Source organism: Sarcophilus harrisii, chromosome 1 (assembly GCF_902635505.1).
Source record: "Sarcophilus harrisii chromosome 1, mSarHar1.11, whole genome shotgun sequence".
NCBI classification, from domain to species: domain Eukaryota; kingdom Metazoa; phylum Chordata; class Mammalia; order Dasyuromorphia; family Dasyuridae; genus Sarcophilus; species Sarcophilus harrisii.
In genome coordinates this window covers 715,072,339-715,209,557 of record NC_045426.1, presented here as the reverse complement: position 1 = coordinate 715,209,557, position 137,219 = coordinate 715,072,339, and the positions used below count along the sequence as shown (strand labels likewise).

The 137,219-nt window shown below is 58.5% G+C and overlaps 5 protein-coding genes across 5 annotated transcripts; 3 read left to right on the top strand and 2 right to left on the bottom strand.

The window, feature by feature from the left end:
- Positions 1-12,030: 12,030 nt before the first annotated feature.
- CABIN1 (calcineurin binding protein 1) lies at positions 12,031-67,614 on the bottom strand. The gene is made up of 31 exons (XM_031949180.1): positions 67,301-67,614; positions 64,560-64,621; positions 63,962-64,054; positions 63,457-63,873; positions 51,591-51,858; positions 50,536-50,754; positions 50,362-50,412; positions 47,761-47,924; positions 47,252-47,446; positions 46,605-46,841; positions 41,609-41,771; positions 41,050-41,165; positions 40,747-40,908; positions 40,453-40,659; positions 40,219-40,364; positions 39,837-40,098; positions 33,853-34,113; positions 32,705-32,858; positions 27,025-27,230; positions 26,710-26,875; positions 25,835-26,382; positions 25,381-25,557; positions 22,943-23,226; positions 21,398-21,610; positions 20,175-20,290; positions 18,450-19,093; positions 16,716-16,804; positions 15,592-15,848; positions 13,687-13,851; positions 12,705-12,907; positions 12,031-12,425 (listed from the first exon to the last, which is right to left on the bottom strand). The coding sequence occupies exons 2-31, from the start codon at positions 64,560-64,562 to the stop codon at positions 12,282-12,284; spliced, it is 6,330 nt and encodes a 2,109-aa protein (XP_031805040.1). The 5' UTR covers positions 64,563-64,621; positions 67,301-67,614; the 3' UTR covers positions 12,031-12,281.
- Positions 67,615-77,140: 9,526 nt separating this feature from the next.
- MIF (macrophage migration inhibitory factor) lies at positions 77,141-78,144 on the bottom strand. Its single transcript, XM_031949113.1, has 3 exons — positions 77,912-78,144; positions 77,429-77,601; positions 77,141-77,300 (listed from the first exon to the last, which is right to left on the bottom strand). The coding sequence occupies exons 1-3, from the start codon at positions 78,017-78,019 to the stop codon at positions 77,234-77,236; spliced, it is 348 nt and encodes a 115-aa protein (XP_031804973.1). The 5' UTR covers positions 78,020-78,144; the 3' UTR covers positions 77,141-77,233.
- Positions 78,145-79,472: 1,328 nt separating this feature from the next.
- On the top strand, positions 79,473-81,466 carry LOC116420903 (pre-B lymphocyte protein 3-like). Its single transcript, XM_031949112.1, has 2 exons — positions 79,473-79,872; positions 80,610-81,466. The coding sequence occupies exons 1-2, from the start codon at positions 79,815-79,817 to the stop codon at positions 80,915-80,917; spliced, it is 366 nt and encodes a 121-aa protein (XP_031804972.1). The 5' UTR covers positions 79,473-79,814; the 3' UTR covers positions 80,918-81,466.
- A 3,419-nt stretch (positions 81,467-84,885) lies between these two features.
- Positions 84,886-93,077, top strand: LOC116420936 (ras-related protein Rab-34-like). Its single transcript, XM_031949175.1, has 8 exons — positions 84,886-84,896; positions 85,118-85,343; positions 85,849-85,940; positions 87,215-87,280; positions 87,440-87,562; positions 88,813-89,051; positions 89,529-89,654; positions 91,279-93,077. The coding sequence occupies exons 1-8, from the start codon at positions 84,886-84,888 to the stop codon at positions 91,341-91,343; spliced, it is 948 nt and encodes a 315-aa protein (XP_031805035.1). The 3' UTR covers positions 91,344-93,077.
- A 17,588-nt stretch (positions 93,078-110,665) lies between these two features.
- On the top strand, positions 110,666-136,257 carry BCR (BCR activator of RhoGEF and GTPase). Its single transcript, XM_031949174.1, has 10 exons — positions 110,666-111,386; positions 111,433-111,946; positions 112,130-112,369; positions 132,527-132,690; positions 133,456-133,560; positions 133,721-133,906; positions 134,290-134,397; positions 134,519-134,579; positions 134,897-134,949; positions 135,270-136,257. The coding sequence occupies exons 1-10, from the start codon at positions 111,273-111,275 to the stop codon at positions 135,462-135,464; spliced, it is 1,740 nt and encodes a 579-aa protein (XP_031805034.1). The 5' UTR covers positions 110,666-111,272; the 3' UTR covers positions 135,465-136,257.
- The last annotated feature ends 962 nt before the right edge of the window (positions 136,258-137,219 follow it).

The window sequence follows — 137,219 nt, the reverse complement described above, 5'->3', positions numbered from 1 at the left end:
AGCACGGCCGGCCCGGCCACCGGCCCGAGAGGAGGAGGGTTTGGAGTTAGTTAGTTAAGTCAAGTAAGCTAAGTTCAAAACAGCACAGTACGTTATTGTTAAGCCCAAACGTTTTGTTGTTGTGGTGGATGTTTGGGGGGGAGAGGGCCCTGATCCAGGCCTTGCGTTGCTGACCGGTTTTTTCCCTTTTGCAAAGGTTGGTTTGCCCCAGCCCCGCCCCAGCCCGTTTGGGGTGGGCGAGGGCCCGAGTGGGTCCGTTTTTCTTTGGCGCCACCCAGTTCGCGGGCGGGGCCCCGGGCGAAAGGATGAAGGTTGGGTTTGGGGCCAGGGAGTTGGGGGCGGGGGCCCTCAGTGGGGCCGATGGTCCCTTCGGTCCTGCCCAGAATTTTTTGCTTCTCCCCACTCAAACCCTCCACTCACACACACACACACAACCCCTCACACTTCACACAAGTGGCAGGCACCCCAAGCCCGGAGCCACCCACAATGGGCACGGTTTCAGAACGACCCCAGGGCGGGCCCCTCCTCTAAGTCCCTCCCTTCCCTCGGCAGGGAGCCAGGGAGCCACGATCCGCCTTTACAAGCCTTGGCTGCTTCTCGGTCTGTCCTTCCTGGTCTCCTTTTCCTGATTTCAGGGTGGGCTCGCCTTTGGGGGGCGGTGCTCAGAGAGCATTCACTGCTGGATGTTGGGGATGGGCAGAAGAATCGGGAGGGGAGCTCGGCTTCTGAGCGGAGGCTGGGGGTGGGTGTCTGGCCCTCTCCTCAGGCCGCAGGGCCCCGCACCGGCTGGCCCCGTCCCGGCACTCACACCTCGGGAGTCCCCTCGGCCCCCGCTGTCCTTCTAAATCATCTCGGGCCGGGAAATTGTTTCACTCGTCCTTTCGTGGCTTCCGCCATTCCAGAATTGGTTTCGATTTTTTGGTTGTGATTTGCGTTGAGATGTTAAAGCTGTTTGAAGGAAGTTTTAGGAGAGCTCGGCCAAGTTCCTGTCTTTTTTTCCCCATCTCGATCCCGCCAACGCAAATTTTGTCGTTCTCTAGTTCTTCTTTGGCCATAAATCATCCCCTTCTCCCCAGATCTGACCCCCCGATCTGCTTATGTATCATCCGTTACGTCTAAATCGTGAATCCCTTTCGATCTTATCTTGGCATGGGGTGTGAGATGTTGGTCAATGCTTAGTTTCTGCCATAGAAAGTACTAGTCACACTAAGACTCCATTTATTGCTGTGCTTTCAAGTCTTTAATAGGAACGGGTATTGAAGTTTGTCAAAGGTTCTTTATTAAAATAATCATTTTTTTATCTTTACGACATCGTTGTAATCCTTTGCTAATATTTTGTTTAAAATTGGCATCGATGTTCATTAGGCAAATCGACCCAGCTTCTTTTCTCTCTTTAGGTATCAAAACCATATTTGTCAGTGGCTAAAGTACTGGCCCTGGAGGCAGGAGGACCCGAGTTCAAAACTGGCCTCAGACACTTAATACTTAACTAGTTGTGTGGCCCTGGCAGGTAACAACCTCAATTGTGTCTCAAAAACAAACAACAAAACCATATTTATGTCACAGGCGGAATTTGGTAGGATTCCTTTCCCTATAGAATTGGAATAGAATGTTTACTAGAATTTCCTTCTACATCCAGCTGGAACCGGTGACTTTTTTTTTTCTTAGGGACCTCGTTTATAATTTGTTCAATTTTTTCCAAGCTAGAGCTAAGTCTCCCTCCCCACCCCCTTTTCTTATTTATTAATCTGAGTAATTGATGTTTTGGTAAATATTCATCCATTTCACTTAGTATTTTATTGACTTTATTTTATTGGTTACTTTTTGACCCAACAATACCATTACTTAGGTCTGTATCCCAAAGGCAGGAAAAAACCCATTGGTACAAAAGTATTTACAGCAGCTCTTTTTGCAGTGGCAAAGAACCGGAAATTGAGGGGACGTTCATCAACTGGGGAATGGATGAACAAGTTGTATTTACAATAATGTGATTGTGATGGAATATTATTGTGCTGTAAGAAATTAAAAGCAGAAGCTTTCAGAAAGCCCTGGAAAGATTTATATGGACTGATGCCGAGTGAAGTCAGCAGAACCAGGAGACCCCAGAGTAACAACAATATTGTACTTTGAGCGACTTTTAATGACTTGGCTGTTCTCGGCGATACAATGATCCAGGACAATTCCAAAAGACTCATGATGAAAAAAATGCTGTCTGCCTAGAGAGGAAGAGTTGGAGTCTAAACGCAGGTTGAAATATACTTTAAGAACGACCAGCAGGATGCTTTCAGAGAGACCTGGGGAGACTTACATGAACTGAAGCAAAGTGAAGGGAGCAGAACCAGGAGATCATCGTACACAGCAATAAAAATCATAGGATGATCAATTCTGGCGGACATGGTTCCTTTCAACAATGAAGTGATTCAGGCCAGTTACAATGGTCTTGTGATGAAGAGAGAGCTCTCTGCACCCAGAGAGAGGACTGTGGGGACTAAGCGGGGAATCACTCTTTTTGTTTGCATTTTGTTTTCTTATTTTTCCTTTTTGATCTTTCTTGCACAGCACGCTGATCGTGAAAATATGTATAGAAGAACCGCATATGTTTAACATGTGTTGGATTACTTGCTGTCTACTGGGGGGAAGAAATTTGGAAAACAAGGTTTTGCAAGGATGAGTGTTGAAAATTATATATGCATATGTTTTGAATATAAAAAAGCTTGAATAAAAATATAAAGTTTTTTTGTTTTCTTGTATTTTGGGGGGTCTGTTTTCTTTTACATGACTAATGTGAAATGCATTTTGCATGACTGCACATGTATAATTTGTATCAAATTGATCGTGATTTCAATGAGGAAGGAGGAAGGGTGATAGAGAATTTGGAACTGAAGTTGTTGAAAATGAGCATTTAAAATGTTTCTACATGTCATTGGGAAAAATGAAATTAAAAAACTTGCAAGCTGTCATTTTGTTTTATATATTTTGCGTTGCTACTATTTTTTATGAATTCCATTTTTACTTTTGCTTGTCTGACACCATCCTTGCTAGCCCTGCCTTTTTTACTTCAGCTTCAGTATTAGATTGTGATCGCAGCCCCTTATATTAACTCTGCCTCTGTGAGTCTTTGTTTCATGTGTGTCCTTTATAAACATAGTATTGTTTGAGCCCGGTTTCTAATCAACTTTCCTATCCCCTTCCATCTCCTGGCTGAGTGCATCTCATTCACATTCACATTCTGTTTTTCCTTCCATCCTTTTTTCTTCTGTTTGTCCTTTTCACCCTTTTCCCTGTCCCTCCTTCAACATGCCCTGTTATAACCATACAACTGGCTTTCTCATATCTCTTTCCCCTTTTATTTTCCTGTTGGGTAAGAGATATTTCTATACCCAGTTAATGTTTATTCCCTCTTTGAAGCAGGTCAGATGAGAGTGAGATTCAGGGAGGTGTCAGCCCCCTCTTTTTTTTTTTTTTCTGACAAAATCTTTTCCTTGGGTGCCTCTTTTAAGGTGAGATAATTCTCCCATTTAGAAGGGCTGGTTATTTTGACAGAGAGAGACTAGATGCAGGGCTCCTCAAACTTTTTAAATGGGGGGCCAGTTCCCTGTCCCTCAGACTGTTGGAGGCCCGATTAGAGTAAAAACAAAAACTTTGCTTTGTGGGCCTTTAAATAAAGACACTTCCTAGCCCTGGGGGAGGGGGAGAATCGTCCTTAGCTGCCGCACCTGGCCCGCGGGCCGGAGTTTGAGGACCCCTGAGAGACATCGTTGTATACACAAATCTCATTATCAAACCCGTGAGCAGGGAGATGGCCGACCTAGGAACCCACTCGTCCTGGCTGTCCTGATCAGGAGGTTGAGACAAGTGAGGGCCATACATTCAAAAGATGTATTCAAAACTATAGGAACGCCATCGAGCAGAGTCTTGTCTGCCCCCTACAGGAGGCTCAGCCATGACACACGGCTGGAACAATATGATCCGTTATAAAAAACAAGCTCTTTGCCATCCACCTGCCATGGCTAGAGAAGTTCCTTATACGAGGGGGGAGAAGGGACGTAGCTGTACAATATCCAGACCGTTCCCTACGGCCAGACTGACCCGTCACAGGCACCAGAGGATGAAGATCCCCTCGCTCGCTTTGCTTTTGTGGAGCAGCCAGTCATGCAACAGAGCTCCACGTTTTTTCTTTTTTTTTTTTTTTTTAAATTAATTTATTTATTTTCATTTATTTATTTATTTTTATTTAATAGCCTTTTATTTACAAGATATATGCATGGGTAACTTTACAGCATTAACAATTGCCAAACCTCTTGTTCCAATTTTTCACCTCTTACCCCCCCACCCCCTCCCCTAGATGGCGGGATGACCAGTAGATGTTAAATACATTAAAATATAAATTAGACACACAATAAGTATACATGACGTTATTTTGCTGTACAGAAAGAATCAGACTCTGAATTATTGTACAATTAGCTTGTGAAGGAAATCAAAAATGCAGGTGGGCATAAATATAGGGATTGGGAATTCAATGTAATGGTTTTTAGTCATCTCCCAGAGTTCTTTCTCTGGGCGTAGCTGGTTCAGTTCATTACTGCTCCATTGGAAATGATTTGGTTGGTCTCGTTGCGGAGGATGGCCTGGTCCACCAGAACTGGTCATCATATAGTATTGTTGTTGAAGTATCTAATGATCTCCTGGTCCTAGAGCTCCACGTTTTTCCTTTTTTTTAAAATTAATTTATTTATTTTCATTTATTTATTTATTTTTATTTAATAGCCTTTTATTTACAGGTTATATGTATGGGTAACTTTACAGCATTAACAATTGCCAAACCTCTTGTTCCAATTTTTCACCTCTTACCCCCCCACCCCCTCCCCTAGATGGCAGGATGACCAGTAGATGTTAAATACATTAAAATATAAATTAGATACACAATAAGTATACATGACGTTATTTTGCTGTACAAAAAGAATCAGACTCTGGAATATTGTACAATTAGCTTGTGAAGGAAATCAAAAATGCAGGTGGGCATAAATAGAGGGATTGGGAATTCAATGTAATGGTTTTTAGTCATCTCCCAGAGTTCTTTCTCTGGGCATAGCTAGTTCAGTTCATTACTGCTCCACTGGAAATGATTTGGTTGATCTCGTTTGCTGAGGATGGCCTGGTCCACCAGAACTGGTCATCATATAGTATTGTTGTTGAAGTATCTAATGATCTCCTGGTCCTAGAGCTCCACGTTTTCAAAGGGTCTCGGGATCTAACGGTAAGAACCCAGACTGCCAAGTGGTGCAAGTAGATAGAATGCCAGGACTGGAGTCAGGAAGACCTGAATTCAAATCCCGCCTAAGCCACTTACTATCTTTGCCACAGTGGGCAAGTCACTTCACCGTGCTTGCCTCAGTTTCCCCATCTGTAAAACGAGCTGGAAAAGAAAATCTTTTCCAAGAGAATGAAGTATGAAGAGGCAAACATGCCTGAAAAACTGAACACTTCGGTTCAAAAACGAAATTGAGCAATTCCCAACAGTTCCAAAAGAAAGAACTGTGGATTCCGACTGCATATTAAAGCAGACGACTTTCACTTTTTCTTTCTCATGGGTTTTCCGGTTTGTTCTCATTCTTTCATAGAACAACTAATGTGGAAATATGTTTAACGGGATTGATGTCTTGGGGAGGGGAGGGGAGGGAGACGGGAAGGAAGGGAGAAAAACCTGGAACTCAAGATCTTACAAAAATGTATTTTGAAAACTATATCTACAATGTAATTGGAAAAATAAAAGACTATAAAATGGGAGGGGACAACGCAAAATAGGAAACTAAAAACACATAAATGTAGCAATTAGCGTTTTTTCTAAATTGAGAGGACTGGGCTGAAAGAAAAATATTGAATCTAAGCCATATTCCCTGTAGTTTTATGTGGCCTTCTCTCCACCTTCCCCCTCCTCTCGATCCACATGCAGCATTTGTAAACAGTGCTCCCGTGAGCATCTATTCTTAGAGTTTGAAACTTGGAGCAAATCAAGTCACTATAGCTTGGGTCTGATGCTACGATTTCTCAGGTTAACGGCCATATCAGCAAGTTTCCAACAAAACAAAACTTCATCCTTCATTTATCTTAGGAATATGCAAGATCTTTCCAATAAAAATTTCCAATTTCTCTCTCGTTTTACACAGATGCAAAAACCAATCCGTAGATATAAGCAAACTCTGGGTCTTGGGGTTAAAACCACAAGCTCCTATTTATAGGGCATTTTTTTCCTCAGAGATCTGTAATGTGCTTATGGTCTTCCCAAGTTAAACTCGACAGCGTTGACCATCCCCTTGGGCTCATAGCTACAGGTGCGGGCCGGGCAGCCACCCCTCAGAGCAGAGTGCCCATATTTGAATAATTTCCCCAATTCACTTAAGCCCAAATCTAAATCTAAATCTTTATTTTTGATCGTGCCTCCCGAGCCAGCTACTACTTTTCCACAGCCACAAGAACATCAAAATCTGTGAGAGAGAACTTGGAAATCCCAAGGAAATCTCGGAACCCACTTCTCGAGGAAGTGGCCAGCATTTCTCCCAGGGGAGCTCCCAGCTTTTGGGCCTGGCCATCCTGTTCTCTTCTCTCCGGGAGCTCTAAGTCCTCCTTGAGCTTTGGCCAAGGCTTCCCCGAGTCTTGGATCGCTGGCAAGGAAGGGGGCCTCCTACATACCACCTGCTGTCGGGGAATCAGAAGCGGGCTGCCTCTTCCTAAGGGCATACATATTTCTATCCTGCCCATGCCCCACGGGCCTGTGGCATCTGGGCAGAGCCTCCACTTTCCTTCCCCGGCCACATGAAAGCCGCAGTCTGCCAGCTTTCTCCTCCTCCTTCCCGGACCGACGGCCCGCCTCCCTTCCCTTCATGCTCATCTCTCTATCCTCCCCATCTCCTCTCCCACCCATTTTGTGTTTGACCCCCCAGGAGCAAAGAACACCTGGTGTCTTATATGGAAACCCCACACGTCCTGGGGCAGGTGTCCTGGCCCAGGCCTTCCTCGGCACCTCAACAAGGAGCCCTGCACTCTTGGGGATCTCCTGGGAAAGCCCTCAGCCGTCTGCTCCAGAACACCAATGCAAAGGTCCCGGGAAGCGAGCGAGTGGGAGTTTGGGAACAGTGGCCTGGGCCAGACCCTTTGCCGCAGAATTCCCCAAGGGAAACGCTTCCCAGAAGCAGATGACATCACGCAGCAGTCAGCCAACCCGAGATGACCACAAAGTGCCTACTGCCCGAGTGCGCGCTCTCTGTCCTTTTTGGGGACCTCCCTAGAGTTCCACGGCCACCGATCGTGGCTTAAGAGCGTCGTCGTCCTTCCAGAGGTTAGGGTTCTAGTCGGTGGATTCGAGACAAGAACTGCAAGTTTGCAGCCAGTCCTCAATGTTCCCATTCCTTGTAAAATCACTGGTAATAACATCTTGTCTGTGGCTGGGAGCGTCTCAGGTCCCACAAAAACTCTACTCTTGAGGTCCACGGTCCACTTCTAGGTATAGTTTTGCTAAATGACGACAGGTTCAGAACCCAGGACTCGACTGGGAGTTTTGGCAGTTCTGCCGCTCCGCTCTTGCCAAGAGGTTTTGTTGAATCTGCCTTTTAAAACCCCCATCCTTAGTGCCGGGTGACTGACCGACTTTTGCGGCACAGGAGATGGGGGCACCCCGACGTGTCCCTTAGATTCTGAGGGAGATTTTGAGGGTTCAACAAAAAGCCCCGAGGGATCTCATGGAAGAAAACGCTTTAGGAAAAGTCACCCCTGTAGGAACGGGAGGGGGCCCAACGCTGAACTTAGGGACACCAAGGCTAACAGTTCCGACGAGAGGAAAAATGGGGTTTGCCCGAAGACAGACGTGGATGCACAGGGACCTCTTGGGCCTAACTTTTGGCCAGGCCAGATGAGCGAAGAGCTGGCCCAGGCCGGCATGGAGTATCTGGCCAAACTAAGGCTGAGCCCAACAGCCGAGCAGCTGAGGGGTTTTAGGAACAGAAAAGCTGGTTTTAGCCAAAAAGGGAGCAAAGGGAAGCTCAAAGGAGGGAGAGTCATCACTGGGAAAGAGGACAAATGGTCCCAAAGGAAGTGAGCTGCTCGAGACTTGCTGGGTTTCTATTTTCTCTGCCAGAAATTTTAAAAGGGTGACCAGTCATTTTATTAACAGTGCTAGCACTTTATTTTTTCTTTTTTGTGTTTTTTTTTTTTCTTTTAAAACTTAGTGGACCAAAATGCCCTTCACAAGGTATTTTCGAACTAACTTACCTCCGATGCACACGCTAGAGTCACACGAAATTCTCTTCAATGCGGCTTCAGAGATCGTTAGCATTTTAATAAAAGATCGCGGGCGCTCTCTAACGCCAAAGGCCAGCGCGGGGGGGTGGGGGGGTGGTGGTGAGGGGGTTCAAGACTTAAGTCACTCTGGGAAAAAAGGGTGCGCCTGAGGGCGGCGACCAACTCCGAGTGGCTAACGATGAGAATGAACGCCGCAATGAGGGGATGGACCTATCCCAAAGAACTCTGATCATGTCCTGCACTTCTAAGTCACCCCCAGCTTGGGCGACCCAAACAAAGAACCTGTACCCCAACAAAGCAGGAGACCAGGAGTTTCGCCTTAGGCTAGAAGTCTGATCTAGTCGGGTGCGGGAGCAATCTCCAGGATGAGGAAGGAGAATGTTGATCCTATCTGCCATCAGCCCCATCCTTTAGAAAATGGACAAGGACAAAAATTTGGGGTCTCCTCAGTTTTAATAATTGGCCATTGACATGAGAGAGAAATAATCATTTCTCTCAAGTAAAAAGGAGAGAACAAAAGGTCACCGGCAGCGAGTTGATCCCCAAAGAAGAGAGTAAGAGAGCACTTGGTGATCAAATCAAATGCTCCAGCCCAGATGATCTACACACACCCTTGGGTCCTGAAGGAGCTGGCAGCAGATGGGATTGTTTAGCCACACTTGAAAGAGTTTGGGAAATGGGGAAAGGCTGGAGGAGGACGATGCTGCCCTGATTCTCAAGGAAAACAAGCCTGCAAATGCCGGGCCCGGGAACTTGACTTTCACTCCTGGGAAAAATCTAAAGCTGAACAGAAAGATGGTGGAGGAGCCGCCAAGATGCTGGAGAAGCAGGAAACAGTGGAGTGATATCTGGACCTTCTCCCCACTCCCAATCTTCCAGAAAACTCTGAATCCTGAAGGAAAATTCCAAGAGAAACTCCCTGTAGCCAGCTCAATATGGGGAGACAGAAAGGTGCTTAGGGACGTTGGGGAGGGAGCCCCCTGGGGCAGGAGGTGTCCTCACGTCTGGCAGAGCTGCGGTATCAACCAGGAGCCCGGTCCTTCCTCCTTGGGCCACGGACCAGGGCCGGCTGCCACAGGACCTCGGGGCTGGTAGCCTAGGCCAGCAAAGAGCAAGCAGCAGAGAACCCAAGTGGGGGCTCCTGCCCTGCAGGCCCCAGAAGTAACCGTTTTCCAGGCGGCTGGTGACTCTCCCAGCAGGGCCCACAGGGCTCCTGCTCAGTCTGGAGCCAGGCCGGGCACTTCTGCTCTGCTCCCGGTGGCCGGGATGCTCAAGACTCAAACCCAGAAGAGAGGGGCCGCCGAGCTGCAAGCAAAGACGCAGAGCAGAGCCCGGCGTGGCTCGAGCCCAGCCAGAACGCTTGCCTAGAGGAGGCGAAGCTAGAATTTTGCACACGGTTTCAGGGCAGCGAGGAGGGGCAGCAGATGGAGCCCTGAATGTGGAGTCAGGAGGACCTCAGCTCAAATGCCCAAAAAAATGGTTAAATAAGGTGTTAGCAGGGAAAAAAATAGAAAATAAACAAGAGGTCTGGGAGAATTCATTGAAAAAGGAATTAACAGCTGAGGCTGTCAGCCTGAGTCAGCACAAAACTTTCCTAAACAATGAGCTCCCAGAAAATCAAAATGGATGAAACAGAAGCCAATGAACCCATTAGAGAATGTTAAAATAATTTTAAAACCTGGGGGAAAAAATGAAAAAATGTAAGGCAAGTGTCTTGGAAGAGAGATTAAGGAAAGAAAATTAAAGACTTCTTGGACTCTCTGAATGCCAGGACCTAGAAAAAGAGCCGGACATTCTGAATCGAGGGGCAAAGCAGGAATGGAAAGAAGTATCAGCCCCACCTGAAACCCCCAAACGCAGACTCCCAGAACACCATAACCTCAAGCCAGAGCTCCCAGGTCCGAGAAGAAACACTGCCCGCGCACAGAAGAAGAGAAAGGAATTCTCGTCCGGAGGAATGAGTCGGGATCACACAGGCCCTGGCGACCACAACGAGAAAGGAGCAGAGAGCTTGGAGCAGGAACGAGGCAGAGGGCTCAGGGGCAAGAACAGCTTCCTCAGCAAAACCGAGTCCGAGGCTACAGGGGGAAGGGGGGACTTCCCAGAATTCCTGATGAAAAGAGCAGAGCTGCCTCTGAAAGTTCAACAGAGGACTCGAAAGAAACCCCAAAAGACAAAGGCCAGGATGGGAGGGGCTAGAGGAGGCCAAGGACAGCCCGCGGACTTCCCAAGCACCTCCGACCCTTAGCAAGGGCAGGGAGCACACGAGGGGCCCCTTAGGGAGAGCCCGGCTCTGGCTTGCTGACTAAAGGAAGAGGGCAGGTGGGGAACCCGCTGTGGGGCAGGGGAGGTGGGGGCCAGGGAAAGTTCCCAGGGCTGGGGTGCAGGGGACGTCTATGCGCACAAGGGGCGGAGGGAACAGAGCCGCGGACCCGCTACCTGCCCTCGCACATGCCGGGCACAGGAACACACTGGATTCAACAGAGCAGTAGGAGAGAAGGGGGAAGGAGGAATCGCTGGAGAGAAGACGGAGAGACAGGTCCAGAGAAAACTGCAGACTCCTAGTGCTTCCCCCAGTGCCATCGAGTCGGGGGCATTAAGGAAGGAGAAAGGGGGCGACTCCATCTGAGCCGGATGAGAACCGGACGAAGCGGGAGGTCTCCCCAGTGACCGCAGGAGGAAGGCAGGGTGCAGAGGGTCCTGCTCTGGGCAGGAGGGGTTTATGGCCGACGCAGGAACGTCTGGGTCGTCCCAGCCGGGGAGGACGGTTTCTGTCCCCATGGGAGGAAGCGAGCTACAGGTGTGAACTCCTCCAGAGCCCAGCGGCCCCACAGAGAGGGCGGACGCTCCTGCCTCCGCCTTTCTTGTCGGCGTTTCTACCTGAGCTTCCTCCAAGCTGAGCTTCCCCCGAGGGTGTCCCCACCTGCCGGGCTCCCTGCAGACCTGGCCCAGCCCCCAACTTCTCCAGCGCGTCTCCAGCTGTTGTCCAGATCCATGTTCTGGTGTTTCTTCTGACTGAGCTGACGAGAGGCCGGACTTCCTCTTTCCTTGCATTTGTGCACACAGAAGGCACATAATAAATGCTCTATCGACCTATCTAGTTGGGGCAGCACGCCGGGCCCCGAGTCAGGAAGGGCTCATTCCTTGGGGGGTCACGAGGGGGAGGCACAGGACGCAGAGCACTGAGCGCAGAGTCCCGAAGAGCCGAGTTCAAATCCCTGTGACCGTGACTTTCCTCATCTGTAAAATGGGGATCACAGCACCTGCCTCTCAGGCTGTAGGGAAGGTGCACTGAGATTCCACGGGACACAGCAGGCATCTAATCCACGCTTAGAGAAGGGAACACTGTGCATCAATCACAGGCCCAAGTGTGGACGGCCACATCACGGGGCTCTCGTTGTTGGGTTTGCTCCTCTGCCTGGGGGCTCAGCGGACCCCGAGAAGCTGGAGGGGACCACGGCCCAAGCGCCCAGAGGAGCGAGGATGCCCGGACGGGTCTGGGGGACAAGGGCGGTGGCAGGAGTCCCAGAGGCAGATATTGGCTCCCCCTCGGGAACACTCACCTCCGGGACGTCTAAAGAGGGCGGGAGCTCCCCGGTGGCGGAGGCGCGGTCCCTTCCCACTCTCCTTCTGGGAGAGGCTAACGCGAGTCCCGGGGAGGGGGAGGGGCAGCCAGGGAGCTCCGGGGGCCGGCCCGTGTCCACGGCCCACCCAGCCGCAAGCAGCCACACGCGGTCGCATGTTCCCACTTTATTAGAAAAGCAAACCCGCCCAGCTCTGGGCCGGCGCTGCCAGGATGCCACCCGGGCCCCCGCGGTCCCCAGGCCCGGGTTGGTCCCGGCGCTTCCACCCCGGCCACCTTACAAAACTAACGCTTGGTACAAAAAGATGCCCCGGGGAATCGGCCCTTCCCCCGGGAACGGCCCACCGACCCCTCGGCCCGGGCGCTATGGAAACCGCCCCCCCGGGTGCAGCACCCGCCCCCCTCAGATGTCCATGTAGTCGTCCTCCTCGTCGCTCTCGCTCTCCAGGGACGACTCCTGGCTGGACATCTCCAGGATCTCCAGGGCGGGCTGGCAGAGGCTCTCCTTCTTCACGGTGGCCGCGGACTGGGCGCTCAGGATCGCCGACTGGCAGAGGGGAGACAACAGTGAGGCCGGCACGGCGGGAGCCTGGCGCCCTCCTGCAGGGCCGGCAGCTGATGGGGCCGGCAGCCCCCATGCCCACCCTTGGGGAAGCTGCCTCCACGTCGTGCCTCAGGTCAGTAGCCCCAGTGCCCCCTCAGGCAGATGACCCCCATGCCCACCCTCATGCCAGCAGCCCTGGTGTCCCCTCGGGCAGATGACCCCCATGCCCTCCCTTGTGCCAGCAGCCCCGGTGCCCTGCCCTTGGCCCTCCCCCGCATTTACCTTTAGCTTCTGCTTGGTCTCCTCAGAGATGCTGCCCTTGGGGGAGAGGAGGGTGGGGGTCGGGGGAGTGACGGTGATCTCGGGGGGGAACTTGGAGATGGAGGTGGGGATGACGAGCTTGGGCATGGTGGGCAGGAGGCGGGCTTTAACCCGGGGGGGCTCTGGCCGGGGGGCCAGGCTTCCCGAAGGCTTTGAGCCGGAGGCTGAGGAAAAAGCAGAGCCTGAAGGTGAAGGGGCAGCCCTGCCTGGAGGGCAAAGGAGCCCCCTTCTGCAACCCAAGTGCCTTTAGGCCCCCGAGACCCCCCCCAGCTCCACAGCCCAGGGGAAAGGCTGTAGCCCTGAAGGAAAGCAGGCTGGGCCCAGCAGGGGGTCCGAGGGCTGCCCAGGCAAAGGTGCAGAGAGAGGAGACGCAAGGAGCCGGGCCGGGCCGGGCAGAAGGCTGTGTGAGCGCCCAGGTGGCGCGCCCGTGCCCGGCTCAGCGTTTGAGAGCGTGCACACGTGCAGGACGTGGCCCCGGCCGCCCCGGGGTCGCTCGTGGAACCCTCTGCCCCCTCCCGGCCCCCTCTCTGCACCCTGGAAGCTGCAGTCCTCCCTGCCCCCCTTTTCCCTCTGCCGCCTCTCCCTCGGAGGTCACTAGGCCCACCCAGGACTCCCCCCCCCCCGCCCTCCATCCCCCAGGCCACCCTGCTCCCCCTGAGCCCTCAGGGTTGTCTCCCAGCCCTCTCTCCTGCCCCAGCCTCTCCCACCTCCTCCGGGAGGCCTTCCCTCTGCCCAGCCCTGTTTGCCCCATGTGTGGCCACTTGGCACGCAGCTCTCGGCGCAGTCTGGGCCCCAGACGGTGAACTCGAGGGCAGACGCCTCATATCCTCCTCCCCGTGCCCGCACCTGGCACACAGCAGGCACGATGACCGGGAGCTGGGAGGTACCCAAGATGGGGCCTCGGGCCTCCCGCCCCCAATGCCAGCGGAGAGGGATCCCTTACCCTGAGCACAGGCGCGTCCCGCCATGGCGCCGCTCACGGACTCGACGTGCCCAAGCTCGGGGTCCGGCATGGGAGCCACGGCCGGGTCCACTTGCGGCCCGAGGTGGGCGTCCTGCTGAGGAGGTCCCGAGGCGCCTTTCCGACCGCCGGCCACCGGCTCCTCCCCTACCACCAGACAAGAGTCCAAGACGTCACGGCTCCCTTCCCGTGGGCAAAGAGCACAGCGCGTATTTTCTGAGGGGGCCGGCCCCCCGAGGACCCTCCCCCGGGGGAGCGAGGGAAAGGGCCGCCAGGGAGCCTGTCAGCCCCACCGGGGCCAAAGGAGCGGGCGGCGTCGGGAAGCTCGGCGGCCTCGGGCGGACCGACGGGGCTGGAGGAGAGCCCAGGCGGGGGACCCTGCCCCCTGCCACTGAGTGCCCACGAGTGTCCACGGGGGCGCCCCCAGCGAGGAGACCCCCGGCCCGGCACCTGCAGCCAGGCCCGGCCCCCGCGGAGGGTCGTTCATCCAAGGAAGGGGCTCCCTGAGGAGAGCGAGTCAGCCCGCACCCCGGGGGTGAGGCCCTGGAGCCCAGGGGATGGGGCGGTTCAGGGGGGCAAGGCCCGGCCAAGAGCCCTCGTATCTCCGGCCCCGTGGCTGAACCGCTTCGCGTCTTGCTTAGACAGAGGCGCCGGGGCTGAACGGGACGGCCCAACTCCCCCCCCTCCCCTCCGGGCCTGGCAACTGAGCCCCCAAGTGCAACTGAAGGGATAGAGGCAAACCCAGGGAGAAGCAGAGGCCGGGCCAGCCCCGGGCACACGGCTGGAGCTCGGGACCCCTCAGCCAGCTCCCCCACGGCAGGATGGGCACTTATGGAGAGAGAGGGCTCAGTTGGACCACAAGCACCACGGATCTGGGAGGGGACTCTCTGCTCAGCCTTGGGGGAGGGGCAGGAAGAGCCTGGGACCGGTGGAAGACTTGGGGTAAGCCGCCGGGCTTGGAGAGCTGTCCCAGCGTGGAAGCGGCGACCTCAAAAGCTTTTTCCTCCTGGCCTGGGGCATCCAAACAGAGCTTGGAGCTCGCCGGGAGCCCCGAGTCTGAGGCTTCTGAACCAATCAGAGGCCGTTTTCTCTGGTGTCCTTCCTGCATTTGCCACTGAGGTTTACGGACGGCCCCCCTGCCCCCCGGCCTGTGCTACTGGTTCTCAGTCATCTCAGTTGGACTGGGGGTGTCCCCCGTTCTCCCAGAACTTCCTCCCGGGCCCTCTGCTCTCAGCAGCTCCCACGGGGGTCTCGCCGGCCCCCTCCTGAGCACCTCACACTCGGCACAGTCTTCACAGGGGCTGCTGTTGCCGGGCTCCCGGTTCTGTAACCTCGGCTGCACCCTGGATAACCCAAAGCTGCCTCCCGGGCATCCCCCCTACTCCACCCATTCCCCCCACCAGGAGCTCTGCTTGCCTCGGTCTCTCCCCGCTCCATTCAGCGTCACCCCCTCCTCAACGGCCTCCCTGGAGAACCTCTGTCTTTGCCCTGGCTGGCCCCGTCCGGACGCACGGACCCTTTCCTGGTCCTGCGTGAGCCACGGGCAGGGTTACCTGGCGCGCGCCTGCATCTATTCTGCCCGTGCTGCCCAGATTTTCTGTGCTCCCGGGCCCCATGGGAAGCTCCTTGCCTCATTCTCTGTCCCTGCGTCCCCAGGCCCGGGGTCCAGCCCGTGAATCTCTGAGCATTCTGGGAATGTCGGCATGGCCCGGGGGCTCCCTCGAGAGGTTGGCCAGGCAGGGCCCAGCAGCAGGGGGCGTCCTACTCTGCCAGGGCCTAGGGCAGGCTACCTGGCAAGCAGTGGGTCACTTTTTTCTCTGGCTGGGAATCAGCTGCCAAAATGCAGCCGCTGGGAGGCGGGCGGGCGGGCCCACAGGGCTGCCTTACCTGGAGCCGGACAAGCCATGCTCGGAAGGGCCTCGGGATCCCTGGAGGCAGAAGCCGGCTTGGTTCTGGGCGAGGCGTCAGCGAGCGCCGGGTCAGGGTTTGAGGGTGCGGGCTGGAGGGCCGGGGAGGCCGTTGCGTTGGCCCAGAAGAAGCTCTCTCTGCTGTCCTTAGGGGGCTTAGGTGTGGTGGGGGTGTCCCCTGTGGCCTGTGGGGGCACAGAAAGAGGGTGAAGAGAGAGAGAAAATAGAGAGCAAGTACTTTACAAACGTTACCTCATTAGTTGAACTTGGGATATGGGCGCTCCTGTTGCTCCTACTTTATTGCTGAGAAAACTGAGGCAGATGGTGGGGAAGTAACCAGCACCTGGTGTCTTCCTGCCTCCAGTCCCTGGGCTCTCTCCCCTGCACCCCCAAGCTGCCTCTGGCTCCCCCCTCTTCCTCCTAGATGGGGCTCCAGGTCTGGCTCCCCAACTCATAAAGGGAAGCCCATCCACCTTAGAGAGGGCGAAGTCATTTTCCCGCTTGTGTGCCTCAGAAGGGTCCATATCACTTTGGGTATTCGAGACCCTTCATAGACTTATCCAGTCCATTCCTCCACCCTCCAGGTGAGTTGTCCTCCGCCAGCCCGGAGGAGGATCAAGGTCCTGAGCAGACAGCGCCTGCCTGCCAGCCAGAGAGCATCCTGGGAGCTGGCTTTAGGAAAGCAGACGTCCCCATGGCTGCAGGCCGTTCCTGGCTCGGCTCCTGACTGGAGGCAGGAGGATTCAGCAACAAGAGTATCCTCAGGACCCGAGTCCTGGTCTGAGTGACTGCCACTATGCCAGGTAATCCTGGTCAGGCCCTCTATGGGAGTGTGTCAAATCTGTCTCACCCCCTAGAAGCCAATGAGGGGCCGGGTCCTGGGGCAGAGGAAAAGACAAAGAAACCGGACCCTCCAAGAACTGTCCTCTAGGAAAACAACATTTCAATCTAGAGACAAATAGGAAACCCATAGGGCGGACATCAAAATCGGGTTGGAGGAAGAAACCAGGGGGCCCAGAGAGGCTCTAAAAGAAGAATCTGAACCGAGTCTCAAGACAATTCAGGGATTCCAAGAAACAAAGATGGTGCAGAGGGGAAACGGGCCAGAGATGGTGCAGAGGGGAGATGGGCAGGTGTTGGCCACAGATTGGATGAGGGACAGCGAGGATCCAGATGACTCCTAGGTTGAGAGCCTGAGGGATGGGAGGAGGGTGTCAGGGAAGTTTGGAAGAAGGGGCAGTTTTGGGGACAAGTTCACGAGTCCCATTTTAGACGTGATGAACTTCGAGATGTCTCTGGGACATCCTGGTCGAAACATTCAGTAGAAGCTGGAGAGGAGACTGGAGCTTGAGAAACCAGCATGTAGAGGTCTGGGCAGAGGTGATCATTTAAAGCGAGGGAATTCATGAGATTACTATGAGAAAGGGGAGGCCCAGGACAGAACCTTTGGGGATGCCCAAGGTTAAGAGACACGACTTGGGAGAAAACCCAGCAGAGAAGGCAGAAATCGGAGAAGAACCAGGAGAGGCCCTTGGAGGAGAGGGACCCACAGTGGCAAAGGCCACAAAGAATTCAATGAGGATGGACAGAAGCCCATGGGATTTGGCTACTCGGGGATCCCTGGTGACTTTTGGAGGGGGCAGTTCTGAAGAAACACTGAAACCCCCAAACCACATTCACGCCTAGCCATGGCATCAGCCTCCACGCAGGACTCCCCCCCCCTTTGTGCCTGGAACTCCCGAAGCGAGGAGTGACTACCTCAGTGTCTTTCTTCACCCCATCTGGAGTACAGCCAGCTTAAGCCCCCAGTCCCAGCTCTGGAACCACAATTTAATCAACTCTTCACTGCCAGGAAAAGGTGTGTCAGCCGGGCCCCCAAGCCAAGACTCGCTGTCCTGGTGACTCTCTCACCCTGACGTGGCTCCGTGCACCCCGCAGGAAGGTCTTTGCTTCTGTAACCCCCGGGGGTCAGGTCATGGCACACACTAAGTAGCGAATGCCCGCTCATTGCTTTCGATTGTGAGACGGGGGACTTCATGTCAGAAGCTTTTTTTGGAAAGTCAGAGAAGAGGCCGGGAGGACAGTCACTCTAGCTCGAGGGTGTGGTTTTCCCATTCGACAGATATGGAGACCGAGGCCAGTGAGAGTAAGGAAAGCTGCCCGGATCACACAGCGGGAAGATCTGGAGCCAGGTTAGGACTCGGGGCCTCCTGACACGATGGTGGAAGGCGCTTCTCTGCCAGCAAGCGTGGACTCCACGCTTCCCCTGTACTCTGCTCTGGCAGAACCACATGCCCGGCACAGGCCGAATCGGAGCAGACGGGAACTGCACAGGCCACGGGGCGGGGAGAGCTCCCTGCTGCCTCTTTCCCTGCTCCCTCCCTTTCACAAAGGGAGGAATCGTCCTCCTCCTTCACTCTTTTGTTAAGGACTGGAGAGCCAGAGGAGCAAAGTGCTGAGAAGTTGGTGCAAAGTAAGAACATCCAGGCACCGAGGGAGGGCTTCTCATACAAGCACAGCCCGTGGACCTGGAGCCCCTGCCCCGGCTTCTGGCCTGAGAGGGGGGTGGGCGGGTGACGCCGGTCTCCTTCAGATCCCCATCCCTCGGCCCGACCTCCCCCTCACATCCAGGCGGCTCCTTGCTGCCTTGGATCCTGGCAGGGTCCCCAAAGCTCCCAGGTTTCCCTGGAAGCTCGGCCCCCAGGACCTCCTACCGGTGTCCCCCAAGTGTCTTCCTGCACCCGCCCTATCTTGGGAGCTGGGACCCCTTCCCATCTGCCTGGGGAGCTTGAGGCCAGCGCCTATCCCCCGCCGTCTCCCCTTGCTCCATGGCCACACCTTCCAGCCTCGGACAGCGGATCTCTGCCTGAGCTTTCTCCCCAATTCCCCAGAGTCGGGGGCTGAGGGCCGGGAGGCCCGGCGGCCACCGAGGACGGGATGAGGGTTCGCATCTATTCGGCCCCAAGGACCCTCCCCCCAAGGGCTAGGCGAGGACAAAGTCAGAGCCGGCCTGGCCACCGGCAGGCAAGAGGGGCCGGGGCCGCAGGAGGTCCGGGAGGAGGGATGAGCCCCCAGGGCCGGGCCCCTTAACGCGCTCGCTCTCCCGCTGCCCACAGCAGACTCGCGGGGCCGCCGCTCCCGGCTCTTCCCAAAGCTTCCCACCAAAAGAGCGGGGCCGACGGCAGGGAGGCGATCTCGTGAGGGGAAGCCTCTGCACACGGGGAGGGCGGGAAGGAAGCAGCCCCTCTGCCGCCCGCCCCCAGAACGGGAATGCGGAAAGCGAGATCGTGGGCCGAGGGCCCGGGAGTCCGGGCGCAGTCCCCGACTCCCGCCGAGCCCGCGGGCGGGGACAGGCGCCCCTACAACGGCTCTGAGGTAAGCGGCGAACGTGAGCGCCGGGACGGCAGAGGAGGAGACTCCAGCGGGCGATTCCCCCCGTGAAACGTTCCGGAGCAGCCGAGCCCGGAGCGGGAGGGGACGGGCTGGGGAGGGGCAGCGAGAAGCGAGAAAACGCCGAGAAGCCCAGGAAGACTAGTGTGAACCGATGAGGTGGGGAGCCAAGGAAACCAGGAGCCGCCCGCCGAGCGCAGCGCCCAGGGCCGGGGGGAGGGGCACTGCAGAGGCCCCGGCTTCACGCTTTGTTACAAGAGATGGCGGCGGCGGCGGCGGCGGCTTCCCGGCTCCCTCCTCCCCCCACGGCACAGCTGCCGGAGATGTGGGGGCGGGAGGTAGGGGAAGGGGGCGCGCAGCCTGGCCTGGGGTTGGACTACGAGTTCCTGACTTGTGGGGCGAAGCGGGGGCGCCAAAATCCACACTAGAGTAGGTTTATTTCCTTACTTTCTCCTGCTTTCCTGTTCATATCTGCTCTCAGCTGTTTCTGCTTCCTTCCCAGGCACTGCCTCCTGCAGCCTTTTTCTACCTTTGAATACTGCTAGGTAAGCAAATTCCTCTAGAGTTGCTACCTATTCACCTACAGATTTGTCTTCCTGACACGCACGGTGCGGACGGGACTCCACCTGGGGTCGGACACAGGGATGCCAGAGGCAAAAAGGAGGGGAAAAGAAAGAGGGAAGGAGGAGAGAAGGGGAAGGGGAAGGAAGGGACAGAGGGAAGAAGAGAGGAAGAGAAAGAGGGAGAGAGGAAGGGAGGGAGGGAGGAGGGAAAGAAGAAAGGGAAGGAGGGGAGGGAGGGAGGGAGGAAAGAAGGAAGAAAGGAAGGAGGGAAGGAAGGGAGAGAGGGAGGAGGGAGGGAGGAAGGAAAGGAAGGAGGGAAGGGAGGAAGGAAAGGAGGGGAAAAGGGAGGGAGGAAGGAAAATAGGAAGGAAGGAGGGAGGAAAGAAGGAAGAAAGGAAGGAAGGAAAGGAGGAAGAAAGGAAGGAAGGAAAGAGAGAAGGGAAGGAGATAAGGAGGTCTGAGGGAAGGAGAGCAGGAAGGAAGGAAGGAAAAGAGGGGAGGGAGGGAGGGAGGGAGGAAGGGCTGGAAAGAAAAGGGATTCAAGGAAAGGATGAGAAAGACAAGAAAAGGGACGGCTGACAGGCAGGCAGGAAGGAAGGAAGGCTAAAACCCGTCTTTTCCTTCTGTACGAGTCCCGACTGCTCCCAGCAGCGGGCAGAGGGAGCAAACTGCGGCTTTAATGAGGCCCACAAGTCCACCTCCAGGAGAGAGGGGGTGTCATGGCAACTGGGAAGAGCAACAGCAAACAAAATGGCTGGTCTTTGAGAGGAGGGAGAGCAGCACCAGGCCTTGCTGTCCCCCATTCCTGCCTTCATGGAAACCCCAGCAGAGCCACAGCTCCCAGGGGACACCGAGGAGGGGATGGGCAGGATACAGCTGGAGGAGTGAGGAGCCTCCCAATGAGAGGGGAGCCTAGGGCTCTTTCTCTCATGACTTTCCTGCCCCCAGCCATGGAAAGGACTGTCATGAGAGCCACAATATGCTTTTTGAGCCAGCTTTTTTCTTCCCAACCATACTTTTTAAAGGTAACCTGGAGTCTAAGCCATATTGATACTAGACATCAGGGGAAGTATTTTTCCCTCAGGACAAGCAACTGCTGCAAAGGGCAACACTTTCCCCCGGCCCATAAACTGCCCCCTCCTATCACCCTATCACTGGTGAGGGGCAACCCTTTCCTTTTAGTCCCTCAGACTCCCAACTTGGGAGTCATTCTGGGGTCCTCTCTTCTCATGCCTATACTCAATATGGTATGAAGTCCATTTCACTTCTGCACCATCTCTGGCCCGTTTCCCCTCTATGCACTTCTCTTGATCATGGGTTCCCTTTCTCCTCCAACCCTGCCCCCATCCCTGTTGCAAGCCCTCACCTCACACCTAAACTACCGTGGTAACTGCTGGGGTGAGGAGGGGATGAGGGATCTTCCTGCCTCAGTAATTTCCCCTCCAAACTATCCTCCATTCAGCTACCAAAGAGATTTCCTAAAAAAGGACTGACCACATCACCCTCAACTCCTAGTCCTCTCTAGGACCTCCAGGATCAAACCTGGCATTTTTAGTCCACTGTAGCCTGGCTACAAACCACCTTCTAGGCATTCAGTGCTTCTGGCAGCCGGGACAATCCACCAGACTCTTCCCCAGGACGTGCTTGCAGACAGGTTGTCTCCCGTTCTCGGGATGATCCGTCTCCTCATTCGCCCCTTTCTGACCTGACTAGGTTAGACCGGATGGTGCCGAGCTCCTGCCCCTCGAACAGAAACCTTGGGATTCTATGATTTGTGACGCTGACTGGCTCCTCCCCCACCCCACAAACACTCGCCACTGCAGTCTGACATACCCTGCAGCTTGGGGTACTTGGGGTACACGCTGCCTCATTTGGCCCTTGGCCCACCAGACCTGAAGTCTCAATTCCATCCCCTGCACTTGCTTGCTAGGGGCACAACCATGGACGAGCCATTTCATCTCTATGAGCCTCAGTTCCTCTACTGAAAAATGGGCACAGATGCCACCACAGCCACCCCGAGAGCTTGGGCGGATCAAGTTCTGGGCTCTGGAGGACAAAGGCCCAACGCACGCACACCCCGCTGTCTGGCTGGCCCAGGCCTCCCACCCCCCTTGGACAGATCACTCTGTCTACAGACACAAGACTCCCACGGGATGGAGACCCAGAGAGGCCAAAGACAGTCGAACCCAAATGAACACAAAGCAGCTCAACACAAGGTGAGCGAGAGCGTCATGTAGGAGGCAGAGGGGAAGGGGGAGGGCCCTTCAGCCCACGCAGAGGCAGTGCAAGTCACGCGCAGGCAGAGGCGGAGATGAGACAGGGAGGGGATCGTGACGGCAAAAGCGCCGGGGAAAATCACCGAGTTAGGGGGACTGGAGGGGGAGACCATGAGAAAGCAGCTGCAGGTTGAGTCCAATCCTCTCCTTTTACAGATGAGGAAACTGAGGCCCAGGGCCGAGGCTGACCTTGAACCTCATGCTCTAGACACTGGACGGATACACAAAGCGTCGATGGAGCTGCAAAAGTAAGTGGGCACAGGCTACAAGGCCCGTCTCTGCCGACTGGGGGTGCCCCGTAGGGCACACATGCCAAGGAGCTCGACAGCAGAGCCGTCCCAGCCAAGGAGAGCGGGGAGACCCCAGCCGGGGGGGTGGAGAAGAGCAGCCTCCGGTGCCCTGGGGTCCCATCGCTACCCAGGCAGGTATCCAGACCGACAGTCCTTAGTCTGGCCCAGGGAGGCTCTCTGGGAGGCCGGCCCCTTTGAGGCCCACGGCCTCAGAACAGCCTCCACGTCTGGCAAAATCCCAGGGCCCCCAGCCCCAGGACCCAACGCTTGGGAGCAAGGAGGCCCCGCCTTCGGCGGCCCTTGAAGGCAGGAAGCCAGGGCTTTCCCGGCCGGGCCCGAGTGAAGGGCCCGAGCAAACCCCTGCCTTGAGCCCTTTCTTTCGTGGCTGCCCACCGCGCCTTGCCTCAGTCTCCCACGAACACGGGCCCAAAAGGGGCCCCTCCAGAGCTTGCGAAGAAAAGCCCACAAAAGCTCCAGCCCCCACCAAAAGCCCCGAGGAGAGGAGCTCTCCCTGGGGCCACGGCCCAGCTCGCCGCCCGCTGGGGCCGCCCCGCCTTTTACCTGCGCGGGCTCCCCCAGGGCACTGGAAGAATTACTGCCGTTCCCAGGGCGCCCTCTCCCCTCAGAAGGGAAGGATTGTGAGGCCGGCCTCCGGGACCCCTCGGCCTCTGCCCTCCTCCCCCGCCCGGAATAAGGCGGGTGGAGACCCCAGGCCCCCCAACCCACTCCAGCCGGGCTTTTAAAGGGGCTGGCCAGTACACGAGCCCCCGGCCTTCCTTGGGCCCCAGTTCCAAAGGCAGTCCCCCCCCTACCTGCGAAGCTGTGGCTCAGACAATCTCTCTCCTCCCCGGTCAGGCAACCCGGCCCCAGACTCGGGAAGGCCAGGAGGAGGCCTTCCACTCGGGCCCAGCCCCTTCTTCCGCCTTCTGCCGCCTCCCCCCCAGGGGCCCTTGGGGCCGGGTGGCGGGGGCTTCGGGAGGTCCGCCCCTCCCAGGGACAGCTCCGCCGGCCCCCCGGGTCCTTCCCCCGGGCCCCTGTGGGCCTGGGCACCCAAACCTTTCTCTCCAGGTCCAGGGCCGGGACCCTCCAGGGCCCCCTTCAAGCGCCAGGGCCCCCCAGCCCACCCAAATTGGGGCCCCTTCCCCCCCGGAAACCGCTTGGGAAGGACCCGTTCCCCTGGCGCCCGGGAACCTTTTCATCCGGGCCTTTAGCCCTACCCAAACATCCCCACCTTGGGGGGCAGGGTAGCCACCCCTGGGCTTGGCAAACCACCCCAATCCCAACCAATTTGGGGCCAAACCAAAATTCTTTAAAACAAATGCAAAACTTGGGGAAAAAAACCTTAAACAATCACTCCCCACTCATCTCTATCCCCCCTGGGACCTCCAGGCCGGGACACGGGCGCCCCCCCTCACCCTCCCCACTCCCATGTCTCCTCCACACCTTCAGGTAGCGGCCCCTTTCCCCCCTGGCGGTCCCTTCCCTACTTCCTCATGGTAAACTGACCGCCTTGGGGGCTTTCCAGCCCCCACGGGGGAGGCGCCCCACCACACTCCACACCGGGACCCTCCCCTCCCTCTCTCCCTTCCCTCCCACCCGGGCTTACATAGAACAAGGATGCAGGGCCACCCGGTTTGGGCACAGCGCCCACCCTCATCCTCCCCGCCCCCTGCCCCGACTCCCCTCCCCATGGCCTCCCAGCCCCCCAAACCCGCTCCTCCTGGGAGCCCGGGGCCCCAGATGGCCCCAAAGGCAGAAAAGGCAAACCCCCACCCCGAATGGGGGACCCCCTTTACTTCCCTGGTCCCCCACATCGAGGAAACCCACAAGGTCCCATAGTCCTTCACCCCCCCCACAGGCATGGAGCTTCTAAGGGCGTTCGGGCCCATCTCCCCACCGGGATCCCAATTCCCCGCGGAAACCCCTAAAAGGGGCGGGGGCACAACCTCCCAAACTTCCCGGCCCAGGTGGGTGGGCACAGATCCCCCCATACAGAAACAAAACCCCCTTTCTTTCTCTCTCCCAATCATACCCAGGCACTCTAGCCCCGGGAAGCCCCAGACTCTTGCCCAATTTCCAGGGTTCCCAAATAAACAAAGTTCCTTCCCCCTATCGGGGCCCCTTCCAAACTTTCCCCCACTGGGAACCCGAAATCCATTCCACCCATTACAACTGAAATAATCCCTTCCCCCATCTTCCCGCTCAAAGTTCCAAGTGGGAACCCGTCAACCAAAACAAAATGCCCAAAGGGCAAATGCAATGTTAGAAGGGGCGAAAACCCATTCCCCCGACAGGGACAAGGCCATTTGGTAACGGGGGGAAAAAGTGACCTCTGCACCTTCTAAGTTTCCTCCTCCTGGATGGCGGGCAGGCGGTCTCCTGGGAGGTCCAAAACCAAAAGAGTGTTCGGATCAAACAGGGCCCTGAAAAACCGGAAATAAAGACCCAAAACCTCCCAAAAACCCCGGAGGAGAAGAAGGCGGGAAAAAGGGGGAAGGGATCAGGGGGGAAAGGGGAACCGCCCCCGGGTACCCCAGGACGGAAACAGGTAGGAGGAAAACAAATCTGTCGACAATGGACCAGGGGAAAACGGGAAACCGGGATGAAACCTACCCCCCTCCCTGGGGCCCTCTGGGGAACCTCCGGTCATGCAAAAGCCCCCCCCCCAAACCCACATCCTTCCCCCCTACAGGGACCCCCTTCCCCCCCTCCCCACCTCTCGGCCCCCCCCCTGGGACCGTTCTGGGTGACCCCAGGCCTCCCATCATCACCTTTCAATTTGAGACTTCCCCCTCCTGGGCCGGGGCCGGCCGTCCCCAACACCAGGGCCGTGGGGACGGGGAGCGAGGGCCCTGCCAGCGGGCCTTACCCCCTTCTTCTCCCGAGGGCGCCCCGGTCCCGAGGGGATCCGCCAGCCTCCCATCAGCCCCTTGACGGCCCCAGATCCCCCGTCACCCAAACCCCAAACCCAGGGACCTCCCCTGGGCCTCGCTTTTCCCAGTCCTTGAAGGCCCCCTCCCTCATCCCGCTATCCCCCTCAGCCCCATGACAGGCGCCTCTGTCTCCCTCCAAGACTCGGGGGAGCAGCACCTTTTGCCGCAGCCCCCATTTGCCGGGGCTCCCCCCAGATCCCCAAGCACTCCGGCATATTCTTAGATGGGGGCACTTGTGTCTGGATCCAGTCTGCTCATGGGCCAGCTCCGTGACCTCTGACCCATCACCCGCAGGCTCCCTCAGGACCCTCCCCCACCAAAGATCTGGGCTGGGGGGGCTGATGGAACAAGACTCGAAGGTCCAGAACAAGCGGCAGAGCGAGCTGTGTGGCGGCCGCCCCGGGTTTGGGGGTCTCCCGGCCCTCTCCCACCCCAGAAGGCCCCTTTCCTCCTTGGGCCCCAGCATTGAGGCTGTTCCTCTTCAAGTCCTCTGGCTGGGGGGAATCAGGGAGGGCTTCTTGGAGGCGGTGCCTTCCTGCAGAAAGCAGTGGGGGGACCTCGCTCTTCTGACCTCTGACCTCAAGGGCTGGGGGGAAGGGAAAGGGAGGCCAGACCCCAATTGGTCTGGGGCACATTTTGGGGGTTCCCATGTGGCAAGGGAGGTTTGAAAGGGGCCCTGCCCCTGAGGGCCCGGGCTAAGGGGGGGGGACTCACGGGGGTTGGGAGGCCCGGCCCCCCCCTCAGCCGGCCTGGTTCCTCCCCAGTTCTCACCCGGAGCTCAGATGCAGGGCCCCGCCCCCACCCAGCGCAGCTGCCAATCAGCCACGTGCCCCCGCCCCCCACCCCTCCTGGTTCCTCCCTGGACAGCACAGGGGTGCCCGAGTAGTCCAGAAACCTGACAAGTCGCAGGTGGGAAGCTGGGGAATTGCCTTGGGCGAAGGCCCCACCCCACCTCAGGGCACGGGAAGGGGCCTTGGGATTGGGGCCCGGACGCCCGGCTCCGTCCTGCACCTCCTCCTGGCCCCGGCCCCTCTGGTGGACAAGCCCTCCCGCCCAGAAGCAGGGGTGGGGGCTTGCCGGGCGCTCCCCGGAAGGGAGGGGAGGGGAGCCTGTGGGCAGAGCCCCCTGCTCTGTGCCAGGCGCCACGGCCCCGGCCCGAGGAGCCCCCGACTCTCCAGAGGGAAGGCGGGCACAGACCCCGGCCACAGACACCCCTCCAGCGGAAGACCCAGCTTGGCTGCTTGGGCCCAGAGCTCCCCCTTCTGTCTGCCCTGAGCAGCACCGGAATTCAGCCAAGTATTGGCCTGTGAAGAAGGGGCCTGCGGGCGGTCCCAAGGGCCCCCCGGTCCCCCCTGAGCAGCCCCCCCAGCAGCTCCCCCCAAACAGCACCCAGTCCCCAGGGTCCGGCCAGGAAGGGGCCTGGGGCCCAGAGTTGGGGCCGGGGGCGGACGGCCAGTGCTCGACCTAAACCCGCCCGGTGGGGCTCCCCTCCCCCCCGAGCTTCCTCTCCCCCCTCCGGCTCCGCCCAAGATCCCCGGCCAGCCCCTCGCCACCCCGAACCCCGGGCCCTGGGCCAGGGAGCGGCAGCCCTAGGGAGAGCGGAGGCCCTTCTGGGGGGCGGCCCCAACACCACAGGAAGAACTCACCATCCCAGGAGGCGGCCTTCTCCCAGGGCCCGGCCCCAGAGGAGAAGGGGGGGGCCCTCCAGGGCCGGCCCGGGGGCTCACCCTCCTCCCCACCCTGGCCAGGCCCGCACCCTGAGTCTGGAGCCTGAGCCACCAGCGAGCCCGGCTTCCCCTTTTTGGCTTCGGCCTTTTCTTTGGCCCCCCAAAGGGGCAGGGCCAACAGGAAGGGGAGCCGGGCACCCGCCCATGGGCCGCCCCACCAGCCAGCGGGGAGCCGGGAGGAAGGGAGGGGGGGAGGCGACCCAGCAGGGAGGGGGGGGGCCCCGGCCAACCCACCGGATCCCCCGTCTCTTTCTGCCCTCTCTCCCCCCGGAACCCAGGCACATCTGAGAACTCCGGTTTCCTGTCGGCACCGCTCAGCTTGGGGGCCCCTCCCAGGAGCGGGGGGGCCTCCTTCAGTCCCCAATCTCCCCCGCCCCAGGCCACCCGCCACGGCGGGGATCCATCAAAGGGAAGTTTTGGGGCACTGCTGAGACCCAGGCCTACAGAACGGGGCCAGGAAGCCGACGGGGAAGCACGGCCTCGGTGGCCAGGACGGCCATGGGTCTGGCAGCTGGTGCCCCGGCAGTGCCCGCGCCCTCCCTCCCTCCCTCCCTGGCAGCCTAGTTACTGCCCGGCATGCTGAGGCCGTCACTGGTGAGCCCGGGCCCAGGCCCCCTCCTCCAGGCAGCTCAGGGTCTCACAGTGCCGGGCGTGGGGGCCGTCCCGGGGAGAGTTCAGGGGTGGCCCCCCAGCAGTGCCCAAGGAAGGTTACCCAGGGCATGCCGGGCCGCCCCAGGATGATGGAGGCCAGCCGAGGCCCAAGGGCCCACCCCCCCACCCCAGCCCTTTCTTCCCGGCCTCTGCATTTAAGCCCTTCCTTGCCCTTTGCCCCACCCCATAGTCAGGATTTGGGGTGCCCCTTTGATGGGGAGAGGTGGGCAGGGGAGCTGACATCCAGATCTCACTTTGGGGGCTTTCTGGGGGGGTCTCCACTCTACTTGGGCTCCGTCTGCAGCACCCCCCCCCCAGCCTCCCAAATCCCATGTTGCAGGGACAGGGTAGCTGGGTCTCCAGCGGGACCGACCTGAGGGGGAGGGCCGCTTGTGTGGGGGAACCCGATCCCCAGCTGTCAGACTACCAGAAGGCCCGAGGAATTGTGGGCCCAGGGCAGGGGTTTAGGACCCCTCCGGGGGCCCCGCAGGGGCGCTTTGGGCCTGTTTTGCCCCCTCAGCTTCCCCAGCTGAGAACAGTACCAATCCCCCAGGGTGGGGAGGAGGGTGGAGGATCCGGGCCCACCTGCCGGGCAAACAGATTGGGCGAATGGGGCTTCACGGGGCCCTTTGCCCCCGAGGCCCAGAGGGGCCGCGTCCCATGGAGAGGGGGCGGCCGGGGGGGAGTCCCATCCTGGGGCCTCCTAGCAGAAGCTGGCCCCCCCCCTGGGGGGCGGGGGTCCTGGCAGAGGGCCCGACCCTGAGGCCCTAGGCGGCGACCTTCAAAATCACAAAGAAAATGACCCGCCTGGCTTGGGCTTCTTTAAAAACCCTGGAGGCAGCAAAGAAACAAGGCTTTGGAGGAAAGGAGGCCACAAACGGAACCACCTTGGAGCAGGGGCGGGGGGGTACCACCACAGAACCGAACAAAACAGGGCCGGGCCTGCACGGAGACCTTGGGAAAACCTCGGGGAGACAGAGCCGGCCTTCCCCGGCGGGGTCACAATGAACCCCTTTTCAGTCCCCCACCGGACACTTCCTAGTCAGCCAAAATTTTTTCTAAAGCAAAAGATGCCAAATCCCAAGAAAATCGTTCCTTAAGAAAAAGGAAGGAAGAGGCAGGCTCCCGGCCCTTAGTAGGAAGGGCCGCTTTTGAGCCCAGGCCAAAGGGCAGAAACGAGGGACAAACCGGGCAGGAGGAAGGAGAGAAACGACCGACCTCGGAGGCCTCACTAGTCCAGAAACCCGAGAACGTGCTCGGGCTGACCGGGACGCTGGGGGCCGGCGCAAAGGGGCTTCCGACCGCTCTCCCACCCAAAACCGCGCGACCAGAACGTCTGAACGACCCCCACACCAACAGAAAGTGCCCCGGCACCTTCTGTTGCTCTGATCCCATTTTACAGAGGAAAACGGGCGCTCAGGCGGTTCCGGGGGCGCCCCTTTCCCCCAAGGACCTGGCCCTCCTCAGGCGGCCCCCTGGTGCCCTCACAAGGACCTGTGCCCCTCTCCCCGTGGCGCCCCATGGCCTCCACGAGGGGGAACGGCCCCCTCTGCCAAGGAAGTGCCTTTCTGGGGGGGAGGGGGTGGGGTTCAGTGGTTGGTACCTGGGAGGGGTTCCGCCCCCTCCCTGGGGTGGGGGTTGCTTTCCCATTTGCTTTAAAGGCCAAACCCCGCTTGTTGAGGAAGGCCGAGGAGGTTGGGGGAAGGGTGGTGCCCTCTCAGTTCAGTTGGGATACCCCTCCCCAGGGTCATCCTCCTGCCCCCTGCTTGCTTGTTAGCTGTTTAGGGAACCCCGGGGAGGTTTAAGAACCCCAGAGGGGACTCCTGAAGGGGGGGACCTTGGGGAGGGTGCCCGATCCCTCGCGGACCAGCAAGGCAGTCGGATGTGATTGTCCCAGCTGGGGACCTTCCTCTCCCATTTTGGAGGTCAGCAAACTGAGGCCCAGGTGGAAGCCCTGCAGCCTTGCCCATCCGCCGGGAGGACGGTTCCCAGGGGAAAAAAGTAGGGCAGGAGTTTCCCAAGGGCAGCGAGACCGCTTTTCACTCCCCCCTCCCCCAGGGTTTATCAAGCCTCTCCCATCAAAGGTTCCAATTGAAAAACGTTTTGTTCCTTCCTTTAGAAGAGACCCTTTGCGGGTGGGCAGGGATTTGTGAACGCCCCAGCCCCTGGGTTTGTGGGGAGGAACCCGGGGGTAGTAGGCAATGGCCCTAGACCCCCTGCCCCTTGGGGCAAAGGAGGAGAGAGGGGCCTTTTCAATCCAATTTTAGAAAAAAGGCCCACAAAGGGGGATTTGGGGATGGGGATGGAAAAATTTTCCAATATTTTGGGCCCGTATTTTATCCTTTTTTGGGTTGCCTTTGAAATGCCTCAAGGTCCCAACCCGCCCGGCCTGGGGGCCCAGGGGGGTGGGGAGGAGGTCTGGAGCCCCAGAGGGGGTTTTTGCCCCTGGAGAGGGGGAGGGCCAGGCCCCCCGGCCGTGGGGTACTGCGAATGGGTCCCCTTTGGGGGGGGCCCCAGGATCCATCGGCCCAGGTGCCCCCAAAAATTTTGGTTAAAATAAATTCTGAAGACAAGGTGATTGGGTCCCGGGAGAAGGAGAGGGGGCCCGAGAGCCGGGGAATTGGGGGCAGGGTTTTTTCCTTTTTGCCTTTTGCTGCTTTCTTTTTTCTTTTTTTTTTGATTTTTGTGAGAAATAAATGTAAATGGGATGGAGGAATGCTCCCGTGGAACCCTTCTGGATAGGTGGTTGAGGGAGGGAGGGGGCCCGGGGGGTTGGGATATTTTAGGTGGTGTGGAAAATTGTATTTTTTTTATATTAAAGATTTTATTTAAAAGATATGAGGGGATTTTCAACATGGTCTCCCAACCTCCCCACCCTTAGTGGAAGTATCAATATATTTCAATGTGTTAAATCAACACGGGGAAATTTTTTCCACAAATAACTCACAAAAAAAAAGAAAATAAAAGGAAAAAAGGAGAAAAAAAAGAAAAAAAAGTGGAAATGTTGTTGGGTGTAGGGTTCTTGGGGTGGAGGCTTTCCTGAAAAGTGGGTGGGTGGGTTTGTGGGAGGGGTTGCAGAAATACTTATTTTTTGTTAAGTATAATGATTCCCTGGTCCTCTTTTTCAGATTTGTTAATTTCTCGGTTTTGAAATTCCTGCTGGTCTTTTTCCAGGGAAAATTTAAATTATATAAAATTTAAAATTTAATGATGGGGATACTAGCAATTTTGGCCATAAAAAGGGCATAAGACATTTGGGACATCCTTTTTCTTTTATCTCCTTGGGGTATAAGGGAGTAAATGAAAAAGGGCAACTTATGGGTTTTTGGGAGGTTTAGATGTTTCCAGAAGGATCGGCCCAATCCCACCAAAACCCACCAAAAAATTTGAAAATAAAAGTTTAATTAAAAAAAAGGGGGCCCCCCCCTCCCAATTACTCCCAGGACAAAAACAAAAGATTACTTTTTTTGGAAAAAACATTGGGTATTTCCTTAACCAATTAAAACTTGGGGAATTTTAAATGAATCCCTCCCCAAACCCGCCATTAAAAAAAACCCCCTCCCGCCCCAAAATCCCCCGGGAAAACTATTGGTAAAAAAAAAAAAATCCCGGGGAAAAATTTAAAAAATGGGACCCAAAAAGGGGTAGAAAAAAAATCCTCAAATGGAATAAAAAAGGACCCTCCCTCTAATGAAAAAACATTCAATCTTGTTGTTGGGGGAAAAGGGTCCCTTTCAGGTAAAAAGGCAATGGAGGGGACAAAATTGGAATATTCCCTCCCCCCTTTTTATCCCCCCCCAGGGTACTTTGGGGTTTTTGCAGAAAGCACTAAATTTATTTCCCTAAAGGGGAAACCCACATCTGGTAAAATTTGGGTTTGGGTTTTTATTTGGGCTCCTTTTCCCCCCTTTCCCAAAATTTTTTGGGGAACGGGGGCCCCCCCCCCCCTTTATTTCCAAATCCCTTTTAAAAAAAACTTTTTTAAAACCCCCCCACCCCACCCTTTATTGTGGGGAAGGAGGGGAAGGAGGAGGGGGAGGGAAAAATTTAAAGACCCTTTCCAAAATGTCCCCCGTCCCCTGGTCCCCTTTATAAAAAGATTAAAGGGGGGGGGAGGGGGGTTTATTTAAGGGGGGTTTTAAATTTTAAAATGTACCCTTTTGGGAAAGGGAATTCCCTAAGCAGGTTCAAAAGGGTGGGGAACCCCCCAAAAGGCCCACAACCCCTTTTCTCAGGGCCCCCTGGGCCCAGGACCCCCTTTCCACAGTTTTTGGGATTGGGCAAACCCCTTTAAAATGGAACACACTCCCTCTCCTTCTGACAAAAACCCCACTATTTCCCCCCAACCAAACCCCCCCAACCCTTCCTTTCCCAAATCCCCATCCCCCCCAACAAAGGAAAACGGTACCCCTAACATTGGAAACTGGGGAGGCGGAAGCAGGAACTTAAGGGGGGCCCCCCCCGAAAGCCCAACCATCGCATTCTGGCCCGCCTTATTAATGGGCCCGGGGAAAAATGTACTTAAAAACCGACCCGGGGCCCACATACCCCCATTCCCTTAACACACCCCCTAGGCGGGAATCCGAACCCCAGACCCCCACCCCCACCCTACCCCCAAAACCCCTAAACCAGCCCGGGACCAAACCAACACACCCCAAACCCATCCGAGGAACCCCTGGGAATACTCTGGGGAATTACCCAAGTGACCCCCATCATCTCCATCTCTCCCCTCCCCCACCTCCTGAGTTGGGGCCCTCTGCTCCTCTTGCTCGGTTCTCCCCCCGTCCAGGCCCCCCCCATTGGTGCCCCCATAGGGGCCCCGGCTCCCCCCCAGCCTCCCCCTGGGCCCGGGGGCCCCAAGTCTCCCCGTTTCTGGCCGGCGGGACTTTGCCCGAGTGCTGGCTGACCCCCAGCCCAGAGGCTCATGCCATCATGCCCGGATGAAGAGACGCCCCAGCAAGATCATGATGGGGCCTCCCGCCAGGCCCTCCTCGATCCCTCCTCCTCACGGGGCGGCACCGCGCCGGGCCCTCGCACTCCTGCTTGCTGACTGGCCGATGGCGATGGCCCTGGGTGGCAGTCCAGGCCACACGGGGAGGGCAGGCAAGCCGGAGCCGGGGCCTCCCGGGGCCCAACCGCCCTCCCTAGAAGCCCCAGCTCCTCTGTGAGCCTTTCTCTGGGGCCGGTGCAGGATGAGGGGGTGCAAGGCCCCCGGTCTTGGGGACACTGAGGACCCCGTGCCCGCCTGGGGGACTCGCTACTCACTTCTCGGACACTTTGGGGGTGTTCTTCTCCTCGCCCCTGGCAAAGGGCCCGTCGGCGGCCTCTTTCATGAAGGCGACCAGGCTCTCGGCGTCGACGCCGGCGTTGGGTTTGCCCACGAGCTTCAAGATGGAAGCGTGCAGGCGAAAGTAGACCTGGAGGGACCGAGGGCAGGCTGTCGGGCCCCGGGCTCTCCGCAGGGCCCCTTCTCGCGCCGAGGCTCCCGGTGACCGACACCCGGGAGCTGCCGCGGACACGGCCCCGAGAGCCGGCCAGGAGAGGCCTCGCGGGACCCAGGTCCTTGCCCGGCTTTTCTCTCCCTCCCAAACCACTGTGGGGACAGAAGGGACCGAGCACGGAGCGGGCCCCTGCCGTGTGCCAGACCCCGCGACGACGCCCGTGACCAGCACGACTGCCTCAGACCTCGGGAGCGGGTGGGGCCACGGCCCCTGGGAGAGCCGGCCCCCGGGAGGGCACGTGGGCCGGGAGGGCGACGGAGAAATCCCGGACAGAGTTCTGTATTGTCTGAGTGTGTCTGTGCTAGTGTGACCATGGGTACCTGGTGCGAGTGGGAGGAAGCATGAGTGTGTGCACACAATGGCTGTATGTGGTGTTGTGGGGGAGCGGTGTGGGCCCGGGCAAGCGGAGTGTGGGACAGTGCACTGTGTCCCACCCCGGGCAAGGGAGGGCCTGCCCCCATGGGCACACATGATAAGGTGGGTGAGGAGCCGGCCCCCTCCACAGGCACAATGATTGGGTGAATGTGGGGCGGCCCCTCCAGGCCATGTGTATAAGTGTGAGGGGGTGAGCGGCCAGCCCTCCGCGGCACACATGGGGGGGAGGTGCCATGCCATGCCCCTCCGCGGGCACACATGTATAAGTGTGGGGATGGCCCTGCCCCTCCGCGGCACACATGTAAAGTGTAGGCGCCTGCCCCTCCCGGGCCGCAAAAGTGTGAGTGTGAGTGAGCCGTGCCATGCCCCTCCGCGGGCACACATGTATAAGTGTGAGTGTGAGTGAGCCGTGCCATGCCCCTCCGCGGGCACACATGTATAAGTGTGAGTGTGAGTGAGCCGTGCCATGCCCCTCCGCGGGCACACATGTATAAGTGTGAGTGTGCCATGCCCCTCCGCGGGCGCCCCGCCTCACCTCCAGCGCCTCCATGGCCAGCTCCGGGGGGTTGTGGTAGTGGATCTTCTTGGGGTAGCGCGCGGCCTCCTCGTGCAGGTAGTGGGCGGCCCGCTGGTAGTGCTGGAGGTAGACGGCCGGCGGCTGCTTCTGCTTCTCGGCCACCTTGCCCAGCATGTAGTGCAGGAGCCACTCCTCCTCGTCCCCGTCGCCCTCGCAGCGCGCGGCCGACGTGAAGCACAGCTTGGCCGTCTCCAGCATGCTGTCTCGGCGTTCCTCCATCTAGGATGGGGAGGGGGGAGGTGAGCCGCTGGTATTCCCCCCACGGCCTGGCACCCCCCCACTTGCCCACCCCTGAGCCACAGGAAGCCCCCAAGGGGTCCCTCTTAATCAAGCTTCATTTATCAGCAGAAGCCCCTGCCTGCCAGACCCCCCCATCCTGCTCCCAGCAACAGCTGCCCCCCTTGAATTTATCTCTGAACATAAAGGGGGATCAAGGGAAAGAGGGCCCTTCTTTTGGGATAACAAGTCGAGGGGAGGACTCCAGAGGGCAACCAGGTGAAGCGGGGAAAATAAAAGCTAATTCTTTTACGACCTGGTCTCTTTTCAATGTAGAAAACTAATAAAAACTCGAAAAATAAAGGCCTAAAGAACTTCAGAAAACAAGTTTGGGGAGAGATCCCCAAAGGAAGGGAAGAAGGGGTTCCAATCACCCTTTTCGCACTCAAAAACAAGGGCCCAAAAAACTAATTTCTTATTTAAAAAAGCAGAAACAAATTTCCTTTTTAAACAAATAAAAGAAACTTTTTGGGAAACCTTTAAAAAAAAAAAAATGAGTGGATAAGAAATGGTTTAATTAAAAAAAAATGTATTTGAAGAAAAGAGGCTTAATCCTAAAGCGGTAGAATTAAAGAACAAATCAAAGGGATAAAAAACCCAGCTAAAATACGACGAAATGACAAAATTCTGGGATTAGAAAGGGTGGGGGAGTTTAGCCAGACACTTTCACCAAAGGTGCTGGAAATTGGAAAGCACCTTTTAAATAAGGGGTCTGATTTCCCGCGCCATACACCAAAACCGCCGAAACAATGTACTTTAAAATTTTAAAAAAAACAAAAGTCTTTTCCTGGGGAGAAACTCCAAAAAAAAACACAAAAGTCAATTTTACCAATAGAATATAATTTTCAAAGAAAATGAATTAAAAATTAGAAAAAAAGGGTGGGGGCTACCAGATTTTTTAAAGCCCACAAAGACATGAAAAAAGAAAACAAAAAATTTAACCAGCCAAAGCTATGAGCTTAGGAAAAAAAAGAAAGTTGGGAGAAAAAAACCCGATTGGAAAGGGCCGTTCCAGGGAGGGCACCCAGGGGCAGCAGAAAGGAGATATACTCAGCAATTTTTTGGGGGGGTCAGGATCCTTTCTGAGCAGGCGAGGCCCCCGTGCACTGCCCAATGTAAGACCCAATCCAGGGAAAGAAAATAGATTATTTTGGGGAAACAAGGGGCCCTGTATTCCATTGGAGAAGGAACATGACAAGGAGGAGAGAAACCCTTAAGCACTAAAACCCCAAAAAACCAACTTGAAAAATTTCCACAGGAGAAAACGAATTTTCCTAAATTTAAGTCAAAACAGGCTGAAAATCCCAAAAAATAGTTAATGGGGAGAAAGGCAAGCCAAAATCAGGACAAACCAAGTGAAAAATCTATAAGCAAAGCCCTCAAAAACCTGTGGGGAATTGGGACACAAGCCCCAAAAAGACTTCCCAGGGAAGTAAAAAACAGGAGAAAAGAAAAAAGGGAAAGAAATAAGAGAAAACAAGAAAAAAAGAAAAAGCAACAGTTGGAAAGGGAAAAAAATAATGAGGTAGCTATGACAGTTAATAGGAGAATAACTCCAAAGTTTCATGTTTCTTTGTACAGGTAGGATCCGTAGTAGATACCGCAGCCTACATGTAGAAACAGGCATATGAAAAAGATTGCAAAAACACTAAAGAAAATGAACTTAAAAACTAGAATTGACCAAATAGTAAAAGAGGCACAAAAATCTCCAGAAGGAAAGAAAATAATAAAAAGAATTGACTAAATGAAAACAAAGAGATACAAAAATTCACTGAAGAAAATAATTCCTTAAACATTAGAATGGGAGGGGAGAGTTCTGGGGGTAGAACTAAGATGGCAGAGAGAAGCCAGGAAGCTTCCTTTAGGTCTGCCAGTTCCCTTGAAAACCATATAAAACCAAGCCTCTGAATAGAATTTGGAACGACAGGGCCCAAGAAAAGACAGAATGACACAATTTTCCAGCTCAAGACAGGCTGGAAGAACTTCCACAAAGATCAGTCTCACTGGGGTGAAAGGGGCAGGGAGCCCAGCTCAGACAGTGTCCGAGGACACCAGTGGGAAACTCTTAATCACAGCACATCAGCCACTCTGACACTGGACCGGGCTTGGTGAAACAGGAGCAGGGCAGACCAGTGGGGCAGCCCCTAGTGCCAGGGCAGAAGGCAAACAACAGGGGGGCCTAGGTCACCCACCCCGTGCTGTGAGCATGACACCCAACACAGGGGCACCTGGGCTCAAAGCTGAGGCTCAGAGCAGCACGAGAAGCTTGGGATGGAACCCCTGTGCCCCAGGGGCAGAGCTCAAGCTCAGAAGCCACAAAATGGAAAAAAGAAAGAAAAAGAACAAACAGAAAAGAGCCTTGAGCACAATGACAGGAAAAAACAAAGAGCCAATTCAGATGAGCACAAAAGGCCCCCAGGGGAAATCTCAAAGGGTCCCTAGCCCCAAGAGCCTTCTTGGAAGAGCTTATAAAGGACTTTAAAAGACAAATGAGAGAGGCAGAAGAAAAACTGGGAAAAGAAACGAGAGGCTTGGGAGAGGGTCGGCAGCTTGGAGAAGGAAATCACTCCTCCACAGCATTGTGGGTCAGGCGGAGCAAGCCCAGCGGGCAGAGAGTAGCCAGGGCGCCCCCGATCCCAGCCCAACTTCCCTCAGACTCAACGCTGGATCAGCCTTGGGACGGACTTTGGAGTGACAGAACCCACAAATGTTTTCTAGCCTAGGATATCTTGAAGGCCTTCGAAAAAGGTCAGTCTCAATTGGACAGGAGGGGTCGCGGCCCAGCATAGGCCTAGGGAGGGCCTGAGCAGGGAATCTAGCAGAAGGCCCTTAGCCAAAGCATAGCAGCACTGGCTGCTCTGGTCCTGGTTCAGAAAGCCAGTAGATAAGCAGCCAGCTGGGAGACCCCCAAGGCAAATTGTGAGCCCCCCAAACCGGACAGAACGGACTGACCTGGGCCCACCCAGTGCAGTGAGAAAGCACTGGCCCCAGGGCAGTCGGTGAGAGGCCCCCTGTCCCTCTGCAAAGACAGCTTGGGACAATCTCCCCTGTGCACTGGGAGCAGACCCCAACTTATAAAAATGAGTAAAAAATGAGCAAAAAGCGCTCTGGCCATAAAGAACTGGTATAGTGACGGAGAAGAGCAGAACACAGACCCGGAGGAGGACAGCAATGGCAAGATGCCTATGGGAGAAGCCTCCAAGGGGGTTGTGAACTGCTCTGAAGCCAAAAAGGCTCAAAAGAGAGATGGAAGAGAAATGGGGGAGAGAACAGAGAGCTTTACAGGGGGATTATAAACAACTTCTTAAAAAGTAAATTTGGTGAAGTGGAAAAAAGAAAACAGCTTTAAAATAGAACCATCTGGAACTGGCTAAGAAACAGAGGGATGGATCCATGGAATACGTAAGAAATAAATGACACAATGATCAAGGACTAAAGTAATCTAGTGTGTGATAAACCCAAAGACTCCAGCTTCTGCTCTCAAAACTCACAATCTGACAAAAACTGCTGGGAAAATTGGAAAATACGTCAAAAAATCAGCATACACCTGCATCTTCTATCCCATATCAAAATAAGGTCGCAACTGGTACATAATTTAGATGTAAAGAGTGATAATATAAGCAAATTAAGAGAACAAGGGACAATTCACCTTTCAGACCTTTAGAGAAGGGAAGACTTTATGTCAAAGAGGAACTAGAAAAGATCATGAAATCCAAGATGGCTGTTTTTGATTATACTAAATTAAAAAGGGTTTGCACAAACAAAACCGATGCAACCAAGATTAGAAAGGAAAATGAAAGCTGGGAAACCATTTTTACAGCCAGTGTTTCTGAGAAAGGCTTGATTTCTAAAATACAGAGAGAAGTGAATCAAATTTAAAAGAATACAAGCCATTCTCTAATTGATAAATGGTCAAAAGACAGAACAGGCAATTTTCAGTTGATGGAATTAAAGCCACCTACAATCCTATTGAGAAAATTTTCTAAATCAGTATTGATTGGAGAAATGCAAATGAAGACAACTCTGAGCTACCATTTCACAGCTCTCAGGCTAAGATGACAGGAAAACATAAGGACGAATGTCAAAAGGGATGTGGGAGAGCTGAGACACTGATACATTGGTGGTGGAACAGTGAATGGATCCAACCATTCTGGAGAGCAATTTGGAACTATACCCAAAGGACTATCAAACTGTGCATACTCTCATACGCCAATGAGATCATAAGAGGGAAAAGGTCCCCCATGTGCAAAATTGTTTTTGAAAAAAATCCCCCAATCACACTTTGAAAGAGATCAGAAAATGAGAATTACAAGGAATATGTGAACCCCAGGAGCCCCCAGGGCAAGGAGAAAATACGTGGAGTCAAAAAGAAAGCATTCCACTAGCATGCAGCCACACAATCACCCAAGCTCTAGCTGCCCCAGTGGTAAAGATGTGGAGAGCTTGGAACCAAAAGGCAAAAGATCTGGATCAGGTGGCACAGTGCATAGAGCACTAGACCTAGAGTTGGGAGAACCCAAGTTAAAATCCAACCTCAGGCACTTACAAGATGCATGAGCCTGTGCAAGTCATGTAACATGTGCTTTCCTACTAGAGAAGGAAATGGTGAACTACTCCAGTATCTTTGCCAAGAAAAACCCAGATGAGATCACAAAGAATCAAACATGACTGAAATAAATGAACTACAACAGAAAGTCTACTCAGCATCTGCGAAACGATCAGCAGAATTGACTGGACCAATAACAGAAACAACAAAAATCATTTTTTTAATCTATCTCAATAGGTACAGAAAAAGCTTTGACAAAATATAATGGAAATCATAAGGAAATTTCCTTCAAATGGTAACAGTTTCTGTCTAAAATCATCAGCAAGCTTTACAGCAAATGGGGATAAATATGCACTTATGGTTTTAGACAGAAACCAGTTACATCACCTAGGCGTGACCAACATGAAGAAAGAGTAGAAATGGGAACAAAATAAAGACATAAAGAATGATACCCCAAGCAGCAGTTTTCCTGTCAGATCTATGAATGAGAGTTGATGACCAAACAAGAGCCAGAGAACACATCAGACCTCAAATGGATAATCTTAAAAAAAGAGCTTGCACAAACAAAAACAATGCAGCCAAAACTAGAAGGAAAGTAGAAGACTGGGAAAACGTTCTACAAGCAAGTCTCTAAAAAAGGTTTCTTTTCTCAAAAACATATTCGAGAACTTAGCAAGATACGAGTCGTCTCCTGCATGAAAAATGGTAAAAGCCCACAAACAGCACTTTTCAGACAAAGTGATCAAAACTTCCACAGTCATGTGAACAGAATGCACTTCAGAACCACCCTGAGGGCCCCTCACACCCACTAGGTTGGTGATCTGGCCAAAGAGGAACATGATAAAGGTCTGGGTGAGAGGACACTGACGCTCGTGGGGGAGCAGGGAGCCGATCCTACCTTTCTGAAAAGCAGGCTGAAACTGCCCCAGGAGCTCCTTCTGAGCCAGAAATGCCACCAGGGCACAACTTGCGAGCCTGAGGACAAGCCTGGGGAACGCGTCTGGGGGGCTGAGCCTCTGTAGTGACTGCGATTTCTGCCTCTCACCCCGCCCCCAGCCCCGGGGCAGACCTCCGGGCCCCAGGAGCGCCGGGCACAGACCTCCAGAGAAGGGGCTCCCACCTGCTGGACCACCTCGGCGGGCAGCTCGGCCCTCCACTGTTTGAGTTGCCGCGAGGCAAACGAATGCAGCGCGTAGGACATGGTGCCGTACTCGATCCACAGCGACAGGTTGGAGGAGTCGATCTCCAGCGCCCGCCGGAAGCAGTTGAGCACCGGGGCCGAGTGGCGCCAGATGGGGCCGTCGCTCTTGAGCTCGTTGGAGTTCAGCTTGTCCTGGATGCGGCTGGCCCTGGCCAGCGCCATGCCGGCCCACGAGTCAAACCTGCGCGAGCGCGGACACGTGCATGGGGCCCGCCTGCTGGGCTGGCGCCGCCCGGGCCCCCCCCCCGGGGCTCTGACCGGAGGGCAGCCCCGAGACCCCCGCGCCGGGGTGGGCACCGACCTGGTGGGGCAGATGCAGATGTCGTGCATGTAGAACTTGATGGCCTTGGACTGCTCTTTGTTCTTGAAGTGGTAGTCGGCCAGGAGGTAGTAGAGCTCGTTCACCGCGGGAGGAGAGCGGTCTGCGCCCTCCGGGAGCGAAGGCACCTGCGGGGAGCCGTGAGCGCTGAGCCCTCCCCACGGGAGGCGGCCCCGCCGCCCCCGCCCCTGCCGCCCGGCAGCCCCTCCCCCCCACCTTGCTCAGGGTGCCCTCGATGTAACCCGAGACGTCGTCCAGGCTGAGCGCGGGCTTCTCGGTCCGCGGGACGATGGTGGCCACCTTCTTCAGGAGGTTGGCCAGGTCGGCCGACACCGTGCTGGTCTTGTAGCTGTCGAACTCGGGGAGGGTCTTGGGCTTGAAGTAGTCGAACATGAAGAGGGCGTCCTCCCACACAAGCTCCACCTGGGGAGGGGGCAGAGGGGTGAGCATGGGGCGGGGCCGGTGGGCAGCGGGAGGGGCGGGGCCTGGGAGATCAGGGGCGGGGCGGACCTGCTGCACCGAGTGCTCCTCCAGGTAGCGCGCCTTGCTCTTCTTGCTGGGGAAGCTGTACAGGCAGTAGAAGCACTGCTCCAGGGCCGTCTCCAGCTCCTCCTTGTACGGGTGCGTGTCCTCCGAGGCCGAGGCCGCCAGCTCCTTCTGCAAGACTCGCACCTGGGACGGACGGACGCCGCGTCACCGGGAGGCTGGCCGGAGCCGCCCCGCCCCCCCCCACCCCGGATGCGCGTGCAGGGCACAGCCGTGCACGCTCGGAAACACGCGCACGCTCACGCGCTCACTCGCACCCCCACTCACGTAGAAGCGCAGCAGGGCCCCGTTGGAGTTGCAGCACCACGACCTCCTCCCCAGGTACTCGTGGGCCGTGTTGAGCAGCATGAGCGAGGACGGGAGCAGCGGGGTGTCGGGTCTCCCTGCCAGGAGGAGAGGAGCCGGCTGGGGTGGTGAGGGGGGCGCCCCCTGGCCCCCCGAAAAAAAGCAAGCCGAAGAAAAGGCCCCAGAGGCCCCCCACAACCCGCCCGTCCTGGAGCGGCAGTCAATGGGCAGACGGGAGGGTCAGACGCGCCCTGACTGAGGGGCCCCTCCCAGGCAGGTTTTGGGGATGGGGGAGACTCAGTCTGGAAGTGCTCATGGGAAGCTCCTCTCTGGGCAGCAGCCCCGGCTGATGGGGCTGGCTGGCGAGGCCCAGCAGGTGGCGCTGCTCCCGGACTGAGAGAGGCGGCCGCCCTGCCGCGATACCGCCCTGACGGGCTACAAGTGCCCGGTGCCTCAGGGCCGGACGTGAAGGCCCCGGGGCCCAGGGAGGACAGGGCTTGAACTGGGGCCGGGAGGACGAGGATGAGAACCCAGCCCTCACCTTGACTGTCGTCCGGGCTCTGCAGCTGCTGCTGCTGCTGGCAGCGGGTCCGGAAGCCCTCCTCCTCGTGCTGGATGACGCGGTGCAGGATGACCCAGGGCAGCACCGAGGCCACGTACGGCTCCTTGGCCTCCTCCTGGACAGACATGCTGCAGTCTATGACCTGCCGAGACAAGCCCGGGCCGTGAGGGTGGGGGAAGAGGAGGCTGGCACCTCTCTGAGATGGGCCGCTGCTTCCCTCCTGGCTCCCACCAAGAGCAGCCCGGGGCACCTTCTCCCAGGTCTGGCCCGCTGCTCTCTCCATGTATACATCTGCCCATTTACCCAGGCGTGTCAAAGGCTCCCTTGGCTGTCTTCCCTCTATATCACACGTCATTCCAAAATGCTTCTATCATTTCACAGTGTACCTTTCTTATTACCACAGCTCCACCAACAATGTATCAGTGTGCCTGTCTTACCACAGCTCCAACAATGTATCAGTGTGCCTGTCTTACCACAAGCCTCTAAAGTGGGCCATTGCCCAGTTTTGTCATTGCTGCCATTGTGTAGCGGATCCTTGGGGATGATTTTAATTTGTATCTCTTATTAGTGCTTTGGAGCATTTTTCCACTGGCTGAAAACCCTGTAGTTCTCTGAGAAAAGTTTGTTCCTTGTCTGACCATTTATCCATCAAGGGATGGCTGCTAGTCATCTGCAATACAGAGTAAGTTTATCCACTCATTTATGCATCTTGAATGTTAAATATCAAGGAAATTGGATGCAAACATTCCACCCAACCACTTGTCTTCTTTCCCAGATGCATTAATATTGTCTGGGCACAAGTCTTTTGGTATCAAGTAATCCAAGTTTTTTATTTTATTCTGTTGCTGCCACCATCTCTTCCACAACTGGGAAAGGTCCGAGATGCATCTCCCTGAATCATTTTGTAATGTGATTTTATAGATATGAAGCTCATGGGAGATTCAAGGCAATTCCAATAAACTTGGTTTGGAAAGTGCTCTCCACATCCAGAGGGAGAACGATGGAGGCTGTGTAGTCAGGAGCAAATGTATTTTCACCTTTGTTTTTTCCTTTCTTGCGTTTTTTTTCCCCTTTTGAGCTGATGTTTCTTGCACAACATGAAGAATATGGAAATGTTTAGAACTGAGCATGTATAGAAGAACTGCACATGTTTGACCCACACTGAAACAAGGTTTTGTGTTGAAGACTATCTTTGCATGTTTGAAAAAATAAAACATTATTAAAATAATAAAAATATATGAAGCTCACTATGGAATATTATTGTTCTATAAGAAACGACCAACAGGATGATTTCAGAGAGGCCTGGAGAGACTTACACAAACTGATGCTAAGTGGAATGAGCAGAACCAAGAGATCATTATGCATGGCAACAAGACTATATGATGATTAATTCCGATGGATGTGACTCTCTTCAACAATGAGATGATTCAAACCAGGTCCAATGGTTTCGTGATGAAGAGAACCATCTACACCCAGAGAGAGGACTGTGGGAACTGATTGTGGACCACAACATAGCAGTCTTACTCTTTTTGTTGTTTGCTTGCATTTCATTTTGCTTCTTTTTTTTTATTGGTTTGATTTGATTTTTCTTGTGCAGCATAATTGTATAAATATGCATACTGGATTTAACATATTTCTACCATGTTTAACGTTTATTAGATGACTTGCCATCTAGGGTGAGAGAAGGGAATGAAAAACTGGAACACAAGGTATTGCTGGATTATCTATGCATATGTTTTGAAAAATAAAAAATTTTAATGAAGCTCATGCAAGATCTAAGTCTCACTTCTGTTTTCCAGTTTTCCCAACAGTTTATAATAAGAAATTTTCCTGAGTGATTTATGAGTTCTACTTTACCAAAAACTGGGCCATTCGGTCTCTATTATTCTTGAATCTCCCTTATCTAGCCCACACCACTGATCTTCCTATTTTCCTTAACCAACATCAAATGGGTTTGATAATTGCTGCTTTATAACAGTCTGAGTCTGGAAATGCTGTTTCCCGTTTCATCACTTCTTTTGATATTCTAGGTCTCTCTTGTTTTAATTCAAATGAATATTGCTCTGCAAAGCATTCCTGTGGTAATTTGACTAGTATAACATAAAGAATATAAATTCTTTGGGGCAGCTAAGTGGCTCAGTGGATAGAGCACCAGCCCTGAAGTCAGGAGGATCCGCATTCAAATCTGGTCTCAAGACCCTTAACACTACTTAGTTGTGTGACCTTGGGAAAGTCACTTAACCCCAACTGCCTCATCAAAATAAATAAATTCTTAAGAGGTGATTATTCTTAGCCTATCCATGTACAATGACTATCTCTCTAACTATTTAGAGTGTTCTTTATTTCTGTAAGGAACACTTTGCAACTGAATCTATACAAGTCTTTTGTGTGCTTTGGGAGGCTGATCCGGATATTTTATGCATTTGGCAGCTTTCTGGAATTCTATAATAGCTTCTCGTGTTTTATCGTCATTATATAAAAATGTTGTGGATTTTTGAACATTTATTTTATAGCCTGTAATTCTGCTGAAGCTGTTGTCTCAACTGGTATCCCTGCTGATTCCACGGGGTTTTCTAGGTAAATATCACATCAGCAGCAGTTTTATATATCCAATTTACTTTTTATGACTTTATTTCCCCTTCTTGTGCTTTGCTATTGCTAGAACTTCCAGAGCTATATCAAATTATAGTGCGGAACTTGGGAATGTTTGCTCCACTCCCATGTTTATTGGCAAAGGTTTTCGTGTGTTCTCATTGTGTATCATATTTGCTTTTTATGAGATCCTAAAGATATCCCGTATACCTATACCTTGGTAAGGTTTTTAGCATAAAAGAGCATCATCCTTTGTCAAAAGCTTTTTCTGAACTTATTGAGATATTGTGTAACTTTGCATTTATTGGCTTTATATGTTGACCATTTTCCCAATGATGAGCCATCCTTGCACCCCTGGTATAAATTTCACATGATCATAATGGACGATTACTTGACTAAATCACTATGGCCTGCTTGAAAGGACTTGGCTTTTTTTGATGTTCATTAATGATATCAGTCTATTGTTTTCTTTCCATGTTTTAAATATTAGGACTTTATTTGTCTCATAAAAGGTAGGACGCTCTCTCGGTTTTTAAGAATAATTTGTGAAACATGGCCTGCTTGAAAGGACTTGGCTTAAAATTTTTTTGATGTTCACTAATGATATCAGTCTATTGTTTTCTTTCCATGTTTTAAATATTAGGACTTTATTTGTCTCATAAAAGGTAGGACGCGCTCTCGGTTTTTAAGAATAATTTGTGAACATGGCCTGCTTGAAAGGACTTGGCTTAAAATTTTTTTGATGTTCATTAATGATATCAGTCTATTGTTTTCTTTCCATGTTTTATCTTTCCATGATTTAAATATTAGGACTTTATTTGTCTCATAAAAGGTAGGACGCTCTCTTGGTTTTTAAGAATAACTTGTGAAACATGGTCACTAATTGCTCTCTAAAAGTTACGAACATTTCTCCTGTAAACGCATCAGATCCAGGCATTTGTTTCCCCCCTTCTCCTTGGTGAGCTCCTTTACACATCAGTCTATTTCCTTTTCCAAAGTCAGGTTAAGGCCTTGAGCTAAGCTTCTAGAGTTTAAGGAGTTCCTATTTTTTATTTCTGTTTCTTCAGTATCCCCAATTTTATTAGCATGTAACTATGCCAAAAATGTCCTGATTTTTCTTTTTGTTTCTTCTAAAATGGCTTTGATTCCGACTTGATTTCCTGCTCTTCTTTGTAACTAAAGATTTCTCCATGGGATTGGTCTTTTCAAAGACCTCGTTTTTACTTTCCCTCTCATTTTGATGGGAGTTGATTGATTTCCGAACTAATTTTTAAGATCTCTTTTCCACTGATTTTAGGTCCCCTTCAGTTCCTTGGTCATTTCCTTTTCCATTTGATTTGGGGATTGAGAGGTCGATATTTCGGAGAAAATATCTGGTGCGCCATCTTGCAGGTCAGGAGACTCGACAACCTAAGTAACTAAGATCCTCTATATCATTTTCTAGGATTCCTTCTATTGAAGGTCTGCAGGTGAGGACCAAGTCCAAGACTTTAAGACTTTACATTTATCTCCATGACATTTCATCTTTCGGTCCCAAGTTGAATGTCCCCATATTGAGAGGCTGTCACTGGCAAATGTGATGAATAGCCTTTAGGTCCAAAAATCTGAGCTTGTTGTGAGTTCAAATCCAGCCTTAGGCCATTCCAAGCAGCACACAAATCAGTCAACTTCTGACTGCCTCAGTTTCCCCATCTGTAAAATGGAGATCATACTTGCCCCTGCTTTTCAGCACTGTGAAGAAGATGCAATAGAATGATGGATACAAAACTCTCTGCCAACTCAGCGCACTCTCAAGATTCTGGGTTTGTCACATCCAAGAAGCCCCCAGCACGTGCACCGAGCTTCTGGCCTGGGCAAGCAGACCTCCGAGTCGGCACAGAAGGGAAACGAGGGAATGTTTGCTGGGAGGAGGGCGACAGAGCGAGAGCCCAGGTCGGGTTGGGAGGGGACTTTCCAGGCCCAACCCAGGTTTCTTTTCATGGGATTCCCTTTGGCAGCTGAGAGGTCAGCAGTCAGGAAGGAAGGCTAAGGAGAAGGTAGCCCCTATCATTCTGGATGTGAGAGGCTAGGGGGGCAAACAAGGAGGCTGGGAGCCAGGGGAGCCACTAAGGGGCAGTCAGGCAGATGCCCTGGAGATTCACCTGAAGCCTGTTGCATGCCAGATGTTCACTGCCTGTCCAGCTGGAGACGTCTGCAGACCGGAGTCACCAGCCCAGAGGAGGCTGATGAGATCCCAAGTCAGGTTGGACAGAGGCATGAGGGCAGAGGGTCCAGGACAGATCCCTGAGGGCCCCGGGGTTACCAGGTTGGGTCTAGAGGAGGGTGCATGTGTCTCACACATGACTGAAAGCCCTGGCCCTGATCCCAGGGCAGAAAGACCTACCTGAATGAGGTTGTTGGTGAGCCGGATAAGGCTGGGAGTGCGCAGGGTCTCGTCTAGGATGCTGCTGTCCGCAGAGAGGGCCTGCTCAATGCCCAGGAGCAACTGAGTGACCGTGGCCACCCACTCCTCCTTGGCCGAGGCATCTGTCAGGTTGACCATCTGCTGGATGGCCTCGTGCAGGGCGACTTCAGAGCACTCAAAGCAGCGTGGGTAGTCCTTGAGTTTGAGCAGGGCGTCCTGGAGAAGAAGCAGGGGCCATGTCGGCCATGGAGAAGCCCACGGCTGGGGCCCCTCCAGAAGACCGGGGGGGCAGAGATGGGATCTAACGGCTGACTTGGCGCTCCCCATGTGGATAAACAAGGGGCACGAAGGGTAAGGGGCTGGGCAAGGTCAGAGGGCCAGGGGGTGAGGGGAACAGATAGCAGAGGCCAAAGGGGATAAGTCCCACCCCCTCCACGGGGGGCCCCTCCCAACCCACTGGCCAGCCTGTCCTGTCCGGAAACTCTTGGGGGGAAATGGCCTTGTCTTCTGTCTGAGTGGGGGTCCTGGGCTCTGAGCTGGCATACATGCGCACACACTCACTCACACACACACTCACAGGCTCGCAGGGGCTCCAACACAAAGGCCTACATGGCTGCGGGGCTCACCTGCAGCAGGAGTAGCTGGGCTGGGCGCTCCGGAATGGAGGTGACAAACTCCAGGTGCTTGGAGCGGTCGTAGCCACTGAGGCACAGGGTGGGCCGCAGCAGGTGGGCCACGGCCTGGTAGTCCCCGGCCTCGTAGAGCCGCTGCAGCTCCTCCAAGGACTGGCAGCGCTCCAGGGACTTTAAGTTCTTATCGATCTGAAAGGTCACGGCCAAGGGCGGGGTGGGAGGTCAGAGCCCACCCAGAGTGCCCAGCCCGCAGTCCCATGGGATGCCCACCCACAGCCCCTCAGGGTACCCAGCCAGCTGAACCTTGGGGTGCCATGTCATTAAGCATGGGCTAAGCCTACTAAGAAGGAAGGGTCATGTGAAAGCCCGAGTGGCCAAAGCGTGGCGAGGTTTTCCAGAACTGGGAAAAGCTCCCAGGCCCTGGAGCAGTCTACGGGGTCGGGGGAGTGGGGGGCCAGGGCAGAGTGCTGAGATGGGGAAGGGGGATGGACTGGCCCACCCACCTCCTCCAGGGAGACCACGGAGTCCAGGTGGAGGTTGGGCAGGCGGATGAGGGGGCTCCGGGCCTCGGGATGCCCGCCGGCTGCAGCCGCGCTCTGAAGCAGCTCCGTGCACATGTCGTAGTTCTCCAGCGCCTGGTCCATGTCTCCCTGATGAGGAGTACGTTAGCCCCGTCCCCAGCCAGCACTGCCCTTCCCACTCCCCACCCCTCCAGCGATGGCTGGAGGCAGGGCCCGGGTGCCCCGGTTACCCCCTCCTCTATGCCCCCCAGATCCCAGATGACACCAAGGCTTCTCCTCCGCAGCTCCCCTCAGACCTTGCCCCAATCTAGACCCCCATCTCCTCACCCTGTGCTGGACTTCTGCCTGCCTCGGTCCCCCTCCCTGCGGTCTGTCCTCCACTTGGGAGCCAAAGGGATGACCCCAAAACAGCCCTGACTGGGCCATCCCTCAGCCTGTGACCCCCAAAACAAAGCCCTTCCTATCTCCCCTCCCTCTACCCCTTCTGGGAGGTCTCTGGACCACTCCCTCCCAAGTTTCCCCTACTGGCTCCCAGCCACAGCCCCCCACACTCGTCCCACAGGAAGTTGCCCTGCCAGGGACTCCTGGTATCTACCACAGAGCCTGGCACACAGTAGGCATCTAATCAATGCTGCATGCTCCTACTACTCCCTATGAAAACTCTCGCCTTCTCCCATCATGCTTCTTTTTCTGTCTGAGCATCTTCAAAAAATTTCACAAACCCCAAGGGAAGGGGGAAAAAAAAACAAAAAAAAAAAAAACAAAAAAAAAAATAAAAAAAAGGGGGACAAAAAACCGGGCCCAAAAAACAAAACGGGAAAACCCTGGTCCCCCCACCCCGGCCCCCCAACCCAAATCCGGCCAACCACCTTCCCACCAACCCAAAGCTAAACACGGGGTCCCCCAACAACCCCAGGGCCATCCAACCAAACCAGAGGGACGATTCCCCTGTCCCCCCCGAACCCCGTCCCGGGGGGCCCTGGGGTCCCCGAAAAATCGTAATGGGAACCTGGAACCCCGGGGTTTCCCAGGGGTCAACCGGGGAAAACCAAACCCTGGACAAAGGGGTCCCCAGGGAATGGAGGGGGAAACCCCAGGGGGAACCCGAACCCCCCCCCCTTTCCAACCCTGGGACCCCCATCCCCCGTCCCTTCCCTTGGTGGGGGGCTGAAACACCCCATTAAAGGGGAAAACACGCCCAACCCCTTTTCAAAAAACAGGGTCCAAAGGGGCCCATGGGTGGGGACCGCTGGGGGGGGGGATCAAGGGGGTCCCCCCCACCCAGTCCCATGGGCCGATGGGGACCCAAAACTGGGGCCCCAACCCCCCCCGTCCCCCCACCCCAGAACCCTCCCCGGGGGCCCCCAACCCCAACCGTCCCCCGGAGGGGCCCGGGGGGTCCCCAAACCCCTGGGGGGTCCCTTTACGGGGGTTTCCCTGGGAAAGGGGTTTTCCCAAACCTGGGGGCCAAACCCCAGGAAACCAACCCAACCCCTTTTGGGAAAAAGGGGCGGGGCCCACCAACCCCAAACCCTTCAAGACAAAGGAAACGGGTTTGGGCCCTGGGGCCGGGGAAAGGGGCAAAACCCCAAACCAACCGGGTCCTCCAAAACCCCCCCAAACCACAACCCCCTCATGGGCCCCCTTGGGAACCTGGTACAAGCCGCCAGACCCCTGGTAGGGGCAGGGGGGGAAGGGGGGCCCCCCCCCTGGGCCCCTGGCAAAACCCTGGGCCGCCCCCCAGGCGGACCCAATCCCGGGCCAGCGCCCCGGGGATTCAAAACGAAGCCTGGGGCCCAAAATGGGGCTCCCCAAAGTCCGATGGGCCCCAACCCAACCCCACCCAGGCCCTGGGAACCCCCCCCACACGACGGGGAAGGACCCCCCTCATCCAGGGGCTGGGGGGCACCCACCCGCCGCCCCTTCCAGCGCCACCCTTCCAGCTGGAGCCCTCACCACCCTCACATGTCCTCCAGGGGTTCCCGCCCCAGGGGCCCCACAAAGGGGGGGGAATGGGAGGGAGGGAGGGGGGAGGGGGAAGGAGCTGGCGGATTGGAGGACCTAAGGCAGGCAAAGGCCGTGGGGACCACCCGGGACAAAGAAGGACCCGGGACGAGGAGCGGCCCCAAAGGGGGGGGCCACAACGGGCGGGCCACGAGCCGGGGCGGCTCCCCTGGGGGGAGGGGGGGACCGAGAGGCCCAAAGGGGGGTGCATGGGCCCCTGGGGACGGCACTGAAAGGCCCTGGGCCAGGGGGGTCAAGAATGGGGGGGGGGGGACAGACGGACAGGGGAGAAACTGAGGGAAGAGGAGACAGAGCAGGGTAGGTAGGGAGCAGGGCAGCAAGTCCCTGAGGGAAAGTGTGACAGGCAGAGGCAGGGTCCCGTACAGGGAGGGGTCCGGGGCCACAGGGGGGTCGGGGCCCACAGGGGGGGTCGGGGGGGAGGTGCTGGGGGCCCACCTTGGTTGCCGGGCTGATGGGACAGCGGGTTCCGGCACCGGCTAGCGCCAAGTTGGGCCGACCTGGCCCAGGCCCGGGGCCACTCCCCGGGAAACGGCCACCCTTGGTACCCCCATCATCAGCCCCAAGGCCCCGGCATGTTGTCCAGGAGGAACCTGTGCACGTCCTGCTGCTCTGCAGAGGGAGCCGGGCCCGTCAGTCTCCCCTGGGCCCCCAGGAGGGAAGGACCTCCGGGGCGGGAGAAGGGCCCCAGACGGGGAGAACGCACAGGGCCTGGAGGCAAAGGGCAGCTCCTACCGGATTCCACAAAGGTGGTGGAGTCGAAGGAGAGCCGGGGGGCACCGGCGCTGGGGAAGCTCTCAGGCTTGACCTCCGACTGGACCTCATAGCCGCCGAAGGGGTCGTCCTCCTCCTCGGGGTCCAGCTTGCGGAGCCTGCACAAAGAGTCAAAGCCAGTCATCGGGAGGGGCCCCCCAAGCTCTCTGGACGTGGGGAGTGGGGGATGCCCTGAACATCAAAGGGGGAGCTAAAAGCTTCCAGGGGCTTCCTCTTCTTGGGGGCACGGGCTCGGGCCAGCCCTGTTCCACAATGGGGCCAGCCTGGACGGGGGAGACCCAGGACGGTGGCACCCGTGAGGAAAGCTCTTGGGGCTCCCCGTTCCCCTGGGCCATCCCTCCTTGGGTGCCCGGGGCCGCGCCTCATCCCAGAGCAAAGTCCCCAGAGACCCCGGTTGGGTCCCTGTGCACCCCAAAAGGGCCTATCTCAGGGGCCCCTTTCTCTTTTCCCCGTTTGGGGGCACTGGGGGGAGCTTGCTGGCAGCGGGAAAGGGGTGGGGGGGGGGTCTTCCCAGGGCCCCGGTTCCCCGCTGCAGAAATTCCCCAGGATTTCTGGGCCGGGGCCGGGCCGAACCCGGGCGGTTCCCCCAGGTCCCGGGGCTCCGGGGCTGGGACAGTGGGCGGAGGTTCGGCCCTCCAAGGCCTGGGGCCACCCCCGGGCCCCTGCCCACCGCTCCCTTTCCCCCCGGGCCCCCCCTCCCCCTGCCCAGGAAGCCCCCTCCCCCCCCCCCGCCCATCGGACACCCCTCCCTCTCTGTTCCCGGGAGGCCCAGGGGTCAGGGGACCGGGCCCCTGGGGGAGGAGCCCCCCCCTCCCGGGATCCTAGTGGCCGCCAGGGCGGAGGTGCCCTGGGACCCGCAGAGGGGCCAGGCTGGGCTTCCCCCCCAGGGTCCCAGTCCTTCCTCTTCGGCCGAAGCCCCACCCGGCCCCGGCGCCCCCTTCGCCCTCCCAGCAGGGCCACGCCCGGGGCCCCCCGGGCCCTCCCTCCCGCCCCCCCCAGCCGACCCCCCGGCCAACCAAAGGGCCCCCCCGCCGGGGCAGGGCAGGCGTGGGCGGGGCCACCCTCCTGGGCGGCGGAACGGAAAAGCAGCTCTTGGAAGTCGACCTTCTCCTCCTTCTTACATTGGTTTACGCCCGGCCCTTGGCGTCCCGCTCTCCTCCGCCACGCCGCTTGCTCGCCCTTCTTGGACTTGTCCCCGGGCGCCCCTGCGGGCCCGGTACCCAGAGTCCCCATTCTGGGAGGCCGTGGGGGTGGGGCGAGAGACACTGAGACGCGGCTGGCCCCCTGGGGGCCCCGGGCCAGTGCAGAGCCGTGAGCCCATCAGGGCTGACGGGCCGTCACCCCTCGCCCTCCGCCTCCCTCTGCCATAGAAGCCGGTGACTACTCCCCTACCCCCTCCCACCCCCCACCCTCCTCACCCCCCACCCCTCCCACCTCGTGTCCCAGGGGCCGCCACGAGGCCCCCCCCCCGTCCCCCCGCCCTCCCCCTCACCCAGGGGGCGCACCCATGCCGGTTGGGGGAGAAAGGGCGGGACCACAGAAGGGGGGGCCCGCCCACGGGGGAGGGGGGGGCTCTTGATAGGGGGCCCGGGCGGGCCGGGAACGGGGGCCCGGCCCCAGCTCATCCCCCCAAACTCTTCCAGGACTAAGTGGAGGTCCAGCAGGCCCGGCCTTCCACCGGGAACCCGGCCCCATCCCCCGGGGTCTCCCCCACCCCGAAAGGCCACCCCTACCAACCCACCCAGGGGCCTTGGGGACCCCCCGGACCCCCGCCAACCCAGACGCCCCCTCCCCGGGCCCGGCCGCCCCGGGAAATGGGGCACCCCGCCCCCCCCTTTTCGCGGACCCCCTCCCCATCACCCTCCACCCGAACCTACGTGAGAAGGGGATGGGCCTCGTGCCCGGCCCGCCTCCTTCCGCCCGGGCCCCTCCCCGCGGCGCCCGCCCCCCTCCGGATGGCAGGGGGCCCCCTCCGGGGAGGGCGTCCGGGGGCCCGGGGGGGAAGGCCGGCCCCAACGGGGCCCGGGCCCGGCCCCAGGGGCCCCACGGGGGGGGCCCAACCGGGGGGCCACCAGGGAGGAAGAGGCTGTCAAATCCCCCAAGGGGCCCAAAGGCACAAACCCCGACCCGCGGGGGGGGCCCCGGGGGGAGGAGGGAGGGGAGGACGGGGAGGAGGACCCCAGAGGGGGTGGGGCTGGGGGGGGACTGGGACATCGGGCACCAGTGGGGGCGGGAGGAAGGCGCCCCAGGCCCTGAGGGTCTCGGGGAGGCGGGGCCTTGGCAGGAAGGGGGGGGGGGGGCGGAGGGGCCCTAACAGGGCGGAGGTTTGGGAACACGGGGTCCTTTGAGGGAAAACCCTGGAAGACTCCCTTCGCCCGCCCCGCGGGCGCGCCCCCCCAGGCCTTGAATGGTGGCCAGCGGGCGGACGGGGGGGTGAGGGGTGGCCCGCCCTCCCCCCCCCCCCAGCCCAGCCCCTCCCCACCCCACAAGGGGCAAAGGCAGTGAACCCGGGACCAAAACAGCGGAGGTGGGGCCGGGCCCCTGCCCCTCCTCCTCCCCCTGCCCCCCCCAGGCGCCCCCTGGGAGTTTCCCAGGTGGCCGGGACCCGTGTGAGGGCCAAGCAGGGGCCTGGGGGGGGGCAGCGCGCCCCCCTGGCGGGCCGGCCCGGGGGCCCCAACCCAGCCCGCGCCCCGGGCTTGCCCGGGTTCCCGTCCCTTGGCCAGAAGGGGGACACCCGGGAACCCCGGGGGCCAGGTGGGGGTGGGGAGAGGGGAGGACCCGCCCCCCTCCCCGCCATCCCCATGCACCCCCAGCTTCCCCGAGGGGAAGCCCAGAAATGGGCACGGGAGCCAGGGGAGGGGCCGGGCCCGGGACCCCGCCTCCCGGGCCCGGGGGTCGGGGCCCCGTGACCGTGAGGCGGCTGCAGGGAGGCCCCCCCAGCCTTCAACACCGGGGGAAGGGGGGCAAAGCAGAGGCAGGAGAAGGGAAGGGGGAGGAAGGGGCCCCGTGGGGCCGGGGGTAAGGGAAAAGGGAGAAAGGGGGGCCAGGCCCAAATTTGGGGGGGAAACCCCGAAAAGGGGGCCCAGGTCAAAAGGGGTTTTAGTCCCGGTGGGGGGCCAACTAAGGGGGTCAAGGCCCGGGGGCCGGCCCCCCGGTTTCCCGGGAGCTTGGTGGAAAGTCCCCCCGTCCAGGGAGGGGCACATGAGGCCTGTGGGCGGGGGGCTGGGCCCCGAGGGTCCTTCCACCCCCCGGGGCCCCCCCCCCCAAAATGGGCCTCTTGGGGTTCCCCACCCCCAGGGGGGCGGGGCAAGCGGGAGGAGAATAAAGAAACCCCGGGGACCAGGGGGAAGGCAGGGGGCGGGGGCAGCCCCAGGCGAGGGCCCGGGTCCCCAGGGCTCCAAAGGCCCCTCCGGGGCCCGCGGGGAGGAGCCGTTCTTGTAGGGGATCTTCAATGGGCCGGGGGGGCTTAAGCCCTCCCCTTCCCACAGAACCGCCGGGGGGAAAAGACCTCAGGTTTTGGGAAGGAGAAGGGTCCCCCACCCCAGCTGGGAGCCCTGGGGAAAGGGCGGCCCGGGGTCGGCCGGCCCCGGCCGGGTCCCGTCCCCCCTCCCCCCCCCCCACTTCTTTGTCCCTCCCCCCCAAAAGGAACCGATGAGAAGCCCCGAGGGAGAAAAGGGAAATTCCTTAAATTCAAGCAAAGAACAAAACCAAATGAGGAAATAAGAAACGCGCTCCAGAAATCTGGGGCCGAAAGTCCTCAGGGCCTGGACCCGTTTTGGGGGCTCCCGGAAGAAACCCCCCGGAAGGGGAGGAAAGGAGGAAGGGGGGGGGGGAGGGGAGGCCATTTCCAGTAAACCGGGCAGCAAGGTGGAACTCGCCCGGGGCCCACCAGGGGCCGCTTCCAGGCGGAGAGACCACGGAGAGCCCCAACCCCCAGCGGCTGCGGGACCCGCCCGCGGGGCCGGGGGAGGGAAAAATCTGGAAAAGGGTCTGTGCCAAAGGCGGAGCCAGGGTAATCCCCACCCAATGGGAGGGAGGGCCGGAGACCAACCCCGACGAAATCCTGGGAAAACAACATCTGGGAAAAAGGAAAAGGCCAGAGGGAAGGGGACATTGGAAAAGTTTCGGAAAGAAATCAAAGGTCCAATAGGGAAACCCAAAGGGGAACCCAACCGCGATCCGGGTCCCAGAAGCCCGACAGAAGGGATTGGTTTTTTTGACCCAAGGGAAAAGGGGGGGGGGGGGGAACCAGGAAAATCTCTAGTAAAACAGCAGGCACATTAACTCCCCAAGGGCCAAAATCTCTCTTTCAAAGGTAAAAAAAGGGACACTGTAAAGGGCCTCTTCCCCTATGGCAAGAAACTAGAAACTGAGGACGCCCATCAGCGGGGGAACGGCTGAATGAGTGATGGGACGGGAATGCTATGGAATATTATTGTTCTGTAAGAAACGATCAGGAGGCTGCTGGCTGGCAGGTCACCAGCCCTTAAGTCGGGAGGACCTGAGTTCAAATCTGGCCTCAGACACTTAACACTTCCTGGCTGTGTGACCCTGGGAAAGTCACTTAATGGAAGGAGAAATAAACGTTTGCATTTTTACCAGCTGGCTGCGATTTTGGAGTAATTATTTATTTCAACTGAGACTAAGACTGGGCTTAGTTCTTCTTGCGGGACTTAGGAGACAGAGACTCTGGAAGAAAGCCTACAAGAAGAACTAAGAACCAAGCTTCAAAATGAGCTCCCGATATATGTGATCTCCCAAAGGTTAACTCCAACTTCTGGAGGGAAAGGGATTCTGGGTTATCTCCCAGAGTGCTCTCTGGACCTAAGGGAAGTGTGAATTCGGGGTTTCTTTCTAAACCCTGACTCTCCCAAATGTGTGAATTCCATGGAGTACTTAGATACTTATGAGCTCTCTAAAAGTATGAACACAAGCATTGTTCTATCAGTTCCACTTAGTACTTTTCTTCAAGTTCTGGCCCAAAATAACTCTTTCTAAAGAAGATTAAATCAACTCCAATGGCTTAACACTTTGTAAAGATTCCAACATCTTAACCCCAATCACCTCAGCAAAAACAAACAAACAAACAAAAAGAAATGACCAGCAGGATGATTTCAGAAAGGCCTGGAGAGACTTAAATGAACTGATGCTGAGGGAAGTGAGTAGAACTAGGAGATCGCTGTACCTGGAAACAAGAAGACTATACAATGATCTACTGGGATGAACTTGGCTCTTTTCAACAATGAGGTGCTTCAAGGCAATTCCAATAGACTTGCAGTGGAGAAAGCCATCTACATCCAGGGAGAGAACTATGAAGACCGAATGTGGGCCAAAGCTTCGTATTTTCACCTTTTTTTTGTTGTTTGTTTGCTTGGGGTTTTTTTTTCTCATGCTTTTTTTTTTTCCCTTTTGATCTGCTTTTTTTTTTTTTTTTTTTGCTCAGCATGAGGCAAATGTGAAAATATCTTTAGAAGAACTGGATAAGTTTAACCTAACTCGGATTGCCTGCTGTCTTAGGGAGAGGGGAAGGAGGAGGAGAGAGAGAAAATTTGGAACACAAGGTTTTATGAAGATTGAAAATTATCTTTGCATTTATTTGGAAAAATAAAGTACCATTAAAAAAAAAGAGAGAGATACACATGCAAGGAAGAATTTGTACAGTGGAGGCAAAAATAGGGAGGGAGGACTAGCTCACTCTTGCGCATAACTCTCGTCTAAAATGGTAAAAGGAAAGAATATATAATCACCCACAATTGGGTACAGAACTGCATCTAGGGGACCACAACATTCCTCATCCAGAATTAGACAGATCCAACCACAAAATACATAAGAAAAAAGTCAAGAAGTTGAACAGAATTTCAGAAGTTAGATGATAAAACTGCAGAACATTTAATATACACAGGAAGACATACACATACTTCTTAGCTATGTATGACACTGTCACAAAAACTGATGATGTGTGAGAGCATCAAAAACTCAAAAGCAAATACAAAAAAGCAGAAATGTTAAATATGCCCTTTTCAGACAAAACTGTAATAAAACTGACATTCTAATAAAGAGCCTTTGAAGTATACCTCAAAAAATAATTGGAAACTAGATAATCCAACCCTAAAGAATGACTAAATCCAAGAAGAAATCGTAGCAACAAGGAATAATTTAATTCAAGATAATGACATCGATGAGACAACACACCAAAATTTATGAGGAGCACCAAAACAGTACTTGGGGTAAATACATATCTTTAAATACTTATATCAGTAAAAGAGGGAAAGTAGATCAACAAATTGGACGTGTGACTAATAAGGACTAGAAAACCAACAAATTTTAAATGTTCAGTTAAACATTAAAATAAAAATCCTAAAATTTAAAGAAGAGAGTAATAAAATTCAAAGTCAAAAAGTCAGTGAACTAATTAATAAATCTTGGAGTTTGTTTTATGAAAAAAGCAGCAAAAGATAAACCACTGGCTAATCTGACTTTTATAAAGTAAAAAAGAAATCAAATTACCACTATCAAAAAATAAAAAGAATGAAAATACCATCAATGATGATGAATTAAAGCCAACACTAGAGCTATTTTGCCCAATTATATGCCAGTAAAATTGATAATCCAAATGAAAAGGACGAATATTTTTTAAAATATAAATTATTAATAAAATATAAATTAATTAATCCAAATTAACTGATTAACTCAGGAAATGAACAAATCCTCAAAGAATTCCCTAAGAAAAAATGCCCAAAAATCAGACAAGAGTCACAAGAAAATTCTACCAAACACTTAAAGAATAATTCATTCCAACACTATATAAATTATTTGAAAAAAACAGGTGAAAGAGTCCTGCCACATTCCATCTATGACACAAATATGGTTTCAATACATAAACCAAAAAGAGCAAAAACATAAAGGAAAACTGTAGAGCAATTTCCTTAATGAATATCGACATAAAAGTTTCAAATAAAATAGTCACAAAGAGCCTGTGTTAATATACCACGAGAATCATATAATCAAATTCCAGATGAAATTTATTCCAATGATGCAGAGAAGGTTCAAAATGAGAAAAAGATCAACCCGACAGACTAAGCCAATAACAGGGACAACAAAAATTGTATGACTAAATCAACAGAGGCAGAAAAACTTCCGACAAAATATAATATCTATTCCTATTAAAAACACTAGAACACAGAGGAATCAACAAAGCTTTATTTAAACTGATAAGAAATATCTATCTAAAACCATCAGCAAACATCTGCAATGGCAATAAACTAAAAGACTTCCCAGTAAAATCATGAGTGAAACAAAGATGTGCTTTATCAACATTATTATTGAATATTGTATTTGAAGTGCCTACATCATCAATAAGACAAGAAAAGGACATTGAGGAAATTTAAAAATAGGCAATGAGGAAATAAAGTTAATCCCTTTTCGGACAATATGCAGATACAAAATAAACTCATATTTCATATGTTATCAAGAAAGTTCAGCAGGGAGTGATAGAGAAATTCCTTAAAAATAACTGCCGACAATATAAAATACTTGGGAGTCTAGCTGCCAAAAACAAATTAAGGAACTACAGGAACAAAATAATAAACCATTCTTCACGCAAATAAAAATAGATCTAAACAGGAGAAATATAAATTGTTCATGGGTGGTCTGAGCCAATGCAATAAAAAAAAATTACTATCCTACCTACATTAATTTACTGACTCAGTGCCAAATCAATTAAAGTACCAAAGAATTACAAAGCTAGGAAAAATAACTGAATAAGTTATGGTATGTAAAAGTAATGGAATATTATTGTTCTATAAAAAATGATGAGCAGGATGATTTTTAAAAGGCCTGGAAATATTTACATGAACTGATGCTGAGTGAAACAAGCAGATACAAGGGAAAACATTGTACACAGCAACAGCAAGACTGGATCAACAACGATAGACTTGGTTCTTCTCAGCGGTTCAGTGATCCAAGGCAATCCCAACAAACTTTGGATGGGAAGCGCCATCCTCACACAGAAAGAGATGGAGATTAAATCAACACATGCTCTGTCTCGCTTAGGTCAAAGATCAGCCCAGCACAGATGGTGTCCGAGCAAGCCAGAGAGAAAGTCTTAAAACCAGCACGGATCAGCATCCAAGGCCCCTCAGTCCTGGTTTCACAGATCAGCAGTGGAGGCTCCAGGACCAAGGCTGAAGGCAAACTGCCAGCCCTGGAACCAAGCAATAAAAGGCAGCGAGCAAGTCGCCAAGCCCTCAAAGGCAGTGACTAGGCCCTCAGTCCTTAGCACAAGAAGCTTGGGACTCCAGAAGCTTGGCTTTAAAAGCCACAAAACAGATAAGTAAGAAATAAAATGAGCAAGATACAAAAAAAAAAAACCTTAACCACAGAAAGCAACAATTGTGACAGAAGATCAAAACACCAACTCAGATGAGGACAAAATGCCTACACACAAAACTTCAAAGGGGATATGTGCTGGTCTAAGATCAAAAGGCTTCTTGGAAGAGCTCAAAAAGAACTTTCAAAATCAAGTAAGAGAGGTAGAAGAAAAATTGGGAAAAGAAATGACAGATATGCAAGAGAATCAACAGCTTGGAAAAAAAGAAAAGAACAGAAATTGAATGAGGAAAACAATTCCTAAGAAAACCCAATTTGGTCAAATGAAAAAAATTCCTTAAAAAGTAAAATGAACCAAATGGAAAAGGAGGTAAAAAAACTAACTGAAGAAAATAATTCTTTAACAATTCAGCAAGTGGAAGTTAGTGATTCCATGAGACATCAAGAATCAGTCAAATAAAAATAAAAATAGAAGAAAGCAGAATAATAATAATAATAATAACGAAAGAAAATGCAAATTACCTTGTTGGAAAAACAATCTACAGGAAAATAGAACCAGGAGAGACAATTTAGGAATTATTGAACTACCTGAAATGGACTACCATGATCCAAAAAAAAAAAAAAAAAAAAAAAAAACCCAAACAGCCTGGATAAGCATCTTTCAAGAAATTACCAAGAAAAATTACCCTAACCCCTAGATAATCAGAGGGTAAAATAGTTATTCAAAGAATCCATCGATCATCTCCTGAAAGAGATTACAAAATGAAAACTCCAAGGAATATTGTAGCCAAATTCCAGAATTATTAGAAAGAAACAATTCAAATATCAAGGAGCCATAACCAGGATTACACAGGACTTAACAGATTCTACGCTCTACATTTTAATAAGAAGTCTTGGAATAGGATACTGCAAAAGGAAAAGGAGTTTGGATTATAATGTGAGAATCAACTACCCAGCAAAAGTGAATATAATCGTTCGGGAAAAATGTGGGCATTTAATGAAATAAGGGATTTTCAAACTTCCCTGCAAAAAAAAGACCAGACCTGAACAGAAAATTCAATCTTCAAATATAAGATTCAAGAGAAACATAAAATAGTAAACAGAAAAAAAAAATGTTATTCAATCAGGTTAAACTGTTTATATCCCTCCACAGAAAGAGGATCCTTGTAACTCTTGAGAACTGTATCTTTATTAGTGCAATTAGAATTGTACAGAGACAGAGGCTGTGGGCATAAGATAACTTTGATGTGATGATATTAAAAAAAAATTAAAGGGTTAAAAAAAGAAGCGTACTAGATGAGGAAAAGGGGAAACAGAAGAGGATACGTGACATGACATGAAGAGGTGCACAAAACCTATAGAGAGGAGGTAAGCACTGTTTGAACCTCATTCTCATCAGATTTGGCTCAAAGAGGAAACAACACACACATTCATTTGGACCCAAAAGTAGATCTTACCCTGTGGGATGTAGGAAAAGAAAATGAGAAGCAAAGGGAAAGATTGGTCAGAAACAAAACACTAGTGAAGAGGGACAAGATGGAAAAAGAGAAAAAAAGTACATACAGGGGGAAAAGAGGATGAAGGAAAATACAAAATTAGTCATCATAACTGTGAATGTGAACAGGATGAACTCTTCCATAAAATGGAAGAAGAATCCTTTACAAGAAGCATATTTAAAGCAGAGAAATGCAGAGTGAAGGTAAAAGGCTGAAGCAGAACAAATTATGCTTCAGCTGAAAAGTATTAAGTGGAACTGATTGAACAATGCTTGTGTTCACACCTTTAAAGAGCTCATAAGTATCTAAGTACTCAATGGAGTTCACAGTTTGGGAGATTCAGGGTCTAGAAAGAGATATCTGAATTCACACCTTCCTTAGGGCCAGAGAGCATGCTGCGAGATATCCCACAATCCCACTCTCGGAGAAGTAGCATAAATAGAGCACTCTGGGAGATACAAGAGACCACTCGCCTCAGTTGGAGATTGAGAAGCCACGAGTCGGAGTTGAGCTGGAGGCTGAAGAAAGGAGAGGCAGAAGCCAAGGACAAAGCTGCAAGATCTCTTGGAGCCAGGCAGAGATAAGCCTCAACTAACCGGGCTAATTTGGAAGGAGAAATAAACGTTTGCATTTTTACCAGCTGGCTGCGATTTTGGAGTAATTATTTATTTCAACTGAGACTAAGGCTGCCTCCAGGAAAACCACCACAGATAGCGATTGTGATCTCAGCTAAAGCAAAAGCCAAAATCGATCTAATTGAAAGAGATAAGGAAGGAAACGACATCTTGCTAAAAGGTACCATAAAAAATGAAGTAATATCAATATTAAACATACATGCACCAAGTGGTATAATATTTAAATTCTTACAGAAATGAGTTACAAGAAGAGATAGCAAAACTGTACTAGTAGTGGATCTCAAAATTATTTAGAAAAGTTAGATATGATAGATCTCTGGAGAAAACTGAATGGATATAGAAAGGAATATACCTTTTTATCACCAATATATACCACAAATCCAAAAACTGACCACATGTTAGAATATAATCCCCGCCCTTACATGCAAAAAGGCAAAATATTAAATACATCCTTTTCAGATGGTGATACTATAAAAATTATGTGTAAATGGCTATGGAAAGACATTAAAAATCAATTGGAATGTAAATAATCTAATCTTAAATAATTAAGATTTATAATTATACAAACAGCAAATTATAAAAGCAATAACTACATCAAAGAGCATGACAATAATGAGATAACATACTAAAGTTTATAGAATGCATCCAAAGAAGAAATTGTATATATATAAATTCTTACATGAACAAAATAGATAGAGAGCACATCAATGAATTGGCATGAAACTTAAAAAACTGGAAAAAGAGCAAATTAAAAATCCTTAATTAAATACTAAATCAGAAAGTTTGAAAATCAAAAGAGAGATTAATAAAATTGTAAGAAAACTGTTGAACTAATAAATAAAACTAAGAAGTTTTATGAAAAAAATAAAATAGATAAACTTTTGATTGATTTTTTTATAAAAGAGAAAATCAAATTAGTAGCTTTAGAAAAGGGCAAATTCACCATCAATGAAGAAGAAATTAAAGCAATGATCAGGAGCTTTCTTTTGTTTTGTATGTCAACAAACCTGACAATCTAAGTGAAATGAATGTTTACAAAAATATAAGTTGCCCAGATTAGAAGAGGAACTAAAATACTTAAACAAAAGCATTTTAGGGGAAAAAATGGAATGAACCATCAATGAACTGCCTAAAAAATAAAATCTCCAGGGTCAGATTTACAAGTGAATTCTACCAAACTTTTAAAGAACAATTAATCCCAATACTATATAAACTATTCAGGAAAATGGGAGAAGAAAGAGTTCTACCAAATTCTTTTTATATCACAAATATAGTGCTGATACTGAAACCAGGAAGCACCAAAACAAAGAAAATTATAGATAAATTTCCCTAAGTAATAATGATGCAAAAGCTTTAAATAAAATATTAGCAAAGAGATTATAGGATCTGTTAAAAGAATAATACACTATAGCCAGGTGGGATTTATATCAGTAATGCAGAGGTGGCTCAATATTAGGAAAACTATTAACATAATTGGCCATATCAATAACAAAGCTAATTCAGAAATCAAATGAACATCTTAATAGAGACAGAAAAGCTTTTGATAAAGTACAGCATTCATTCCTATTAAAGATACTCGAGAGCATAGGAAATAAATGGAGTTTTCCTTAAAATAAGAAATATCTTTCTAAAACAATCAGCAAGCATGATGGGAATAAGCTAGAAGTCTTCGCAATAAGATCAGGGGTGAAACAAGAATACTATTTAATATTGTATTAGAAATATTAGATTTAGCAATAACAAAAACAAATCGAAATTAGAATATGCAACAAGAAAACAAAATGATCACTTTTCACAGATATGACTGTATACTTAGAGAAACCTAGAGAATCAATTAAACTAGTACTTGAAATAATCAGCCACTTCAAAGAAGTTGCAGGATTTAATATAAAGCCACATGTCATGAGTATCTCTGTATATTACCAACAAAGCCCAAATGCAAGACATCAAAAGAGAAATTCCATTCAAAAGAACCAGAGAAGAAAGTGGGAAGCAATTTCTACTGCTCTCCGTTCCAAAACAGAGAATCGAATCAAATTTATATAAGAACACAGGTCATTCTCCAGCTGAGAAATGGGATAGGAGCCGGCAGTTTCAATAAAGCTATCTATCATGAAAGGACTCATTTTCTTTACAGAAAGTGAAATTTGCCCCAACAAAAGTAATGCAACGAAAATTAAAAGGAGAACAGGAAATGGGAGGGGGGGGAATCTCTGCAGCATGTTGCTCTGACCAAGATAACATTTCTGGGGAGCACAAGGGGCGGTGTCGGCCACTCCGGAACCCACGTGCATGTTTGTGGAGAGGCCGTTTTCAAAGGAAGACACCCCAGCCGCCCTCAGCCATGTGACAAAACGCCCAAATTCACTAAAAGCGGAGGGGGAAAAAGGAAACCCATGCTGAGGCGCCCCCTGCTGTCAGACGGGCCAGCACGACAGAAAGGGAACAGGGAAGCTGCTGCATTGTTGGTGGAGCTGGGGACGCATTTGGCCGCTCGGAAGGGCAATGTGGCGCCCAAGGGGCCCAGCAATAGTCACCCCGCTGGAACCTGAAGAGACCAGAGAGGCCCGGATGGGCAACAGCTCCTTTGGGGGAGGCAGAGAACTGGAGGTGAGGGGCTGGCCAGAGCCGGGGAGCATGGATGGGGAGGGACCCCACCGTGCCCAGAAATGGCAGGCACTCTGGGGGACGGCGCGCCTTCCCTGCCACCCGGGCCAGGGTCTCACCTCGCGCAGCAGGCGGGTCTCCAGCAGTTCCTGGTAGGCCCTCTCGGACTCCTCACACCGGTCGTGCTTCTGCAGGTCCAAGGCCTTGTGGTACAGGGAGAAAGCTTCCGCTTCCTGGCAGGGCACACGAGGAAAGGGTGAGATCCACACGCCGGCCACTCGGACCCCGGGGGCTGGGGGGCGCCCGGACCCGCCCACTCACCTGTGCCTCCTTGGTCTGGGTCTTGTGGCTCTTGAAGGTTCCCTCATGGTCATCCTCTACAGTGGAGCTGGCATTCAAGGCTGCAATGCGGATCTAGAGCCAGGGCACAGACAGAAGCCCATGGGGCACCAGGCAGGGGAGCCCCGGGGAAGGACAAAAGCCGTCTCGAGGAGGGCACGGGCCCCGAATCCGCGCCTCCTCCCTCCAAAGCCCCTGCCGACGGCAAGCACCGAGGGGCCCCCTTGCCTGGGCGTCTCGGGGAGAGCGGGGGGGGGGGTTCTCATCACCCACAAACCACTTGGGCTTCTGCAAGGACTCTGGGCCTCCAAGCTCCTCCCACCAGGGCTGCCAGCCCCCCGACAGTGAGCACCGGCCCTGGGCCCAAAGCCCGTCCAAGGTCCCCCACCTCCCATCTCCCTCTTGGTCAGGGCCGGGGCCTGGATCAGGGGACGCCAAGTTCAAGCCCATCTCAGACCCTCCCAGGCTGGACAAGTTCACCTTCACTCACCCCCACCGTCCCAGGCCTGAGCGCTCCCCACAGGCCCAAGAGCTGTCCCCCAGGAAAGGTCTCCACCCCCCGCTCCCCTCTCCCACTCACCATCTCTGCAGGGGGGCGGCGCTGCCCCTTTGGACCATCCCCCGTCCCGGCCGAGGTCACTTCTGAGAACAAACGAGGGGCCTGAGCGGGGGCCGTGGGCCCTGCCCATCCCCCGTGCGGCACGCCAAGCCCAGCTCCCTGGCTCACCGCCAGGCCCTTCCGGGGCCCCTCCGCACTGGAAGGAAGCCCCCCAGCCCCGGCCCCCTGCCCCGGGTCCCCCATACGGTCCTTCCTGGGACGCAGACCCCGAGACCGACCCGTCCCTCGGCCCAGCCGGTCTCAGCCCCAGCCCTCCGTCCCTCCCCTAGCCTGGGCTGTCTCAGGAGGATCTTAACTGTAACAACACCTGTGGGGCAGTGAGGGGGCCCTCCAACTCTCACATACCCACACACACACAACACACGTACAATAAACAAAAACCCAAAACACACAACGCACACACACAATAAACACACATGCACAAAACACACAATAAGCACATGCACACAAAACACATGCGTATACACAAAAACACACAATAAGCAGATACCCATACATACAACACACAATAATATTTGCAAACAGATATACACGCAACACACAAAACACGCAATACACATAATGTACACAATGCACATAATAAAATACACATAAGTATCTAATTTATATTTTAATATATTTAACATCTACTGGTCATCCTGCCATCTGGGAGAGGGGGTGGGAGGTAAGAGGGAAAAAATTGGAACAAGAGGTTTGGCAATTGTTACTGCTGTAAAGTTACCCATGCATATAACCTGTAAATAAAAGGCTATTCAATAAAATATATATATACAAAAAATAAAATAAAATAAAATACACATAAACATGTGCACACAATAAACACATGCACATAAAAATACTCAATGCATGTGACACACGAACACACACGATGTACGTGACACACCTACGATGCCGTGACAGACCGCCACACAAGCCGTGATACACACACAATGCGACACGCACTGTACAAACACACGATGCACGTGACACACACGAACACACACAATGCATGTGACACACGCACACACAATTCACGTGACACACACGAACACACAATAAACGTGACACACACACAATGCATGTGACACACGCACACACACAATGCACGTGACACACGCACACACAATGCACATAACACACACGATGCATGTGACACACACGAACACACACAATGCACGTGACACACGCACACACACGATGCACGTGACACGCACACACACACAATGCACGTGACACACGAACACACACAATGCACGTGACACGCACACACACACAATGCACGTGACACACGCACACACAATGCACATAACACACGATGCACGTGACACACACACGCGCACACACACAATGCACGTGACACACGCACACACACAATGCACGTGACACACGCACACACACAATGCACGTGACACACGCACACACACGATGCACGTGACACACACGAACACACAATAAACGTGACACACACACAATGCATGTGACACACGAACACACACAATGCACGTGACCGCACCCAAACGATGCCGGTAACCACACACACACAATACGTGCACCACGAACACACAATGCCGTGACCGCACACACAATGCACGTGACACACGAACACACACAATGCACGTGACACACGCACACACGATGCACGTGACAGACACGCACACACACAATGCACGTGATACACACACAATGCAGTGACACACGCACACACAATGCACATAACACACAATGCACGTGACACCGCACCACCACGATGCCGTGACGCACACACACAATGCCGGTGACCGCGCACCAATGCGCGTGGCGGCGCACACACAATGCGGGACTGCGCGCACACACAATGCGTGACCGGCCGCACACACAATCGCGTGACACGCGCTTCACCTGACACCCGTGACACACGCACACACACAACGCACGTGACACACACAACAATACCGGACCGCACACGATGCGCGTACCGCCCACGATCACGTGACTGCCACCGCATGCACACGAACACACACAATAAACGTGACACACAATGCACGTGACACGCGCACACACACAATGCACGTGACACACGAACACACACAATGCCGGACACGCACACAATGCGTGACACACGCACCACCGATGCCGTGACACCGCACACGCGATGCCGTGACACACGCCACACGATGCACGTGACCACGGCACCACACAACGCCGTGACACACACCACCGCGCCGTGACACACACACACACAGCGACGGCACACACACAATGCACACGATAAGCGGGCGCAGGAGGCGCCGGCCCGGGTCCCAGGAGGCTCAGGGAGGCTCCCGCGGCCCCTGACCCGAGCCCCCGCTCCCGGCCCGCCCCGAGAAGTGCCCCGTCTGAGGCTGTCCGGGGGGCGCCCAGCGTGGGGACGCAGAGCGAGCGCCTGCTGCGGGCCCCTCCGGCCGGACCCTACCTCGTGGGCGCCGCCCAGGAGCGCCTGGGGGTGTCCGGCCCCCACCCCCTTCCCTGTGGCCGCTGTCTTCTCCCTTCCGCAGACCCAACTGTCCTCCAGGGCTGCGATGCTACCTGCAGGGCCTTCTGACTAGGAGCTAAGCCGGGGGAAACTGAGGCACGGAAAGGACCAGAGGGCCCAGAATCTTCTTGTGACACGGGGCGGGGGGAGAAACTGAGGCGGAATGAAGGAGAGGACGCAGGCCCCGACACCCCCTAACCCCAACGAACCGCACCCCGCCCCGCTCACCCACCTGGGTTTCCCAACAACTGTTTTGGTCCCTCCCGGCTCGGCGCTACCTCACGCAGGCGCAGGAGAGAGCAAAAGCCGGCGCGGGAGCCGGCCAACAACGCGCGCGCCGATTGGCTGCTGTTCCGGGCAGCTTCGACCAATCGGAGACGAAAAAGCGAAAATGCTGATGACGTCACGGAGCCCCCGCCCCCCCCCGGAAGGGGGGCTAATCCGTCTTTGCTTTCCGGGGGCGGCCGAGCCAGGTCGGAGGGCGGGACGGAAGGAGCCCGGGAGAAGAGGGACCGCCCCTAGGGCAGCACAGGAAGTGGGCTCCGAGGGCGGGGCGGGGCGCGGCGGAAGTGACTCACCGCGGGACAAAACGAGCCCCCCACCCCCACCCGCCCGAGGCGAGGGTCTGACGTAGAGGTCGCGCCAGCCTAGGAAGGGAGGAGCTTGGCGGGGGAGGGAAGTGGAGGGAAAGCGGGCGGGGCCACGGCGGAAAATGACCTCACGGGGCGGGCCCGGCCCGGAACCTGCCCTCAGCCCCACCACTCTCTGCGGGAGCCAGCATGGAGTAGGCACCTACTGTGTACCTGAGGCCCTCGGGGACCGAGGGGCTCCTGGTAGGGACCACCAGACTGACCCCAGTCCTGGCTGCCCCAGGGAGGCTCAGGCTGGGCCTGGCCACAGGGACAGAGGCCCGGGGCCGGGGCCTGGGCCTGCCCGCTAAGCACTGACCTGCCCTTGGGGAGTGACTGCGCTCCTGGGCCCCCAGGACACTTCCCAGCGAGGGGGAAGGGAAGAGAAAGGAGGCCCTCCCCAGCAGCCAGAGGCCCCGGCCGTTTGTATGGGACCCTCCCAAGTGACAGCGGAGGAAACTGAGGCAGGAAGGCTCTGAAGGGGCATTCGAACTCGGTTCCGGGGGCTGCTGGGCCCCTCCAGCCTTCCGAGCCCCCGGGGCCTTTGGGTTTCTTGACCATCAGCAGCCCGGGACAAACTCCAGGGGGGAGAGCTGCCCCCCGAGTGGCTCTCGGTCTGATGGCCTCCAAGCGGCCACTCGTCCATGGCCGCCCGCCCTGCCGTGGGAAGCCCGATGGACTCTCCTCCCCTGGGCCCCCCGCAGGCGGCCATTTGTCAGATACCGGTTCCCTCGGGCGGCTTGTTGGGAGGCGTGGGGAGCCTCTGCTGGGCATCCCGTCCCGGCAGCTGCTTATTTTCAGTCCCTACTTTTCTTCTCTAATTACGACAATAAACTGAATTACCTTGTAAAAAAGGCGGCTCTGGGAGGCTCCAGAGCCTGCCGGGCATCCCTGGTGAGCGCCTCTGCCCAAGGAGACGCCCTGCCCTCTTTCCTTTGAAAGCCGGGTTCGGAGAGACACCTTTTTTGTCTCATAAATGAGGCGGCTACTTAGGCAGGAGGCAGAGCACTGGGCATTTAAGACCCAGTCACCCTGGGCATGTCTGCCTCAGTCTCCTAATCTGTCAAATAAGCCGGAGAAGGAAACTACCTGTATCTTTGCCGAGAAAACCCCCAACATGACTGTTGCTAATGGCGCACGCCCTGGCCCCAAGGGTAAGTCCCGACTCCCACTCTAACCCTAAATGCCTCCCGACCCAGCCTTCTGGTTCAGGCTCTTACTTGCAGGAGCTAACTGACCCCGGAGGAAAGGCCAGGCAGCGTTCCGAGGGCCGGGGCCTCCCAGAGTTCCACCGGCCGCTCAGCCGTGTGGCCCGCGCCAGACTGAGGAGGATTGTCTGAGGCTCCCCATCTCCCCCTTTAAGAACACTTCCCCTGGAGCACTCACTGGGGCAAAAGGAGCACAGGGACCCCCTTGTTCGCATGACAACCCTCAAGTCCCCGGCCACGGACGCCCCTCGTGCTGCCCTGAGGCTTCTCAGCTGGAGGCAGCAAGATGGCCCGGGTGGGGTCGGAAAGAGCTCTCTGGGTTAGGGAAGGCCTGGACCCCCCCTTCCTTCAGTGTCACCCTCAGGGCCCCTCCTGCCCCCCTTTTTTCCCCCAATTCCGGAAAAAACCCCCCCGGGGGGGGCGGCCCCGGGGCCCAAGGCCTGCCGGGCCCCCTTGGGGCCCCCCCCCCGGGGGGCCCTGGTTTTTCCCCTTTGGCCCGGGGGGAAAATTTTGCCCCCCGGGGGTTTTTGGGAGGGGGGGGGGGTTTGCCCGGCCCCCTTTTTCGCCCCTTTTTTCCCTTAAAAACCCGGGAAAAAAAAAAACCCCGGGGGAAAACCCCCGCGGGTTTTGGGGGCCCCCCCAAAGGGGCCCCCCCTTTCCCCCCTTTTGGCCCCCCCCCCCGGGGTTTTTTTGGGGGGCAAAGGGGAAAAAACCCCCCGGGGGGGGGGGTTCCCCGGGGGCCCCCCCCGGGGCCCAAAAAACCCCCCGGGGTTCCCAATTTCCCCCCAAAACCCCCGGGCCCCCCCCAAAAAAGCCCCCCCCCGGGTTTTCCCCCCCCGGGCCCCCCCGAGGGGCCCCGGGCTTCCCCCGGGGGGCCCCCAAAACCCCGGGGGGGGGGGCCCCCCCCGGGAGGGGGGGGACCCCTTAAACCCCCCCCCCCCCCCCCCCCCCCGGGCCAAAGGGCCCAAGGGGGGGGGAAAAACCCCAAGCCCCCCCAAAACCCCCCCCCCTTAACCGGGGGGGCCGGGGGGGGGGGGGGGGAAGGGGGCCCCCCCCAGGGCCCCAGGGCCCCCCCCGCCCCCCCCTTTCAACCCCTTCCCCCGTGGGGGGGGCCCAAGGGGGCCCCCCAAAACCCCCCCAAAGGGAATCCCCGTTAAAAGGGGGGGGCCCAAGGGGGCCGCCCCCCCCGGGCCCCCCAAAAAGGGTTAACCGGGCCCCCCCCGGGCCCCCTCCAAGGGGGCCCCCCTTTTCCCCCCGGGGGGAAAAATTGGTGGCCCAAGCCCCGGGCCCCCTTTTCCCCGGCCCCAAGGGCCCCCCCTTTTGGGCCGGGCCCGGCCCCCCCCCCCCCAAAATTCCCCCGGCCCTTCCCCCCTCCCCGGGGGGGGGGGGCCCCCTTAACCCCCCGGGGGGTTCCCCTTCTTTGGGGGGTCCCCCAACCCCTTTTCCCCCCGGGAAAGGCCCCTTTTGGGCCCTCCCCCAAAGGGGGCCCCCCCCCCCCGGGGGAAAGGCCCGGCCCCCCCGGGGGGCCCAAGGGGTTAGCCCCTCCCGGGGGCCCCCCCCGCCCCCCTTTTTACAGGGGGGGGAAAACCCTTTTTGGGGGAAGGGGGGGGCCCCCCGGGCCCCCGGGGCCCCCCCCCCCCCAAGGGGAAAAGGGGTTTTGGGGGAAAAAGGTGGGGGGGAGGCCGGGCCCAATTGGGGGAAACCCCCCCCAGGGCCGGGGCCCCCGGGGGCCGGGGGGGGGCCCCGGGGGCCCCGGGCCCAAACCAAACCCGGGCCGGGGAAAGGGCCCCCCGGGGGGAAAAAAGAAATTGGGGGGCCAACCCGACCCGGGGGCCCCAAACCCGGCCCGCCTGGGGCCCCCCAAAGGGCCCCCCCCCGGGGCCCCCGGGGGGGGGGGCCCCGGCCCGGGGGGCCCCCAAAACCCCGGGGGTTTTTTCCCCCCCGGGGCCCAAAAAATGGGGGAAGGGGAACCGGGGCCCCGGGCCCCGGGGGCCCCCCGTTGGGGGGAAACCCCCGCCAAGGCCCTTCCCCGGAAAAGGGGGGGGGGCCCCCCCCGGGGGGGCCCCGGGGGCCCAAAGAAAACCCCCGGGCCCCCCGGGGGAAACCGAAAAGGAAAAAAAGGGGGGCCCGGGGGCCCCGGGGGGGGAAAGGGTTTTCCCCAAACCACCCCCCAAAAAAAGGGGGGAACCCCCGGGGGGGGGAAAAAGGGCAAAACAAAAAAGGGGGGGGCAGGGGAAAGGGGGGAAAAAGGGGAAAAAAGGGGGGGGGGGCCCGGGGGGAAAAAAAGGGGGAAAAAAGGGGGGCCCCCGGGGAACAAAAGGGGACCGGGCAGGGCCCCCAAAAAAAGGGAAAAAAACCCGGGGGGAAAAAAGGGGGGCCCGGGAAAAGGTTTTAAGGGGAAAAGGGGGGGCCCAGGGGGGGAAAAGGGGGGAACACGGGGGGGGGGGAAAAGGGGAAAAGGGGCCCGGGGGGGGGAAAAGGGGCCCCGGGGCAAGGGCAGGGGTTTGGGGGGGGGGGGCAAGGGGCCCCAAAGGGAAAAACACGGAGGGGGAAAGGGGGAAAAAAGGGGGGGGGGAAAGGGGGAAAAGGGCAGGGAAAGGGAACCGGGCCGGGGCAAGGGACCAAGGGGCCCTGGGGGGCAAAAGGGGGGCCGGGAAAAAAAAGGGACCGGGCAGGGGGGCCCCGGGGGCCGGGGGGGGGGGGGGGGGGAAAAGGGAAGGGAAAGGGGGGCCCCAAGGGGGGGGGGGGAAAAGGGGGGGGGAAAAACCGGGGGAAACCAAAGGGGGGCCGGGAAAGGGAACCGGGGGGGGGGGAAAAACCCCGGGGGGGGAAAAAAGGGGGGGGGGGGGGGGGAACCGGGGGGGGCCGGGAACGGGGGGAAAGGGGGGGGTTTAAAAAGGGGGGGAACCGGGGAGGGAAAGGGCCGGGGAAAGGGCAGGGCAGGGGGGGGGCCCCCGGGGGAAAGGGAAAGGGGGGCCCGGGGGGGCCCCCCAAAAAGGGGGGGGCCAACCGGGCCGGGGGAGGGCCCCCAAAAGGGGGGGCCCGGGGAAGGCCAAACCCCCCCGGGGGGAAAAAAAGGGGGGAAAATTTTAAAAAAGGGGAAAAAGGGGGGGAAAAGGGGGAAGGGGAAAACCCCGGCCGGGGGGCAGGGGGGGGGGGGAAAACAGGGGGGGGGGGCACGGGGGAACCAAAGGGGCCCCGGGGGCCCCGGGGGGGGGAACCCAGGGGAAGGGGGCCCAAAAAAGGGGGGCCCCCGGGGGACCGGGGAAAGGGAACCAAAGGGGGAAACCGGGGGGGGGGGCAAAAGGGGAAAAGGGGGGAAAGGGGGGGCCCAGGGGAAACCCGGGGGGGGGCCGGGGAACCCCCCCGGGGGGGGGAAAGGGGGGGGGGGGAACGGGGGGGAAAAGGGGGCAAGGGGGGGGGGGGGCCCGAAGGGTAAAAAAGGGGCCGGGGGAAAAGGGGGGGGGGGGGGGGGGAATTGGGGGGGGGGCCCGGGGCCCAAAAAGGGGAGGGGCCCGGGTAAACCCCCCGGGGGCCCGGCCCGGGCCCGGGGGCCCAGGGGGCCCCGGCCCTGGGGGGGGGGCCCCCCCGGGGGGGGGGGCTTAGGGGGGGGGGGCCGGGGTCCCGGGGCCCGGGCCGGGGGGGGGCCCGGGGCCCGGGGGGGGGGCCCCCGGGCCGGGGGGGGCCCGGGGGGGGGGGCCCGGGGGGGGGCCCCCCCCCCCCCCGGGCCCCCCCCGGGGCCCCCCCGGGGGGGCCCGGGGGGCCCGGGGCCCGGGGCCCCGGGGCAGGGGGGGGGGCCCCCCGGGGCCCCGGGCGGGGGGGGGAAAAGGGGGGGGGAAAGGCCTGGGTCCGGAACCGCGGGGGCCTGGGCCGGGGGGCCCAAGGGGCCAGGCCCGGGGTTTTGGGGGCCCGGGCCCCGGGGCCCCCGGGGGGGCCCGGCCCCCCCCCCCCCCCCTGCCCCCCCCCCGGCAGCCGAGGGGGGGGGGGGGCCCCCCCCCCGGGGGGCCCCCCCCCCGGGGGGCCCCCCCCCCCGGCCCGGGCCGGGCCCCCCCCCCCCCCGGGGGGGGGGGGGAGGCCCCGGGGGGGGCCCCCCCCCCAAACCCCGGGCCCTCCTGCCCCCGGCCCCCGGGGACACCGAGCCCTTGTTCCCCCGGGTTTGGGTTCCCCCGGGGCCCCCGGGGGGGGGCCCCCCAACACGGGGGGGGGGCCCCCAAGGGCGGTGGTTCCTTCCCCCCCCCCCCCCCCCCCCCCCCCGGGCGGGGGGGGGCCCCCCTGGCAAAGCCTGGGCCAGAGCCTGCCTGTAGTTTCTGATTTGCCCCCTCTCCCTGAGAAGGGGGGAGGGGTCGCCCGTACAAAATCTCCCTTTGCAGCAAGGCCCGGTAACCACCGGGAGCAGTCAGGGGCCCAGCCAAGGGCTCCGGGGCCCAGGCGCATGGTCAGCCCCCGATGCCTCCCAGCTGAACAAGCCGCTTCGTCCTGCCTGCCTCGGTTTCCTCAAGTGAAAAATGGGGATGGTGATAGCCCCCCCCCCAAAGCTGCAGGGGGGCTAGCTGAGCCAAGGTCTGTGAGTGCTTCCCAGAGAACGCAGCAGGCGCTCCATAAACGCCCATTCCTTCCCATTCACACCAGTTGGTGTAGCAAACTTCACCGGGGGAGGTGGGACTGGGCCCACGGCGGAAAATTACCTGGGGGCGTCCCCAGCAGTCTCTCCTGCACTGAGACCCCTGAAGCTGGGCTGGCTTTGGGGACGGAACAATCGGGTCACACCCACACTTAACACCGTTCACCTCGGTAAGGGCAAAATGGGCCCATGGCCCCGGCATAAAGAACGAGATTATAAGTAAATTAGAGGAACATGGGATAGTTTATCTCTCAGACCTGTGGAAGAGGAAGGAATTTGTGACCAAAGAAGAACTAGAGATCACTATTGATCACAAAATAGAAAATTTTGATTATATCAAATTGAAAAGTTTCTGTACAAACAAAACTAATGCAAACAAGATTAGAAGGGAAGCAACAAACTGGGAAAACATTTTTACAATCCAAGATTCTGATAAAGGCCTCATTTCCAAAATATATAGAGAACTGACTCTAATTTATAAGAATTCAAGCCATTCTCCAATTGACAAATGGTCAAAGGATATGAACAAGTTTCAGATGATGAAATTAAAACTATTACTACTCATATGAGTATTTCAAATCATTATTAATCTGAAAAATGCAAATTAAGACAACTCTGAGATCCCACTACACCTGTCGACTGGTTGGGAATACAGGGAAAATAATGCAGAATATAGGAGGGATGGGAAAAACGGGACATTGATGCATTGTTGGTAGAATTGTGAACAAATCCAAACCATTCTGGAGAGCAATTTGGAACTATGTTCAAAAAGTTATCAAACTGTGCATACCCTTTGATCCAGTTAATACCTTATAAAAAAAAAAAAGAAAGGGACCTTGTATGGTGCCGAGTGTTTGTGGCAGCCCCTGTTTGTAGTGATTGAAACTGGAAACTGAATGGATGTCCATCAGTTGGAGAATGGCTGAATAAATGGTGGTATATGAATACTATGGAATATTACTATTCTGTAAGAAATGACCAACAGGATGATTTCAGAAAGGCCTGGAGAGACTTACACGAACTGATGCTGAGGGAGATGAGCAGGGCCAGAAGATCATTATATACTTCAACAACAATACTATATGATGACCAGTTCTGATGGACCAGGCCATCCTCAGCAACGAGATCAACCAAATCAGTTCCAATGGAGCAGTAATGAACTGAACCAGCTACGCCCGGAGAAAGAACTCTGGGAGATAACTAAAAACCATGACATTGAATTCCCAATCCCTCTATTTTTCTCCACCTGCATTTTGGATTTCCTTCACAGGCTACTTGTGCATTATTTCAGAGTCTGATTCTTTTTGTACAGCAAAACAGTGGTTTGGACATGTACATATATTGTGTTTAAATTATACTTTAACATATTCAACATGTATTGGTCAACCTACCAGCTGTGGCGGGGGGGGGGGGGGGGGGGGGGGGGGGGAGCAAAAATTGGAACGTTGGAACAAAAGGTTTTGCAAGGGTCAGTGCTGAAAAATTACCCATGCATAGAACTCGTAAATAAAAAGCTATAATGAAAAAAGAAAAATCTGGTCAGTTAGCCTGGCACAAAGTAGGCACTTAATATTTGGGGCAGCTAGGCGGTGCAGTGGACAGAGCACTGAGCTTGGAATCCCTTAGTAGCCCTGGCCAAGTCACTTCACCCTATCTGCCTCAGTTTCCTTATCTGTAAATGAGTTGGAGATGGAAAGGGCAAACACTTCCCCATCTGAAGGAGCTAAACAAGAACAAACAAACGCATGCTTCATGACTGCTGGACCCTTCACAGGGAGGAGAGATTGGACTTTTCCCATCCCAGGAGGGGATACAGGAAGTGTCTCCAGGGTGAGGGACGGAGGGGAGCATCAAAGCCTGGATGCAAGCCCGCTTCCGAGACCTGCTGGCTACGTGAGCCTTGTGGCCCAGCAGGCAGCCCTCCCCTGCCAGCTCTCATACTTTTCAATGATCATCTCACTGGGGCCTCACAGCAAGCCAGGGCCCGGGGACTTTTATGGACATCTCTGTGTATCTACGTATATGCGGGATCCGCGGCCTACCCAGGACGACAGAAGTCCCGTGGCTTGCCAAGGTGACACAACGAGGATTATGGGAGGCGAAACCGGGCAGGGGCACCCTGTCAGGCTAGGGGCCCGGGGCGCCCCGGGGGCCTCCTCCCTGCTCTCCTCTCGCCGTCCCCTCCTCAGCCTGGCATGCAGTCGCCACTGAATCACCCAACGCCCACCGGCGGGTGGCACCCTGGGAAGGTCTTTGTGACCCCCTCTGGCTTTGGCTCCGAGCCCCGGCAAACAGTGCTGGGGCACAACGTGCAAGGCGGCTCCTCGGGCCTTCTCTGGGCCCTAGCGGTTTTGGGGCCCCCAGCCCCGCTCCTTAGAGGGCCTGACCTGACAGGGAAAGAAAAGCCCCGGGGAGATCCAGGAGGCACTGGGCCTGGAGGGCTTGAGCTGGGCTGGGGGTGGGGGTGGGTAGCTGGGGACTGGGCCCAGTGAGGCAGGCCCCCCGGGGGCCGGGGAGAAGAAGGGGCAGGCCGAGGCCTGGAGCGCCAAAATAGGGAGGGAGCCTCAGCAGGAACGGCCCTTGCACACCCTGTGCAAGGTGAGGGGGCAGCGCCGGACCTGCGGACGATGCTCCCCCCAGGGGGAGGGGCAGTGGGGGAGAGGACACAGGCCCCACGCAGCAGCTGGGGAGTCCGAGGCGGGATTCGAACTTGGCTTTCCTACCTCCCGCCCAGCTAGAGACGCCCCTAGCGGCACAAAAGAGGCACCGCACCCTCACAGCATAGTGGCGGAGCTTGCAGGGGGCGGCCTTCCGGGACCGTCCCCAACGCCGCCCCCCCCCCTTAGGCGCCGTACACAGCAGGTGCACAATAAATGCAGGCCCAGGGCTCGCCCTGTGGGAGCGGGGCCTCCCATGGCGCTCGGAATAAAGGTCTCCAGTAGGAGGCAGCTGCAGAAGGGAAGGGACTCCTCCGGGCCCGAGGCCCCGCGGGACGGCAGCGAGCGTGGAGACCTCCGGCTCCGCCTCCGACCGGGAGGGGCTGCGGAGGCCCGTCCTCCCTCCTTCGCCTCGGGAGCCGTGATTCAGCGGCTTCTCGGCGCGGCCAAGCCCTCCCCCTCCCCGGGGACCGCGAGCCCGGACGGGGCGGGGCCGTGCTGGGCCGGCCCTGGGACCCGAGGAGCGCCCCCTGCGGCCCAAGCCTCCCTGCCCTCAGCAGCCCGAGCCCCGGCGTTCGGGGCGCTGGGGAGCAAGTCTCCCTTTCCGGAGGGCCGCGGGGGGCGGGGCGTTGGAAGCCCCTCCCCTGGCGGCGAATAACCAATCAGGAGATGGAGAGGGGGTGGCCGGTTTCACCCCCCCCCCCCCAGCCCTGCCTATGCTCATCAGGTCCCGAGGCGCTGGGGGGAGGGAGCACAGCTTTCCCCCTCCCGCCCAAGGGCATTGGGGCTCTGGACACCCCGCTTTTTGGCGGGGGTCGCAGGGGGAAAGGGCTGCTCAGGGATCCCCAATTCTGCGGCAAGGTCAGCGCGGCCCCGGCCCCTCCCGCTGCCCCCGTTCTCAGGCCCCCGGCACCCGGCACTCGGCGGGGCCCTGGCGCGGGAGGGTGGGATCCACACTCGGACACGGAATGATCTTTATTCTTTATCAGCAGCAACACGCGCCAGGGGGCGAGGGGCGGCCAGGGGGCACATGCTGGGGGGAGGGGGGGCTCAGGCAAAGGTGGAGCCGTTCCAGCCCACGTTGGCGGCGTTCATGTCGTAGTAATTGATATAGATCCTGGGGGGAAGAAAAGGGCCGGGGGGGGGGGGGGGGCTCGTGTTTCCCCCCCCCGCACCGTGGGACTCCTCCCCGCCCCCACGCACTCAGCGCTCCCCGCTCGGGCCCGGCCTTCCCCCCTCCCTCACCTGTCCCCGGGGACTTTGAGGTGCTTGGTGAGCAGCTCGCAGAGCTGCTTGCTGTACGCCTTGTTCTGGGGCCCGCCGATCTTGCCGATGCTGTGCAGGCTGCAGAGGGCGCACGGCTCCGAGGAGCCCCCGAAGGCCATCAGCTGGTCCGCCGAGATGTGCACGGCGATGTACTGGGGGGAGGGGGGACCGTGCTGGGGGTCTGGGGCCCGCCGCCGCCGCCTTCCGCGCGGGGGCCCGGCCCCCCACCCTCCCGCGCCCGCCCTCCCCCCTCCCTCCCGGACTTCGCCCCCGGCCCGCGCCAGCGGCCCGGCCCCCCTCCCCCCCGCGCTGCCCCCGCCCTCCCCGGATCTTCGTCCCCGGCCCGCACCAGCGGCCCGGCCCCCCCCTCCCCCCGGGCCCCTTCCGCGCCCCCTCCCCCCCGGACTTCGCCCCCGGCCCGCGCCAGCGGCCCGGCCCCCCCCTCCCCCCGGCCCCCATTACCTGGGCGGGCTTGCCCGTGGCCTTGGCCAGCTGCGCCGTGAGCTCGCCCAGCAGCGAGTCGGGCACCGCGGAGCGGGGCACGTTGGTCTGCACCACGAACATGGGCATCTTGGCGGCGGGACGGGGCTGGGCCGGACCGGGAGAGCTCTGCACGTCTGCACCCTCCGAGCACCGCGACGGACAGCGCGCGAAGGGGCGGGGCGCGGGACCGCGTGACTGCCCGGAGGCGGGGCCTCGCCCGGACTCCGGAACTGGCCGCCCTCCCAGCTCCCCGCGTGCGTGCAGGTCCGCTCGCAGGCCGCCGCCCGGAAGCCCCGCCTCCGCTTCAAAGCCCCGCCCCGGGGGCGGAGCCGGACGGGCTGGTGGCTGTGGGGGAGGGGGTATCGGCTGCTGAAGTGGCCTGGGGGGGGGGTCAAAGAGTCAGCCCTGGAGACCACGTGGCCTAGTGTGGGGAAGAGCTGCTCCTGGCTCCATTTTGCCTGAGCCTGCGTGATTAACAGGAGATTGTCCCGTTGGGCGGTCCTCCCTTAGGGGCGGCTCTTCCTGGGTGGGGGGTGCTGGGAGGCTCTGCTAGGGGCTGGGAAGGGCGCCCCCTCAGGAGAAGCTGGGGGCCCTGCTGGGGGCTGGGAAGGGCGCCCCCCTCAGGAGAAGCTGGGAGGCCCTGCTAGGGGCTGGGAAGGGCGCCCCCCTCAGGAGAAGCTGGGGGCCCTGCTAGGGGCTGGGAAGGGCGCCCCCCCAGACAAACGGCTGCCCCCGCCCCCCCCAACCGGGCCCAGCCGGCCCCTGCCCCACTCTCCCGGAGACCGCCGGTGCTGCAAGAGGCCGGCAGGGAGCCGGGCCGCGGGCCGGGGCCCCCTGGCGGGGCCGCTGAGAGCCAGGCGGCTTGTGCCCCCGGGGCCGGCCGGGCCCGGGCATCTGCACCTGCTCCGTCCCGGGAGGCGCGCGGGCACAGGAAGGGGCGCGGGCCCGGCTCCCGCCCCCCCCAGCTCATCCCGGCTGCTGGGTCTCCCGAGGCACAGCCCCTCCCTCCGCCTCAGCGCCACCCGCGAGAGGGCGGGGGCTGCCCCAAGCTCAGGCCCTTCCTGGCAAGCAAGTCGCTTCCTGCTGCCCGCCCCGGTCTCCGCTCCCAGAAAATGGGGCTGTCTCCCTCAAACTACGAGTATCACCACTGTCCGGTGCCTGGCACGCGGCGGGCGGTTAATAAATGCCCGTCTCACCAAACAGCCACGTGGGTGGCGCTCTCGGGAGGCAGCAGCCATCCCACCCCACTAGGCTCTGACCAGGCAGCTTCCCTTCCATGTTCCAAAAGCAAAGTCTGAAAGGGCTGCGCGCTGAGGGCTCTTGGGGCAGATGCAAGGCCAGCCGGGCTGTGAAAGGCGCCCGGAGCCCCCGCTGGAGCCTGGTCCTTGTTCCTAAGGGGAAGGATCGCGGCCTGAAGGAGAGGCCGGCCCAGGCGGGCATGGGGGAGGAGGGGGGGAGGCCGGCCAAGGTGGGCATAGAGGGAGAGGGGGAGTAGCACAGGTGGGGGGGGGGGGAAACACTGCAGCCATGCATCCTCTTGAGCCCCTCCCCAGCGTGGGCCTTCCCCAGGCTGTCCTCCCTGTGTCCATCCCTGCTGGGCGGCTCTGATAGCACCTCCTCCCACGGATCGCCGGCTTGGCTCCGGCACATTGGGGGGGGCCTGTCCCCGTGGCTGTGGCAGCAGAGGGAGGGGGCCTCAGGAAGCCCCCCCAGCCTGGGGAGGCCCGGCTCCCCTGGGGCTCCACTTCGGGCCCAGCCGGCCCCCTGCCTCCACCTCCCCGCCTCATTTGCATGCCCTGTCGGGGCTGGGAGGGAGGGGCCCCAGCTCGGTGCCCAGGCTGCCCGGAGCCCGCGCCCAGCCCGCTCTGCCTCCCTGACGGCCATGGCCCCCCCGCTGCTGGCTCTGCTCCTGGCCAGCGCGGCCGCGCTCCTCCTGGCAGGTGAGTGACCCCTGGTGGGAGGGGGGTGCCCCGGAGGCTCCCGGGTTGGGGTTCCGGGCTCATTTTGGGGAGGCGGCAGCAGGGGCAGGATCAAAGGGTCTCATTGAACTCTGGGCCAGTCGGGCACCTTTGGGAGGGCCACGGTCACTTGTGGGCGCGGGGCCCGGGAGGGGGGAGTGCCCAAGGGCTGGCGAAGGGTCTGGACTAGGAGGCCGGGGGGAGAGAAGTGGGATGCTGGGCTCGGAGAAGAAAATCTCACAGGAGGGTGGGAGGGGGCTGGGGGGCCCAGCGGGAAGAATGGCCAGGAGATGTGAGGTGCCCATCGGGGCCGGACCGCGGGTCCAAAGAGGGAGAGCATCTCAGTGTGGAATGGCTCGGGAAGGGGGTGAGCTCCCATCACTGGCCCCGCGGCGCACGGCGACGTGGGTGGTTGTGGTCTGGTTGGACTCAGTGACCCCCAGACCCCGGCTGCAGTGGGGGCCCTGGAGACAAAATGGAGATGGGGAGTCTGGGGGGGCGGGAGTCGTGCTGGGAACCCGCGAGAACGGCCGCTGGGCGGCCTCAAGCTTCCCCACATCGGTGAGCCTCTGGGGGCCCGGGGGCCGGCCCCACAACCCCCCGGGGCTCATGGTCGGGAGGCAGGAAGGAAGGCGCAGAGTCCTGGGCAGAGGGGGGCCGGCCCCGTTGGCTGCTTGGGGGGGAGGCGGCCCGGCCCTGAGCGCCCGTGTCCCCCCCAGAGCCCCACCCGGGGCCCACCCAGCCCGACGCCCTCCTGGTGTTCCCGGGGCAGACTGCCACGCTGCTGTGCGCCCTGAAGTCGGACTTTGCCATCGGCGAGCAGGGCATCTCGTGGTTCCAGCAGCACCCGGGCAGCGCCCCGCGCTTCCTGCTCTACTACTACTCGGAGGAGGACCAGGACCGCAAGCCCGGGCTGCCCCGGCGCTTCTCGGCCTCCAAGGACCCGGCCCAGAACGCCGGCGTCCTGACCATCTCCCCCGTGCAGCCCGAGGACGACGCCGACTATTACTGCTCCGTGGCTTATTGAGGCCGTCCCTGGGGCCCGGCCCCCCGGCCACCCCCCGGCCCCCCACCCCTCAACCCAGCCCCGGCCCCTCGGCCCTAGCCCGTCCCAGCCCCTCACCCCCTCCTCTGAGGGCCCCTGATGGAGGAGACCCCCTTGCTCTGTTCCTTGGACCACTGAGGGTAGAACTTGCCCAGACATCCTGGCCCCAGAGCCACCACCGGGCACCAAACACCGGAAAAGCCAGCCGGCCGGTGCCCCCTGTGCCAATCTACCGATGCCCAGTGCCAACCTGCCGGCGCCCCTTGTGCCAACCTGCCAGCGTCCCTTGTGCCGCCGCCCTGGGGTGTGGCACACAGCAGCCCCTGAATAAAAGCCCCCTCGCCGGGATCTCAGGATGCCCTTGCTATTGAGGGGCCCCGGGGCTTTGGGGAGTCCGGGCCAGCTCGGGTCTCCTCAGCGGGGATGAGCCCCTCCCCTCCCCCCTCCCTCAGCGGGGCTCCAGCCCCAATATACACCGGAGACTGCACGGGCCAGGGGGCTGGAAAGGAGAAACGGACGCGGGCACCTGTTTCCGCCCTGGCCCGGCACACCTGGGCCCCTTTCCTGGCTGGTTGCCTGCCCGGCCAGGCGCATCTGGCCCAGGGAGCAGGAATGGGGGGGCTGGGGGGAGGGGCCAGAGGGTAGAAGTGGGAGATTGGGGGGGAAGGGACCCAGAGAGCAGAAATGGGCGGGGCCAATAGGCAAGGGCGGGGCCGGGGAGGAGGCTCGGTGCTGCGGGGGGAGGGGTTATGGGGGGGCGGGGAGGAGGCTCGGTGCCTGCGGAAGGCCCGCGAAGCCTAAAGGTGGGTCTCATTCCCGGGTCTCAAAGAATTTTGAGCCTCTGGGGTCACGCGGCTGGCGCATGCGCAGTGCTCCGCCCCTCCCTCCCACGCACTGCACATCCCCATAGTTACACGCATCAGGGCCGCCCCTTCTCTTCCGTCCCAAGTGCGCACGCGTGCTCCCTCCGCCCCTTTCCCTTGCCCTTCTCCGGATACGCCCTACGAAGGCACGCCCTGCGCGTGCCCTCCCGTTGCCATGGGGACGCAGAGCGTCCCTGGGGCGGCGCGCGGAGAGCCGGAGCTGGGCAGCCTCGGTGAGTGGACTCTGTCCGCCCTTGTCCGCTGGACCGGGGTCCGAGGGCGGCAGGGCCTGCGGAGCCGGGCCAGGGAAGCTGGGAAGGAGGGGAGAGGGGGATGGTGGCGGGAGCTTCCGCTACCCAGATTGGACTTCAGTTATCCAGATTCCTCCCTGCGGCGTCTCCCAGCCGGGACTAGCCTCTCCTGTCGGTCACGCCGAGTGGGGAGACTGAGGCCGGAGGGGGAGCCGCGGCCCCTCAGGAGGAAGGAAAAGGATTTGTTGACTGCCCACTGTTGCCGGGCAACCACTCTGTGATTTAGGGAAACTGAGGCACGCAGAAGAGTGACGTGTCTGGGGTCACATGGCTAGGAAGAGGGCCACCGGGCCCAGGAAAGAGCTCCAGGGAAGGCCGGCCCGAGAGGCGGTGAAATTCTGCAGCCCCGGGAAGTCACCCCCTGGGGGGAAACGAGATTCTTCCCACAGAGATAGATGTGGCTTCATAGTGAGCTCTCCATCCAGATGTGGCCACAAGCCTGGGCCGGAGGGGGACGCAGGAGCAGGGCCTGGGCCGGAGCGGACCCGGGATTGGGGCCTGGGCCGGAGCGGGCCTGGGAGCGGGGCCTGGCCTGGGCTCCAAAGAGTGACTCTCACCCATAGAGGGCCAAGGAAGTCTGCTAAGTCCTTTGCAATCAGCCTCTTGCTCTTCCCCCATTGCGTCTCTGGGAGGTGGTGCTGTTATTAGTCCCATCTTGCAGGAGAGGACAGGTTACGTGACCTGCCTGGGGTCTCACAGCTGGGATGTGCTGGAGGCCGAGTCCAGATCTCAAACCCTATCCACGGGCCGCCCAGGAGGGGCTGCAGAGCTCAGAGAAACCGGAGCGGGTCAGGCACTTGGGGGACCACAAAAACATCTGGTTCTGAAGCGGCTCTCAGCAGACAAGGGAACTTCAGGGGACCAGGAACGTCACCGGCGTGGACGGCTGTCTGACAGTGGGACGAGCATGGGGCTGTCCGTAATCATCCCTTCACCAGAGCAGACGGCCAGCCATCAGCAGGACGGGCGTGGGGCTGTCCGTAACCATCCCATCGCGGGGGGACCAGGAACGTTGCTGGCATGGCCGGCCGGCCATTGGCGGGACGAGCACGGGGCTGTCCGTAATCATCCCATCACCGGCGCGGACAGCCAGCCGTCAGCATGATGGGCGTGGGGCTGTCTGTAACCATCCCATCGCCGGGGGACCGGGAACGTTGCTGGCATGGCTGGCCGGCCATTGATGGGACGAGCACGGGGCTGTCCGTAATCGTTTTGTTTCTGTCCCCTGACTGTGGCAGAACAAAAACGATCTCCTAACAGAGGGACAGCCAAGTGAGCCAGGAGCAGGAGGAGAGCTGTCCTGCCTGAGCTCAGGCTCTCAGAGCCAGGTGAACTCCGTCCATCCTTGGGTTCTGACAAAAGGCAGGGGGAGTCCTTGAGCAACAGGCCATAAAAAGCCCAAGAGGACCCCCAGTACTGGAGAAGGCAAATCTTGGCCCGGTAGGACTGGGAGGACCCCCTGTCCGTTCCAAGTCAGAGCCCAAAATACTGGCTCACCGGCTCTTTGACTTCCAATTGTGGCCAGAAAAGGCCTCAGCAAGCCGGCCTGTCCCTGCATTGGGAAGTCCGCTGGCGTTGGCCGATAAACCAAGCGGGCCCGGGGACTTGGCTGGGGGGGGGGCAGCTTCAGCAGGAGGAAGCTGGGGGGTGTTTTTGGCTCTCTGGTGGCAGGAAGAGCTTGGGGGGCGGTGCTGGTAGCCACTCTTGTCAACAGGCCCTTGGTGAAATGGCCTCTTGTAAACGTTGAGCTTGGCTGACAAGTGGTGCACTTACACGCACCGGTAATCGTGGCCGGCAGCGCCCGTGGGGCTCCCGCAGCATTGGAAGGCTCTCCCCGCCACCCACACCTGTGCACAGGAACCCAGGGGCCTGCTCGTCTGCAACAAGAATCGCTAGGCTCCGTGGTGCCGTCTTATTCAGCAGCAAATGAAGACTAGAGGGACTGGGAGATTCAGGCCCGTGAGCTTGACACAAGCTCCTGGGAAAGCCTGAAAGATGGCTGGCAGCCCTATAGAAAGGGGCGCCCGGCCCCCTCGAGAACTAGGGGCCGGACTCGCCCCGTTCTGTACCTGGAGCCGCTAAGCTCCGCGGAGGGCAGAGAGCTGTGGGCGGAGGCTGCGCGCTTCTCGTTGGCTCCACCAAGTATCTGAGACTGAGGGGGAAAAGGTGGATTGGAGGAACTCGCACTCTGTGCATTTGGGATGGAGGGGACAGCTGGGCCACTGCGGAGGGGCCTGGGCTGCCGGGCCCGGGAAGGAGGCAGGGCTGGGGGGGGGGCTAGCCTGGCGGCATGTGCCCGCCTCCTCCTGGCTGCCCGTCCTCCTGCCCTCTGCGCCCCCACTCCTCCCAGAGCTGATGCAATCCCCTTGTTCCTTGTTCACCCTGTTTCCTCCTTTAATTGCTTCCTTTTAGAAACCGCCCAGACCTTGTGGGGCTTTTCCTTGTAAACTGTGGCTCACTTTGTCCAGCAGCCAGAGCTCTGGGCCTACGGTGGTCAAGCTGTGTGACCCTGTGAGTCCTTTAGCCCCTGCCTGCCTCAGTTTCCTCATCTGTACAATGGGAGTCACAGGGGGGATGGTTGTGAGCATGAGAAAGGATCTGTTTGTGACAAGCACTTAGCACCCACAAGGCCTGGCATACAGTAGGCGCTTTATAAATGCTTCTTATGATTCTTCCCTTCCCCTTCCTCTGACCTTAAATCCCCACAGAGTCAGTGGAAGGAGGCTGGGGGCCCAGGAGGCTCTGAGGGCAACCGTGGAAGGGACTGATGGGAGGGATGGCCCAAAGGTGGAGGTGGGGTGTGGGCAGGGGATGGGGGAGGGGGAATAATCTCAGGAACAGCCTGCAAGCAGAGGCTGGCACCCCTGTGGGGCCGGGGATGGGCACGGGAGGCTCCCAGGGGGAGGCTGGCACCCCTGCAGGGCCTGAGATGGGGAATGGGCACGGGAGGCTCCCAGGGGGAGGCTGGCACCCCTGCAGGGCCTGAGATGGGGATGGGAGGCTCCCAGGAGCACCCGGTGGGCAGCTGGTGCCCAGAGGGAGGCTGGCACCCCTGAGGGGCCCGGGAGGCTCCCAGGAGCAGCAGATGGCGCTTTGCGGCCTGGGCTGAACGGGGAAAACGAGGGTCTGGTGGGCTTGCTGCCGCAGCCATTGCCAAATTTGTCGGGCCCAGCAGATGGAAGCCAGGGGACCTCCTCCGTCAGCCGGGACCGCGTCATTGCTGATTTTCCCAAGGTGAGGGAGGGAGCCCCCCTCCTTCTCCCCCTCCCTCCCGCCCATCCCCCCTTCCTTTCCCCCTCCCCCCCATCCCCCCCCCCCACCCCCAAGCCCCAGGGGGAGGGACTCCTGGAACCCCCCCCCCCCTTGCTCGGCCCTGCTCCCTGGGCCCCCTCCGAGCCCCCGGTTTGGCTCCCATTCGGCCTCATCTGATTGGTCGGCTTGGTCTCAGCCCGGACCGGCCTCGCCCCCGCGGCAGGGAGCTGTCCAGCAGAGACTGGCTGGACCCGGGTCGCCGCGGGAGAGGGAGGTGCCGGGGCTGGTCCGCGGGGTGCCCGGCCTCCCGGGGGTCGGGGTGCACCCTGGCCTCCCGGGGTCAGAGGTCAGCACCTCGGCCTGGGGTCAGCCAACGGGGGCACCATGCTTGCTTTGGGCTTGGAGCCACCCTGGGAAGGAGACCCAGCCCGCGCCCTTGCTGCCCCCCAGCCCCCTCCCGCAGCCCTCAGACCCCCCTGTCTTTCAGTGGTACACGCCCGAGGCCTGCCTGCAGCTCAAGGACCACTTCCACGGGCAGGTGCGCGCGGCCTGCCGGGAGAGGAGGACGGGCACGGTGGGGTGAGTGGGGGGCGGGGCCGGGGGCGAGGCCTCCGCTCCGGGCCCGGGCACGGCTTTGGCCTGGGGGCGGCCCCTGTGCACGAGGGGGGAGGGAGGCCAGGGTCGGTCCCTCCCCCGCAGCTCTGGGGGCCTCCAGGCGCTGCTTCCTGCCACCGGGACCAGGGCAGGCGCGTCCCCTCCGGGCCGCCTCTCGGGCCTCCATCTGCAAAGTGAAGGGATGGCCCCAGAAGCTTCCAGGCCTGGGAGGGCGGGCCCAATGTTCTCTGCATCCTGGGGGGCGGCGCTGAGCCCCCAGAGGGAGGCAAGGGCTGTTCCCGCCCTCGGGGAGCTTTCGGTGCCCGTGGGCTGGTGGGGTCGGGGAGAGGAGGGGCCGGCGGAGGTCGGGGGCGCCGCCCAGGGGCAGCTCCTGCAAACGGTCTCAGCCGGAGGGTCCGGGAGGAGCGAAGGCGGCCTGGGCGTGGCCACGGGGGCACGGACACGCCCCTCACGCGGGACACTGCCCGGGCCACGCGCCGCCCTGTACACACTGCGCACGTGCTCCCCTGCACACGCTCACACCTCGCACAGTGCAGACGCTTGTAGCGCTCGCCCGGGGCGTCTTCAGAGGCCCCAGGAGTGTTTGGCGGCTGGAGGTGGGGCCTTGGCCCTTCCCAGTGACCACCCCCGGGGGGGGGCGGCAGGAATGGGGGGGGCGCCTGGGGGCCAGACCCCTGAGACTTCCGCGCTGGGCAGAGGGAGCCCCTGCCCCCCCACCCCCCCCACCCCGCTGGTGGAGAATCAGGACCACGGTCAGCGGCTGCGGGGCTGGGGGGCAGGTGCAGAGGGGCCGGCCCGGGCTGGCTGAGGGCGCCGGCCCCCGCCCCCCCCTCGGTGCTGGGCCCTGCCTGGGAATCTCTCCAGGAGCCCCCGTGGGGGCTGGGTGCCCTGGGCCCTCCTCCCCTCAGGGGCCACAGGAGCAGACGCCTCTCCTTCCCCGGCTCCCACTGCCGCCCACCCCGGCAGCCCTGCCCGGCTCCCCTCTGTCCTGTTTCACTTAGGCTCTGGCTTCCTGGGGGGTGGGCCTGCTGGCAGCTGGGGTGGGCTCTGGGAGAGGGCGGGGTTCTGAGAGGGGGCGGGGCTCCATGGAAGGGTGGGACTCCGGGAGGGGGCGGGGCTCTGATAGGGGCGGGGCTCCGGGAGAGGGCGAGACTCTGAGGGGCGTGGCTTCACGCGAGGGCGGGGCTCTGGGAAAGGCCGACCCCCAGTGAGCCCCAGTCCCTCCCGTGCCCTCCCAGGCTGAAAGTGTCCAAAGTTGTCGTCCTGGGAGACCTCTACGTGGGCAAGACGAGCCTCATCAACAGGTAGGGCTTGGCCCCCCACTCGGGCCTCCCCCTCGGCCTCCCCCTCCCCCGGCCCTCTCCATGGTCCCCGCCTTCAGGGCTGACCACCGGACTGGCCCGTCCTCCGCCCTTCCTGCGGCCCCTCACTGTGGGTTCTGGACCACCCGGCCCATTTGCCAGGAGCGCAGGGGGAGGTGGCCGGGTCGCCCGCTTTGTGGAGAAGGCCTGGGGGGCCCCACAGAGGGGCTCTGGGGCCATACCCCCCCTCCGGAGAGAAGGACCACCGGCGGCCTGTGCCCAGAGGTGGGGCCCGGGGCGGCCTGGCGGCTCAGGGCCCAAACCAGGGGCCCGAGGGGCGGGCCGGACCCCTTCTGGCCTACGGGCCTGTGATTTCCAAAATCAGGCAAAAGAATTTGGGCTTGGATCAGGGTTTGAATCGGGCCCCCCCTGGTGGCCCCGGCCTCCCGCCCCCCCTCGCCCGGGGCCCCAGGCCCAAAGGGCCCCTGGGGGGAGCTACCCCCAAACTGGGGGCACGAAGGGCCCCCAAACACAAAAATTCTCCCCCCCCACTACCCCAAAAGGCACAGGGCCCCAAAACTGGACACCCCACACACTGGACCCCCACACACAGGGGAACTCTTCACCCCACCAAGTCCAAAATGGGACGGGGACTCAGGGGTCCCTAGGGCCCAAAACACTCTACCAGCAACTCGGGAACACCCCCCTCAACCAAAACACCCCCCCCAAACCCCTCCCATGGACCTCTTTTCCCACTGGGAACAAGGGACAGGGAAAGGGTAGGGCCCTTCTCTTACTCAAGGCGCAATAAACCAACACGGATCCCGGGGGACACGCCCCCCACCCTCCTCCCACCCTTCACCCCTCTTCTTGTCCCGGGCATTATCATCACTCTTTATCGGGCATAAACCCTCACACCAGGGGCCCCCCCAGTGGGAGGGGTGTCCCCATGGCACACCCACCCCACTCAGGGGGGCCTCCCTCCCCGTTCCTGTCCCCCACCCCCCCCCAAAACCACCCAAGGTGGTAAACCCAAACTCCCCTAACCAGCCAAAACAACCCTTCCCCGGGGGTAAACCCTCCCCCCCTACCCCTGGGGACATTCCCGCCCCTCCCCCTCCTTTTCCCCTTCCTTTCTCCCCCCTCTACTTCCTCCCCCATCCCCTCCCTCCTCCCTACCCCCAATTTTTTTCCCCATCCCCAGGCATTGGCCCCAAAAAGCAGGCTTTTGTCTTCCTTTGGGACAAATCTCTGGAAATTTTGGCGCCCTGGAAACCCCATCTGTCCTCGGGGTATCCCCCCAGGGGAGTTGTTTACCCCCCTGCTGGGCCCTCCCGGCCCCCACCCTGGACCCCTCCTCTGGGCGGGGTGGGGCTTTCCTGGTCCTGCGGCTTTCCAGCGATGGGGAAGGAGGAGTTGGGGGGGGGGCTGGGCTTTGAGGAGGAGCCAGATCGGCCTGATCTGGAGGCCGGCCCGAGAGCCAGGCGGACACCGACTGCCCAGAGGGAGGGGCTGGCCTGGGCCTGGCAGAGCTGAGATCCGAACCCGCTCCTCCGCCTCCATGTTCCGCCTCCGAGCCCAGGGGGGCAGCGGTCTCCGCCTGACCCGGCTGGGGGATGCGGTCCCTCGATCTCCGGCCCCGGGGCCCTCCAGCTCCCAGCTGGCACTGCCGCTCTCCCCCAGTCAGGGCCCGCCTGCGAGCGCACGGAGATGGACGCCGTCCAGCTGGCCAACGAGATGCAGGCCGAGTACTGGTCGGTTTCGGCCAAAACAGGTGGGTCTGGCGGGGGCACTGCGGGGGAGGGGCTGCCGAAAACCGGCCCCTTCAGGCACGGGGTCCAGGTTCATATTTAGCCGCGTGGGCTGAAGCTGTCGTGGGTCCCTGGGACCTCAGGTTCCCCATCTGTAAAGTTAAGGGTGGGAGGGAACATTTGCCGGGGTCCCTCCAGTCTAATCACTGCAGGCCTGAGACCCCCGGGGCCTGTCCTCCTCCAGCTCGGCAGAGGTCAGTGAGAAGCTCCGAGGGAAGGGGGAGGGGGGAGCCACCGGTAAAGGAGGGTCCCTTTGAGGAGGGCGCAATGCCGCCCGGGGGCCCTCGGACCGCCCAGCTGGGCACCCCACGGGAGGGGCCCCGGCCCAGAGGCGGGGGCCGGGCAGGCCTGTGTGGCGCCCTCCGGGTGCTGGGGGCCGGGGCGAGGTCGGCAGGCTACTTCCCGAGGGCGTGACCCCGGCCCTCCGTGTCTGTGCCCAGGGGAGAACGTGAAGGCCTTCTTCTCCCGGGTCGCCGCCCTGGCCTTCGAGCAGTCGGTGCTGCAGGAACTGGAGCGGAGGGGCAGCCGGCGCGCCCAGATCGGGGCCGGGGCCTCCATCAGCATCGGTACGGTGCCCCCCCGCCCCCCTTTGTGGGTGTCTCGGGAGTGCTTGGTTTCCCCAGATCTGGGCCGAGAGTCAGCGCTGGCCCACAAAACCCTGGGCTCCAGCCCTTCCCCCCCACGACAGCCGGTCCGGCTCGGCCCAGACGCCAGCGCGTCGGAGCCCGTTCCTGAAGTCGCTGGTCATTTCCTACAGTCATAACGTCCCCTAACGTTCATACACCACAACTTACCCAGCCGTTCCCCACCTCATGGGCGTCCCCTCAGTGTCCAGCTTCTGGCCGCTGCAAACAGGGCGGCCACAGACATTCTGGCACATACAGGGCCCTTCTTTAGTATCTCCTTGGGATATAAGCCCAGTAGTAGCACTGCTGGGTCAAAGGGCATGCACAGTTTGATAACTTTTTGAGCATAGTTCCAAACCACTCTCCAGAATGGCTGGATGTATTCACAACTCCACCAACAATGTATCAGTGTCCCTGTTTTCCCACATCCCCTCCAACATTCTGCTTTATCTTTCCCTGTCATTCTAGCCAATCTGACAGGTGTGTAGTGGTATCTCAGAGATGTCTCAATTTGCATTTCTCTGATTAATAATGACTTAGAGGATCTTTTCATATGACTAGAAATAGTTTCAATTTCTTCATCTGAGAATTGTCTGTTCATATCCTTTGACCATTTATCAATTAGAAAATGGCTTGATTTCTTATAAGTTAGAGTCAGCTCTCTCTGTATTTTGGAAATGAGGCCTTTATCAGAACCTTTGACTGTAAAAATGTTTTCCCAGTTTATTGTTTCCTTTCTAATCTTGTCTGCATTAGTTTTGTTTGTACAAAAACTTTTCAATTTGATATAATCAGAATTTCCTATTTTGTGATCAGTAAAGATCTCTAGTTCTTTGGTCATAAATTCCTTCCCCTTCCACAGGTCTGAGAGGGAAACTAGCCTATGCTCTTCCAATTTATTTATAATCTCATTCTTTATGCCTAGATCATGGACTCATTTTGACCTTATCTTGTTAAAGGGTGTCCATCACGTCCAGCCAGTCTCGGCCCATTCTGGGTCCCGGTGGACAGCGCAGAATAACGCACAGGGCTTAGCCAGTGCCTGCCCCCAATCTCGGGCATCGAGGAGGAGCCTCCTGCGGAGGGCTGCCGGCCGGCTGGGCCCTCCCCTCAAGGCCTCCCTCTGACTCAGCTTTGTGAGCCTCCGCGGAGGCCGAGCAGTGAATGAGTGAATGACTGAAGGAATGAATGATTGAATAGATGAACAGGTAAACAATGAGTATATGGATGATCAAATGGACAAACAAAGCAATGACTGAATGAATGAGTAAATGAACAAATGATGGAATAACTGATGGACGAATGAATGAATTAGCAAATAGGTGAATGACCAAATGGACAAACAAATAAACAAAGGAATGATTGAATGAACAAATGATTGAGCAAACAAGTGAATTAGTGAAGGAACAAACAAATGAATAAGCAAATGCAGGAATGAATACATGATTGAACGAATGGATGGACAGATGAACGAACAAATGAGCAAACAGATCGCTCCCCCAGGCTCCCAGATGGATGGGTCCCCTGCCCATGGAAGAATGCTTTCTGTTTCCTTTATTTACAGGGATGGAGGAGCACTCTGCTGCGTGCCGGGAAGGTGCCAGCGCCAGCAGCCCCGGGTGCTGCTAGGAGGGGATCTCTGGAGCCCCAGGACAGTGTGGGGCAGACGGAGCATCTTTGGCGTCTCGTCTGCCCTTGGGACGTGTGCCCCCTTCTGCCTTGCCTGGCCGGTGGCTTCCTCATCTGTACAATGGGCATAGTTGGGACACGTGGTGGACAAACCCACCTGCCCTCGTGCTTTCTCCAGACACCCTCCTCCCCTCCCCCCAGCGACAAGCCTGTGGCCTTGACCACACCCGAAGGAACTGCCCAGCCCCACACCACCTGGAACCTGCCAGTCACCAAGGGCCGTCCGTCCTGAGCTGACTCCTGGGGCCGCCACCTCCACACTGTCAGCACTGGGGCCATCACTGCCTGGAACATCAGTCCCGGCTCCATCACCTCCTGGACCGTCAGACCCGGCTCCATCACCTCCTGGACCATCAGCACTGGAGCCATCACTGCCTGGACCGTCAGCCCCGGCTCCGTCACCTCCTGGACCGTCAGTCCCGGCTCTGTCACCTCCTGGACCGTCAAGTCCTGGCTCTCTCTCCTCCTAGACCATCAGCTCTGGCTCCATCACCTCCTGGACCTTCAGCCCTAGCTCCGTCACCTCCTGGACTATCAGCACTGGGGCCATCACTGCCTGGACCGTCAGCCCCGGCTCCGTCACCTCCTGGACTGTCAGTCCCGGCTCCGTCACCTCCTGGACCGTCAGTCCCGGCTCTGTCACCTCCTGGACCGTCAAGTCCTGGCTCTGTCTCCTCCTAGACCATCAGCTCTGGCTCCATCACCTCCTGGACCTTCAGCCCTAGCTCCGTCACCTCCTGGACTATCAGCACTGGGGCCATCACTGCCTGGACCGTCAGCCCCGGCTCCGTCACCTCCTGGACTGTCAGTCCCGGCTCCGTCACCTCCTGGACCATCAGTCCCGGCTCTGTCACCTCCTGGACCGTCAGCCCCGGCTCCGTCACCTCCTGGACCATCAGTCCCGGCTCTGTCACCTCCTGGACCATCAGCCCCGGCTTAGTTAGCTCTTGGACCGTGACCCCCGGTGCCATCACCTCGGGCCTGATTCCTGGCATGGGGAGATGGCCCGGGCTGGAGTGGGTCCCCCAGCCCCTGGCGCTGGCCCTGGGAGGAGCTCGGTTGCACAAAGTCGCCCGGTCTTTGGAGAGCGGCCCAGGGTGTGGGCAGGAGCGGGCGCCAGCTTGGAACTCCGGCAGGGCCGGTGTCAGGACCCGCCCCCATAAGGCGGCACGCCACCTTGTTCTTGGCTTGTACGGCCAGCCCAGGCCTGGGCTTCAGCCCCTGGAACAAGGGCCTGGGGAACGGCTCCTCTGCAGCCTTGCTGTGCCCCTGATTCCAGGGCGGGACGCCTTCCTCGACCCCAGCTGAGACACCACCCAACCTTTGCCAGAGGGCCTGGCGCGGGGAGGGGCAGGGGGTCTTCACCTGTGTTCCAGCTGAGGCCGGCAGCCTGGCTTGAAGACCCTTCCCCCTGCGATCACCCTTCAGCTCTCACCCCAGAAGTGAACCCCGTGGCCCCAGGGAAGCAGACACGGGGGGATCACCACTCTGCTGTGGGAACCGGGCCTCCTTTTTGGCTGCCCCTTCCCCCTCCCGGCACTCCCCGAGATGTGGTCCTCTCAGACCCCTAGATCTCTTTCAGACAGACTGCTCTCCCTCCGTAGCCCTCTCTGCTACTTAATTTGTTTGATTCCACATTTATTGCTATTAAAAGCCATCTCTGATTCGCCCCGAGTTCTGGCCGGGGAGGTCTCTTTGGGGCGCACCCAGCGTGGCTGCAGTGGCTGAGCTGGCCTTCGAGGACACTGACAAGGGCCCGAGCACAGGCCGGGCCCAGCGACCGCCTTCAGTGTCTGCTCCTGAGTAGCAGAGGGAGATCAGGGCTGACCTCGCAGAGTCCCGACCAGCCTGGGAGGGAGGGGCTGTGACATCACCCCGTTTTGCAGAAGGAGAGACTGAGGCACAGGGAGTAGAGGTGAGCAGGCCCTTAGCAGCCGGCAGGGCGCGTCTCCCACATGGCAAGCCTTGGGGAGGGTCTCTGACCCCGGCCGAGCCCGGGCCACCTCTGCCCCTCCTCCCTCCCTCCCTTCACAAGTACGCTGATGCTGATGGGGGGGGCAGGGAGTGCTCAGTTCTGGGGACGGGCCCCAGAGGTGGGCGGGCAGGGGCGGGGCACGAGGAGGGGCTGCAGCCCCTGGGGGAGGAGCTGGGAGTCAGTGTGAAGGCTGGGGGCGTGGACACAGGCAAGCAGGAAGGCCCTCGGAGCCTGGCTGCTGGGGGGGGGGGGCCCAGTGATGCTGGCTGCTGCGGGGCCCCCACGAGCCTGGCTGCTTGAGGACGCAGTGGATTCCAGCCGTGTGGGCCGGGGGGCACATGGACATTCAGGCCGCCAGAGCGATTTGAAGCCCGAGAGGGGGCCAGGCCCCCACTTTGCAAGGCCCTGGTCTCCCCCGCTGCTCCCAGCATCCCCGGGGCGCAGACGCTGCCCCCCCCTAGGCCTGCCCCAAGGCTGTCCTGGAGGCCGTCGGTCTGTCCCCGAGGCTCGCCCCCTAAAATGTCCCTGGAGTCCCTTCTTTGTTCCCCGGTATCTCCTCCCTTCCGCAACAGGGGATCCCTGAAAGAAAGGAGGGGGGCAGTCTCATCTCACATCCACAGAGAGATGGGAGACTCTGGAGGCGGTTCTGTACTGGGGCGCCCCGTCCTGTGCCCGTCGGCCCCGCCTGCCGGAGGGGGGGGGGCGAGTTCTCCCTTCTCCCGGCCGCTCGCTCCCCTGTCACCGAGATCCTGCCTCCAGCTCCTCTCCCAGTTCAGTCTGTAGTATTTCCCAAACCCGCGAGCGCGGAGGACAGTCAGCGCTCGCCCTGGGAGAGCCGGGGTTCCCCCCTCCCCTCCCCTCTCCTTCCCCTCCCCCTCCCCCTCCCCGGCGGCAGGTGATCCCATCGAGGTCACACTCGCCGCTCCCTCCCGCTTCCCGCTTCCACGAGGGTCTCGCTGCGAGACGCCCCCCTCCCATCCCGTGCGGAGAGGGGGCGCACGCGTGGTTCGCGCTCGCGGTTTCCCTTTCTGGCCTGGCTTCCCTGGCGCGGCCAAAGCCTTTCACACAGTTCGCGCATTTAGGGTTTGACAAAGATTCTGCCACTGTAACGGGTGCCGGACTGCCCGCCGTGGGGGGAGGGGGGGAGAAATCTGGAACCCGAGGCCGCGCTGACCCTCGCGCCCCCCGTCAAACCAGCCGGACGTGGGTTGTGAAAACAAAAAGCTTCAAAAAAGAAAAAGGAAGGGGGGGAGGAAGGAAAAAATCGGATCAAAAAGAAAGAAAATAAGAAAATAAAACGCAAACGACAAGGAGAGGGGGAGGCTGCGCTGTGCTCCCCGCTCAGCTCCCACGGCCTCTCTCCGGTGTAGACGGCTCTCTCGGGCTCTGAACAAGCGGAACTGGCGTGAATCGCCTCATCCTGGAGGAGGGCCCGGCCCTCGGAATCCGCGGTGGTGTAGTCTTGCCGAGGACCACGATCCCCTGGGGCTGCTCACCTCCCTCCGATCAGCTCCGCTCTCTCCGGCCCCCCGAAATCCCCGCCCGCGGCTCCCCACAGAAATCCTCTCCCGACAGAAATCCGCTTCGCCACACGCCCCGGTTCCTGACAGGCCGTAGCTCCACGGCCTTGGTGATTGTGCTCCCGCCGGCCAGGTCACTTCCTCAGGACCAGATTTCTTCCTCTTTCTTCTGAGTTTTTTATATTCACCATTGCTGAGCCAGGAGTCAGCCCCCCAGCGCGAGCTGCCGCACTTTTCTGCACCCCAACAACACGATGGGCTAACCTGGGGCGCAGCCTCCTTGGGCCCGATCCGCAGTAGGAACTCTGGCTCTCAAACCGTGGGCTCCAGGAAGGCTTTGCAGCAAAGGGGGAATGGACGTGCTTTTTAAAATTGTTGTAACTTTTTATTGACAGAGCCCATACCTGGGTAGTTTTTTACATTATCCCTTGCACTTACTTCTGTTCCGATTTTTCCCCTCCCTCCCTCCACCCTCTCCCCTAGATGGCAAGCAGTCCTATACATGTTAAATATGTCACAGTGTATCCTGGATACAATATCTGTGTGCAGAACCGAACAGTTACCCGGGAAGAAAAACAATGTAAGCAATCTACACTCATTTCCCAGAGTTCTTTGGGTGTAGCTGCTTCTGGCCATTATTGATCAGATGAGTTAGATCGCTTTGTCGAAGAAATCCACTTCCATCAGAATCCATCCTCATACAGTATCGTTGTTGAGGTATATAATGATCTCCTGGTCCTGCTCATTTCACTCAGCATCAGTTCCTGTCAGTCTCTCCAAGCGTCTCTGTATTCATCCTGCTGGTCATTTCTTACGGAACAATAATGGAATGGACGCTTTGAGGGCATTCTCAGGGTCCAGTGCAGACCCTCCCATCCACCAGCCACCTTCTCATCTATCTCAACCTTCCCGTCCCTGCCCAGCACCCTCCTCCCGTCCCTGCCCAGCACCCTCCTCCCGTCCAAGTCCAGCACTCATCCTCTCGGCCATTGCTGCTGCCAGCATCCTTCACTCAGATGGCGCCCTCTGAGTTCTGGGCCTCCCCTCCCTCCCTCCCTCTGCCCTCTGGGGTCCCTGGCCAGACTCTCCATGGTTTCCACCTCTGACCACCCAGATGCAGGACTCGTGCACCGCTCTGAGGAGACCGCCGCTCTGGGCGCCACCGGCCCTGCCCCCCCCCCCTGCAGTACTAGGGGGCTCCCTGACTCAGCTTCCCAGAGCCAGCTCTGAGCCCTGTCTCCTCTCCAACTCAGCCAGGACCTGAGGGCGTCTTCCGGACACTGGCTGGTCCCGGACCGACCAGCAGGTGGCGCTCGGGGCCTCCATGCCAAGGAGGTGCTGGGCCAAATGTCCGGGAGTCCCGGGGGCTGGGGCGCCAGCCTCCCGGGGCGCCACCCCTCCCGCCCCAGTTTCCCGGCCGGGGTCCGGGGTTGCAGCGAGGGGGCCCGCAAACCTTTGGGGCCAACAGGCCGGCCCAAAGGGGGGTGGGGCAGGGAAAAGGCCCAGTGGCCCCCCTGCTCGGGGGGGCTCCGGGCCAGGGTCCTCGGGGGGCCCCCGGGAAGCCCGGGGGGGGCTTTGTTTCCCCCTTTTCACAGGGCCGGGCCCGAAGGTAGGCCTTGGGGTGGCGGGGGGTCCCTGACTGGTCCCAAGGGGTTTCCTGGGGGTTTCCTTCCCGTGGGGGCCCGGGTGGGGGCTCCGGGGAGGGCGGGACAAACGGGGAAAGGGGCCGGGTGAGGGGGGGGGGCCCTGGCCCGAGGTGGGAAAAGGAAGAGGTAAAGGATGGCCGGGAAAAAAAGGGAAAGGAAAAGGGGCAGGAAAAAGGGGGAAAAGGGGTTTCGGGGAAAGGAAAGAAAGATCCGGAAAATTTGGGGGATGGCAAAGGAAAAACAAAATCAAGGGGGGGGGAAAACGACCAACCAAAGAACAAAAGAACAAACCAGGGCAGAAACCAAAAAATGGGGAAAGAAAAAAAAAGAAAGGGGGAAAAAAAAAGAACAGAGGGAAAGAAAGAGGACAAAGAGGGGAAGGGCAGATCTTTATTGGAATCTCCCCGAACCCTGTTTTCGCTTGTTTTGGTGTTTCCTCCTTCATTGGGGGTGAGAGCACAGAAGATACATCAGACTAATGACGACCTCGGCAGCTCCGAGAGGCTACAAGGGCCCCCAAAAGCCCGGGAGCCAGGGCCCAATCAGAGTCTGCAGGAGCTACAGCTGCTCAGGGGGGAGGGGGGGGCATGGTGCACAGAGCACTAAGCCTGAAGTCAAGAAGACTTCTCTTCCTGAATTCAAATCTTGCCTCAGACACTCACTGGCTGCGGGGCCCGGGCTGGACAAGTCACTTACCCCTGTTTGCCTCACTTTCCTCCCCTGTAAAATGAGCTGGAGAAGGAAGTGGCAAAGCCCGCCAGCATCTCTGCCAAGAATGCCCCAAGAGGGGCCGTGAAGAGTTGGACACGACCAACAATCATAATAAGGGCAACTGAGTCAGGACCCCCAGTTTGACCTGGGCCAAAAGCTCCTCAAGGGAGCAACTCATACAATGGTTACACCACACAAATGACCTTGGTAGGCAACCACTTTGAACTTGAACCCACTCTCTCCAGGAACCCTGGTGGCGTGTAGAAGGCGAAAAGCATCCCTGCTTTCAGAGGGGGGTGTTTACCTTTCCAGAATAAATCTAATCTATATCTTAGAGCAACAAGCATTAATGAAACACCTACTATGTGCCAGGCACTTGGGATGGAAGTACACAGATTGAAATCACTCCTCCTCTTAGTGAATTTGCATTCTAATCATCTCTTACTGAAAACTAGTTGAAGGTCATTGATTATCATTGATATGGAGAAGACGCCAACTGGTTCGATGATATTGAGGCTCTAATCGTTGCTCTTGAACCCTTTAGATCATTCGCTATCAATTTCTTGGCCAGCTTGGCAAGGATTGTCAAAGGACCTCGTGAAACACACGGGAAAGCTGTTGGTACTGAGGAGGTGGGAGGTGGGGCCCAGCCTGGCCTGGGTGCCCTCCGACCTTGGACTTTTCAGAACGAAGGTCAGAGTAATTGAGGAGCTAGAATAATGAGAAAAAAGTAGGGTGTTCACTTAGAATAGCACAGAACTATCGAGCAAGTCATTCGCCAAGGTGACGGAATGACGGACAACAAAAGTGACACGGACACCGATTATAAACATTTCTGCTTGAAAGTTTAATGGCAACACATCAGTTGCCGGAACCAGAGACTTCAAGGGCCCCAAAGCACCTTCAGCAGCCAACTCATGGTTCTTGCCGAGCAGAGAGCTGGCAACACTCACTTTTACAATATAAACTTGTTTCTTTTGAGATCTTGTGGCAAAAGAAGACGAGCTGATCAGGAGCAATGTTGTTCTATAAAACGGTGAGAAGCCATGGGGGAAATGGGGGGGTGGGGGTGCAACTTAAAGAAACCTGATTCCACTGGAGATCCAAAGTCATCCCAAGCATGTGTGAAGCCAGAAGGAGGACAGGATCGGAAAAAAGAAAGGGGAAAAATCTTCACTGTTTCTGTAAAAAACCAAACCCAACAATGTGAGGGTATCAAAGGGCAAAGGTTCTGGAGGCTGGAGAGATTGCTAAGGCATGGGGGGCAATCTCAGTAAGGCCCTCAAAGTGCCCGAATGGACGGAAGACCTGTGTCGTCTCCCCTCCTCCTTTCCCATCGATGCAAAACTTTGAGCCTCCTCCAGCCGTGAATCCTCGAAGGGGCCCCGAAGGTCCCGGGCAACTCTCCCAGCATTATTCCATTCCTCAGCCCATCTCTGCCATTCCATCTAATGGGAAGATGTAGAGCCGCCTTCGGCCCAGCTGGTTCTGGGCTGCTGATCAGGAATAAGCGTTTATCCAGCAGCACAAAGTGCTCCATGAAAGGCCTTCCTCCAACGGGATCTGCATCCAATCACCCCGGGCGTTCAGGACCCGAGGGACCGCCTTGGTCCGTGACCCTTTGGTCAGAGGGCAGGGACTCTCCCCCAAGGCCGCCCGGGAACCACCTGTCCCCGTGGGGCGTCTGGGCTGCTGAGGACCCGGGACCTCGCTTTGGAGGATCCCTTGCCAGTAAGATGGTTACTGGAAATCTTTGGGGAAACTTCCCGGGAAGCCTTGTAACATTGTTGCAAGCTCCGTAGAGCCCATTGTTCCCAGACACAAAGTAACCCGGCGGCCACCCTCGTATCCAGTTTGTAACCAAGCTCTGGGCGAGCCCAGCAAAGGAGGCCGCGGATGCACCAGGAATACAAATGTAAACAAAAGTAGTCCTGGCTCTTCCGGTCTGATGGGGGAGGGGAGACGACAAGCACAATGGACCGGTTAGTCCGAGACACTGGGGGGGGGGGGGGGGGGAGGGAGAGGCTTCGAGGGGGGCCTTGAGGGAAGAGAGGGAGGACAGCGGGCGCAGGAGGGGCTGGAGGAAAGTCCCAGAGCAGGGAGGGAGGAGGAGCCCAGGGGCACTGCTTTGCAGGGGGCCCTGGGAAGCGCTAACAGACGGCCGTCCTTTCCTCAGTCCCGCCGCCGCCTCTGGCTCCCTCCCGTTCGCAGCCTCGGGTTTTTTCAGGCTCTCTCAGCTCTCTTTCCTCCTTCTGAGCCGGACGTCAGTCCCCGGCCCCTCTTCCTCTCCCCGACAGAAGCCATCAAATGATGGAACGAATGATGTGGCTGCTGTTCAGTCATTTCAACGTCCGACTCTTCGTGGCCCCGTTCGGGCTTTTCTTGACAGATATTGGAGTGATCAGCCACTTCCTTCTCCAGACTTGTTTTATAGATGAGGAAACTGAGGCAAGCGGGGAGGGGGGGGACTTGACCAGTGTCTGAAGTCAGATGTGAATTTAGGAGAGGAGTCTTCCCTATGCCAGGGCTGGGCTCTCCCCTAGCTGCTCTTCTTCTAACAAATAGGTCGGGATAACCCAGGGATCCCCCTCCCCCACACACACACAGCCCTGGTGCCAACCAGAGGCCCATCTTGAGCTCCTCCCCATGCGATGGGCGGAGAGCTGGCGAGCACTCTGAGAACTGAAGGGAAGCTCCCTCAGGACAGAGCCGCCAAGGTCCAGGGTCGGGCTGGGAAGAGAAGAGGCTCTGCCCCCGTGGCAGGAGCCAGGCCCGGCAGCCACAGGCTTGGCTAGCGGCCTCCAAGTGCCAGGAGAAACTGAGGAAGGCTCCGAGGGGACTAGGAGAAGTTGCGGTCCTGCCCTTGGGGGATGGCATTCCCTGAGGGAAGGAGAGAAGAGAATTAAGTGCCTACTGTGTGCCAGGCCCCGCTAAGCCCTTGACAGACGTCATTTTGTCTGGAAGGGGGGGGGCTGTTACCATTCTCCTTTTAGAGGTGAGGAAACTGAGGCAGCCCGGACAGAAGAAGCACAGCTTGCAAGCAGCAGGGGCACAGATGAACTGAGGTCTTCCTGACTGCAGGAGCCGCTGCTTCTAATTGATGAAGGCTTTCCTGCCACAGAGGAGAGAGGGGAAGGCTGGAGCAGGATGTGCAGGATGTGCTGCTTCATCTCCACTATTCATCGAGGTCCTGTCTTGGCATCTTGTCAAAGGAAAGATTTCTTGTTCGTTTTGCTGAGGCGATTGGGGCTAAGTGACTTGCCCAGGGTCACACAGCTAGGAAGTATCAAGTGTCCGGGGTCACATTTGAACTCGGATCCTCCTGACTTTAGGCCCAGCACTCTTCTCCATTGCACCATTTAGCAGCCCCAGATTTTTTGTTTTTGTTTCTCTTCTTTATTATCTTTTTAATTTTTTTTTTCAGAAAAAAGGGAAAAAATGGGAGGAAAAAACCAGAAGGGGAAAAGGTGAATATTGCATGTGGTGATTTGCATTCCGTCTCCTTAGTGTTTTTCTGGCTGCAGATGCCATTTGCTCTCCAAAGTCTATGGGGATTGCCTTAGATCACCGAGGCGCGGAGAAGAAAAAGGCTTTCACAGTTGACCATTGCACGTTCTGACTGTGACTGTGCACTATGTATTCCTGGTTCGGCTTGTTTTGCTCAGCACCAGCTCATGTAAATCTTTCCAGGCCTTTCTGTAAGCAGCTTGTTGATCATTTTTTATAGAACAAGAATATTCCATGACATTCACATACCATCATGTACTCAGCCATTCCCCAATAAGGAGCATTCAGTCAATTTCTCGCTGCTACAAAAAGAGCTGCCCCGGTTTTCCACTCGTGGGTCTTTTTCTCTCTTTGTGATTTCCTTGGTTTCCAGACCCATTAGAGACACAGTAGATCAAAGGGCCCGCACAGTTGGATCCCCTTTGGGCACGGTTCCAAATCGCTCTCCAGAATGCTTGGCTCATTCCCAGCTCCACCAACAATGCATTAGTGCCCCATTTCCCCCACAGCCTCCCCAACATTTCTCATTAAGCAAAGAGCTTTTTAAAAAATGTCTATAGTATTTGATTTTTCCAGTTACATGTAAAGATCGTTTTTAACACCCGTTGTTGTAAAACTCTGTTTCAAACTGTTCTCCTCCCTCCCTCCTTTACCTTCCCCCTCCCCAAGACAAGACGCCATTGAAAATTCTTTTAAACCTATGCCATGTTGCCATGTTGGGCAAGAAAAACCAGAGTAAAAGGGGAAAAACACGAGCACCAAACACAACCAAACAAAAGGTGACAAGCCTCGGACTGAGCCACATCCAGTCTCGGCAGCGCTCTCCCTGGATGCCGTTGGTATTTCCCTCCCGATTCCATGGGAATTGCCTCCAGTCACCTCCTTGTGGAGAAGAGCCATGGATCAGGACAGAATCTTGCTGTTGCGGCGTCCCATGATCCCCTGCTCCTGCTCACTTCCCTCAGCTTCAGTCTCTTGGCCTCTCTGCAATCAGCCGGCTCGGCATTTCTTAGAGAAGTGTCACCTGCTATAACCTTCTCATGTGAAAGGAAAGGTGTCCAGCTGTGAAAGGCTCCCCTCCCCTCAGCCACGCGAGGCAGTCCCCACCACCTTGGACACAAAATGCCGCCCGCGTCCGGAGAAAGACCTAAGGAGCGAATGGGAACCGGGCCGTGCCGGCTCACTATTCTTCCTGGGGGGTTTTAAATCCCTCTCCTGGTTTTTCCTTTTATTCTGATTTTTCTCTCCCAACACGATTCAGAAAGCAATGTGTATAAAAAAAGAAAGAAAGCAACAAATAAAAAAGGAAAGGTCTTGTTTAATTTTTTTTAATTTTAAAGCTTTTTATTTTCAAAGCACATACACACAGAGTTCTCCACACTCACCCTTGCAAAACCTTGGGTTCCAATTTTTTTCTCCATCCCTTCCTCCCTTCCCCTCCCCTAGATGGCAAGTTAATCCAATATATGTTACAGGTGCAATGCAAAAAGGAAAGATCTCGTAGTAAATCCTTGATGGGCCCTGGCCCCGCAGGCCTAGATATTCTGGATTTCTGCTATTGCCTGAGAACTGCTCTTTGTATGGTTAAGTGACTCGCCTAGGGTCACACAGCTCGGCAGTGTCTGAGACCACACGCTGACCCACAGGCAAGTTGTCCATGCGGCCGGTGACCCCCTGCTCCTCTCTCTGGAGGCCGGGGCTACCCGGACACTGGGAGGCTTGGCGGAAGAAGAATAAGGGGCAGCCAGCGCTTCTGCCCCTGGAGTCGGTACCATGGGCCTGCAGCTCACGTCCTAAGGCCTTTTCCCCATGACACCAAGTTTGAACCTGCCTCTAGCCAGCTTGGTCTCCCGGTCTCCATTCTGCCCTCCAGTCCCAAGACAGACCAGTGCCGGGCCTGCGGCTGCTCCTGGCTGGGCCCTCCGGGTCTGGGGCATCCGGGCTTCTCAGCTGGGAAGGACAGACCCCTCCCCGGAGCCCGAGGCTGTCCCTCTGCGCGGTTCACTCCTGGTGTCTGCTTAATAGATGTTGGCCGACTGGGCGGGAGAGGGAGAGAAAGGGGAGATTCAGGTCCCTGGCTCATCAGGCTCCATTGCCGTGGCTGCCACAGGGAAGGAAGAACTAAGGTTCTGTGGGGGGTGCTGGGGGCCCACTCTGCCTAAGTGCCGATCCTCACAGCAACCCTTTGGAGGCAGGTGCTGTTCTTATCCCCGTTTTATAGGTGAGGAAACCGAGGCAGATAGGAATTAAAGGACTGGTCCAGGATCCCAGGGCTAATAATGTGCGAGACCAGATTTGAATCTGTCTTCCTGGCCGTGGGTACGGTGACATCACCTTCGTAGTCTTTGGGAACCTCGTCTCCAGGGACGGAGACCGGAACCTGGCCGCTTCCCTACCTAATGCCTGCCCTTTGGGCACCCCTCAGCCTGCTACCGAGGTCCGAAGAGAGGACCCTCTGGGACCATTTGTTGCATGGCTCAGCAGCCATGGGCTCCGGCTAAAGCGGCAGGGGAGCGGCTCTGGCTGCGCTGTGGCTCTCCGGCTCGGGCAGCCTCCCCAGGGACCACGTGGTCCCCGTTCCAAGCCCCTGGACTTACTTTGATGCCCCTGGAGCGGGGAGGACTCCTCCATCTGGCTTTCCCAGTGCCAGCCTCCGGCCAGGCACACAGTAGGTGCTTGTATGACATGGGGGACCTGGCCAGCCTTCAGGCTTAGCATGGAGGGTCCTCATCAGAGAAGACTCTACGAGATCCAGAAGAAACGCGAGATGCTCCAGGTTAGAGAATCCACCCCAAGCGCTCACATAGGTGTCCAACCTGTGGCCGAGCCCCCCGAGATCGTCTCGGTCTGATCGGCCACGGTCGGTCCCACTCCCACGTCCTGATGTCATCTGGGGCCTCCTCACGAATGAGGGAGACCCGTCACCAGGTGCTTACAACCACTTAGGGAACTGGGCCGATCGGTGGGATCTGTGAGACGGCGAGGAGACAAAGGGTCAAGCTCCCAAGCATTTCAGTTTATTAAGCAACGGATGCCTCTTGCCCAACCGATCGGGGCCGTCGCCTCCCTCAGCTTTGGCCCCGGACCCCGACTACGGGGGGGGGGGGAGAAGTTTATATATTATAAACAATTCATGAATTAAAATAATACAAGATTAGGCGATCTGATTTCAACTGGAGGAAAGACTAGGGATTTTCTAAATTAGGAAGGGGATGGCAAAAGGTGCAGTTTCCTGGATTCAGAAAGGGAGGGGCCCCCCAGTGTCCGTAAACGATCAAAGGAACTTGGAACCGATAACCGATCGCTCAGAATGGGGCAGCTTTCAGACGCGACACGGGGCCGCTTTTGCCGAACGACTGTGAGAAAACGCTCCGCAGCAGCCTTTGGGTCTGGCCGGGTGTCTGGCCAATGTAACGGAGGTCCTTAGTTACGGGTCTCTAAGCAGCAGCGGGATGTGGTCCAGCTCAGTCACGCGGGGCCAGGTTCACACAGTGCAATAAGGTTTTCTCCCAACTCCCATACTTGAATAAAGTTTTCTCGCTGGACAGAAATTGGACTAGACCCATAACTGAATAGAAAGGAAACCGAGTTGGCTCCAGAGTTGAGTCACAAGACAGAATCAATGTGGTCCATTCAGTTCCCACCACCACTTGCAGCTCCAGGCTCCTCAATTCTCTCAAATGCTTCCTTTGGATTCAGGGGACACCGGGCAGCCCATACAGGAAGGGGGACAAGGGGGAGCGGAGGCCAGCCAACCCAAGTGGGGAGACAGACTTAGCCTGAGATCTTTGCCTGAGCAGAAAGGCAGCTGCCAGACAGACATATTATAGCTCCTTTTCCTATCTGGCTTCTGTCCTGGCAAGTCTCACCTTCCATAGGAGCAGCAGGTTCTTCCAGGGAAGAAAAGCTGAAATGTTCCAAGTCCAAGGACAGTATGGATTTCTCACCCAGACTTTCCCTTTCAGACAACTGTGGCTCTTAATACTATCCTTAGGTGCAATTAGTTGGGGCAGTGGTTAGAGCACCAGCCCTGAAGTCAGTAGGACCTGAGTTCAAATCTGGCCTCAGACTAACACCTCCTGGCTGTGTGACCCTGGCAAGTCATTTAACCCCAATTGCCTCGGCAAAAGAAAATGCTCTCCTCAGAGGGAAGAGCTGGAAAGCCCTTCCAGGTTCATCTTGGGCTTACCTTGGCCCAGGGGAGGGAGAAAGTAGCCTGGAGCCCTCCGAGCTTTTGCCTTGTCGGTACATAAGGTTCCCAAGAAAGAAAAGTCAGAGCGGTGTGAATCACAGTGGCTGTGTACAGAGTCCCGGGCTTGGTTGGGGTGATGAAGGATAAGCACAAGCAACAGGGCCCGGTTGGAGAGGAGGCCTGATGGACACGGGGGAGCCGGCCGGGGGAGCCGGCCAGCGGAGTCAGAAGCTTCAGGGGTTGCCACGTTCCCTTTTTTTTCTGGGGAGTGGAAGACGGACTGGGGTGAGGAGACACCGAGGCAGGAAGACCCCTGGCAACTCTTGTAATAAATAGTTCAGGGGTGAAGTGCTGAGGGGCTGCCTGAGGATGAGGATTGTGTCAGAGAAGAGGAGGGGGCATGGCTAAGAGATGCTGCAGAGCTGAAATCAACAAGAGGTGTTGAAACCAGCCAGAGATGGAGCACAGGTTAAACGGACCAGAGGTGGAACAGGTGAAACGGACCAGAGGTGGAACAGGTGAAACGGACCAGAGGTGGAACAGGTGAAACGGACCAGAGGTGTGGAACAGGTGAAACGGACCAGAGGTGGAACAGGTGAAACGGACCAGAGGTGGAACAGGTGAAACGGAGCAGAGGTGGAACAGGTGAAACGGAGCAGAGGTGGAACAGGTGAAACGGACCAGAGGTGGGACACAGGTGAAACGGACCAGAGGTGGAACAGGTGAAACGGACCAGAGGTGGAACAGGTGAAACGGACCAGAGGTGGGACACAGGTGAAACGGACCAGAGATAAACAAGAGATGAAGTGGACCAAAGATGGAGGAGAGATGAAATGGACTAGAGGTAGAGCAGAGGTAAAATCAACAGGCCTTGGCACCATCTTGGATCTGGGAGAGAAGAGAGAATGAAGAATCCAGCCAGGCTGACCCCTAGGTTGGAAGCCTTGAGGGCCCAGGAGGACGGGGGTGGCTCTAATGGAAGTAGGGAAGTTTGGATGGGGGGGTATTTTTGGGGGAAGATAAGAGACCAATTTTAGCCATACTGAGTTAAAGATGCCTACTGGACATCTGGTTCAAGATGGCCAACAGGCAGTTGAAGATGGGTGGTTGGAGGTGAACAGAAAGATTGGTGTGGGACGGCTCGATGTGAGAATCATTAAATTCGTGGAGCGTAGTGGTACGGAGGGATGAAGAGAAGAGGGCAGAGCCCTGAGGGACATCCATAGTTGGAGGGGTGATCCTGAGGGGGTTCCAGCAAAGGAGACTGAGGAGGAGCAGTCAGAGAGGGAGGAGGAGAATCGGGAGAGAAAAATCAGATCCAAAGGGAAAAAACAAGAGAAAAGACCAAGCAAGCAAAGAACAAAGTTGAAAATCCAGTGTGATTCACACTCAGACCCCATAGTTCTCTCTGGGTGCAGACGGCTCTCTCCATCCCACGTCTATTGGCATTGGCCTAAAGCACCTCGCTGTTCAAGAGCCATGGCTGATCACCACTTAACCTTGTAAACACCTATTATTTGCCAAGAGTTGAACACTTTCCAGATGTGTCATCTGATCTTTACATCAGTCCTATGAAGTAGGTACAATTATTATCTCCATTTTACAGATGAGGAAACTGAGGCAGACAGAGGATAAGTGACTCTGCCAAAGTAATGCAGTTACTGAGTGTCTATGGCTGAATCTGAACCTTTTTCTTTCTGACTCCAGGCCCAACGTTCCAGGAAGTGCGACGCTGCCTCGAGAGAGCTCCAGAATGCCGAGGATTGAGGAAAGGTCCTTAAGCAGGACCAGGAGATCATTCTATACTTATTATATTTATTTTTATATATTTATATATTTATATTTATTTATATTATATATATATTTATATATTTATATTACTATATTTATGCCCACCTGCATTTTTGATTTCCTTCACAGGCTAATTGTACAATATTTCAGAGTCTGATTCTTTTTGTACAGCAAAATAACGGTTTGGTCATGTATACTTATTGTGTATCTAATTTATATTTTAATATATTTAACATCTACTGGTCCTCCTGCCATCTAGGGGAGGGGGTGGGGGGGTAAGAGGTGAAAAATTGGAACAAGAGGTTTGGCAATTGTTACTGCTGTAAAGTTACCCATACATATAACCTGTAAATAAAAGGCTATTAAATAAAAGAGAGAGAGAGAGAGAGAGAGAGAGAGAGAGAGAGAGAAGAGGAGAAGGATCTTAGCATGGGGACAAGGAAGCAGAGGCACAAGATGAGACAATGAGGAGGAGAGAGAATAGGATCACTGGGGAAAGAGACAGTGAAGCGAGGAAGCAGAAAGCAAGTGTGGATGATCGGAACGCTGCAGGAGGGATGAGAGGCACTGCTGCCTAGCAGGAGGATGATCACTGGGTTCAGAGGAAGATGACAGAACCGGCCCACCTTCAGAGACAGGGGTGAGAGAACATCCAGGGTCTCTAGTCTTTGACCCTCTTCCTTTCTAGAATAGGCCGGGAAGCCAGAGAGGGAAGGGGGCAGCCTCCGGTTTCCCGGTTCAGTGCCCTGTGAGTCAGGCCCCCGGAGCCTCCCTCGGGGCTGTCCTTGCTGGAAACAAAGCTGCCTTGTCCAGCTGCCGCTGCTGCCTGAAGTCCCTGGGGGCGGGTCTGTCCCCAGAAGGGATGGGAGGTCTGTCGGGGCCCCTTCTGGGGGCCGGGGCACCCTTGGCAGAGCTGCCAGGGCAGGGCCCTCCTACGGGCACAGCTCTGCAGCAATAAGGGGCCGGAGGTTCTTGGCGGCCTGGGCCAGACCAGGGGATGGTCAGAGGGAGCCGGCCGTCCCCCCCTCAGGCTGTTGTCAGGGCCGGCGCACTGGGGACCCGTGGGTGGGGGCCCTGGTGGGTGGGGGCCCTGAGGACCCCTGGAAGGGGGTCCTGGGGACCCACTGCCCATGTTCCAGGGAGGGGGAGGAGCTGAGCCACCAGCAAGGATGAGCTGGCAGCCGGAGCCAGTACAAGACCCCGGGAAGCAGCTGCCCCCGCCTGGCAGCCGCTACCTGCCGGCCTTCCCAGGGTGGGCACACAGGCCTTCTCCCTGCTTCCCCCCACCCCCCATGTCCCTGGGCAGGCATGGAGCCACCACTTCTCCCTTAGCCTGAGACAGAGGGCTTGGTCACATGACTGGTCCTGCCTGGAGGAGGGGAGGGGGCTGGACCAAGCTCAACCCACAAAGGATGGGGGAGGGCTGAGGGAGGATGGATGCCAGGCCGGCCTGGGCCGGCTCACTGCGGGGCTGGGGGCCTCCTGGGCCACCAGGCCGGGCCCACAGAGCCGGGAAGGGCCCCCTGCCACCCGCTGGGAGTCTGCCCCAGGGCACCAGCTGCAGACAGTCACCTCCAAAGGGAAGGGCCCAGGCAGCGGAGTCCCAGCTGCTGGTGACCCCCGAGGGTGGCTCCTCTGGGCAAGGCCTTGGGGGCTGAGGGTTTGGCTGGTCTGCAATTTGGGAGGGAGGGGCTGGAGCTGCTGCCCAAGGAGGCAGACCTTTGTCCTCCCTCCCCGGCTGCCCCAGGACCTGGCCCGGGAAGCTGGGGCTTCTGGGGGTGCTCCCTCTGCCTGGGCTTGGGTACTCTCCTCCTCCCCCAGCTCTGGCACCCCCAGCGCCAGGGAAAGATGGCGTCTAACTCACCAGGGGCTGGCAGGCCTCACCATCCTGCCTGCAGGATCTAGAAGAGAGGGACAACCCCGGTGTCAGGGCCTGAGCCCCCGCCCTTGAAGGCCTTCAGAGATGGCTCCAGTCCCCAGCCAGGCAGGTCTCCCAGGGAGCCGGGCAGGGAAAGGGTTCTCAGGTCCTCTGCCAACAAGGGAGCAGCCCGTGCTGGGGCTTCGGCCCCAGGAAACCTGAGACTGGGGGCCAACAGAGAGCTGGAGCCCCCGGTTGCCTCCGAGGCCCCAGGCCCTGCTCGTTGACTGGGGCCGCTTCCAGGCCAGGGTTCCTTGGGAGCCTACCGGAGGGGGGTGTGGATACCCCCCAGAGGACCTGCTCTCCGGAGGGCATCTGCCTTCCCTGCCCCCTCCCCCTCCCCTTCCTCCTCCTCCCCCTCCCCTTCCTCTATCTTTTCCTCCTCCTCCTCCTTCCTTCCTCTTCCTCCCTTTCCTCCTCCCTCTCCTCCTTTCCTTCCTCCTTGTCTTTTCCCCTCCTCCTCTTTCTGTTCTCCTTCATTTTTCCCTTTCCTTCTTTTCCTCTTCCTCCTTTTCCCTTTCTCTTTCTCCTCCTTTACTTCTTCCCTCTTCTCCTTCCCTTCCTTCTTTTTCCCTTTCTTTTTTCCTTCTCCTCCTCTTTTTTCTTCTTCTCTTTCCTCCCCTCTTCCTTTTCTTTTCCTCCTCTTCCTCCCTTTCCCCTTTGTCCCTTTCCTCCTTTTCCTTTTCTCCCTTTCCTCCTCCTTTTTCTCCTCCCCTCCCTCCTCCTCCTCTGAAGACCATTTCTTTTGTCCTGGAGGGCCACGGTGACTCCTCAGGAAGAGGGGGAGAGGTAGGGAGCCTGACCAAGGCTCTGAGGCAGGTTTTCTGGGGGGGGGGGTCTGGGAACCTGCATCCCCAGCCACAGACCTTGTTCATCCTGCTCCCCCCTCCCCCCCCCAACAGGAGGTGGAAGGTGCTGGCGCAGATTTTGGCTCCATGTATGGAAAAACCGAATCCTGATGTGAATAAGCGAAGGCGGTGAGTTCATCGATGTGGAAAACTCCCCCGGCTTCCTCCCCCACCCAGCCCGGGAAGCTGGAGGTAGGTGATCCGGGGGAGATGCTCGGGCCCCAGGGCTGGGGGCAGGGCCGCCCAGGAGCACGAGGAGCAGGGGTTTCTGGGACAGGTGCCGGCGCCCACCGTTCCTGACCACAGGACTTTGAAGCGTCATGCCATGGAGCTTTGTTTTTGGAACCTGCTGGCTGGTCTGGCTGGCCGAGGCCGGCCTCCCCGCCCAGGGGCCTCCTGGGCCCCTGGGCTCCCCGGTCGTGGGTGGGGGCTCCCGGGGACCCCCCGTCTTGGCCCTCCCCCGTCCTTAGGCTGGGGTGGGTTCAAACAGGCCCGGCGGGGGGCTCCCGTTGCCCCAGTCCTGGGCTCCCTCCTGGGATCCCTCCTGGGCGCCCTGGGCCCTTCTGGTGCCAGGCTGCTGCCCCCCCCGGGGCACCTCCATTTCCCGGGGGTCCTTCCTGATGGTGAGCAGCCAGGTAGCACACTGAGTAGCCACTGTGTGACCCTGGACAAGTCATATCACACTTTTTGACTCAGTTTCCTCATCGGTAAAATGAGCAGAAAAAGGCAAAGGCCTCCGTTGTCTCTGCCACAAAACTCCCAAACGGGCCGAAGCGACTGAACGGTCCTGGGAGGAGCCTCTAGCGCAGAGCGGGGCCCTAACCCTCGTTAACCTCTAATGTCGGGGACGCCTCGGGGCAGGGGAGGACAATCCCAGCCGCTTCTTTTCTAGGTCATCCAGATCCCGGGACGCTCTGAGCCGCCCCAGCCCTTTTCCCAGCCGAAGGGTCTCCGGGGCCAGTCAGGGATCTTCAGGAGTCCCAGTCCCACCTGCTCCCCCCGGCCCTTTAGTCCCCAGAGGGGCCCCCCCTTTTAGGGGGGGGGGGAGGGCCCTTCTGCAGGGGAAGGGTCGGGGCTGCCTGGGAGAGGCGGCGGCCGCGCCTGGCTTTCCCCCCGCCCCTCGGGGCCTCCCCTTCCTGCCCTGGGGCGGCGGACCCCGGGCTGTGGAGGTTGGGGCCGGGACCGGGGCCGGGACCCGGGAGAGGCGGAGAGAGCCGGGCCGGGACCCAGACCCGGATCGCATCCAGCCCCAGATCCAGAGAGATCCAGACCCAAGCCGAGCGAGGGAGGACGAGGAGGAGGAGCCGGAGCCGGAGCCGGAGCGGGAGGAGCCCTCTCCTCCCCGCCCCTCGCCAGACTCCCCCCCCCCCTTCAGCCTCCCTCCCCCACCGCAAGGTCCTCCTCTCTGCTCCGGCTGCTCCCCAGAAGCCCCTCCTCCGCATCCCCGGCCGGGCTCCTTTCCCAGCTCGCGCCTCCCCCTCCCCGCAGTCCCCTCCCCCCATCGGGAGATTCCCCCTCCCCGCCTCCCGGGCCGGGGGCATTGTTCCCGGGGAAGGTCCGGAGAGAGGCTGGCGGGCGGGGCCATGGGGGCCCGGCCCCCTCCGCCGCCCGGGCAGGGTCTGGGGGTCCCCCCCGGGGCCCTGTGAGCCGAGCCCGCCCAGCGCCCGGCCGCGCGGCCGCCCGGCTCCCTGCCCCGGCTCCCCTCCCCTCCCCCAGGTGATCCGCCTCGGCCGGGGGGGAGGCTCGGGGGCTCCCGCGGCCATGGTGGACCCCGTGGGCTTCGCCGAGGCGTGGCGGGCTCAGTTCCCGGCCTCGGAGCCTCCCCGCATGGAGCTGGGCTCGGTGAGCGCCATCGACAGGGCTCCAGCGCGCCGGGCTCCATCCGGGGCTGGGCTCGGGTCAACCAGGGCGCTTCCCGCAGTTCCTGCAGACGCTGCTGGCCAAGGAGAGGAAGAGCTACGACCGGCGGCGCTGGGGCTGCCCCGGGGCCGAGCCCCCGGCCGAGCCCCCGGCCGCCGAGCGGGAGGGCCCCGGCAAGCCCCCGCGGACGCCCCCGGCCGCCGAGCGGGAGGGCCCCGGCAAGTCCCCGCGGACGCCCCCGGCCGCCGACGGCTCGCCCCGCGCGCGCTCCCGGGGCCAGCCGCCCAGCGTGGCCGCCCTGCGCTCCACCTTCGAGCGGGCCCGCGGCGGCCCCGGGCCCGGCGGCGGCGGCGGCGACGACAAGCCCTTCTACGTGAACGTGGAGTACCACCAGGAGCGCGGGCTGGTGAAGGTCAACGACAAGGAGGTCTCGGAGCGCATCAGCTGCCTGGGCAGCCAGGCCATGCAGCAGGAGCGCCGCAAGGGCCAGCCACCTGCCGGGGCCCCCGCCGCCCGCCCCGCCTGCTGGGAGCCCGCCGCCGCCGCCGGCGACTACGGAGACGCGGCTCAACCCCGCGCTTCTTGGGAACCCTGCTGAGCCGGCCCGCCGACCCAGCCCGGCCCGGCCCTGCGGCCCCCCGGGAGCCCGGGGCTCCGGCCTGGCCGAAAGCGCTGACCTGGCCCGCCCTCTCTCCCCGCGCGCTTCGAGGGACGTCGGCCCCCCCCGACTGCAGCTCCAACGAGAACCTCACGTCCAGCGAGGAGGACTTCTCCTCGGGCCCCAGCCCCACGGCCGGGGGCCCTCGGGGCCCAAAGGCCGCTCGCCGTCCGACCTCGCGTCCCTGGACGGCAGCCCCAGCCCCAGGCCCAGAAGCGGCCCCGGCCGGGCCAGGTGGTGGTGGCCGAAGCCACCATCGTGGGCGTCCGCAGGACGGGCCAGATCTGGCCCGGGGACGACGGCGCGGCCGCCCGGGAGGGGGCCTTCCCCGGAGAACCAGGTGGGCACCGCGGCGCGCGGCGGGCGGGGGCGGGCAGGGGGGCGGGACGGGGGTGGGCGCGGGAGCCGGCTGCGGGGAGCAGGGGGGGCGGCGAGAGAGCGGGGACGTGCGGGGGCCAGGGGCACGGGGGGGGGGGCTGGAGGGCGAGGGGCGGGTCACGGGCACAGAGGGGGGGCCCCCCCGGAAGGAGGTCCCGGCCGGCTGCGGGGGTCGCCCGCCCCGGGGCAGGCGGGTGCTTGGGACAGTGGTGGAAAGAAGGGGCCCCCACCCGAGGCCGGCCTGCCTGTCAGCGGGGCAGAATCTGCTTTGTAATCTCCCGGCGCCGGGGCTGGAAGCGCTTCTGCCCTCCGGCCGAGACCCGCCCCCGGGCACCTTCTCCGCCCCGCCCCCTTCTCCTTGGAATGGGCTGACCGGCCCGGGGGCCTGGGGCCTCGGCCCCGCCCTCATCCCTGCCCCGGGGGAGACTCTTTGGGGAATCCATGCCGGCTCCTGGCCTCCGGGCCTCTTTGTCCTTCCCCTCCGCCCCCCCCATCTGCCCCAGCCCCTCCCGCCCCTCCGCGGGCCCTGTTTAACCCAGGTGGCTGCAGGCTGGTGGTGAGGGAGCCCTGAGGGGGAAGGTACCAGGGGGAAGGGGGCCTGGGGCTGGCTCCCAGGCCCAGGCCGAACCCTCCACCAGCTCCAAGGATGCTTTCCCTGGCGGGTCTGCTTCCGCTAAGGCCTGGGGGGCAGGGACCCCCCCCCCCCAGCCGCTGCCTTATTTCTGAAGCACATTCGGGAGGTGCAGGCAGGGAGAGAGGGGCCCTGGGGCGGGGAGGGCAGGGCTGCTCCGGAGGCTGGGGGCGGCTAATGTGGTGGGGGGCTGGGGGGGGAGGGCAGGCCTCGCCGTTAGGGTCACTAAAGCGAGCTGCCCCTGCTGCACTGGGATTGGCCTGGCTCTGCCTTCCCCTGCAGTTGGGGCTGCCGGGGAGGCGGCAGCGCCCGTGGTCCGGCGGGATGGGCAGCCTGCTCCCTGGCTGGGGCTGCTGGGAAGGCGGGCAGGGCTGCGGTTGTTGACAATAACGATGGCTGGCTGGCATTTACTTAGAACCTTCAAGTTTGCAAAGCGCTTCTCGGGCCTCCCCTCATTTGATCTCACAGCCGTGGGAAGGAGGGAGGGGCTGGGATTATCCCCATGTCAGAGGAGGAAATCGAGGCAGGCAGTCACCCCGCTAGCACCTGAGGCCGAGTTTGAACTCAGGGCTTCTGGACTCCCAGCTCAGGCGTCTGTGCCCGGCGGGACCTCCCTTGCACCCCCAAGATTAGCCTTCCCCGCCCATCCCACCCCAACCGTTGCCGAGGACGACGTTTTAGGACTTTGGGGGGGATTGGCCACGAGCTCCCCACGTTGGGGCTCAGCCAGGGAAGCTGCGCCTCCCCTGGAAGCGGGCTGGGCAGCTCACGGGCTTGCCCCCACGGGGAGGGGTCCCGGGGTTTCTAGGGCCTGGGCTGAGTGTCGCCATGGGGGGGGGTTCGCCTTTGGGGAGCCAAGCTTGCCGTCTGCCTTCCGGGGGCCCCTCGCGGGCCTGCGGCCTGTGGAAATTCCTCAGAAAGAGAAAGATGAGGTAAAGTGACCCCGGGGGGAACCCCAATGGCCGGGGGGATGACGGGTGCCCCCTCCACCCCGCCACGCCTGCCCGTGGGGCTCCACAGAGGGTCTGTTGGGCTGAGCCGGCCTGGCCTCTTCCTCGACCTTGGCCCTGGTCCCGAGGAGCGGGGCAGACGTGGACAGCTTGGGGCCCGGGAAAGGCTGGAGAGGGTCCCCGCACTGCCCCCGTGCCCACCGTGCCTTCCAGGGGGGCGGCAGCGCCGTCGGCATCGTCTTGGGGAGTCGGTGGGTGCCAGCGGGCTGCCCTGGGGCCTCGGCCTGGGGTCGGGGGTGGGGTGGGCTCCTGGGGCCCATGGACGGACGACTGTGAGCAAGGTTGAGTCACCTTAGCCCCGGTTCCCCACCCCGGCCCGTCATCCTTTGTCATCCTAGGGCAGGGATCTGCCAAGGGAGGTGGGTGGGCGGCACGCGGCAGGCAGGTGAGGCAGGCAGCCTGGGGGCGAGGGGGCAGCAGGAGGGCGAGGAGGGCGGGCGGCCTGGGGGCAAGGGGGCAGCAGGTGGCAATGCAGATGGACAGTAGGCAGTGGGTGTTGCCCTCCCCACTTCTCTCCGAGCTCTGTGGGCAGCCCCGGCTCTTTCTCTGAGCTCCTGGCCTGGTGGGACTGGGCCAGTGAGTGACCCCTTTGTGGAGGTGACCCCACCTCCCACCCTGTGCCCATAGCTGGGCAGGCCCCCCAGCAGCCCCTTCCTTGCACCTTCTTGGGAGGATGCCCCTCCGGCCTTCCCTCCGCCATTTCTCCCCGCCCCCTGCCCTCTCAGCCTTTGCCTGGGCGCCTTCCCGCCGGGGGCCGGCCCTCTTGAGGGCCGTGCCGTTCCTGCCGCCGGCCCCCTCCCTCCGTCCGCCTCTGTGTTTCCCGGGACCCCCCGTGTGGGCGCTCTTGTGCCCCTTCCGGCCCCTGCCTCCATGGCTTGGTGGGTGGCCCCCAGCGTCCCGGCGGGCAGCCTCTGGTGGCCCCGTGCCTAGCACAGAGTTGGCTCTTCTGTGGGTGAGGGCCCGGGTCGGCATCGACAGCTGGCGCCCCCTCACGCCGCTGGCTGAGCGGGCCGGCTCCCGGCTCCCATCCCTGTGCCAGGTCCCGGGCATTTGGTCTGGGAGGGGAGGGGTCCAGGTGCCGGACCCTTCCCAAGCCTTTCCACGCTCCTCCCCGCAGCTGGGCGCCGTCCGCAGGGCGCATCGTGCCAGTGACCTAAGAAGTCAGGGCCTGCTCTGTGTGGGCTTGTCTGCTGCCCCTGTGCCCCCCAGCCCTGTGCCCCCCTCCTCTGAGCCCTGTGCCCCCAGCCCTGTGCCCCCTTCCTCTGAGCCCTGTGACCCCCTCTCTGAGCCAGCTCCCTCCCCTCTCGCCCTCTCAATGCTTGAGCCTTTCCTCCCTGGGGATAGCAGATGCCAGGGGGGGAGGGGCACCCAGTCGGCACTTTATGAGGCGCCTACTGTGCGCCAGGGTGTAGGGGGCGGGCAGCGGGGGCTCTCTGCTCCTGGGCGGAGTCTGTGTTTCTGAGGGAAACGCTCCCCAGTCTGACGATCTCCCCAAAGCTCCCCTTGGTAACCGCAGGGGGAGGAGTCATGGGAGGCAAGGGCTGATGGAGGATGTTGGGCTGTTTTCCTGAGTCTCCCTCGACAGCGCTCAAGGTCCTTCCCCCCCCCACCCCCCAGCAGCTCTCCTGGTTCCTGGCGGGGGGGGGGGGCAAGAAGCCCCCCAAGTGAGCATTTGGAAGCCGTGGGGGGTCCAGCCTGGGGGGGGGCCTCCCAGTTCTTTGGGCCTCAGGCCGGCCAGTGGGCGTGGATGGTGTATGGTGGGGATCCCCCTGACAGGCTGCTCGGGACCCACACCCACAGGTGGGTCAATCCCGAGCCCTGCTTTGCCTTCGTTACCCAGTGAAGAGAGGGGCCCGCTCCCCCGGGTTCTGCTACAGTGCTAGGGCTGGGGTTCTCCCCCTGCCCCAGTTCTGTGATGGTTCTAGGGCTGGGGTTCTCCTCCCCGCGTCCCCCGGGCCCCGCCTCTCTTGCCCTCTCTTGGGGGCTCTCGTGGGCTCCCGTCTCGCCAGTGGAGCTCCCAGGGTTCTGTGGCAGCCCCACCTTTCTCTTTTCGCGGTCCCGTCTCTCCCCGGAGGGCCCGGGAGCGCCTCCAGAACCCGTCCCCCCGTTAGCTTTGAGGCGCTCGTTATCCAACAGCAAGTGGTCCTGAGCCCCGGGACCTGGGGGTGCCCCGACTTTCCGCTGGGTACTCGGGGCCGGGCCTCAGGCACGACGGCCCCTGGGCAGCGTGGGACGGGCATTGGTCTGGGTTTGGCCCCTCACCGATTAGTGCGACAATTGTCCTTCCAGCGCTTGTGTCCCTCGTGCTGTTAGTGGGGCCGTCAGGTTGTGGGAGCGCAGGTTCTCAAGGGGCCCCTGAGATAACTGGGGAGCATTTAGGCCAGTGCCCGAAACGCCACCCAGACATTGGTGGATCCTCCGGGGACGCAGGGGCGGGGCCTCCCCTGGGAAGGCTCCTGTGGCGCCCCCAAGAACCCTGGGGGCAGAATGAGGGCGTGCCCTCCTTGGAAGCAGGGACCCAGCCCCCCAGTGGGAGGAGCCCGCCCCCGCCCCCACCCCCTAGGTAAGCAGAGGGCTTTGCTTGAGGAAGGCGGTCTGCCTCCTCCCAGGCCCGGGAGGGTCTCCCAGAGCTGCCCCGCCATCCATGGGCGTCAAAAACCCTTCGAAGAGCCAGTGGCCGCATCACTGCGGGCAGACTGACGATGGCCGGGCCCCCGGGACGGCGGCCGGGCCCCTGGGAATGGTAGCCGGGCCCCCGGGACAGCCTGCCAGCTGGTCAGCTGAGAGCACCCCGGAAAGGGCCATCTCTAGGGAAGGTTCTTGGTCTGTCCAGCAACATTGGAGAGTGGGAGAGTTACCGAGCCGGCCTGAGGGCAGAGGAAGCCCCTGAAAGCTCCTGGGCTGCCAGGAAATGGGCCCTGGACTCGCCCCTTAGAGTGCTGCTGTGGTCGCACTGGGGCCCTGGCCAAAGAGCAACAAGGCGCTCTGTAGGTGCTCTTTGCTGCCGGGTGCACAGGAGGTACTCCATCAGTGCTCATCGGTGCCAAGTCCACAGGAGGTGCTCCATCAGTGCTCATCGGTGCCAAGTCCACAGGAGGTACTCCATCAGTGCTCATCAGTGCCAAGTCCACAGGAGGTGCTCCATCAGTGCTCATCGGTGCCAAGTCCACAGGAGGTGCTCCATCAGTGCTCATCGGTGCCGGGTCCACAGGAGGTGCTCCATCAGTGCTCAAGTGCCAAGTCCACAGGAGGTGCTCCATCAGTGCTCATCGGTGCCAAGTCCACAGGAGGTGCTCCATCAGTGCTCATCGGTGCCGGGTACACAGGAGGTGCTCCATCAGTGCTCATCGGTGCCGGGTACACAGGAGGTGCTCCATCAGTGCTCATCGGTGCCAAGTCCACAGGAGGTGCTCCATCAGTGCTCATCGGTGCCAAGTCCACAGGAGGTGCTCCATCAGTGCTCATCGGTGCCGGGTACACAGGAAGTGCTCCATCAGTGCTCATCGGTGCCAAGTACACAGGAGGTGCTCCATCAGTGCTCATCGGTGCTGGGTACACAAGAGGTGCTCCATCAGTGCTCATCAGTGCCAAGTCCACAGGAGGTGCTCCATCAGTGCTCATCAGTGCCAAGTCCACAGGAGGTGCTCCATCAGTGCTCGGCCCATTGTCTAGGCGTGAGGACCTAGAGATAGACACCCAACTCTGGCCCAGAGCTGAGATGCCGGGGTTCCCTCGGGCCCCATTGTGGCTGCAGGGCCCAGTGGGGTGGGGTGAGGATGGAGTCCAGGGGCTAGGAAATGGAACCAACACGTCCGTCCTATGGACAGGGACCCCGGTTTTCGCCCTGTGCGTCTGGCGCTCAGGATGAGCAGAGGCAGCTCCGGTGCCCGCAGCTTCCCGGCACCCGCGTCTCCCTGCCCTCGGCCCACGGACTCAGGGGCGAGCCCCGCCCCGCCGGCCCCCCGACCGTTCTGGTCCCACGGCGGCCTCCTTCGCGTCTGGCCCTGCGCCGCCGAGCCTGGGCTCTCCTGGGCCCCTCCAGGCCCATCGACGGCCGTCTCGGGAAGGCCCGAGATTCTGGAAAGACCGGTCCTGAGGAATGCCTGTTGGGGAGCCCGGCTCGGGAGCCGCCCTGCACTGATGGCTCCGGCGCCCCTCCTCCCCCGCAGCCCCGGGCAGCCGGGCACCGGACGGGCAGAGCCCGGCTCCTCTTCTGTCCCTCCTTCCTGCAGAGGCAGCCCCGCATCTGGGGCTTTGCCTGAGCTGCTGTCCACACACGTGGCGCCCATCGGCCCTTCTGGTCATCCCCTGGGCCTGTGGACAGAGAGAAAAGCTTTGCCCCCCTCTCTCCTCCTCCCCCTTTCCCCTTGTTCCTCTCTCCCTCCTCCCCCTCCCTCTTCTCCCTTCTCTTCTTCTCTTCTTTCCCCTCTCCCTCCCTTCTTTCCTTCCTCCTCCTCCTCTTCCTTCTCTGTCTCTGTCTCTGTCTGTCTCTGTCTCTCTGTCTCTGTCTGTCTCTGTCTCTCTCTGACTATCTCTCTGTCTTTGTCTGTCTCTGTTTCTGTCTCTCTGTCTCTGTCTCTCTCTGACTATCTCTCTGTCTCTGTCTCTCTCTGATTATCTCTCTGTCTCTGTCTCTGTCTCTCTGTCTCTGTCTGCCTCTGTCTCTCTCTGACTATCTCTGTCTCTGTCTCTCTCTCTCTCTGTCTCTGTCTCTCTGTCTGTCTCTGTCTCTCTCTGACTATCTCTGTCTCTGTCTCTCTCTCTTTCTGTCTCTGTCTCTCTGTCTGTCTCTGTCTCTCTCTGACTATCTCTGTCTCTGTCTCCATCTCCCTCTCCCCCTCCCTCTCCCCAGGGTGAAGCTGAGAAGGGCTGGACTCCACCGTGGGGGGCAGGCCGCAGCCCTTGTTTTTCCCACGCTCTCTGCGCGTTTTCGCGGCCGGCCGTGGCTCAGAGCACTGTCCTCCCGTGGCGGGTCGGGATCCCACGCAGCCACACGCAGGCTGCCCTGCGCGGGCCCCTCGGCGGTGAAGCCTGCCGGGCCTGAGAGAGGTTTCAAGGGTCCGGAGGAGGGAAGAGCCGTGCTCAGATTGGCCCAGAGACGGGATAATGAGCAGCTATGGGCGAAGTTGGAGCGAGGCAGGTCGCGCTGGATATCAGGAGCGACTCCTTCCTTGTGCGAGTTGTCCCAGTGTGGAAGGGGCTGCCTCAGCGGGGAGGGGTGGGGGGGGGGTGCTTTTCTTCCTGGTCGTCTTTGAGCAGTGGTAGCATAGCTGTTGTAGAAAGGATTTGAGATCGGGATTGGGTTGGACCAGAGGCCCCCGAAGGGCATTCAGGGAAAGGGTCCCTGCACGGGGAGCCTACATCCTGCCCTGGGCCGTAGATGAGGGTAGAGGAGACGGCATGGAAGCCTCATTCTCAAAGCAGCAGTCTTGTGGAGGGCCTTGAATGCCATACCCAGGCATGGCATTCTGTCGGATTGTTTTATCCTTTCGTCAAGGAGTGTCCAAAGCTGAGGCCGGAGGCCGCTCCCAAAGTAGGAGGTTCCTCCTGACTGTGCCAGTCAGACGTGCCCCATCTGTCCCATCAGCTGCCTCTCGCCCATGGTCCCAACTCGCCCCTTCTAGCCCGGGCACAGGCCCCAAGGGCAGTTACTGTGGCCCACAATGCCAGCTGTGCAGATGCCGCTGGGCAAACCACCCCCTCCCCCGAAGGCAAAGTGCGGACTCCGGGCACTGGCCAGTGAGGAGGAGCTTTGGGAACCTTCTGAGAAGGACTCGCCCTGGATGCGCTGCCTGGACAGGGCTCATTACCTGAACCTTCTCTGCCTTCTACTTTCCCCAGTGAGGGGGCACTGTGTCCTCCCAGACCCTCAGAGGTCTGCCAACAGGGAGGGGGTCTTCCTGTACGTCCTGTACTCCTCGCTCTCACTTAATATCCAATACGGGGCTGAGGCCTATGGAGGCCTATCTTGCAGCATCTGTAGATTTCACATCTCTTGTCCTTGTCACCCCCAGAGCATCTCTCGTCACTTTCACCCCCAGAGCATCTCTCGTCACTTTCACCCCCAGAGCAGGTTTTCTTGTCAGTATCACCTCTAACATTTGTTGCAGACTTTACCTCTGCAGCTTCTCTGGTGGATTTTCCCTCTGTAGCCCCTTTTTCTGAGCCTGCCTCCCAACTCTGTCTGACTAGATAGGTTATACATACACACGCACACACACATACTGTATACTTATCAGTAATATACATGCCCTTTTGTATTGACACTGTAGCAATATGTACAAAAACAACTATTATAAGGATGAGGTGAAAATGAAATTATATTTTAATTTTATTTTAACAGGATAAAATTTTTCTTTATTCTTATTGAAAAATAATGAGGAAGACCAAAAAATCCTCTTATTGTCAGCACAGTTTCAGAAATGGTTCAAAATATTTTGATTGAGAGCGATATGATTGAACAAGTTTTCTTACTTAAAAAAAAAAGCCTTGTGTGTGTGTGTGGGGGGGGCGGGGATAAAGGAGACTTGTAAATAATTGTTGCTTATCAGGAATTAGTTATTCATCTAATTGGAGAAATTAAATGGACAGAGAGGGAGAGACTTGAGGCGGGCAGACCTCCCCCCGCAGCTGCCATTGCTGGTGTGAGGGGATGGAGCCCCGCTCCAAGGTCAGAGGGCAGATTAGAAATAAAGGGAAGCTGGAAGTGATGGGAGTAGCTTGGACAGCTACAAAGGGAGGGCCGCCCTCCAGCCCGGAGGAACCTCAGGGCTTGTTCTGCAGCTCAGAAGGAAGGTGACTTGCCTGGGGTCACTCAGCTGGAGCTCGGCAGGATCTTCGCCAGGCTCCCAAGTCCACACTCTGGACTCTGGGTCCCCACGATCTATCCCGCTCGCTCCCCCCGGGCCCTGGGGGGAACCCCAGAGGGCCGGAATTCGGGGGGGGGCGAAGCCGGTCCGGCCCGGCTGGCGGACGTCGCCGTCCTGCCGCCGGAATGGGGGCCCGGGGGGGGGCCGAGGGCCTGGGGACGGGTAGCTGGGAAGTGGCGGGGGGCGGGGGCCCAGCCCCCCGAAGGCCCAAAAGGGTGGAAGCGGGCCCTTTGTCCCCGGGGCCAGGGTGGCCCGGGGGCCTCTCGGGCTGGGACCTCCCCCGGGGGGGCCCAGGGGACCCGAGCACCGGCCCCGCCCGGGGCCCCCCCCGGCCCCGGGCCGCCTTTTTTTCCTGGCCCAGGGCCAGGGAGCTCCGGGTTTTTGTTTTCCCCCCGGGGGCCAGGCCCCCCCCTGGCCGGCCTTTGGTGAAGCCCCTTTTGGGGCCGGGGGCGGGGGGGGAGGCCCGGGGGGGGGAAAGGGGGAGTGGGCAGGGAGGTTTGGGCGGGGCCAGGGATTTCCCCAGGGCCGTCCCCAGGGCCCCGGTGGGCCGGCAGAGGGGGGCAAAACGGGGGGGGAGGGCCCCCGGAACCCCCAGCCCGGGAGGCTTAGGGGGGCGGGGCGGCCCCTTCCTCTACCCCGGGTTTTTGCCCTGGGAGGTGGGGAGGCCGGAGTGGGGAAGGGGATCAAGGCCAAGATGGGAGGGGGGTTTGGCCCGGGGGGGGGGGCCGGGCCAGGGGCGGGGGGGGGACCCCCCGGCCTTGCCCTGGGTCGGGACCCACCTTTCCCTGGCCTCAATCCTCCCAATGGGGAGAAGGGGGAGGGTGTTGGGCCTGAAGCTTTGTGATTATTTTGGGATTTCCTCTCCAAGCCCTTTGGTCTGACTCAGCCATTGGACCCCTCCCATCTCCCGGGCGCGCCCGGTGGGGCTCTGAGCTGCCCAGGTCCCGGGGAGGAGGGGGGCAGCCGCCGCTTCTGCCCGTCAGGGTGCCAGGGCTGCCTGCTTCCTGGCCCACCCACCCGGGACCCCTGTGGGGCCCAGATCTCGGCTTGGGGAAGCCCCGTCTCCTGCCTGGGACTGGCGGGCGCCTTCCTCACTGGGAGGAACAGGGCTGCCTTTGGGAGGGGATGCGGGACCCTCCCCCCCGGGAGGTGGCTCCGGCCAGTTCTGGGCAGGCCTTGGCCGGGGCAGGGAGGGAGGGAGAACGTCCGGTCTGACTGGGGCTCCCGCAGTCTCCGGGTCTGGGGTAGGGGAAGGGGGAGCTTGATTCACCAGAAGGTGTCTGAAGCAGTTCAGGGAGCCCCAGTGGACCCCCAGCTCAGCCTGCATCAGCGCCCTCACTACATCTAGCCCGGGGTCAGAGACAGTGGACGGAGAGGGGACAGTTCCCGGCCTCGGCCGTGGGCCCCGTTCCTGGGCGTGGAGCCTTATGCGGGCCATTGAGAGCTGGGGAGCCCAGGGCAGGGCAGCTGGGCAAGGCTTTGAGGTGCCCCCGCCAGGCGAGGGGTCAGGTTAGGAGTCAGCGGGTGGGAAGGGGCAGGCTCCCTGCAGAGGCCTGAGGGGGTCACGGGGGTGGCCAGGGAGGTCACGGGGTCATTGGGGGGGCCTGGGCAGAGCTTGCCCCTCCCCCGCCTCCTTCTGTGCCCTCCGGGCACCTCTGGTGACTTTGTCCCTTTGTTCTCTCAAGCCTGGGAGTCCGATGTGGGGGGACAGAACCAGAGCGCCAGGGCTCATCTTGGGCCCCGTGTCCTCGCCTCCCCCGTTCACGCCCCGCCCTTGCCATCCTTGCCCCCATGACATCACGTGGGCAGGGACGAGATGGAGGCGGCCAGGGGCGGCCTGCTGTGGCTTCAGGGCCTGAGGTTTGTGCGGGGGTCCTCTGGGGCCCACGGCTCTTCCTCAGGCCTTCTCGGGCGGGTGTTACCTGGGCCTTGGGAGGAAGCCCCATCTTCCCCCTCCACCCATCCCAGGATCCACCGTCACCCGTCCCTTGCTGGCCCCTGGGGCTCTGCCTGGGCAGCCTCTGGCCAAAGGAGGATCTGGCGGTGCCGGGGTCAGAGGCTCCCGTCTGGCGCAGGCTCCTCCCTGTGGGGCCTCCTCCCCGCGCCAGGCGGAGGCAGGGGCTGGTTATCGCCTCTAGGCTGGGGACCTGCCCCTTCCCCCGGGCCTGACACTGAGCAGAGGAGATCATTATCCCATTTCACTGCTGGGAAAACTGAGAGATGAAAGCCTTCCTTGGAGCCTGGAGCCGGGCCAGCTGCTTATGACGGGTGTCGGGGCCGGGGGCGGGGAGCAGCCCCTGTCGCCTCCCCTCTGGTCCCTGGGAACAGTCCAGGAGCCCCCGGGGCCGGAGTCGGCCTCCCACAGGCCCCATGGAGCTGGCGGAGCTCCCAGCATCCTCGGCCCAGGCGGACCCTTGCCCTGCCTCCAGCCGCCTGCGTCCTGGACTTGGGGAAGGAGGGTTAGGGCCGCCCAGGGCCGGTTTTCCAGGTGCAGAAGGCGGGGGAGGGGGGGGGGCGCTCTGGGCAAGGACCTTGCTGGGGGAGCCGGCCGAGAGGGGCCCCCGTGGGAGAGCCGCCGGAGGCTTCGGGAGAGGGCCTGGTCTGGGGTCCGGGCAGGGGCCGGCCTGATGCTCTCCCAAGGAGGTTCTGCTCCCCCGCCCCGGCCCTCCCCCCGGCGGTCGCTCTCCTCAGACACTGTCTTTCTCAAGCTTTGGCCTTCAAACCGACCCATGGTCCGTCTGGGTGGGGGGGCCGGGCTCCCGGGGCCGCCTGGGATCAGCTCGCTCACATTAAGCCTTCTGGTCCCGCTGACGCTGAGCTTATGGTCTGCTCAGACCCCCGCGTTCTTTGTTAAGTTTCCGCCTAACCCTAACCGCTGCTCTCATCCTGCCCTCGGGGATTTGGCCGGGCCGGTGTAAGGCTTGGTGTTCCCAGAGAAATACAATCTCATGGTAGCCCAGGGAGGTTGTGCCGATATCCCCATTTCACAGGTGAGGAAACTGAGGCAGGCCAGAGCCCCGAGGGGCCCTTTCTTCATCCGGCCTCCACAAGAATTTTTTCCCTGCCCTAGGGGTGGTCCCGCCTGCCCGACGTCACCTCCTGCAGACGCTGGGGCCTCTTTGGGGTCAAGGGTTAAATGACTCCCGTAGATCAGAGCTTTGCAAAGTGCCCCAGAAATGCTGTTTATTCTTGTCACATGTCCATTAATCTGCCCTTTGGGAAGGAGTTCTTGAATTCTCCCGGAAACTGAAAGCTCACTGGTCTCCACCAAACAAACTGCCCTCGGCTCCGTCTCTCCCGCTCCGGACACCGGAAACGAGGGGCAGCCGGATGGCCCGGGGGGCAGCCCACCCGGTCTGGACGTCAGGAAGTCCCAGTCTTAGCTGGGCAGCCCTGGACGCGTCCCTTAATCTGGCAGCCTCATTTCCCTCGATTGAAAGCGGAAATAATAAAGCCTGACTCGCCCGCTCCACAGCCGGGCTTGTTTGGATCCAGTGAGATCATGTGTGTAGAGGATTAGCCTGCTAAGGTGGGCGGCAGCTGCCCCCGGAGCCAGGGAGGGATCCCGCGCAGCCAGGAGGCCGGCCTCCCGGCCGAACGCCCGGACGCCGGCTGCCTCGGGACTAGGCGAGGCGGCCGCTGGGGGAACAGGCCGTTTTCTGACCCTCTTGGCGGCGTCCCCTGGAGCATCTGGGGCCACTTTGGGGACCAAACAGGATAAGCCCGAGTCCTGCCCCGGCTCCAGCCTTAGCAAATGTCTGACCGCTCTGAGTCTCAGTGTTCTTGTCTGTAAAATGGGGGAGATGACAGGGACCCATCTAGGGGGTCATGGTGAGAATCAAGTGAGATAATCTAATTCAAGCACTGGGGAAATCTCAAAAGCAAGCTAGCTGGTCCTGTTACTGTTCTGGGCAAGTGACTAAACCCCTCAGCGTCCCGGGCAGCTCTCTGAGACTGGGCACGGCTAGCCTGCCCCGGGAGAAGAAATTCTTACCAGAACTTCTTTACTGTTGGTCAGTCAGCAGGCATTTATTAGGCACTTACTGTGTGTCAGGCACAAGGCAGGTGCATTATCCCTGTCCTCAAAGAGCTCACGATCTAATGGAGGAAACCACACGCCAACAGCTATAGACCCAGTGGTTCTCAAACTTTTGTTTTCGTATCTTTATCCTGTTACAAATGATTGCAGATCTCTCCAGAGCATTTTTGTTTATCTGGGTCACATTTATAGACATTTACCACATTGGAAATAAAAACTATTTTTGAATTTGTAGACCCTCTAAAAGGGTTTCAGAGTCCCCAGGATTCATAGACCAGACTTTGAGAACCACTGCTCTAGACAACAAGATGCGGGCAGGATTAACCGAGGATGCTCAACAGAGGAAAGGGTGTGGGCGTGTTTGGGGAGGGTAGAGACACAAAAGAGCCCTGGAAGAGAAGGACTTTGGCCCAAGTCCTAAAGCCAGGAAAATGAGGCCCTAAACTAGCCTCCTACAGAAGTGAGGAGCTGGAGTATTCCAGGCGTGGGGACTGCCGGTGCATAGGCCGGGCTTGGGAGTGGGATCATGTGTAAGGACCAGTCAGGAAGCCGTTGGGTTATAGAGTGTGGGAGGTAGGGGGTGGGCAGCAAAGGTGAGAAGACCAGATGGCATTTTGTATTTGTTCCTGGAGCCCACAGGGAGCCACTGCAGATTGTAGAGTAAGGGGTGATGGGACCAAACCTAAACTTTAGGAAAATCACTTTGGTATCTGGAGGATGGACAGGAGTGGGGAGAGACATCAGCAGACTCCTGCCCCCAGCAGCTATTGCCATAGTGAGGTGATGAGGGTCTGCACCAGGGTGGGGTAGGGTCAGAAGAGAGAAGTGGGTACTTGGAAGATGCCATAGAGGCAGAAGTAAAATTGACCAGAGGTGGGGGGAGAGGTGAGATTGACCAGAGGTGGGGGGAGAGGTGAGATTGACCAGAGGTGGGGGAGAGGTGAGATTGACCAGAGGGGGGGGAGAGGTGAGATTGACCAGAGGTGGGGGAGAGGTGAGATTGACCAGAGGTGGGGGAGAGGTGAGATTGACCAGAGGTGGGGGAGAGGTGAGATTGACCAGAGGTGAAATTGACCAGAGATGGGGGAGAGGTGAGATTGACCAGAGGTGGGGGAGAGGTGAGATTGACCAGAGGTGAAATTGACCAGAGATGGGGGAGAGGTGAGATTGACCAGAGGTGGGGGAGAGGTGAGATTGACCAGAGGTGGGGGGAGGGGTGAGATTGACCAGAGGTGGGGGGAGAGGTGAGATTGACCAGAGGTGGGGGAGAGGTGAGATTGACCAGAGGTGGGGGAGAGGTGAGATTGACCAGAGGTGGGGGAGAGGTGAGATTGACCAGAGGTGGGGGAGAGGTGAGATTGACCAGAGGTGGGGGAGAGGTGAGATTGGCCTGAGGTGCCGAGGTGAAATGGACCAGAGATGATGCAGGGGTGAAATCAACAGGCCTTGGTACTTTTTTTGATCTGGGGTGAGAGGGAGCCTGGGATTTCCCTTAGAGCGGGAGCCAAGGGATTAAGAGAAGGCGTGTGCCCATGCACACACATGCACGTGTGGTTTAGAGGAAAAGACAGTGAGTTTGGTTTTAAAAAGGGGATCTAATTATAAGGGGAAAATCACTGAGATGTGTAGCCGGGCGGTCGCGTGTTTTGAGGAGAGGAAGACATTGCTTTGCTCGTGGCAGGGGCAGGCCTGAGAGCAGGGTCAGTCGAGGGAATCCAGAGCCAGCTCTGAGTGCTGTGACCTCAGCAGCCTCGGGAGGGGGGAGGCCAGGAGTCTGTCAGTGAAGCATTACCAAGGAGGTGGGTCTCCTGATGTCGGGATCACCGAGATAGTCGGACCAGCCGCCTGAGCAAACACTGAGGTCCAAAGTTCAGCCTCTGGGCCTAAGCTGGCTGGATCCCAGCTCCGATGCCGGGGTGGCGACTCGAGCCCCCTTCCCACCTGTGTTCCAGGAAAGCACCTAAGCACTGCCGTGCCTGGATGCGTGTCTTGGGGAGACTGGGGTTCAGTCTGTTCTTATTGGAGCCATTTTGACCTGGTAAATCCCTGACCCAGGTAGCCCCGAGGACAGTGACAGGCTCATTAGAGTGACTGTGTAGCACAGGGACAGGTAGAGACCGGCTACCTCAGGGGAGCCTGATGGTTGAATTGGCTGGAGACAGCTGCTGGGCCTGGAGTCAGAAGTCCTGGCGTCTTGCCTTGGGCATTTCCTAGTTGAATGACCCTGAATAAGTCATTTACCTGCCGTCTCAATTTCCTCAGCGAAATGGGGTCCCAATAAATTTCCCAAATTCTTTGGGAACCTTGATCTTAGACATTTATATAAGGGGTTTTAACCTTCTTCCATCCCCTCCTTCCCATCCACGTTTCTGGACACCTAAGGCGTTTGCTGGCTTGAAATTTCCCTCTGCCCGGTGGTTTCACACATCTCTCTAAATGGCAGGCCCCGAGGATCTTGGCCCCCTTTCTCCCCTTCCCGGCCCGCCCTCGCCCACCTGGCGCCGGGCCTCCCTCCCCTTTGCTCGGACGCGGGTCCCAGATGGTCTCTGTTGAGGGTTTTTTCCTGCCGCTTTCCGCCCGTTCAGAGGGGCGGTTGGTGGCTGGCGGGATCCCTCTGGGCCTGGGCACTCCTGCAGACCTTTCAGAGCCTGGCCCCAGGGACCGCTGCCCGGCCTCTGGCACTGAAGTGCTTGAGGTGGAAAGCGGCAGAAGGGAGGGAGCCGAGGCTCATTCTTGAGCTTGGCAGGGAACGGGCTGGAATCCGGGCCCTTCCGAGAGGGGACCAGGCTGCCCGCCCCTCCCCCCCCACGCCACCCTTAGACAGAAGATGGCCAGAAGGACCGTCACCCAATTTCTCCTCACCCCTACCTACCCTTTTTTACCACATTCATTAATCCTGGGAAATTCCCCCCAGATTCTGAGGCAACCCTGATTAGGGTCATCACTAAAATTCTAAACTGAACTCCAGGCTTGGCCCCTCTGGGCTCCCCCCCCTTTACCTTGGGTCTTCTTTCCAAAAACCCCCCCATTTTCCATTTCCCTCGTCCTTTTCCTCCCTTCCCCTCTGGACACTCCAACAAAATAAGTTTTCCTAAATGGACGAAAAGTGAGAAAAACGGGGGGAAAGGGAAGAAAGGGGGGATCCCCCATTAACCCATAACCCCCAAACCCCAAACTTAATCCCCCCCTCCATCTTCTCCTTTTACCGGAACCCTCATCTCCCAATCTTTTAAAAATATCTACCACCTCCCCCATCCACCTCAGGGGGCTCTCCAAAACAAGCAAATTTGGGGGCAAACCTGAAAACCCACTTCACTTAAATCAACCAAAAACCGGTGGGTAAAAATACCAAAGCAATCCCTCCCCTTCTGTCCTCTTTTCCCCAAAGGGCCCCTTTCTTCTGTTCTCTCTCTGGTTCACCCCCTCCCCCCTTGCCCCCGCAACCCTTTCCCGGGCCCCCCCCCTCCCCTCCCAATCCCCCTTTCATCCCTAAACCTTCCCCCTCCTCCCCACCCCCCCGGGCCCCACTCCCCCACTTCAAACCCTAAAATTTTGAAATCAGGGATTTTCCCCTCTCCCCTATCCTTTCCTTCTTCAACCCCCCCCCCCGCTGGGGTGCACACCCCTTTCAACACCCCACTCCTCCCCCCTCCCCACCTCCCCCCAAAATAAAAACCCCCCCCCCCCCCATCGGGCTTTTTTAAATAATGGCCCCTTTCCCCTCCCCCTCCCCTCCCTCCCCCGGCCTCCCCCCTTCCCCTACTTTCCCCCCACCCCCTTCCATTTTACCCCCCACCCCCTTTACCACCGGCCCCCTTTCCCCCTCTTTCCTTTCCTTCCTCTTTGCCCCCTCCCTCCCTTTCTTTCTTTCTTTCTTTCTTTCCTTCTTATCTTTTCTTTCCTTTCTTTCTTTTTCCCTTCCCTTCCCCCCCTTCCCCCCCCCCCTTCCCCTTCCTTCCCCCCCCCTTTTCCCCTACCACCTATCCCCCTTCCCTATTTACCGTCAAAAAAAGGTTTTTATTATTTACCATTTACATCTCTTCTTTAAATCAATTTTAACCACCATACCGCCTCCCCCATTCCCCCCCCTTTTTTCCCCGAATCAAATTTGGGGAAATCCCCCGAATTTTAATTTCTTTCCCAATAAACCATTTTTTCCACGGGCTTTAAATACGGATTTCAAAACCTGTCCATATCCCTGGATCATTTATGGGCCGAGAAATGGCTTTTTTTTTTTTTTTAAACTTTGACTCAGTTCCTTCTGCTTGAGCCCGAGGGCTTCATCAGAGAAAGCGTCAGTTCTCCGTTGGTTCCGTTCTCTCTTCCTGGCCCTCCTCAGAGGGGCTTTGTTTTTGACCATCCCTCCCCCACCCCAGCTTCTGTCACCTTCCCCTTCTCTCACCCCCTTCCCCTCGCACTTACCTGCAGGCTCAGGCACGTTTCTGTGGCGGGTGCAGGTTCCGCCTCTGAGCCGATTGTGAGGAGAGCTTGGCCGCCCTCACCTCTGCCCTCCGTGGCAAAAGCTTTTTCTTGCCGCTTTTGTGGCGGATAATTTATGGCGTTCGCTCCTTCCTTTCCCTTTCTCCCTCTCTCACCCCTTTATTTTTTATCCCTTATTCCGCTCGCACCAGCGCCCCCCCCCACCCTTCTGTGCGGGCTCCTCACTAAGCTAACAGCCCGTAGGTTCTGACGAGTTCCGGGTGTCGGGCTGGGCTGTGTGTGGAGCGGGCTGAGGGACCCGGGTGCTTTAGAGCTTTTTTTCATGCGACTATAGATGGCTTTGATTTCCTCTCTGAAAAATGTCCCCATCCTTTCATCATTTATCGGTTGGGGAATGGCTCGCGTTCTTATGAATTTGGCACAGTTCTTTATATACCTGAGAACTGAAACCTTTAGACACACTGGCTGTAAACATTCCCCCCCAGATTTTACTTCTCTCTTAATCTTGTTTCTGGTGGTCTTGTTTGTGCAAAACCGTTCTAATTTAACGTAATCGAAGTTGTCCATTTTGCCTTGCATAGTGACCTCCAGTTCTTTAGTGATCATTTCCTCCCTTCTCCAAAGATCTGATAGTACATTACCCCTCGTTCTCCTCACTTGTTCACGGTATCATCATTTGTGCCCAAACCACCATCCATTCTGAACTCATTTTGGTCTGAGCCATGAGCTGTGCGTCTATGCCAGTTTTCTGACATATTTTCCATTTTTCCCACCAAATTTTGTCAAAGAGTGAGCTCTCATTGCAGAAGTCGGAGTTTGGAGGCGGATCCAATAGCAGATTGCTATGGGCCCGATCGTTGCCGCTGATGTCCGCTGCCCGGCCCCCTGCCTCAGCCAGTGCCGGAGAGTTTTGATGCCAGCAGCTTTAATACAGTTTTAGGTCTGTCACTTCTAAGCCACCACCTTTGTCGTTTTCATTAATTCCCTTGATATTCTTGCGCTTTTGTTCTTGCGGATGAATTTTGTGACTTAGTCTCGCTCGGTCTGGGCGGCTCGGTTGGCCCCGAAGGAGACCAGTTAGGCAGAACTGTCCGTTTCCTGGCCCGGCCTGGCCCGGACCAGCTGACAGTTTCCCGCCTGCTCGGGCCTGACCGGATCCGTGCGAGGCGCGTTGTGCCTGGCTCTCGGAGCTCCTGGGGCTGGCGGGCGGACGCCCAGGCGCTTCATTTTGTCCTCAGTGACTTTGCTCGGGCTTCCCCCTCCCTCAGAGGGGCTCGGGTGGGTTTTTGCCGCCAGCTGCCCCCGGCACGTTTCCGGAGGCTTTTCCGGGTCTCGCAGCGTCTCGTCCGCAGGGAGGGAAGGTCTCTGCCTGTTCTCTCCCCTCGTTGCCCGATTCCTTCTAGGGCTTTTTCTTTGCTTGCGGCCAGAGCGCGCGTCCCTAGCACGGCGTCAAAGGCCGTGGCGCTCTTACTGGGTCCGGCTCCTCCCCGCCCCTCACCGGGGCTCCCACGGGCCTTGGGGCCACGTGGGGGGCCCGATGGCTTCTCCCTGGTCCTCGCACCCTGGAACCTCGGTCCGAGCTCAGGAGCAGCCCCCTCCCTCCCCCCTCTTCCAGGGCCCTCCCGGGAGGGACAGACACTGCATCTTTGTCTCTCTCTCTGCTCCCGGCCCCTCCCCCCTCACCGGAGCTCCAGCCCCGACCCAGCCAAACTCTTCCAGGCCCTTCCCCGGTGCCCGCCACAGCGGGGGCACCTCTGCTGGCATCCGGGCCCGGCCCCTGTGGGAGAGTCCCCGGCTCTGATTTCTGGGACTCCCGGAGCCTCGGCCGCTACCCCGAGGCGAGCTCCGTATGTGGACGGGCTTTGGGGGCCAAGGCCGGGTCTTCCACGGGGTCGCGACCCCTCCCAGAGCCCCCCCACCCAGAGCCTCCCGCTCGGAGCCCCCCACCCAGAGGCCCCCAGCTCCGCTCCTTGTCGCCGTCTGTGGGGCCGAGAGCCTCTGTCCTCGGGGCCGGGGGCTCCCTCGACGGCCTCTGTGTCTGGCTTTGGTGCCCGAGACCTGGGGGCCCCGTGCAGTCGGTGGGGGGCACAGCAGAGAACGGGGCTCACCCCCGGGCCGAGGGGACAGCAGAGGCCGGGAGCCCCAAGTCAGGGACGGGACTTTGCCAGGCTCGGCCCCAGGCTGGAGGCCCGGAGACCCAGAGGCCAGGCCCGTTCCAGCCTCGGCCCAGAGGACAAAGTCTGGCCAGACACACACTGGGCTGGGGCTCACCTCTGGTGCTCGTGCCAGGGGCAGTCTGGGGGGGTCGGGCCCGCAGAGACCTTGGGCAGGAAGGTGGGCATGGTGCCTGTGCTGAGGGGGCTGAAGGACTCTCCCCTGGCCTGGCACCAGGTGGGTTCTGGGGGGAGGGAGGCAGGGGGTGGGGGGGAAGGTTCCATTACCCCTGCCAGTGTCACAGTCCAGGGCTGGGCCATCGGGCCGAGTGTCCCCAGGACTCTGCCCCCCCCCAGGCGTCTCATTCCTGTCCGGGGGGGGTTCCGCCCCCCCCCCGACTCTGATCCCTGGGGCCTTCCCCCCCCCATGGCTCCCCGGGGGTGGGGGCGGCCAGCTCTGAGCTGGGGGGTGGCTTTCCCAGGCCTGGGGCAGCGGCTGGTCACCTCGGGCCCCCCCAGGGGGGGACAGTGGCTGGTTCTGGCCCAGCCCCAGCAGGGAGCCGGCCCCGGGGCTGCCCCCCCCCCCCCGGGCCCCCCCCCGATTCTGACCCGACCCCCCCCCACCTGCTCCCGTGGGCCCCCGGCATCAGAGCCGGGCCTCCTGTCGGCCCCGCCTCGGCCCCTGGCTGCTCCGGGAAGGGGAGGCGGCGACCGCCAGGCTCGGGAGGGCCAGGCCGGGCTCTCTCAGGAGTCTGAGGGACCCCTAGCTGCCCATGGGAGGCTCTGAGATCGAGTCCTCCAGCCTCCAGCCGGATGCATGTAGTAGGTACTCAATTAGCACACCAGGAGAGGCTCCCTCTTCAGCGGCCCCGGGCCGGGCCCGAGCCGCTCGCTCCCCCAGAGTCTCCGGTCCGTCGTCCCTGGGGGGCCCCGTGGCCCCGGGCGCGCCCTGAGCTCGCCCGCCTCCTTGCCCGCAGACACGGCGTTTGGGACCCCGCCAGGCTACGCCTATGACGCGGACCACGCAGAGGAGCAGCGGCGCCAGCAGGACCGGATGCCCTTCATCGACGACTCGCCCTCCTCCTCGCCGCGCCTCGGGGGCCAGAGCAGGGTCGGCCGCGATGTGCTGACCTCGGGCACGGTGAGTGCTGGCGGCGGGGGGGCGGGGGGTGGGGGGGCTCCAAGTGGGAGTGGGAATGAGCATTTATGTGACACTACTGTGTGCCCCCAAAAGCCCAAAAAGCAGCTCTGGGAGGAGTGGTGTCCCCATTGTGCTGGGAAAGTGAGTCAGGCAGCAGTGAAGGGCCGGGTCCGGGGTCAGTCAGTGGGGGGGGGGGGGGGGGGGGGCTGCTGGAGAAGACCCGGGTTGACTGGCAGGGCTTGAGTGGGAATGGGGTCAGCACCGCCCCTCCCCCCTAGAACCTTTTCCTGGAGGCAGAGGGGGAAGGGAGTTGGGAGAGATCAGCAGCTGGAAGGGGCCTCGAATGTTAGACTCCAGCCGGCCACAGGGCGAGGTTGGTGTGAGAAGCAGAAAAGCCTCGGGAGCTTCCCGGGTGCCGAGCCCCTGGCGGAGCACTCACACGACCACCGGAGCACCAGGCCCGGGGCAGGAAGCCTCCCACTTCCCAGCTCGTGACTTCACTTCCGTCAGTCTCGGTTTCCTCATCTGTGAGATGGGAGTCACCGTAGCATTGGCCTCCCAAGGCCATTGTAAGGGTCTCTCGAAGGGGGCAGAAAAGGAGCCGTCCTTCTATCGCCCCCACCTGGGGGGGCGGCCTTTGGCGGGAAACGTTCCCGGGGGTTGGCACCCCGTCCAGGACACGCCCCCCCAGGTTCTCTGTCGGGGCGGGGGGGCTCCCACAGCTGACCCGCCCGCCCCGGCCGGGCCCAACTTCTCTTCCCGCAGAGCGAGCTGGACGTGGAGAAGGGCCTGGAGATGAGAAGATGGGTCCTGTCCGCCATCTTGGACAGTGAAAAAACCTACCTGGGCCACCTGGAGGCCCTGCTGCTGGTAGGCTGGCTGGGGGCTGATGGGGCAGCGCCAGGAGGGAGGCAGTGCCAGGGGGCAGCGCCCGCGGGATCGTGGGGGGTCGTCCCGGAGGGAGGGCGACGGGCGGCGGGACCGGGCCCAGACGGCGCCCGCCCCGGCTCACTCGGCGCCGGCCCCGCAGCCCATGAAGCCCCTCAAGGCCGCGGCCACCACGTCCCAGCCGGTGCTGACGGGCCAGCAGATCGAGACCATCTTCTTCAACGTCCCGGAGCTCTACGAGATCCACAAGGAGTTCTACGACGGGCTGGGCCCCCGCGTGGAGCGCTGGAGCCAGCAGCAGCAGGTCGGGGACCTCTTCCAGAAGCTGGTGAGTGAGTGCGCCCCGGGCCGGGGCCGCCCCTCGTATCCTTCTGACCCTGAAGCTTCTCCCTCCTTCTGTCTCCCTCCCCGTCTCTGTCTCTGTCTCTGCCCACTTCGAGGGTCCGGGGGGGACAACAAGGGCCGAGGCAGTGACCTCGGGGGGCCCTGAGCCACTGACCACCAAGTGCCGGGGCTCAGGCTCAGAGCCCGGCCGTCCCGCGGGCACGTGCTGCTCTCGGGGAGTCTCTGCGCCCCGCCGCAAGGGCTGTGTGTCCGAGCCTCCCGGACCCCGGCCCCGCCCTTGCCGGGCTCTTCCCCTCGGGGTGCCCCGGGACCTCCCCGGGCCTCCCCCTCGGGCCGCGGCCGGCCTGACCGGGCTCTCTCCCCCAGGCCCGCCAGCTCGGGGTGTACCGGGCCTTCGTGGACAACTACGAGGCGGCCATCGAGATGGCGGACCGGTGCTGCCAGGCCAACGCCCAGTTTGCCGAGATCTCGGAGGTAGCGGTCTGCGGGGGTGGGCCCGCGGGCGCCGGTCGGCCCCGCCCCCCGGGCCCTGGCTGGGGGCCCCCTCCCCCGCCCCTGCCGGGCCCGCCGCGGACCTTGGCCGTTTCCTTTGCAGAACCTGCGAGCCCGAAGCATGAAGGACTCCAAAGATCCGACGACCAAAAACTCTTTGGAAAGTGAGGCTCTGCTGCCCGGGGGAGGGGAAGGGAAGGGGGAGGGGAAGGGGGGGGCAAGGCTTCTTTCTCCTTGGAGGGGCACCCAGGACCCTCGAACCCAAGCCATGTCTGGGCTGAGCATGAGCCAGGGCCGGCCTATCCCCCCGGGGCCCCACAGAGCCCTCTGCCCCTCTCAGAGGATCCCAGCTGCCCAGAAATCCTCAGTCAGGGCCCTTAGGACCCCCCTCCCCCCTGTCGGGGCCCTTAGAACTCCTCTCCCTGCCCCACATTGGGGCCTGAGGGAGGGACCGGCCTGACGTCCTCCCCTCTGTCCTCAGCTCTGCTTTACAAGCCCGTGGACCGCGTGACCCGCAGTACCCTGGTCCTTCACGTGAGTCCGTGGGAATGCGTGAGCGTGTGAGTGTGTGTGTGCATGTATGTGAGCACCAACAGGTCCGGGGTATGGGGGTGTGTGCCGTGTGTGGCTGCGCTGGGGAGGGCGGTGTGTCCCCCCACCACTGGGGGCTGTGCCAGCCACTGCTGGGTCACCTTAGGGAGGGAGTGCCCCGCCCGCAGGAGGCTGGCACCGGGGGACGCTGCGCCCGCCTTCTCTGTTTCTGGCCCCTCTTGACTCTAATGGAGGCCGCGCCTTGCCGTGCTGCAGAAGCATCTGCCGCCTCCTCTCACTGCCGCCTTCTCTCCTGGGGGCAGGACTTGCTGAAGCACACACCTTCCAGCCACCCCGACCACCCCCTGCTGCAGGACGCCCTGAGGATCTCCCAGAACTTCCTGTCCAGCATCAACGAGGAGATCACGCCCCGGAGGCAGTCCATGACAGTCAAGAAGGGCGAGGTGAGTGAGCGGGAGCGCCCCGTGCAAGGAAACACAGAGGAAGCCTGTGAGTGAGCCAGCGAAGTCTATGGGGAGGAAGGGAGAGGGGGAGGGAGCCAGTGCTCGTGTGCAAGTGAGAAAGTGTGCAAGTGAGAAAGTGAGTGTGCAATTGTACATGTGCATGAGGAACTGTGTGTGTGAGGAAGGGAGTGAGGAAATAAGTCTGCAAGTGTACGTGTGCATGAGGAAGTGTGTGTATGAGGAAGGCAGTGAGGAAATAAGTGTATAAGTGCACATGTACATGAGGGAGTGAGCAAGTGAGAAAGTGAGTGTGAAAGTACACATGTGCATGAGAAAGTGAGAAAGTGAGTATGAAGAGTAAGTGTGCAATTCTACATGTGCATGAGGAAGTGTGTGTGTGAGGAAGGGAGTGAGGAAATAAATGTGCAAGTGCACATGTGCATGAGGAAAGGAGCAAGTGAGGAAGTAAATGTGCAAGTGCACACGTGCATGAGGAAGTGAGCGAGTGAGAAGTGTGTAAGTGCACACGTGTTTGAGAAGTGCACATGAGCAAGTGAGGAACTAAGTGTGTAAGTGCACATGTGCATGAGGAAGTGAGCAAGTGAGGAAGTAAATGTGCAAGTGCTCATGTGCATGAGGAAGCGAGTGAGAAAGTGAGTAAGAAAATAAGTGTGAAAGGGCACATGTGCATGAGCAAGTGAGGAAGTAAGTGTGCAAGTGCACACGTGCATGAGGAAGTGAGCGAGTGAGAAGTGTGTAAGTGCACATGTGTATGAGACGTGCATATGAGCAAGTGAGGAAGTAAATGTGCAAGTGCTCATGTGCATGAGGAAGGAGGAGAAAGGAAAGAAAATAATGTGAAAGGGCCATGCAGAGCAAGTGAGGAAGGGGTGCAGTAACGGCATGAGGGAAGGAGTAAGAAGTGTGTAATGCCATGTGTTGAGACGGTAGAGCAAGTGAGGAAGTGTGTGCAAGTGGCCCATGGAGGAAGTGGAGAGGAAGGAGGAGGAACGGGGTTGAAGCTGCGCCCTCAGTGGGCAGGGTCCTGGTCACTATGAGAGGCGATAGCTGCTGTGGACCTTCTGCAAGAATGAGTTCCAGAAATTGCCTTTAAAAGCAATCATGAGGCTGGTTCCAGGTTAAAGAGGTCAAATCCCAGCTGAATGCTTCATCTAGTCCCAGATCTAGTGGAATTTCCTAGAGAGCTCCCAGCATCCCAAAGACTTCAATGGGGTGCTGACCAAGATTTCTAATTGAATAACAACACAACATGTGGGAGATAACTTTCCCAGGGCCTGAGACCCCCCAAGATCAAGAAACATAGTTTAAATTATTGAATTTACAGATCAAAAGGGAACACAGTTTCCGAGTGATTATAGTTCACTCATGTCGATTTCACCACCGCCACATTTGTCATTTCACTTCATTATCTCTGATCGATTTCACCACTGCAACCTTTCCCATCATTTCACCTCTGCAGCATCTCTGGAAAAGCCCTCTCTCCTCTGACACTGCCACCACCCTCCTGAGGTCGACCCTCCCACACCCGGACAATGGCAGAGCTGCCGAGGGCAGTGGGGTCAGTCTAAGGATCCATTCAGTGACCAAAGTGATTTTCCTAAAGTGATCATGTCATTCCCACCTCAATAGCTCAGGTGGAAACCCTACTGGCTCTGGGGCAGATACAAAGACTCTCTGTCAGTTCAAAGGTGCTTCCATCTGCCTTCCCCTTTCGCATTCTTTTCATTCTCAGCACATCTTCCATCAAGACCCTGGCCTCCTGGCCGTTTCACCCTTCATCTCACTGTT

Excerpts from the sequence above, each read along its gene's own strand:
- MIF (XM_031949113.1), bottom strand. The coding sequence starts at position 78,019 with ATGCCCATGTTCGTGGTGCAGACCAACGTGCCCCGCTCCGCGGTGCCC. Across the intron at positions 77,602-77,911 it reads CCACGGGCAAGCCCGCCCAG|TACATCGCCGTGCACATCTC; the intron begins GTAATGGGGGCC and ends CCCTCCCCCCAG. Across the intron at positions 77,301-77,428 it reads CTCAAAGTCCCCGGGGACAG|GATCTATATCAATTACTACG; the intron begins GTGAGGGAGGGG and ends TCTTCCCCCCAG.
- LOC116420903 (XM_031949112.1), top strand. The coding sequence starts at position 79,815 with ATGGCCCCCCCGCTGCTGGCTCTGCTCCTGGCCAGCGCGGCCGCGCTC. Across the intron at positions 79,873-80,609 it reads GGCCGCGCTCCTCCTGGCAG|AGCCCCACCCGGGGCCCACC; the intron begins GTGAGTGACCCC and ends TGTCCCCCCCAG.
- BCR (XM_031949174.1), top strand. The coding sequence starts at position 111,273 with ATGGTGGACCCCGTGGGCTTCGCCGAGGCGTGGCGGGCTCAGTTCCCG. Across the intron at positions 111,387-111,432 it reads ACAGGGCTCCAGCGCGCCGG|TTCCTGCAGACGCTGCTGGC; the intron begins GCTCCATCCGGG and ends CGCTTCCCGCAG. Across the intron at positions 133,561-133,720 it reads ACCTGGAGGCCCTGCTGCTG|CCCATGAAGCCCCTCAAGGC; the intron begins GTAGGCTGGCTG and ends CCGGCCCCGCAG.
- LOC116420936 (XM_031949175.1), top strand. Across the intron at positions 87,281-87,439 it reads AAGACGAGCCTCATCAACAG|GAGCGCAGGGGGAGGTGGCC; the intron begins GTAGGGCTTGGC and ends CCCATTTGCCAG. Across the intron at positions 87,563-88,812 it reads CCGGCGGCCTGTGCCCAGAG|AGATCCGAACCCGCTCCTCC; the intron begins GTGGGGCCCGGG and ends CTGGCAGAGCTG.
- CABIN1 (XM_031949180.1), bottom strand. Across the intron at positions 47,447-47,760 it reads CCGTGGTCTCCCTGGAGGAG|ATCGATAAGAACTTAAAGTC; the intron begins GTGGGTGGGCCA and ends GTGACCTTTCAG. Across the intron at positions 41,772-46,604 it reads TCACCAACAACCTCATTCAG|GTCATAGACTGCAGCATGTC; the intron begins GTAGGTCTTTCT and ends TTGTCTCGGCAG.